Source organism: Schistocerca americana, chromosome 11, assembly GCF_021461395.2.
Source record: "Schistocerca americana isolate TAMUIC-IGC-003095 chromosome 11, iqSchAmer2.1, whole genome shotgun sequence".
In the NCBI taxonomy this organism is placed as follows: Eukaryota; Metazoa; Arthropoda; class Insecta; order Orthoptera; family Acrididae; genus Schistocerca; species Schistocerca americana.
The window spans coordinates 17,730,295-17,874,473 of NC_060129.1; the positions used below are offsets into that span (position 1 = coordinate 17,730,295).

At 43.3% G+C, this 144,179-nt stretch overlaps 1 protein-coding gene across 1 annotated transcript; it reads right to left on the reverse strand.

Annotated features, from left to right (window-relative positions):
- Nucleotides 1-38,934: 38,934 nt before the first annotated feature.
- Nucleotides 38,935-96,855, reverse strand: LOC124553761 (poly [ADP-ribose] polymerase tankyrase-1-like). The gene is made up of 5 exons (XM_047127697.1): nucleotides 96,808-96,855; nucleotides 78,938-79,514; nucleotides 71,270-71,362; nucleotides 61,229-61,354; nucleotides 38,935-39,498 (listed from the first exon to the last, which is right to left on the reverse strand). Exons 2-5 carry the CDS (start codon nucleotides 79,501-79,503, stop codon nucleotides 38,997-38,999), a joined length of 1,287 nt encoding a protein of 428 aa, XP_046983653.1. The 5' UTR covers nucleotides 79,504-79,514; nucleotides 96,808-96,855; the 3' UTR covers nucleotides 38,935-38,996.
- Nucleotides 96,856-144,179: the final 47,324 nt, after the last annotated feature.

The window sequence follows — 144,179 nt, forward strand, 5'->3', positions numbered from 1 at the left end:
TGAACAGACCTCATATATTCATGCACTGGACTTTGACTAATACATCCTGAAACCTGAAGTTATTTTTGGATGTGTGTAGCTATGAAGTCCAACCATGTATTCCACAAAAATTTCTTGTGTACATAATTGGTGGAGCTGGCTGGAGCACAGTGAATGTATTTATCTTGAAACACTGGTGAGCACCTGTAACTCAAATGACAAACTATCATTGCTTTCAGTAACCAATGAAACAACAATATTTTTCACTTTCTTGGCCACTAAATTCAGTGTCAAGCTCATTAAAGTGGATAGATAAACAATGTACTCACCAAGCGGTGGCAGAACACACACATTAGACAGTTGTGGTTGGCAAGCTTTCGGAGACAGTGGTTCCCTCTTCAGGCAGAAGAGTTGAAGGGAAGGAAGAAGGGTGAAGGAAAAGGACTGGAGAGGTCTAGGAAAAGGGGTAGATTTTGGGAAAGTCATCCAGAACTGCAAGTCAGAGGAGACTTAAAGTACGGAATGAGAAGGCAAGATTGATTGTTGAGGACTGCATCGGACAAGGTTGAAAAATTAGTGCTTAAAGGCGGAAGAAAGGGTAATACACAAGACAGAGATTACTACTAAAACATTGTGTACAAGTTAATAAGAGTGAGAAGCTAAGTGCATTGTATGTAAAGGGGGTGGGAGTGGGCGATGAAAAATAGATGGGAAAGATAATGAAAGATGTAGAAAAATAAAACGGACTGAAGCAGAGAGTAGTTACAGCAAAGAAAAGCTGAGAAATTAACGTAAGTTAAAGTCATGTTGGTGGTGAGACCCAAGGACATGTTGTAGAGCTAGTTGACACCTGTGGAGTTCTGAGAAACTGGTGTCTGAGAGAAGAATCCAGACATGTGGAGAAACAGGCATCGATGTCGTGAATGTCATGTTGTAGAGCGTGGTCTGCAACATGATATTGCAAGTTGCCAGTATATACTCTCTGCCTGTGCCCATTCATCCTGATTGATAATTTGGTGGGAGTCATGCCAATGTACAAGGATGAACAGTGTTTACGTATTAGCTGGTATATGTCAGATGTTTTGCAGGTGGCTTTCCCTTTGATAGTACATGTTTTGCCAGTTACAGGGCTGTTACAGGTGGTGGCAGGAAGGTGTGTAGGGGATCATGACAGGGGTAGGAGCCATAGGGTAGGGACATGGGTGCAGAAGGAGCATAGGGTCTGACAAGAATATTGCGGAGATGGAGAGAGCGATGGAAAGTTATTATAGATGCAGTGGGAAAAATGTCTGACAGAATGGATCTCATTTCAGGACACGATTTTAGGAAGTCATGGTCCTGTCAAAGTAGCTGATTAACACATTCCAGACCGGGAGTCACCAATAGTGTGCTCTGAAGCTGTTTTGTGGAGGGATCAGCAGTACCAGGATTGAATGTAATGGGCTGAGAAATTGGCTTTTCAACTAGACTGGTGCTGTAATTATGTGCAGTGAAGGCTGAGGTGAAAATGGTGGTGTATTGCTGTAAAGTGTCTGCATCTGAACAAATACATTTGCCTCGGATGCCAAGGCTGTATGGGAGGGAATGTTCAACATGGAATGGATGGCAGCTGTCAAAATGTAAGTACTGTTGTTTGCTGGTAGGTTTAATGTGGACAGAAGTGTGTAGCTGGCCTTCAGTGAGGACGAGATCAACATCAATGAAAGTGGCACATGATTTGGAATAAGACTATGTGAAATTTAACTGGGAGAAGGTATTATGAGACTCCAGGAATTTAAGCAGTTCAGCATCACCATGAGTCCATATGGTAAATATGTCATCAAGTATTCAAACCAAACCAGAAGTCTCAAGACTTACAGATCCCCAGGAAAGCCCCATCCAGCTATTATGTAAACACTGTTCAGTCTTCTACATTGGTATGACTACCACCAAATAATCAATTAGGATAAATGGGCATAGGCAGAGGGTATATACCGACAACTCACAACACCCTCTTCAGACATCAGTTTCTCAGAATTCCGCAGGTGGGAAGTAGCACTACAACATGTCCCTGGCTCTTGCCACCCACCTGACCTTAATTGACATTAATTTCTTCCATCTCAGCTTTTCTTCACTGAAACTACTCTTTGCTTCACTCTGTTCTACATCATTTACTGTCTTTCCCATCTTTTTTCACTGATCCCTCCCACCTCTGTTACACACAATGCACTTAGCTTCTCACTCTTACTAACTCATGCACAATGATTTAGTAGTGCTTGCATATTACCCTCTCTTCCACCTGTAAGCTCTGAGGTTTTCAGATCCAATGCATTCCCCAACAATCAGTCTTTCCTTCTCATTCCGTATGGAAAGTCTCCCCAACCCACAGTTCTCGGTGACTTTCCTAAAATCTACCCCTTTCCTAGACCCCTCCAGTCCTTTTCCTTCTCCCTTCTTCCTTCCCCTTCAACCCTTCTGCCTGAAGAAGGACCCACTGGCTCTGAAAGCTTGCCATTGACAACAATCTTTTATGAGTGTGTTCTGCCGCTGGTTGATGAGTAGATTTTTTTATGTGTCCAATTAAATAATTTTATCAATAATTTAATGTTTCTGTGTAAAACACAGGTTCACTGTTGCCATCCTTTTTTGAAAGCATTGATTAAGCAATAAAGGAGAGTCTGAAAGTGTGTGTTTTGAGTATCCAAAACTGCACACAGTAAAGGTATCTATTGGCAACCACCTCAACTGAAACACGCTACAAATGTAGAACCTGACTACCAGTCTTGAAACAGACAAATGCAGGGTTTAATGTTTTAAAAGTCTGTTCTTGAGTTGACTGAGTGTACTCAGGATTTTACATTTCTGTCAGACAATAAAACCCAGAACTCAGGGTTTTATGTTCAGGGGTTAAACTTCCAGAGTTTGTTTGAGTTTGTAATGGTTTTTTCATTGAAGCCTCTGGTGTAGAGATGTTATGCTTTCATCCGGCAGCTCAAGTATAAATAATTCGATGACTTCTGCCACTTTAAAGTAAGATATGTAAAATTCTGTGTACAGTCCTGACCTGACTCAAAGTTATGAACTTAGGTTAGTGGTACACTGTTGAAGCCCAACACACTAGCACTGCTCATTCACGAATGTCCTTACTTCAGAAGTGTGTGTGTCCAAGTGGCATGTCAACCGGTATCTACTACTTTGGTTTCTACCATGAATCACTCCACATCATGTGATTTAAGAGGGCTGATTAACAGACAGACTAATTTTGTTCACAGATGTTTATTACTCCATTCAAATGGTAGCAACTTTTCCAAAGTACCTCCCTCCTACTGAAATGCACCTTCTATAGCATCTCTGCTAGTGCTCAAACACACACTGCAGACAATTTTTTATCAGGTTCTTGAGAATCCTCACTTCTTAAGCACTGCTCACTTCTTCAGCAATGCTTACAGTCCTCAAATAAAAGGCCTCAAATTTTTGTCTTTAGTGAAAGGAATTAAAAAGAAAATCATAGAGTGCAAGACTGGGGCTATAATGTGGATGCAGCACACAGGTAATGTTGAACTGAACCAGAAACTGGAAAACTTGATTTGTGATGTGAGGCTGCACATTGTTATGGAGTTGTCATCCAGTCTGAGGAACTTCTGGTCTTTGCTTGCAGTGTGCTTCACCAGTTCAGCCAATACTGACATGCAGTATGCTGCTGTAACAGTAGTGTGAAGGATCTGCATGCCAGTAAATCATTCCAGGACTTCCCTGCAGATGGAAAAACTTTCAGTTATCTTTTGGAGTTGGAAAACTGAGTGGTTTCCTCACTGTGCTGGCTCATTCTCCTTAAAGATCGTAATGATGCATCTGAACTGTGACTCGTCACCAGTGATATTAGATTCCAAACACAGATCCCCTCCATCAGCAAAGAGGTGCAGCACGTCATGGCTTGTTGCTACTGACACAGCATTTTGTTTGAACAGGTACAAGCAGGTACAAGCATGGGTTATAAGGATATGATCCTGCATAATTTTGAGGACACTGACATATGAAATTTTTAATACTGCTTTGAGGTTACATAATGTTACCTGGTGATCCTTATGGACAGTTGCAGCATGCTGGTGATGTTGACTTCAGTCATAGTAGAAGCCAAAACACAAAGCTCACCTTGTTTAACACAGACAAGGTGGCCTTCTTTAAGTGGTTGAATTATTTAAAAATTGTTGCTCAAAGTAGTGCATCTTCACTATAAACTTACCGCAGGTTTGTGTATGTGTTGGTGGCTGTACAGTTTTAAAAAACACAGAATTTTATTGCCCCATACTCCTCCTCTTCCAATACCTCCATGGTTTGAGGAGTGAAATGCATAGTGTCCACAAAATAGAGCATTACTACCAACTTACTGTTGAGTGTGTGCTGCCACCTATACATAAAAATCTGCTCTTTCCAATTCATGGTAGAGACAGCAAAGTGTCACAGAAGCAACAGGAAAGAAGGTCTTTGTTGAACAGACCTTGTAGAAAAGTCATAGCTGTTGTATTCCAATTAGAATAACCGATGTAGCACTCTGCATTAAAGGAAAATATAAAGTGCTGGAAGTCTGTAAGGATGTAGCATAAGGAATTATCTTTGCATTTTGATTGGGTTAGGCAGTAAATGTTGCAAGTAACTACCTATTTTGTGAACATGGGGTTGCAGAAGTGCTCTTGCACAGACTGAACATGATACTGAACCTCATCTTTAACCCATTACCTGATTTGGCTTTTTCATCCACACAAAGACAAATTGGACAGATTCCTGATGATATAATTTGCCTCCTCTATTTTGTGGAATGGAGATGGTGGTGACAAAACTGTATTATGTGCCGAGGTCTCCTTCATATTAATAGATGACAAATTGGTTAGAAATTTATGAAGCAAACTGTTAGGTCATGAGCATAATTAAAATTCTTGTGGTGCCTATTTTATGCATATTGGAATTCTGTGAGAAGTTAATGTCCGTCATTTTGCAGTGGATCAAAGAAGACATAGTATTGGTTCGTTCAGTGTTTCCTTTCCCAGCATTTTTGTTTGCACTAACGTAGCACAATCCAATAAGATGTAAGCCATGTTATTACTCGGTACTTGTTATTGTATTGTTATTCAGCTGTCTGTTTAGGTATATTTTGAAATACTGTAGAAGCCAAATGATTTGGCAGGTAATGATTGAAAAATGGGAATCAGACTGCCTTAAATGATTTGTAGGTTATAATGTTCTGTAAAGCTCACTAGATTTGGTGAAAATGCAGTACTTACTATAAAATAAGAAATTGACTTTAATAACATGGACTGTCTGGTATTCTGCTACAGGTACTTGTTTGTGGCATCTGGCTCATCTTCACATGTGGACATGGTCAAGATCCTGGTGGACAGTTCTGGACAGCAGGTCCACGTGCTGAGGGATGTGTTGGGGCCCTACGTGTCTCTGTGGTAAGACAGCAGCCTGGACCGAGTCTTTGTGGCAGATATGGGGATGAGCACCATAGGAAGTCTTACCTCTGATGGTAATAATAGCTAAACTGTTATTTTAGATGCATATATTACTGACAAAACTATTCTCCACATGCGAAACGTTTTCCGCTTGCTATGGCATTCAGATATAGCAACCAGTGTATAGAATGAGAATAGTCTTAGATGCAATGTTGAAATTACTGCTTATTCATTCATCAGTGATTTGTGTTTTGCCTAATTCAAAGTATCTTCAGATTTTCTGATATGTGTTAAGTTATGGATATCAATAAAACATCCCCATGAAGAAAATTTATTTTTGTTGTTTTCGTATCACAGATATCTTCAACTTGCTTATCAACATCAGCCACTCTGAAAATGCCTGGAATTATGCAAGCCATGAGTCATTGATGAATAAAGAAACACTAATTTCAGCATCACAGCCAAGACTGCTATCTCCTCTTGTTCTACTATGTAAAACTGAGCATATCTTCACTGTAAATTTTGTGCAGTGAGGCCTCATGGTTTTAATAATTTTTAGGAGTTTTTGTGACTGAACATCAGTCACATTTACGTCCATGGTCTGAAAACCGCTGTTAATAAATGCAGGGTAGAAAGAATGTCATATTGTACAACTTTGACTATTTCCTGTAGCATTTTGATGCAGTGTTCAGACGGATGATTACTTAAGCACCGCTGCACATATTGTAATAAATAATCCAGTTACTGTGGCCATCATTGGAGAAATACATAGAGGACTGTGATGCATTCTTCAATTTGTCAGCACTCATTCTTGAAATTTCTTAATCAGGGTTTGTGGGATAGCTGGTTTCTCAAAGATCTGCCAGTTTTTCATCATCTTTGAGATGCTCTTGGGTGATAAAAATAAACCAGTAACTGTTCCTGCTGCCCTTCTTTGTGTTATGTTAATGTCCTGTTAGTGCTCTTTAGTAAGGGCCCCACAAATTTGAACAATATCGTAGAATGTTTCTCAAGTATTCGTAAGCAGTCGTTTAAGGGACAGGGCCAGTTGCAAGATACAGGAAAAGCAGTGTGTGTTAATACTATTCATGCCCCAAAAAAAGTATACTGTGTACTACAATGGTTAGATAAAAAAGCTGTATATCCAGTGGATCTGCATGGGCACAATTATGCTTTAGATACCTGTGTCTCTCATGTCATGCTTGACAAGGCTGGAGAAAATCTGATACCCTGAAAGTTGTACACTTTGATGCCATTCTTAGTCTTGCATTAATGGTGGACTGAGTAGAACTTAATTGTTCCTCATAATGAGATGTTTGATATGGCAAGGTCTGAGCTTATGGTGCCCATTTTATTGCAGCTGGAGAGTCAATCCATTGGCCTCAAAATTGTTGCATGCAGAAACTCTTGTACCTGAACAGTGAGGTGTGCTGCTGTAATTGTGACCCATGGCTCCCTTGTCTTTGACCTGTGGTGTCAACAATTTTTCCACTATATCTGAAAAAATGTTTCCTTAATGTAGACTTAAAAAGGCAAAGTATGGTGGCATCCTGGTCCATATTAATATGAGGTGAGTTCCTTTCTGACCCTTTCACATAATGAAGGTCGTCCTTGGGTACAAAAACATCAATCATTCTGTGTGAACTGCAGTAGGTCACACATTTGTCAGAAAATAACACTATGGAGCAATGCACAGATTTTGTACATTATGCCAGCAAAGCACTGCAGGCTGCAACTTGCTGCTCTCAGGTAATTAAAACACATTTCAGTATCCTTAAATTTTCAAATATTTAATGTCACTTACATTGTAACCTCAGTACTGGTTCACCTGACATACTACAAATACATTTCATCGACATCTGCTATCACTGCTCAAGCAGCTGAGCAGTTGTTTGCTCTCCCATGTCTGCCACGTGAGTTGTTTGACACTGCCTGAAACAAAAGCAGGTTTATCCAAATGGAGTACGGGTTTTTTCATGAGGTCCTGCTAAAGCAGTATCTATAAGCATCTTTCTGTAGGAACTCAAGCACTCACACTCACAGCATTCCTAAAGAATGTTACTGTATCGGCTCAGTATAAATGTGTTGGGTTCATAACTGAAACAGTGAAATAACCCACATTGCAATAGAGTCAAAAATGCTTCTCCTAAACTTCAGTGTAGGTATACCTGTGAAAGAACTATTTATTTGCACATTTGTTAAATGTCAGGAGGGGACAGGGACTTAACATATGCTTAAATTGATGTTACCTAAGTCATGTGTGTTGCAGTAGCTGGGAAGGTTTGAGTGCACTTTCCATGTGACAACAGGTGGACGGCTGCAGTAAAGAACCAGTAGTATCAGGCTCTGGGACTGTGGTTCATCTGTCTTAAGGTTTCTCAAGGGCCTACATTCAGTGAGCACAAGCTTGCTGATACCAGGGAACTTGGACCCTTTGTACATGGAAAGCTGTGCTCACACCCGGACCACTTGTTAATGTTAACTTAGTTCCTTATCTGCAGTGCTGTATTCCTAACAAAATCAGGACATGCGTAAAGATTCTGCAACTTGAAGTATCACTCACTGCTGCGCATGCAGGTTAGCCTTTTAGTATAGGATATCGGCATGCCTGTTTTCATCCTTACTTTGATGTAATTTTTGGGGTTCCATACATGCAGTGGAGGTCCCACAACTGAAATAAACATCAAAGTAGATTGCAAAAAAGTTAATTATGCAGTGCTGTCAAAACTGTATGGAAGACTCTTTCTCTGATGTACTACAGGGAGTACATCAACACAACTTTGGTTACATTTGAAAATTCTCAAAAGGTCCTAATGTTCTTGCCCTTCTAGCAGTGGGCTTGCAATGTCACAGGGCCATTTCTTAATGTACAAAATATTCATATCTTTCATGTAGGATTTGAGTATTTTTGTTTGAAATTAGCCTTTGCTTCATTGTCTCTAATGCCCTGACAAAATTGTTTCCTGTTAATTTGGGAAGTCATTTTGCTTAATTATCTTCTAGGAACCAGTGAAATGTTTTTGAAATGCTCTTCTGAAATAACTTTCTCTGCTTCCCTTGTTCAAGCACATGGCTTTCTTTAAATTGTTCAATGGCTTCTACTGACCTCATAATTGCCCTGTATGATGGAATGTACACCAATGTCCTTTCTGAGGTACTGAGAAAATACTAATCTCCAAAAAAACACGAGAAAGCAGGGCATTGTTGCACAGAAACTTGAGGCTTCATAGTGTTTACTGCACGCTGTTGAACTCTTCTCTCATGCTTCATTTTTACTCATCTCATTTGAACATCTGTTAAAATTTATTCACAGTGACGTTTTCAAACTTCTGATAATGCTACATTTGAATCTAAATTATTTTTAATTTACTATACATGCAAAAGATAAAAAATTTTCCATGTTGCTAGATTTCTTGTTTTCAGATTCTTATAGTGTATTGAAAAGCAATCATTTTCCTATGGTCAATAAACACTTTTCCCAAAAACTATATAGTCATAATTTTTATCTACAGTGTTCAAATACTAAAATCAAGTTATTTTCACAATCCATTAAAATAGGTTTGGAGGCTTCATTTTTCTGTTTATTAAATGCATACTTCTATTTAACTATCCAAGTTTAAAGCATACTTTCTCTAAACTTTCTGGTGTATTTTCAGAATCAGTATCTTTGGACCCCCCATGACCATGGACCTTGCCGCTGGTGGGGAGGCTTGTGTGCCTCAGCGATACAGATGGCCGTACCGTAGGTACAATCACAATGGAGGGGTATCTGCTGAGAGGCCAGACAAACATGTGGTTCCTGAAGAGGGGCTACAGCCTTTTCAGTAGTTGCAGGGGCAACAGTCTGGATGATTGACTGATCTGGCCTTGTAACACTAACCAAAACGGCCTTGCTGTGCTGGTACTGTGAACGGCTGAAAGCAAGGGGAACCTACGGCCGTAATTTTTACCGAGGGCATGCAGCTTTACTGTATGATTAAATGATGTTCCGGAGGTAAAATAGTCCCCCATTCGGATCTCCGGGCGGGGACTACTCAAGAGGATGTCGTTATCAGGAGAAAGAAAACTGGCGTTCTACGGATCGGAACTACTGACGGCCTTGGGAGAGCCAGTCCTGACAAAACTCTACCATCTGGTGAGCAAGATGTATGAAACAGGCGAAATACCCTCAGACTTCAAAAAGAATATAATAATTCCAATCCCAAAGAAAGCAGGTGTTGACAGATGTGAGAATTACCGAACAATCAGTTTAATAAGCCACAGCTGCAAAATACTAACACGAATTCTTTACAGACGAATGGAAAAACTAGTAGAAGCCGACCTCGGGGAAGATCAGTTTGGATTCAGTAGAAATACTGGAACACGTGAGGCAATACTGACCTTACGACTTATCTTAGAAGAAAGATTAAGGAAAGGCAAACCTATGTTTCTAGCAAATGTAGACTTAGAGAAAGCTTTTGATAATGTTGACTGGAATACTCTCTTTCAAATTCTAAAGGTGGCAGCGGTAAAATACAGGGAGCGAAAGGCTATTTACAATTTGTACAGAAACCAGATGGCAGTTATAAGAGTCGAGGGACATGAAAGGGAAGCAGTGGTTGGGAAGGGAGTAAGACAGGGTTGTAGCCTCTCCCCGATGTTATTCAATCTGTATATTGAGCAAGCAGTGAAGGAAACAAAAGAAAAATTCAGAGTAGGTATTAAAATCCATGGAGAAGAAATAAAAACTTTGAGGTTCGCAGATGACTTTGTAATTCTGTCAGAGACAGCAAAGGACTTGGAAGAGCAGTTGAACAGAATGGACAGTGTCTTGAAGGGAGGATATAAGATGAACATCAACAAAAGCAAAACGAGGATAATGGAATGTAGTCGAATTACGTCAGGTGATGTTGAGGGAATTAGATTAGGAAATGAGACACTTAAAGTAGTAGAGGAGTTTTGCTATTTGGGGAGCAAAATAACTGATGATGGTCAAAGTAGAGAGGATATAAAATGTAGACTGGCAATGGCAAGGAAAGCGTTTCTCAAGAAGAGAAATTTGTTAACATCGAGTATAGATTTCAGTATCAGGAAGTCATTTCTGAAAGTATTTGTATGGAGTGTAGCCATGTATGGAAGTGAAACATGGACGGTAAATAGTTTGGACAAGAAGAGAGTAGAAGCTTATGAAATGTGGTGCTACAGAAGAATGCTGAAGATTAGATGGGTAGATCACATAACTAATGAGGAGGTACTGAATAGGATTGAGGAGAAGAGGAGTTTGTGGCACAACTTGACCAGAAGAAGGGATCGGTTGGCAGGACATGTTCTGAGGCATCAAGGGATCACCAATTTAGTACTGGAGGGCAGCGTGGAGGGTAAAAATCGTAGGGGGAGACCAAGAGATGAATACACTAAGCAGATTCAGAAGGATGTAGGTTGCAGTAGGTACTGGGAGATGAAGAAGCTTGCACAGGATAGAGTAGCATGGAGAGCTGCATCAAACCAGTCTCAGGACTGAAGACCACAACAACAACAACACCTTTGGACCCTCTAAGTTTGCTATCTTCTAATTAACAGCTAAAATGTAATAGATGAATATTTTGTGTATGTATAGTTTTTGTAATTCTTTCACCTATAAATAGGGATCATGCACAAAGCATAAGTCATCACACAGTTGTTGACGTACAAATCTATCAGAGTTGGGGCCTAGCAATGAACTTACGCACAATCTGTTTCTTTATGTAACTCGTCAGTACCCCAGAATAAAATTGTAAACATGTAGTTTTCAGAGAGTGTGAAGCTGGTATTCACTACGCCTTATAATGCCTGCGTTAACACTTTAAAAGCTGTGTTAAGCCTCTCATATTATGTGAAGTGTTGACCTGTGGTATTTTATGTGGAAAGTACTCTACACAATCCAATCTTAGGATTAGAGCACTGATGAATGAAAGTGAACTTGTAATACACCACTGGATGGTGAACAAACATCTTTTCAAGACTGACAACAAGAACTACAAAATGTGAAAAGTTAGGAATATTACAACATGAAGCAGAAACATTCTGCAGTACCCATGAATTTTCAGAAATTATCTTACTAGACTCTTTTTGTATATTTTTCCAGAACACAAACTTAAGGATGTAAATTCCCCTTAGCTGTAATGTTTAACACAGAGTAGTTTTGAGTTTTCCAGTAGGTACACAGATGATAGTGTCCTGTGTAGTGTTTCAAATATTTGCTCAAATATTTGCTGAATCTGAATCTGTATGAGTTGTTTTTTGAAGTCCACTGTTAATTTTTAAAGTTATCCTTAGACTAATCAGTTTGTGTTTAGTGTATTTATAAAAAAAACTGCTTGGAATGGTGGCTTTTGCCTGTTAGTGACTACTACACTTTGCACACTTGCTGAAGGGTGTGACTTCTCCTGGAAAGCCCTATAAAAATGAAGCTAAACATATACCACATGTCTAAATGTCCATTGTAAAGAAAGCACAAACCTGTATTTCTGTGATGAAAACCATAGCTAATAAACAAGTAACTATAAAACCTGCAACTCAGTGATATTTGTGTTAAAAATGTAAACAAAATGTATTTTATTATCAAATCTCATTAAAATTAAAAAAAGCAGCTGTTTCAAAGACTGACTACTACTTTTGTCTGTGATGTTTAAGAATTAAATCGCTTTGGTATTCTGACACGCTGGGTATTTGACATACGTATTTTCTTTTGTAATATATGGTTAAAAGTGAATTTCTCCTGTTCCTACTCAAAATCTCTTCCTCTCTGGGGAAACGTTTAAGTGAAAAATAATTTAAAGTGTAGTCTGTAGAAGGTTGGCCATCTGGCTTTTGTTGTAATGGTGCACAATCAGCCACTACAAAATATTTAATTAGATATTAAATATTGGCTTCACCCTCAAATTAACATTATAAATACTTTGCATATTTATAATTTTCAAGCATTAATATTTGCAAAGTTCATTTTATCAGAATTTTTATGGGCTTGCATGGACATATTTAACTGCAGTAAGGAACAAGACTTTGGTTTATTTCACAATGTCTGTGAGATCACAATTGAATTTATTTCTGTCAAGGAAATGCTTAACATCAAATGCCATCTTGCTATGAATAAACTTATTTTTCATGAGTACAAATCTTTACTCTACATAGGTTGCCTCTCTTCACAACAACTAATTTAATTGGTAAGAACAGTAAAAGTTTCGGGCTACTTCTGATATCTTCTAGCGAGTGGCAAGTTTTGCTAATGTAATTAAACCATTACAAGCAAAACTCTGTCCATTTTTACTAATACTTGTGCCTCCATAGCAACCTTGATTACCATTAGCATAAATGTAAACTGTATTTGTGACTGTGCAGAATATATGTGATGCTAACATTGTAATAAATATCCTTTACTTTTTTCGCCAACAATCCCGACCACATTTTAGATTAAAATCAGAACATCTTAATATGAAAGAAGAGAGGGAAAATATAAGGCTCTGTTTTATGATGGGATTTATGGAACAGTGTTCAAGCAAGTGAATGGAATGAATACTGCACAAGAGCCAGTATGTAACATGATCAATGAAAATTCATGACAACTCACTTCTTAGTGCTTTCTGGCACTGGTGTTGCATTCTTTAATGCTGTAATCTAACTTCACTCTTATCTGAAATTTAAGCTATGAGAAGGCGTTGGTAAAATAAAAACATTTCCTGCTTCCATACACTGATAGTACATCCTTAATTATGGAACATTTAATGTCAGATGTTAATCATCTACTATGATTTATTGCAGTAAGTAGTAGAGCTATTTATTTTCAGTCACTGTGTCTTCCATTTGTGTATTTACAGTGTGATTAATAGCTTTAATCATTAGTCACAACATGGAAGGATGGGATGGGTACTGTTTCAATTTTCTTGTCAGCAAAGAGGTAGTCACAGAAGCAGACAGTTCCATTTACTTCTGTGATTCTGTGTGTAAATTCCCTGTTTCCACTCCTGATTTATTACATTTTAAAGTGATAAGTGTATAAAATGTTCTCATAATTGAAAGGTGTCATTTTTTCAGTTTGAAACAGTATAGCAAATTATTTCAGTGAGTTCCAGAGTCTCAGCTGCAGAAAACTGACTGCACAGTTCTAAGGGTGTGTAACTGGTAACAGTACACCTGCACCATATATAAACAGTACCACTGGAACAGGTGGTGTTGAAGATACAAGCAAATCGTATGAAGTAATTCCTTCATATTTGGAGTCTCAAAATATCTACATATATCACTCATTTCAACAACAGTACACACATAATTTGTGACAAAATATGAGTGGTTGTGTAAGGGAGACAAGATGGGTGGCTCATTGTGGAAAGAAGTGCAGAATGTAAGAATGAGTAAATCATAGAGAGTGTCCATGTCTAAAGAGTAGTGTATTTGGGTTGGTCCAATCTGTGGAAGTAATTTAATTTCATACAGACAAAGAAAAAAGAATGTTGCAAAGGACCTTGTAGCAGAACAAGGGAAAGAAATTTTTTAAAAGTACAAGATATGTTTCACACAGTATATTTTGTAGCTACAGCTTAACCATATTTGGTCTTCCAAAACCTTGTAGATTTGCAAAATGAAAACAGCCTCCACATGGGCAAAGCATTGTTGGCTCAACAGATTACTACACAATAACTGCATTGCAGAAACTGAGAGACAAGCTCCGTTCACAATATCAAAGAATTCCAGTATGTGATGATATATGTAGTTCACTGAACTTCAGAAAATATATGCAGAAACAATAGACCTCGAACTTTCAAAATTTCTAAGTATGGTTTTTCTTCAAGGTATTTGAATGACAAGTGGAGCATGTAGTGATGGTGTTAGTGTAATGCTAGATAAAAATTTTAGTGTTTTATAACTATTTAAGCACAAGTACAAAAAGGTATTCAAATGGCATTGTGCCAGTGCATTGAATTGATTAAAACAAGAAATTTCCTGTAAATAATGTGCATGTGTTGTTGACAAAATCTGAAAAGGAAAAATTAAACTGGCATCACAAATGCTATAAAACCGGTAAGATTGTCTCACCTTACTCTTACAATTTCTATTAGCAGCATGTAATGTGTGCCTAAGTATAAAAATTTCCATTATGAACCCCTAAAAAGGGATGCATAATTCACATGGAAATTATTCAGATTTTGGGTAATATGGTTGTGAATTGCAAGATTTATCCTACATTTGCCACAAACACTATTACAGGCATGCATTCCCACACACAATTATTGAAACTTTCACTGGGAATGAGTTCCCCCTCACTTACTATTATCAAGCATGTTTTTGTTAGCTAAGTATCTATAGACAGATTTTATAACATTTGCTATTGACATTGAGCGGGGGGGGGGGGGGAGGGGGGGGGGATGGTTGTGTCTATATTCATTGGCAGGTACACTAGTTCTCCAATACGTGGCAACTTGGGGCCTCTGGACAGAGAGAATGACAGAGATCCTCTATTAACAGCAGCAGGAACTGCCATAAACTTTAATTAGCATGAGATATGGGCCTCACAAGACTTCATTCATGTGTATAAGTTATAAAAACACTCCATCCTTGGTACAATTGATTGTATGACTTACTGGTAGCTAAGCATGGAAGATACTTGTATTAAAACTTGCAGTACCCTGTTTCAAGATAACAGTGCACTGAAAATTTCTGACATGTCATGATTACTGCTAAATGTCATTAACATTGCATCAATTTAATCTTCCAAAAGGTGCTATCATGACACAGGACACTAATTCACATGATGAGGTGCTAACATAATGGATAATGTTGTAGTTTATGCAGTTGACATAGGTTATTTTCCTGCTACATGAAAATATTTTGTTCTTAGTGTTAACACATTCTGGTACTTTATTAGGAACGTAATGAAGTTTGTTCTGCAATATTAAATGTTAGTTATGTTTCCATCTGATTTGAAAACAGATAATGAAATAAATTTTTGGTAAATTCAGAGTATGGGGCTAGGCAGAAACCTGAGGACAGTTTAAGTTACTGTGAGTGAAAGAAACAACAATAAAATTTGTATTGTTCCTAGTTACAGAGTAGATCATAGCTCCTGCAGTTGTCAATGTTGAGTGTGATGTCATACTTGCAGAAATTCTTGTGAAATGGGTGCTACCCTATTTCCAATCACAAAGAGTAAAATGAAAACAGTGCTGTAATGATGCTCAGCCGTTGCACACACTCACTTAGCACCAGGCTGGCCATCTTGCAAAGCAGAGGTCAAAGAATAGACATTCACATATTCTGGAGTGTAACTAAAAATGATGAGTAAATTAAGTTGGTCAGTTTCCCACATCATGGATCCCTTAAATATGGTTACTTTCACATAAATTTTGGTGGATGTTATTCTTGAAGCTGTCATCTTGTTTGCACAACTCATTTACCTGGCATATTCAAAGATCAAATCCCATATAAACAATTTTATTGTATTCTCACTAGCCTGTAAGTATTTATGAAAAACTGTAGAGTTATTGATTTGTATTGCTTCTAACTGCATAGAAACTGTAATCTCATTTACTCAATGGAGTTAATAGTGTACAACCTAATATTTGGCAGAGATGTTGCTTTGATTTTTGTGCACAATACTGTGATGGCATAACTATCTTCAGGTTTCTGGGAGTTTGGCTGTTTTGTGTATTGGCCACCTGAAATCCAACAAGACTGAACTATTGAACAGGCAATACAGTCAAAGGCAAGAATGCTTGAGAAAGAAGAGACAGAGATTGAGGAAGTGCAAGTGTCCTAATTATATTTCCCAGAAACTTTTCTTGGTGTAAGAAGAGCAAAATAAGGGAAAGAATGTTGGCTATGTGTAGATACCTGAAAGTAGCTGAGTAAAAAACAGTTGTAGATGTAATTTATGAGTCGTAAAGCACACTAATCTCAGCCAAAATAGTAACACAGTAGCAAGTATTGCAGCCTGTTTTCCACCCTGTGATCAAAAACAGATTTTTTTTCTTTACTTCTTCTTTTTCCATGAGGTATTCCCAAATCGGATAACCATTTGAGTAGTAAAAGAGTTACATTAATTGTAAAGTTCAACTGGATTTGCGTCACACATTTATTATACAGGGTGTTCATTTTAAGTGATGACATTGAAATATCTCAAACTACACATTAGATCAAAAAAGTTACAATTCCAGTTTGTTTAAGAGTGAACATCCAACAATACCCCACTCGATCTGCCCCCTTTTGTGTGTGGGTGGCAGGGACCTACTTTGCAATGATCTGCAGTTCCCACTGAATATTTCAGATTAAGATTCTATAGCAAAATCTGCATACATTTTATCTCAAGCAATTTCTTCATTTTGTCGCTGATGGTGATATAATTGAAGGGATAAAAATGTGTATAGTCACAATTTATAACATGGTACTCAGTGGCCCTTGGTTGTTCAATGAATCATAAGGCCCCAACTAGTTGCTGTGGGGGTAGCACAGGCCTAGATTAACTTTTAATTGGTAAACCCCTTAGCAGAATTTTATTCCTCAGACATAATGAACGAGGGACTACTTGACGTGCCACCATGACTGTGTAGCAAACTAAGACTTATCATAACTGTCAGTAACAACCAGTTAAATGTTTGCACAGTATTTGAAGGTGTTACAATCCTTTTAGTCTCATAATATAAGAATGAGATGTTTTATTCTTGTGTCTAGTCTTCAGAAAGACTTGGAGCACTCCCTTGAATGATGCTGACCACAGAAAAATTTGAAACACATTTTGAATACCATGAGCATTGCAAGAATGCAGGTTTGCCAGTGACATTTCTCCATATGAATTTCACTTACGAAACAGAATTAAGATTGAAGATTTCACACATGGGCAATAAATTGACTTGCAAACCATGTGTAATGGATCATCACTTTTCTAGAAACATCCACTTGTTAATCATTTTTGGTAAAGATACACAACATGATTTTCACTGAAAAGTTTCAAACAATTTTCTTATTGATTTATTCTTCTTCCTCAAATTTATTCAGCAGCAAACATGGCCAATGCTGTTTCAGTATGCAGTGGAATATATTTGTGTAGTAAACTTATGTGGGTCAGGGTAGACAAATAAAAAACAAAAATACAAGTTAGTGGGGTTTCAAACACAGGGCACAAAATGTGAAGCTGTGATGCTAGCCACTCTGCCACCACTTCATGTATTACTTATGCACTAAAAGGTACACAAAGTTCCTGAAACTTTGACTGTCATTTACTCAAAACAGTAGAGTGTCTACACAGGTAAGTAAAGTGTTCACTTATTTTGACCCCTCTTCAACTGAATGAAGTTTCTGGGAAATCAGGGTGTGGCACTTGCTATGTTCTCCTCGTAAGGTAGAAGCTATCCTTTGTAATATTGATGACCTAGGTCTCCAAAATCTGGGTGCATATTATATTCCATGTGAATGTTGCATCTGTTAGCTGTGGCAGACTGCCTGAACAGGTAAAGAAAGGTGCAAGGAACACCAGTGACTGACTAAAACAGAGCAAAGCAGCTGTCACCAAGCAGAGCCTCGAATATAATTGTGAAACGAAATATGAAACTAGTATGGTGGTGGGAACAGTCACCGGAACAGCATAGTTTATATATTGAAATAAAGACATCAGGGAACCTGTTACACTAGACAGGAGGATCAATTTAAATAATGCTTGGTATATGGCAATCAGTGCCCATAACATTTTCCAGAGTTAGAAATTCTGAATTTGCAGTTGACAGGATCAATGCTAGCTCTTAAAAAAAAAAAAGAAAAAGGACATATCCATCAAATGGTATAGTACAGTTCAGGAATGTAACTCAGCTACAAGTAAGTGAGAGACTAAACAATACTTCAGTCTGGTCCAAGCAGTGAGCACACAACAGCAAAACTCTGAGCACCTGAAAGACAGCTGGGTCTATCAATGAAATATGGTGCACAGAATGGAAGCACAATTAATCATAAAACATTGGTACCTAGAAACATATTTGCTCAATTTTGTTTTCTTTACTTTGTTTTATTCACATTTTGTCAGTTGTGACTTCCTCTTACCAACAAATTTAATGACACTGTCATCACAGGGTAAGTGTTCCAGTTCCAGCTATGCCCAGGTCCATGGTTTGCTTTGTTGAGTAATACATTAGAGCCAATTATACTTAATTTAAGTGCTGCGCTGTCCAAATGATACACAGAAATTATTTTCATGTCTCCCCTTTTTGTTTGGAAGTGCACTTGGCTGTGATAATAAAACTTGTGGCTTTCTTCATTAACACATGTTAAACTGATATCAAAATATAAGGTTAAAAACTCTTTCAGGATTGATACACTTCAACCAACAAAAATAATGTTCAATTCTATAAGTTGGCAAGGTGGAACCAAAGTCCTACAAACTTAAACAGTTCTTTGTTCTTGTTTGAATCTAGGGTTTTCAAAGAAAAATGTTGGTTTAAAAGTCTTATCAGGATGACAAATGCAGAAATACAATTATAGTATAAACAGATAGATAAAAAATTGACTCACCAAGCAGTGGCAGGGGAAGACACACACACAAAGGATTTACTTTTACAAGCCTTTGGGGCCAGTGGCTCCTTCTTCAGGCAGAAGGGTTGAAGGGGAAGGAAGAAGGGTGAAGGAAAAGTACTGGAGAGGTTTATAGAAGGGGTATAGTTCAGAAAAGTCACCCAGTACCCAAGGTGAGGGGAGATACATTGGACAGGATGAAAAGGAAAAACTTATTGTTGGGAACTGCAACGGACAAGATTCGAAAACCGGAGAGCTTAAAGATGGAAGACAGGGTAATATGCAGACAGATTACTGCTTAATCATCATCCAGGAGTTAATAAGACTAAAAAGCCAAGTGCATTGTACATAACAGAGATGGATAGGGCAGTGAAAAATTGACAGGTCAGACAACGAAAGATGTAGAAAACCAAAATGGAGTGAAGCAAAGAGTAGTTACAGTGAACAAATGCTGAGACTGAAGAAATTAACATAAATTAAGGCCAGGCAGGTGATGAGAACCAAGGACATCTGCGGAGGTCTGAGAAACTGGTGTCTGGAGGAAGAATTCAGATGGTGCGTGTGGTGAAGCAGGTCCCCAGATCACGAATGTCATGTAGTAGAGCATGCTCTGCAACAGGATATTGTGAGTTGCCAGTATACACCTACGCCCATTCATCATAATTGATAATTTGGTGGTAGTCTTGCCGATGTAGAAGACATTGTTTACTTAACAGCTGGTATATGACGTGTGTCGTTTCTCGGGTGGCTCTCCCTTTGATACTGTATGCTTTGCCTTGCCTTGCCTTGCCTTGAGAAGACAAGGCTTTCTGATAACGAGATGTGCTGATGTTGTATACTTGGCTAAACCACTGTAACAAGTTCTATAGGGGTGCACTTAATAACAGGTGGGCCTCTCACACTCATGGCCTCTCACTGCTCAGTGACACGTGTGATCCAGTAGCCAGTACTGAGAGAGAATCGCAGACAGTAAAACAATTTCTCACATCTCTCCTTTTGTGCAATTTTGAGTATGTTATTTGCAGGGAACAAGATGTTTTGCAAGAAGTAGCAACTGAAATATTCGAAAGGAAAACATGAATCACTAATACCACTGACAAGAGCATTTTTAATACACAAACATAACTGTACTGTTTGTAACTCGTAGTTATTGCTTAAGCATGTGGCCACAGTGCATACTTTGCACACTACTCTAGGTCAGACATACTGAGATAATATAGTGAGGCCAGTGACAAAAGTTAACTTATGATGCTGATACAGGAAACTTTACTCAAAGTTGCTATGCGGGGGTCACTCCAAAAGAAATGCACACCATTTTTTTAATATCCATCTTTTATTCTACATGTTTGAAAGTTGTACACTGTGTAGATACATCCTTTAGGAAGAACATTTTCTTTTCTCCACATAATTTCCATCCCTCTCAACTGCCTTGCACCAGCTTGGAACCAGCACCTGTATACCCGCACAGTTAAATTCTGGACCCACCTGTTGGAGCCACTGTTTGGCAGTGTGCACGAGGGAGTCATCATCTTCAAACCTTGTTCCACGAAGAGAGCCTTCCAGTTTCCCAAAGAGATGATAGTCACATGGAGCCAGGTCAGGACTGTAAGGCGGGTGTTTCAGTGTTGTCCCTCTCAGTTTTGTGATCACTTCCACGGTTTTTTGTCTGACGTGGCCGTGCATTCTCGTGCAACAGCAAAACATGCCGCTTTTGCCGATGTGGTCAAACACGACCCAATTGAGCTTGAAGTTTCTTCAGTGTCATCACATATACACCAAAATTTATGGTGGTTCCACTTGGCATGATGTCCACAAGCAAGAGTCCTTTGGAATCGAGAAATACCATAGCCATAACTTTTCCAGCAGAAGGAGGCGCTTTGGCGTTCGCTAAACGAACCTGTGAAGAAACGTGCTGCTCTCCTCTGGAACTACTGAATAGTGACTGGGAATCTTGTTATGAATATCAACAATAGACTGGCTGTAGAAATCATCTTACTGATTTTGTGATTGGTGAAATACAACAAAATTAGGTGGGATCCTAGCATCTTACGGTTCTTGTTATGCTGAGCTTTAAAATGTACGTAGTCATCACACTATTGAGCAGTGTTTACGGTACAAGCGTTACAGCTCGCAAACGACGGAGAAGAAACTTATTGGGGCAACAGCTGTGAGGTGGGAGGTAATGAAGAAACACTAAAAATAACTTACGAGAAGTGTGCGGTGGACGCACTGGACTTGCACATCTAAATCACTCATAGCATCAGTGTGCGTCCCCGTGTACGTATTCTGGCAGACGACATTTCCAACGTTCATTCCCCTGTCTGCTGTCGTAGAGTTAGACTTGGCATCCCTGTCCGTGGATGTGTGGCTAGTAGTGGTAGACTACATTCTGAACAAGTGGTTCTGTGGCCCTGCTGTGACAGTCGTAAATCTATGAGTACCTATCCACAGCGAACCTATGTGGAATGAGGATGGAAACCAATTAGCAGCAAAAGGGGATGCCAGACACATTCGTAGGGAGAATCTTAAGGAAACGCAAACCATCCACGACACACGTGGCTCACAAGGCGCTTGTGCGACCGATTCTAGAGTGCTGTTCGTCAGTGTGGGACGCTCACCAGGTGGGACTGGAGAAAGAGAGAGGGGAGGTCCAAAGAAGAGCGGCGCGTTTCGTCACGGGACCTTCTGGTCTGCGCGAGAGAGAGCGTCACAGAGGCGGCCAACAAAGTCGAGCGGCAGACGCTGCAGGAGAGGCGCTGTGCATCAGGGAGAGGTCTGCTGCTGACATTCCGAGAGAGCATTTTCCGCTAAGACTCGCACTACAGACTGCCTCTCCCCCCTCACACACAGTTCTCGCGAAATGGCCACAGCGAGAAAATTCGGGAAGTTAAGAGCTGATACTTGCTGCAACCATTTGTCCAGTGGTTGTTATGTAATTTTGTAATCTTACAGTGACTGGTCTTCCTGTGTACGTACTCTCACTACGTTACGCCTGTCCGTGTTGAGGGTCCGCTGCGACTCCCTGCACCAAAGCCTGCTCCCCCTGCAGGTCCTCCTGTACTCCGCTGCAGTTTCCCACCGCCGCGACTCCTCCGTGTGCAGCAGCGGAAGCATGACGGAACTTCTGACGTCATCTACTACGTCATACATATATAGCGAAAAGTAACGGTCCTGTAGCACTCCCTTGGGGGCACACCCTAGAAGCCTATATTACACTTATGCCGCCGGCCGTGGTGGCCGAGCGGTTGTAGGCGCTTCAGTCTGGCACCGCGCGATCGCTACGGTCGCAGATTCGAATCCTGCCTCGGGCATGGATGTGTCTGATGTCCTTAGGTTAGTTAGCTTTAAGTAGTTCTAAGTTCTAGGCGACTGATGACCTCAGATGTTAAGTCCCATAGTGCTCAGAGCCATTTGAACCATTTTTGAACACTTATGCCCCTAAACCGTAGACCTATGCACCAGTGACCCAAGCGTGCATATCCGTAACTACAGGCTGGTTCACGTAGATCTGTTATGCCATCCACGCGGGACATACCTGCCGCGCATGCGCAGCAGACAGTGGTAACGCGCGAATTGCAAACACGACTGTCTGATCTGTCGTGGAGTCGTTCGTTCTTCCACGTGAAACACGAGGTGGACCGTGTGACGTATTGGAACGTCATCTGTTCGAATTATTCATCTCACTCAAGGTTCCTCTTTCATAAGAAACTGTGTATCATTATTTATCAAGTAGTTGTTAATTTCTTATGTAGGTTACTACTGTTCTGAATTACAGACTCAACACTTAGTTTTACATTACGACACTTGGTTACACAGCTATATGTGTTCATACAGCATTCTGCACATGCAGGACCCACTTGTTTTTGCAGCTGTTGCCCTGGCAGTGACGGTAAATCTTCGGACTGGGGCAGAACGGCGACGGAAACAGAAAGCCAGATGTTGTTGGTGAGTTCGATCCTAGTTGAAAAGAAGCGACAAATGCATGGGATTAAATTCCCTACTTACGAAAGAACTGAGGCTCGAAGTATACGCATGAATTTCGGACCTTCGTGAGGATGGACATGGCCTGTTTCGAGAAGCTGCTGTCTGTGATGTTGTTGTTGTTGTGGTCTTCAGTCCTGAGACTGGTTTGATGCAGCTCTCCATGCTACTCTATCCTGTGCAAGTTTCTTCATCTCCCAGTACCTACTGCAACCTACATCCCTCTCAATCTGCTTAGTGTATTCATCTCTTGGTCTCCCTCTACGATTTTTACCCTCCACACTGCCCTCCAGTTCTAAATTGGTGATCCCTTGATGCCTCAGAACATGTCCTACCAACCGATCCCGTCTTCTGGTCAAGTTGTGCCTCAAACTTCTCTTCTCCCCAATCCTTTTCAATACTTCCTCATTAGTTATGTGATCTACCCATCTAATCTTCAGCATTCTTCTGTAGCACCACATTTCGAAAGCTTCTATTCTCTTCTTGTCCAAACTATTTATCGTCCATGTTTCACTTCCATACATGGCTACACTCCATACAAATACTTTCAGAAATGACTTCCTGACACTTACATCTATACTCGATGTTAACAAAGTTCTCTTCTTCAGAAACGCTTTCCTTGCCATTGCCAGTCTACATTTTATATCCTCTCTACTTCGACCATCATCAGTTATTTTGCTCCCCAAATAGCAAAACTCCTTTACTACTTTAAGTGTCTCATTTCCTAATCTAATTCCCTCAGCATCATCCAACTTAATTCGACTACATTCCATTATCCTCGTCTGTCTGTGATAGAAGATGGAATTAACAAGTGTGATACAATCATAAGGGAGGCTATCTCACATTCTTGAAACTAAGAATAAAATCATATGTTTATACATTTGGTGGTTATACCAGCCTACATCACCAATAAAATACAGGTAAATGCACTGTTACGATGCAGGCTGGATGTAACACTACGTTTCCTGCTGACTGGGGAATCTTTCAAAAGTCTGGCTATTAACCACATAATACCACAGCCCACCATTTCAAAACTTGTTGTCGATGTGTGCTCTGCAATTTGCAGCACAACTTAAAGTTGTACTTGTGTTAATTTTCCAAGTTTGGAATATATGTATACACAGAGGGGTCCAGAACTGTATCCACTGTTTAAAAGTCCATAATCGGCAAACTAATTGACAGAGTTGTCTCATCTTTGGTAGTGTAATAGTTTGTAGTTCCGGCAATCGCCACACAAGCGTTGTATTGCGTCGTTTTGTTTTGTCAGATGACAGTCGACAGATAGTCAGTGTTTTGTTCTTAGCTGCTCCTAGTTACCCGAGTAAACGTGGCTGGCGCAAGGCTTACATTCGATGAAAGGAAGTCAGTTTTGAAGAGGTATTTCAAGTACCAAAACATTAATGAGGTCCAACAGCAATGGCGAAATGAGTATCAAACAGAACCACCGACACGTTTAACGATTCGACGCATTCGAGACAAATGTGAAGCCGAGGGCTGTGTTACAGATGTACACAGACAACGACCTGGACGACCTGTAACAGTAACAAGTCCGGCTAACTCCCGCCGCGTGTTACAACAGTTCACTCGCCCACCACCGAGGTCTGTGAGGCAGTGTGCCCGTGAAACTGGAGTGAGTCGCTCGAGTGTTTGGCGAATTTTGAAGACAGCAGAGTGGAAGCTACACGGAATGAAAGAGGACGACCCAGACCGTAGAATGGACTACTGCGAGTGGTTTACTAAAGATGGTGCGCAACTATGAAGAGTTTGCAGAGATGATTGTGTGGTCTGATGAGGCACAGTTCAAACTCAATGGCACAGTAAATCGACACAATTGCATCTACTGGGCTGCCGAAAATATGAGACGTCCCTGTAGACAAAGCCGTGAATTTGCCAGGAGTAAATGTGTGGTGTGGGTTGTCTCACCAGGGCTCGATAGGGCCATTCTTCTTTGGCGGCGAGGTGTACCTTCAGAAGCTTCAGGCATCCATTTTACCTGCCATCCGAGACTTGTATGGAGACAGAAGAGTTTGCTTTCAACAAGATGGTGCCCCAGCCCACTACCAAAATCGTGGCGTATCTCGTCGAAAATCTACCAGGAAGATGGATAGGCCGTAGAGGTGCTGTGGAGTACCCACCACATTCCCCAGACCTAACTCCTCTGGACTTTTACCTGTGGGGAACACTAAAGGACGTCGTTTATCGACAAAAGCCTCGCAGATTGGATGAGCTTTGAGGATCCATCGTACACTCATGTGCAAATATCCAACTGAACACGTTGCAGTCGGTAGTTGGTGCTGCAGTTCGGCGGCATCGTTTGTGTGTGGATGTTAATGGTGACCATTTCGAACACCTACAGTGACATCTTTAAGATGAACTTTACGCTACACTTTCACCAAAAATGAGACAACACCGTCAATTAGTTTGCAAGTTATGGACTTTTAAACAGTGGATACCTTTTTTGGTCCCCTCTATATATATGATCTACTCAGAGTTTTGCAGTCCTCGTCTGTCGCACTGTGCCAAAATGCAACGACTTTCTCCCTTTCACTGCCAGTTTCTGTTTTCTGGCATGCTGAAATCGAGCAAGAGATGCTATCAAAGCAAACCGGAACTTTCGTAAACTAGGAAATTACGATACAAATCGTAAATCGCCGTATAACATTATATGCATATTACTCGGAAAGAAACGACTTACGATGTAGCTTAATATGATAGAGTGGGTCATAAATCACCTTCCTCGCTGTATGCCTGATTTAAGACGCTTAACGCCTCTTTGCTCCATTTCATTTCTAGAATACGAAGCTATCAATAGAAAAATCCTTTCTCAAACAGCTAGTATAAAAGAGTCTACTGCATTTATGAAACCTGCTTACTGAAAAATAAAATGTGTAAGATCCCCAACGCGAAAACTTCCCAACACGAAAATCTGAATTTAGCCGCTGGACACCTAGCAGCAACCAAACAACAAGCAGTACGCACTGTGGGTAATGTGTCCGCTAAATTTCGTAGTTTCACCTGTTGTACCGCTAGATGGCTGTCGCGCATGATCAGTGCCATTCGCGGCGAATCCTCGTGTAATGCCCGCTTAAGTTACTCTGAAGTCCGAAGACTTCTCTCCGTTCAGGATGATACGCTGTGTTCCGTTTGCTGGGCGCTCTTCTGTCCAGTCACACAGCTGGTCTCATATTCCTTACGCTCCTTATTTTGTTGATCAGGCGGGCGTGCGAAACTGTATGGAATGCCTTTCGCAAGACAACGAATAAATTTGGATGAAAAGTAGATGCTTTTGTCCCACAGTGGGCAATGATTTTGGAAGAAGGCATAGACATTCGAATCGCGCAGATTTATGGAACAACTTTATGATGTCCAGTAGGTAAATAAGGCGGATGGCTAAGTTTAGAAGAGGAGATAAGGATTACAATTTTTTATTCGTTTCACATAGTGATCAAGAAAACTAACAAGGTAATGATCCAATAAGACAAGTCGAAACATAGCCCTCTAATTTTTTTCACAGGAAGAAGGCAGCGAAAGAAATGCACTGTCAAAATATTAGCTGCTAAGAGGCACTGCAAATATTTTACAAAATCGTTGAAAATTGCCAAATGCGTTGCGCGCCAGGCGGCTGTAGAAATGTACAGCCCTACTGATGCTGCAGCAGCTGCGCATGCGCAACACAGCCGACATCGGCGGTGCATTTATAAACAGGAAACACGACACAACCCCAACTGTAGTTTGTAAAGGACGTTTCAGGTTACCGTTCCTTGATAGTTTCTCGGACACTATAGTTCAATGTTACTATTCTCTGGAATTAGCCAGTCAAGAAACATGTATTACAAATTATCAGTTGAATTTTGCAGTATTGGGAGCTACTGAGAATAAAGATAGAGCTGAGTTAATATTTAGTGAGGTTCGGGAAGGCACGCCTACTAACAGAAGATTTTTTTTTGTTCTTGTTTCACAATAATGTGGATTCGAATTAACGTTCTCAATTTAGCAACGATGAAATATGGACAACGTGGCTTCCAGCCGAAATCACCTACTTCTCCTGAGCATGCGCATATTTGTCATTTGTCAGTTGATTTCCTTGACATTCATTCGAATGATGTCGACATTTCGTTTGAAACTGTGGATACGTCATAAGAAGTACGAAATAACGGTGGCGATTCCGTGAACTGTGGTTGGGACGGCGTCAGCCGTGCCAGTAACAGTTGTGAAGGAGAATCCTCCCAAGTCTGGAAACAACACACGTACTGCAACAGCTTTCAGCGACAAAGAGAAGGCAGCGAAGTATCGGTCAGACGAAGGACGGGAAAACGCTCGAAGTTACGCAGTGTGCGAAGGCGTTTCCGTTTCGTACAATCGGAGCGTGAACTGTAGTAGTGGAAGAAGGAATTAAGAGGAAGTGAGGAATGTGTGGCAAACGGAGGCCCCAAACCAGCTGAGTGGAAAAAGTGTCGGGGGGAGATGGGGGTCTGGCTGGATGGAGAGGCTGTGCGCCGTCGGCGGCGGAGGTGTGCGGGGCTGCAGCCGGCGCGGCCACTGCCGGCTCTGGGCCTCTGGCCGGCCGGCTGCGCGGCTTCCAGAAGTCGCACAGAGCAGGAGGCCGCAGAACCACCGGGTTCACGTCACGTGACCCTGTGGAGCAGCTGCCGGTGGCGGGCAGTGCTGCAGGGGAACTCGCGGCTGACTCAGAGGCGAAACCTGCCGCCGTCGCCGCAACTGGCGTTTACAGCGCCGATCAGTCGGGTTTGGTGAGAGAACTGCGTGCGGCCCGCTCTTTATTGTGTCGGGGTGGAAAAGAGGCGGAGTCGGCTGCCCACCCAGTGAATGCAGTGACACATTCTTGTACCACAATGCCGGTAGGAAGTGTGGGCGGTTTACTGTTTCCGCAGCTGTACATCTGTCTGCGAGAACCGCAACACAAAGTGGGGACCAAAACTAGAAAATGGACTGTCTAAGTGCAAAGATTTTGTGATCAGTGTATCAAAATCTGTGACAATGGGAAAGAATAATTTCCACCATTTCGTTCGAGAAGTATTCCTACCAGCTGCAGAAACCAATTCATTGCTTTTGCTGGATTCATGTTCTGGACATATCGACGCCTCTGTTTTTGTGGAGGGCGACGAAAAATCTGTGGACGTAATGTGGATTCCGCCTGGTATCACTAGTGCGATTCGACCTCTCGATAAAGGATGTTTTCGACAGTGGAAAGCATTTTATCAGGAAATTACCGGACAACATCATTTCCGATACCTCTCTCTCGTTTCAGGTTTATCAGCGGAAGAGTATTCTTAAGCTACCGCCATTTGTCCATCGCCAGTTCTCTTGGCCACACTTTACGAATTACGTCAGTCACGCGTGGAATGCAGAACAATGCCCGGGACCACTTCTGACTCCATCCCAGTCCGGTCTAAATAAAACTAGTGGTCGCTGCATCAACATTTCCTTTGTCCGGTTTGTTTCTGACATTCAAGTGACACTTTGCATTTTTGTCACGACTACACAGAATAAACAAACAACTGTTTCACTGATAGTCAAATGTACAACATTCGATCATCATTGCAAGCAATGGCCTACAGGAAATGTTATAGAATGTGGTCTGCTAGCCACTGATACACGTGCAAGAGTGCAACAGCCGGTATGAAGTTATTCAGACAGTTGTGTGCACAGTTCAAGGCAGGTTTCCACAGCGGCAGACGGGCTGACGAGCGCGAGCGGCAGAGAACCCGCCCGGCAGGCGTCTTGCAGGTCTCTCTGGCGGCCGCACTGCAGCTGCTGGCGCCTCCCTGGCCCTCCCCTGTCACCCGATCGCAAAGTGGACACCTGCAGTTTGACGTGGAATCCCAACCACGTGTCTTTCGTGGCCACTCCAACGTCTCAGGAAGTGCATGCTCGGTTAGAAATCACATTGAAAGCAGTTGTGGTCTGAACGGGATTTGATCCCGCTCTCTCTGGATCACGAAGCGGGCGCTTTGCCACTACATCATAGATCTTTTAGAGAAAAAAAAGGAACAAAAAAGAATATGACCATTAGACGTTACAAACCTAGTGGAAACGCTAGCTGTGTCGCCTCCTCTTCAGATGATACTCGAAGTCGGTAACTGGCGGTGTGTTTGTAATTTCCCCTCAGTGGTAGTGAGAGGCCAGGGAAAGGCGGCAGCCGACATACGAGGAAAACTTTGGACCAGTGGTAACGAGAGATGGAGATGCAATTCCAGTGCAAAGTGCACGATCTCCGCGCATGTCACGCTTCCGTAGAAGTTGAGACACTTAAATTCTCGCTTCCCTGCGCCATTTTGGATGCTCCGTCAAGAAGAGTGCGCTTGACACGCAAAATAATCCTCACTGAACACCAAAGTTTCGCTTTGTGGCTGTAGCAGGACGGAGCTGTATCCTGTGTGCCGAGTATTAGCTCCAGAGAGTAGAAACCAGTAAGACAGCGTTCACAGGCAGTTCTCCTCCGTACAGACGGTTCCAGCCGCACACGAGAGAACGGCCTCCCTCCAGGACGACAACGCGCCAGCAGCGGCCCCCGCGTGGAGGCGGCGTCGGCGCCGCCCCCGACTGGAGGCGGACCGCGGCTTCGGCGGCGGCTGCCCCTGCGTAGCACAGACTTGTTTGTCTCTTACGATGCAGACTGACCATTCTGTATCCCGCCCGTTGCCTGCGACACGTATCAAAGTTGAGTAATCGTAATTGTGTTTCCCAATGAAACTGATTCGTACGAGTTGTTTGACTGTTTATGTGTAGCGAACCGAGTATGCAGGATTCCTAGACACAACGTAAGCCAGGCTTCAGGTGCTCAGAATTGCTGTCTGCGTGTCCCGCGCTAGCCGGGCAGGGCTGTACAAACCGCTGTCGTAAGCCGCTCTCGGCGCGGCAAAAAAGGGTGCACCGTAACGTCAACATTTTTTTACAAAATACTTGCAGTGCTCCTTAGCAGCTAAAAGTTTGGCAATCCATTTCTTTCGATGTTTTCTTCCTCTGTAAAAAATTTCAGAGTAGATTTCGACATGTCTTACTGGACTGTTCCGTTGTAAGTCATAGTTTGTGTATACGCCCTGAACACGGAGCACACTGCAGCAGAATTTGGAGACGGAAGACGTTACAGCAGTGGTGACCTGCAGCCAGCACAGGTCACGTGACCGGCTTGTAGAGGCAGGAATAAAGCGGGAAACAGGTACACATTTGGCGCTTCTAACCCGGAGCGTAAGAAACGGTCTGACAGATGCCCGTCAATTGTGTGTCTTCAAGGTGTAGCGCAACTATATTATAACAAAAGGCAGACACAATAGAATCCAAAACTCTTTGTTTCGTCATAAAAGGGTGAATCTTTCAGGGTACTAAATGTATTATATAGGAGAGAAGAACACGAGGACAAGCTCACTAGGGTATACGTCATGGTGCGAAATCGCTCGCGATAAATTCTTCGCGGCTGTCCGTGTTGTGACGTCACCAAAGTCTGTCGTGGAGAGAGCACTTCCGCTATCCGTACTTACTGGTACAACGTCGCAAAAAACCTGCACAAATACTCACTAAGGCTTTGAAAAGATTCTTCCCTACGTGTTGCACGGCAGCAAAACATTTTCTTATTGCGATCACAAAGCCGGTGACCGAAATTTCGGATAACATCTCGTCGCAGGGAAAAGCGCCACTATTTTAATCTCTGCCACCCCATCTGCGGTATCGTATCCGTGACACTCCCCCCACTAATTTCGCGATAGTGAAGAAGAACTCTGAAAATGACCAGTTGCTGCTCGATACAGTCTGGAGATGGTTATTACAACGTTTACAATCTCCCTGCCGCACGGTTACACAAGAATATGTCAGCAGGATCGCACAAGATGGGAGGTAAACTACACAGCGGTCTAAGCCGGCGTGTCGAGATTCCAGAAGCGCTACGGCTGGTCCCGTGTAGCGGAATGACGACGAGAAGAACGCATCAGAAGCGCACAACACAGAAGGCGGGCTCCTCAAACAAAACTTATTTTCTGATCTGAGGGGAAAATGAAAAATTTCCGCAACAGGTATCGCGAGCTACGTAAGTGAACAAGGAGGTTGGAATGCACTCTAGCACGCAACCAAACCGACAGCGGAAACTGGTGTAATGAAACGTTAAAAGTTCACCGCCTCACACCTATCTGTTTTGTGCATAAAAAGCCACACTGATGAGGTATCTGACTACCAAGTAGCAAATTTAAGGCATTTGCAGAAGACGGTAGGAAGGCGAATGAGGTGTGAAAAAGTTGCATTGGTGAGGCATTTGATTTTTTTAAAACAGGTTCCTTCAAACCACGCACTTAGTATAGGACATTTCGTGAACAGAAAGTACTAGGAAGACAAGGGACGCGTGAAACAGTTTACCTTTTCAGAGCCTAAGCTGTTTTGCGCTTAAAAGGATGCGTCGGTGTGATATTTAGCCGGCCGTTGTGGCCGAGCGGTTCTAGGCGCTCCAGTCCGGAACCGCGCTGCTGCTACGGTCGCAGGTTCGAATCCTGCCTCGGCCATGTATGTATGTGATGTCCTTAGGTTAGTTAGGTTTAAGTATTTCTAAGTTCTACGGGACTGATGACCTCAGATGTCAAGTCCCATAGTGCTCACAGCCATTTTTTGAACTTGATGCAAACAGGTGTGACGTCACACTCCTCGGCAGCAGTTTATTGTTATGAGGTACTCCACAGTCTTCGTCCTGAAGCCTTTGACACATTTTGGCGTTTATCAGTTCTTACCAGTCAAACTTACGGAAGTTTGACTGCAGACTAAAACAATGAAAAGTTCGCGGCATTTTAAATATACCACGTTTTTCCTAGTTTTCTTCCGGATGAAAAAATTCCCGGGTTTCTCGCGGATTTCCCAGTTGTCCCGGATCGCATACACCGTGAAGACGCAATCGATACCTTCACTGCGCGATAGCAATGGTGATCTTTTTGACGACAGCGCCACGAAGGCAGAGTTACCAAACTGTTTTCCGAATTTCTTTCACAGGAGAGGACGAAGTAAACATTCCAGAACTCGAATCGAGGACGACTGCCAATGTGAGTAATTCAGAAGCAGAAATTCTTGGTGCAGCAAAACAGCTTAAACCACAAGGAAGGCAAAGCTTGCGGTCCAGATTGCATACCAGTCTGTTACTCTCACAGTATGCTGATACAACAGCTCCACACTTAGCAACCATATACAACTGCTCGCTGGCAGAAAGCTCCGTACTCAGAGAATGAAAAGTTGCGCAAGTCACACCAATAGCCAAGGAACGGGATAAGAGTAATCCACTGAATAACAGACCCACATCACTAACCTCGGTTTGCAGTAGTGTTTTGGAACATATACTGCACTCGAACACTATGAAACACCTCGAAGAATACGATTTATTTAGAAACAGCCAGCAGGCATTTAGAAAATTAAGCTCTTGTGAAACACAACTAGCTCTTTATTACCACGAACTAATGACTGCTATTGACAAGGGACGTCAATTTGATTACGTAGTTTTTAGGTTTCCATATCGCTTTTGACACCGTCCCTTCTGGTTAAATTGCGCACCTGTGGAGTTGTGTGACTGGATTCGTGATTTCACGTTGGAAAAGTCACAGTTCTTAGTAACTGACGGAAAGTCATCGAGTAAAACAGAAGTAACGCCTGGCGTTCTCGAAAGTAAGTGTTAAGAGGCCCTCTGCTGTTGCTGGTCTCCGTACACCACTTACGAGACAATCTGAGCAGTGCTCTTAGACAGTGTCTAGCTGGTGCAGCCACTTACCGTCATGCAATGTCATCAGATGACCAAAACGAATTGCAAAATGACTTGGACAAGGTATCAGAATGGTGCAAGGAGTGGTAATTGACTACAAATCATGGAAAGTGTGAAGTCGTCCACATGAGCACGACAAAGAAACCACTAAGACGATAAATAACAAAAATCTGAGGGATATAAATTCAGCTAAATACTTAGAGTTTAAGTTGTTTATACCTTAAACTGCAACGATGACATGGATAATGTTGTGCAGAAAGCAAGCTAGAGACTACGATTTACTGACAGAAGAAGTAGAAAACGTGACAGGTACATTAAAGAGACCGCCTACACTACACTTGTGCGCCCTCTTCTCGAGTACTGCTGTGCAGTGTGGGACCCGCATCAGACAGGATTCACGGAAGCGATCGAAAAAGTTCAAAGAGGGCAGGTCGTCTTGTATTACCGCGAAATGGGTGAGACAGCGCTACGGATATGATACAGCAATTAACATGGCAGCCGTCAAAGCGAAGCCGTTTCTTGCTACGGCAGGACCTTCCCATGCAATTTCAGTCGCCAAGTTTGTCCTCAGAGTACGATAATATTTTTTTGCCGCCCACCTACACAGGTAGAAATGATCTTCGTAACGAAATAAGGCAAGTCAGAGCTCTCACGGGGAGATGTAAGTGTTTGTTTCTCCCGCGACTGTTCGAGGGTGGAACGGTAGGGGAGTAGCTTGAAGGTGGTTCGATCAACCCTCCGCCAGGCACCTAAGTGTGAATTGCAGAGTAATCATGTAGATGTAGATCAGGATCTGCACGGCCCCTCTCACACTGGACATGAGCCACACTCTCAGAAAGAATGTTACCTCCTGCCTGCTGCTACTTCCGTGGCATCGCGCAACACGCCCTTCTGTTTAGCAGCGCGCAGTCTGTTTTCCGACTAATCGTCCAGTCACCTACGTTTATTGTTTACGTTATTCGCAGTCTGCTCCGAAGTATTTAACGGGTTCGTCTGCATGCATCTGAGCAGAGTTATCGAAATGAAAGATATCACATCCTCCAGCCACGCCACAGCACCCTCTAATGTAACAAATACGAGTCGCAGAGCGGGGACTTCGAGTAGATCAATTACCACGTTACGTGTTTTACGGCGAAGCCTTCCAACCTTTGGAGTCTTCTGCAAGTAGCGGAAACCGGTAAATACACCTGTTGCACATGAATAATAGTGGTAAACGAAATGAATGGTACTTATTCTCGGCAATTCCTGTAGTTCCCATTGCTAGTGGAACCAACACGACAATATCAGTCAGCTTTTAGAGTAATTTACCCGAGATTTTAGGGGCAGAGCGCATCGAAGTCAGGTTCCTGATACAGAGAATAATTCTTACCCGATGTCTTACTTACGTTGTGGGAAAGTGTATTTGCTGCTTCTTAAAGGTCACGCATTTTCTTTGGCCTCCAGGATTCTCACCTCTTTTTTGGTTGATTCTTTTACTGGTAATTCAGGGTGTAAAAATATGCTTTTCCCCGGGTGAAAATACACTTTTTCCGTGCTAAGTGACGGTAGGTTTCCAGTAAACTTTCCCACGGAACTGTAAAACTTATCAATCCTTTGAATGGTTTACGGTTTATACACTGGCGTGGAACTTCCTGGAAAAAATGGAACGGGGAGAGAAGTTTTTGAACGGCCTTTCATTTCCAGCAGCATATAGTCCTACGCTGCATATTTTCGTATTACGAAACTATAAATTTGAATTGCACCAAACACGGCACCCTAGTTTCCGGAGCTTTGAAATCGAGATTGCGACGTCATGGCACGTGACTTGGCCAGCCGATGACAGCAGACATTCAGAGCATAGGACATGCGCTGTATTAAGCCAATAGCAATCACCTACGTAGCGCGAACACACAAATAGGAAAAGTTAGGGGTTTACATTAAAATATGAAGTGTAGCAACAAGAAAAGCCAAGCTTTCACATACAATATCGACGTTTATTGCGTGTGTTGTACTTTGAGGTACGTCGCACAAATTTGCCAGTAAATTTAAAATACTGACGTAAATGTCTGGTCTTCAGGGCTCGAAACGAGAGTCGAACGCTCTGTTTTTTTAAGACATTCATCCCCCTTCCTCACACGTAACATAATTCATCCTGCGTAGAAGCATATTTACTTTGAAAGTAACACTTTTCAAACCACCATTCGCAAAACTATCCCGAGACGGTCTCAAATACCTTCGGCTTACGAGTAGCCAGAGAGCGCCAGAAAACAGGCATTACTCCGCGTGCGCAGCTGCAGTGACGTAGGAAGGCCGCGTGTTTGTGTGTATAAAGCACAAAGAGGTGTTACATTACGCCATAAAAGAAACAGGACGTCAGAGGATACTCTGAGTGCATCGGAATTTCGTAAACTATACTAACGTGAATACTTCGGTCTGATGTGCACACTGTTTCGTGCAGATTCACAATTAAGTAGGTCCCACCTGACATTTAGCTTTTCGGTGTGGTTTTTGGGACGTAAGTTTTCTTTCAGTAGCAGTACTGTAGCATCTCATGTATTTTTTTCTCTTCATTATGACATAATGCCATACATGGCAGAACATGAAAACGTGCACTTTACATTCAACGAACAGCTGTGGAATGAAACACTTCGTTTCAAATAAATTGACTTCCTCAGCGAGAATAGTAACGCCAGATTTGTGTAGCAAACTGACAACAACAACTTCATAGTTCTGCAAAGCAATTAATGCTTGACTGCCAAAAACTTTGAAATAAAATCCAGAAAAGTGAAACTAAAAATATATTTTTGCCTTCAATAAATATGTTAATGTATTTTAATTCGCTTCATAGCTCCCGGCCACAGAAATACGTTTTGTGTTCATTAGACGTGGGAGCTGTATATGAAGAGGAATCAGCGAATTATATCACTCAACGCAAACACGGGTCACGTTGACACTACCCCCCCTCCACCCCTTCGCTGCATCTCAGATAACTCTGCGCATGCGCGAATGCGGCAGCCATGGCGCGCGACGAAACTAACGGCCGGAGCAGTCCCAGCAGCGGGCGAGTCAACTGCGCATGCGCAACAGCCCGCTGGCGACTGCCCAGATGAACCTGACGTAAGCAGCTGTAACGTCACGCTCACAGAAAGGAGTTTATTGTTACAAAGTATCACATCGTCTTCGCCCCAAGGCCTTTGACATATTTTTAGCTGAGTTTTCTTGTCGTAAATGGCGCATTTCTCTGCAACTAAAGATTTATTTTTTTCCCTCCCGTTCATGTTTCATTGCTGCAGTGTTATTCTCCAGTAGCGGGATACAATTTGCCACAGAATCAGTTCCTACCAGCCAAAATTACAAAAAATTATCTGAAAACTAAAACAATGAAAAAATTCACGGGTTCTTCCCAGATTTCCGGTTGTCCTGAGTCGTATACAGTCTGTAATTTTTGAACACCCGTTCTTTGTACAAATATTTACTCGTTACTTTTCTTCCGAACGCTTTTTTACGCGCAAGACCCCCATTTTGTACGAAATCTCCGTACATGTTTCTGAATGTAGCCACGACTCCGAAGAAAGCAATAAACACCCCGTAACTTCCCACCCGAGACTGCTACACTTAACTATTTCCTGTACGATGTTAGTGAGCCGACGCACCGCAATCCCTCCTGCTTGTTCTTCGTACGTCTCTCGCTGATATGGCCACTTGGGCAGTTCTTGCAGCAGAACAGCTATTTAGATGCAAGCAGGCGATCTGTGTGTCCAATTTGTGGTGAGAGTAGCTAAACCATTTGAAGTAAATTCCAAGACGCCATCACAGTACATTTATTAAAGAACGCAGTAAAACAGTTAGCATTTAAATAGGTGAAACGGTTCAGCACATGAAGTTACAAAAATCGGGACGTGTGCGTGTGTGTCGCAGGAGTTTAAAGTCTGACATGTGCCGAGATGAAATCTTGTTCAGAGCCCAAAGGCGACATTGCAGTTGTGAAAATAACTCTTACAGTAAATGGCGAATATATAGATATATCATTGAAAACAGGTTCCCCTTTTATGCAGAAAGAGTAATTTCTCTTGTTACGTAAACACGTTTAGGCACCTCTGTGCCATACCCAGTGGACATCTGATTATTGTAAGCTGTAGAAAGTGAACATATTTTATGTTTTAATTGATCTAACAAAGACAGGCCTAAAGAAAGTTTTTTTCTTCTTACCGTGATTTTTACATTACGCAGTTTTGCAGGACTATCTGTATGGTGTCCTGCACTACTGCACACCTCTTGATTATTCAGCGACGTAATTTTGGCGTCAAAACATTTAGCGTATACATGTTATTGCTCAATTTTTTTGCGACATCATTCTTTTGCGTTCTGAGGGCACTGCACGCACAAACACACGTTGTGTTTGCTAAAGCCGTTAGCGTTCAACTCTTCTCCAGAGTATTTGGCGACGAATTTGAATTTTGTTTACACTATCGGTCTCTCTCTCTCTCTGTCTCTCTCTCTCTCTCTCTTTCTGTGTGTGTGTGTGTGTGTGTGTGTGTGTGTGTGTATGTGTGTGTGTGTGTCTGTGTGTGTGCGCGCGTGTGTTCCTTTTGTCTCTACTAATTTGTTAGTTTAATTTCTCGATCATATGGGACTTGCCATTAATTTCCTCTGGTATTTTTTATTGTGTCTATCTCCTGTGTGTAATGGTGTTTGCTTACGGATGTTCTGTTCAGTCTGTGGAGTCCGAATCTGAAGCTTGTGCGGCACCGGGTGATTCGGCGGTTTGTGAACGGCGATGCTTCGTGGCTGTCGGTTTCCCGACTATTGTGAAGCCATGTGTGGCGTTTCTCTTTCGAACGGCGATATTCAGAAAATTTAGTGTGTTTTATGTTTCCGATCATAGCCTGGTGTGAATGTGTGGGTCTAAGTTGTTTGTTTCGCCGTGTAGCAGTTACACACGTGACCGCCTGCTGCGCCACAGGTGGGCCCTGGCGGCCGATGCTGACTGAGGGGAAGTTGCAGGTCCGCCTCGCAGCCGAGTACTGGAGGCTGGCGGGCGCGAGTCTCTGTCGCGGCCCCACGGCTGGCTCGCGAGCCCTCACCCCAGCCACTCACCGTCACGCCGCGCGGCGAATCCGCTGCCGGCGCATGCGCGGAGAACGCCTTCCCGCTCGCCGCCGCCACTGCTGCTCTATTCTGCACTGTTCCCTTAGCTGCAGCGTCACACTGAAACCTGAAATCTGGAAAAATAAGTTGCTGTCGATAGGGAAAGCAACCTCCCACGCTCAATCCGGCCAGTTCCCTTTCGACGTCAACATTTTATGAGTCTTTCACATCGCTTGACACTTTATAAGAACCCCCTCTGTGCAGACTGGACATGTATCTGTTCGATCTCTGTAACCACCAGGTATTCGCTTCAGTGCAGCACTGCTGTGAGAGGAACCGTGTTTTAAAAGTTAGTTGTCGTAGTGCGTTTCGTTTTTGAAATCCCCGCTGCTCGTTCCGTCATTTTTATTAAACGTCGTAGACTCAGGTGACGAAAGTTAGGAAATAACGACACGCTCATGTACAGATGGCGACAGTATGGGAAAGTGTGTAATTTACATCGAGAGTCAGATCTACATTTGAATTAACGTAACAGCAAGTCGCTCATTAGAATCTCACCAGCAGTTGGAAGCACTTGCTCGAATAGTGGGCCAAAGTACAGAATATTATTTATTTTACTTTTCGTCATAGTGTCACCTCTACGAATGTGCCTGATGTGTGACTCGTTCCGTGTGCAGTGTTGCCTGGTATGTGGTGTAACTCTTGCTGGCAATGTGAGGCTGCAATTAAAGGCGGCAAGTATTTGCGTACTGCAGATACATAAGTGAACTCGGCGTGAGATCGCAACTGAAGACACATTCTGACTGAGCGACTTGTGTGCCAGTAATCTGAGTATGGTGCAGTTTATGCTGGTGTAACATAGCACCACGCACGCCAGCAGCATATAGTTTCCAGTAATGGGGTAATGCAGTGGTCTGGTCCGAACAACGAACGTTAGTGCAGCTGCGTGATGTGGTAGACAACCAACAATATTGCGCCATTCGTGTCTTCAAAGAGATTGAGTGCTGACGTTATCTTGAGAGAGACAGGTGGTGCTTAGTAATAGTGCAGTGTTTATCAGTTGTTACTCAGCTTTTGCAAAAACTGATTGTGAAGTATTTTACAGACTGAAGGGCTCCTCACGTTAGTTTACAGGTATCTCTCGTCGTTGTCCCGGTGTTACCAGAGTTGTCATATGCAGCACAAAATGGTATGTACAAATAAATGAACAAAGGATTGATTTTTTGTATTCTTTATTTGAAAGGCCAACGCATATGGTGTAACTGCTTGTGCTTCCTGAATGCCGTATGTCAGCGTTGTGTCAGCATATCCACCAGCTCCTGCTTTCCCCTCTTCCTGGCGACGTCCAGAGGGGTCCTAGCTTCGTCATCCAGGGCCCCCCTGTCCGCCCCCGCCAGGAGGAGCTCAGCCGCCGCCTCTGCGTGGCCCTCCTCTGCCGCCCTGTGCAGCGGCGTCTGCCCCCACCGATCCCTGGCGTTGAGGTCAGCAGAGGCGCCGACCAGCAGCCGCACCACACCAGCGTGGCCACTCCCTGCAGCCCAGTGCAGGGGCGTCCTCTGCCCCCCGATGGTCCTGGCGTCGACCTCCGCGCCGGCGCCGACGAGGCAGCTGGCCGCCGCCACGTGACCCCTGCCTGCTGCCAGGTGCAGGGCGGTACACCTGCTCCCCAACCACCCCTCCTCCCTCGCCCGCACGTCCGCCCCCGCCGCCAGTAACTCGCGCAGCTGCTCCGCCGCGCCCTGCCTGGCCGCCTCTATCAGCCTCCTCCCTCTCTCCTGTTGAGAGAGGCTCCTGCACAAAACATCGACACTCTCTCACTACTACTACACACACACACACACACACACACACACACACACACACACACACACACACACCGAATGAAAGAAACCATCACAGACGCGAAACTTCCAGCAGCCCTCAATACACTTCTGCCTAGGCATGAGTTACAAATGTAGAAATCTTCCCTCTACGATACAGATCAACCAGCGTATGACAGACACATACCAGTATCCCACTATCGAAATCTGCTGCCGCTTCCCGTTAAAATTTGTGCGCTCCATCTCATTACCAGCTGTTTTAACTTTTTCTCCTAATTCACTCTGAGGAGTCACCTCCTGTGACCTCAGCATCCTGCTGGTAATCGATCTTTGAGCTTCAGAGAAACACACCTCTAACGGTTACTTGTGTGTGGAGCAATCCCTTCCGACACTCGGGAAGAAAACATAGGTAACTAATGGCATCTCTGAGTACAGAAATACAACTTCCTCGTCTGTTAACAAAACGTAGATCGCAACACAGGCCAGACCACATCGAAGGAAAGGCTTAAATTGTCCAGTACAGCTGCACTATGTTTTGTTTAAAAACCGTATCGGACGGAATGTATGCGCCAATTGTGGATGAAGTTGTACACGAACACGCATTCACACGAACAGGCATCCGCTTTTAAACTTCTAAGAGATACGGGAACGCCGACATTTGATTCCTGTTCCCGTGTTAGTGCAATTTACTCCGTAATGTCGTGTTTTTCTGGACAGGGCAGTCGCTGAGCTGGGAGTGAGCGGCGCCAGGCTGTGTGGCCAGACTGGGTCGCCGGGACAGCACTGCGGAGCGGAGAGGGCGCACGACTTGACGGACACACTGTACCGCGTCCAGGGCAGAGGGCGGCCAGGGCAGGCGACCCTCACAAGGGACGCCCCCTACCGCCTGTCAGCGAATGTCCGACACATTTCAGTATGTGCTCAAAGCATTTAAATAAAGTGTATTCCGTCTACGTACAATTGCGAGTAGTTTGTAATTTCGACCTGAGACCAGGTGTTTCACCGTCAGGAAGCAACCGCGTGCCTTCAGGCAGAGACCGGGTCGAATGTTAGGCTGAGCCGACGGAAGCCGTGTCTGCAGACGCAGGCGGCTGCGGCGTGGCGCACGGGAGCTGCAGGGAGGGCCGAGCGTCGGCCGGGCTGCCCCCTGTACTCGGCTGGCTCGCCTGCAAGGGCTGCCGCCGTCTTCTCTGATGGCCGCACGCCCGCAATCGACACACTTCGGCTGCGGGAAGGTAGTCGGCGCTACACCAGAATATTTTTAATAATGTGGCATCCAATAGATCGATATTTACTAAAATGTTGATACCGACTCTCGACATCTTGAAAAAAAAATGTGTGTCGGTGGACAAAATATCGCGACACTCCTGCGTATAAAAATAGCTGCACATTATAAATATACTGCTGGTTGTAGAGTTGTAGAACTATCGACTTATTATTACATCTTCTGTACATCAACAACCTAACAGGGCGTGTACATGGACAAGGAAAAAAAATTCACGCATTTTTCCTCGGCTTCTCGGTTAAAAATAGACTTTCTCCCGGGCCAAAATACACTTTTTCCGTGTTAAGCGACAATATGCTCTTCCTCCCCACTGTAAAACTCATCACTTCTTTGATTGTTGTACCGACGTAGAATTCCCGGCACTTTAGGAAACTAAATTCAGCGGAAAAAAAACGTTTTCCAAGACCTTTGATGTCGTGCATATGTTCCTATTATGGGGGTATACATTCGGATTCCCTCAAACACCGCATCTTACTTTCCGATGCATTGAAATCGAGATTGCGAAGAGCTTTTGTAAGCCAGCCATAGCTCATGTCACGTGATCTCGCCAGCTGATGACAGCACACGACACGCGATGTAGTCAGCCAACAGCAACATCACTCGTAAGTAGCGCCAACACACAAATAATAAAAGCTCATGGTTTAAATTAATATACACAGCGTTCACATACAATATTGGTCTCAAAGATTAATAAGCTGCAAGAGAAGCTAAGGCTGCACATACAATATTGATGATCTGTGCGCGTTTTACACTTTAATACACGTCACACTAACGTGATTGTAAAACTTTTAGTAACAACCCAAATGTCTCATCTTCTGGACTCTAAATTCCTCTAAATAGCTCGTCACCGAAGAGTTGATTTTTAAATGAGAGTCAAACGCTCTTTGATTCAATAAATTCATCGTACATTCTCGCACATAGTTCATCTTGCGTAAAAGGAAATTCACGCTGTACGTTTTTGAAACCACCATTCTCAGTATTTTCCCGCGACCTGTTAGAAATATGAGGTTCGTGTCAGCAGCTGACAGAGAGCGCCAGGTGGAAGGAGTCACCGCGCTTGCCCAGCTACGGGATGACGCAGGAGGCCCTCATGTTCGTACGTGTAAAAAACTCGGACAGATCTTACATTATGTCACGAAAGGAACAAGAGCATCGGGATTTCGTGCACCACACTCAAATGCACAATTCGCCTTAAAGCGCACATTCCCAAGTCGAGATTCCGATGTTAATTTTTTTGCAGCACCAGTACTGCATTACATCATGTTTAGTTCTTTATGATGCCATAAGTGCACTTGATGCGCAGCGAACAGTTGAAACTAGGCAATAGTGTGAAATTAAACACTTTGTTTCAAATAAATTGACTGCCTGAGCGGAAAAGATTATTAAAAGCCCAATCTCTTTAGCGAACCTTGAAAAATAACTTGATTCTTCTGCAAAGCGATTACTTCTTGACTGTCAGAGAGGTGGAAATAAAATCTGAAACTCTTAACATACAGCCTTCCTTGATTATGCGAACGTATTTTAACTCAGTTGATAGCTCCCTGTCACAAAAATCCGTTTTGCTTTAATTTAACGTGAGAGCAATAAACGAGGAGGAGACAGCAAAACCGCTGAAGGTACACACAGGCCACGTGGAGGCGACCCACCCGCCCACCACAGCTCGGGCTGCTCTCTGCACCAGCCCCGGGTCCACCGCATTTCCCAAGGGCGGCTCCCAGCCACACTTCTGTAACCACAACAGGGAGCTGGGACCGCTCACACGCCACTCAACTGCGCATGCGCGAAAGGCAGCCCGCAACTCCTCAAAGCAATCCAATTCAAACAGTCGTCACGTCACGCCCATCGGAGGCAATTTGCTGTTATCGATCACTGCACAGTGTTCCTAAAGCCTTCGACATACTTTGCTGTTGGCAGAAGCTTGTATGAGCACTGTGTTTTGTTGTTGTATGTGGCGCATTTCCTTCGCAACTAAACTTTTATTTTCGTTTCTTTTCTGTCGTTCATGTTTTGTTGCTGCAGTATTATTCTGCAGTAGCAGGATGAGAGAATTGTTTCTCACCAATCAAAATGACAAAAATTTAACTGAAAACTAAAACAACGAAAACTTCCCGCAATTCTAAACAATTCCCGCTTTCCTCACAGATCAAAAAATTCCCGGGTTTTTCGCGGATCTCCCGGGTCGTATACACCCTGAGCTAGCAGCCTGCCTATCCCCCTTACAGCGAGACTTTAAAATAAAACGTTGGACGTTCAGGCATACCGATAAACACTTTGCTAAAAACGGTACCTGCACGCAGGTGGCACAATGAAAGGCATGTGATGGGTCCATCGTGGTGTTTAGTCACACTGCGGGTTTATCCGGAACACTTCATGCCCGCTTCCCTGTTCTTTCATTTCTGCAAACCCCAGCGACCTACCAGCTGCGTTCTCTTCACCGTGAACCACCATCACCTAGTCGATTAGATCTGAGGTCATTCATCCAAACATACTCAACAGAAAGTTGCTGGCAGATTAAAATTGTGTGCCGGACCGAGACTCGAACTCGGGACCTATGCCTTTCGCGGGCAAGTGCTCTACCGACTGAGCTACCCAAGCACGACTCACGACCCACCCCCACAGCTTTAATTCCGCCAGTACCTCGTCTCCTGCCTTCCAAACTTCACAGAAGCTCTCCTTCGAACCTTGCAGAAGGATATTGCGGAGACATGGCTTAGCCACAGCCTGGGGGATGTTTCTAGAATGAATTCTATATACTCAACAGGTTCTTTTGCTATTGACTGGTGACTGGCCACTGATTTAGAATTACTACACAAGACAAACGACTGCTACATCGGAATAATGATGATGTACTTTTCACTGCGGTTTGACTTGAGTTTATTCGTATTTGGATCATAGTGGTGAAATATTGCATTAGTTTCCTTCAGCATAGTTTTATATGCTTCACGGTCATCAGGTGTGTAGTCTTCGAATGCTACTTTTTTTCGGGTTAGCAGTTTCATGAATTCATTGCTGGCACTGAAAACTGCTACCTTTGACAGAAATAGTGTCATTGTTAAACGTTAGTTCGGAACCGCCCATGTAGTGCTTTCGACTGTCAAATCTTAAGCCAAATACTGTACGACGACACCACCCAAGCATTTTGGTACTTTCAGCCCAACATAATGTGTTGTTTAGTTTCTAACAGCCTTCATGTCCTCCCGGTCTTCTTCCTCAATTTGCTACAACGAGGGCTCAAGCCTCTTACGTGTCTTTCGCGTGATCGGATCATCATCCACAAATAAACTTTCAAAAGGTTATTCCTCAGTTGTAGGCGGAATAGGACACACATTGTCATAATTCCCTTCCTAGGGAACTAGCTCTTTCAACCTCTCGATTTTTCGCTATAGCACCAGTAACTTCTTTCTCTAAAGCATTCAGTTTATCCGTCACAGGCTGGACGCCTTTCTTATACTCCTCGTATTCTAATATCGGATTCGTCTTCCACTCGTTGAACTAACTTTTCAGCTGTTCAAACGTCCTGTTTTCTTCGCTTGTTTAACAAGCTTTTAATCGTACTTTGCAAATATATTTAAGGATAAATTTTAAAGTCTCACGTTTACTGTGATTTTTATCGTCGATAAACCTTAAGAATTTAACAGAATTCGATATTGTCAACGTCACAGCCATTGACATTCTTGTAACCTTTAAAGTGTGCCTTTCAGCGTTTCATAGTCCTCGTAATTCGGCACATTGTTGTATCAATGTGGTAAAAGAATCTTACACTCGCAATGCATTTCCGTAATGAGTAAAGCAGAACACGTACTGCAGTAATTTACACGGCGCAAACCTCGGCGACATCTGTTGACGGAAGAGAGCAGCTGCTGACAACGCCGCCACATCCTGCTTCTCTTAGTGTGCCACAGATTACAACAGGGAATGCTTCGCAGCGGTTCGTGCGCACAAACAGTGTCACGAAAACTGAATTAGCAGAAACACGGATTAAAAAAATATATAACGTGTAGCAAAATTTTCAACAATACTATTAAACATGGAAGGAGCAACACTTGGTAACCATTTGGTAGAGTATGACTAGTTTTAGAAACTGCAGATTTTGCTGAGAACAGATTTTCAACCTACAGTCCATAATTCGTCATAGATTTACAAAGTCCAAAGATATAGTTGTAATATTTATGTATTTTAAAAATGCATTTCACTCGGTTTATAGCGAAACACTTGATAAATGAACAGAGAATCTGGCATCAAACCTAAATTAGCAAACCTTATTCGTTGAAACGTTTGCAAACACCACATCAAAAGTAAATTTTCGGGGTGCTATATCGAAGGCATTCGGCATAAAAACAGGTGGAAGGAAAGGTAATGGCTTGTCTCCACTCCTCTTAACTGTGCACTAGAGAAAAGAGTAAAACTAGTAAGAGAGTGGAAACAAAAACTGAAAGAGCAGAAGCTATCACCAGTCAGACTGGGAACTAAAAACAAAGGTATTGAAATTCACTGTTTAGCATTTGCGAATGATTTTGCCATTCTTTCTGAAAATCTAACAAATGCTGGAATACAAATCAGTCTCTTAGAAGAAATAGCCAACAAAGCAGGTTGAATATCTTAGACAAATAAAATTTATGACAAATATAAAAAATGCTCTGGAATCCATAGCAACAGATATTGGCCAGATAAAGATGGTAAATAAATTTAAATATTTGCACTTGTGAAATAACAAGGAATATCTGCAACAAAAGATGCCTGTCTAAAAATTTGAAGACACAGCACTACAACACAGTAGAAAAACCAGAGTTTCTTTATGGAAATTAATGTTTAGTACTGAACTACGAGTTATACAAAACTGAAGTCCTAGAAAGAAATTCGAAAAATATTTGGGCCACCAAAAAATACAGAGGTATGGAAATCAAGAAGCAATGAAGAAGTTTATCGTAGCATTGAAAAAATGGAACACTACAAAAGAGGCAATTGCTATTTTTTGGACACTCACACAAAATTAACAGCAAGAGGTTAACCAAACAGATTTTTAGATATCTTTGGGACAAGAAGTCAACAATAGCCTGGACTCAGGAAGTTAGGAAAGATATGGAAAGAAACAACATGAGTGAGAAAGATGAAACATAAAGAGATTTTCAATAGGGAAGCGTAAAAAATTGAAGGATTCCAAGGCAAGAGGGAGAAAAAGACATGTCAAAATGGTCCCAGGATAGAAAAAGCATATGTAGTGAAAAGATGAAAGAATACTAAAGGAAAAAGAAAGAACAACAAAGAAGGAGGCACTGAAACTGGTGCGTGGTCCTTAGATGAGCCAAATGAAGAAAAAATTTGAAGGTTAAAGAAAATAAAACTTAAGGAATTAAGAGCCCTTGCATAAGACTTCACAATCAAAGGTTTGTACAAAATGAAGAAAGCAGCACTTGTTGAAGCTATAGAATGAGTTTCCTCAGCAGCAAATGATAGTGGTTTGTTTAACTACGGAGACTTTTCTCTGAAAACTTCTCGTGAACTGAAAAAAATAGCAAGGAAAAGTAGGGTCAAAGGTTACTCTGTAGTACATACAAAGAAAGGCCTACTGGACTTGGTGAACTCAGAAAAGGAACGTTTGGAAGCAATTCGGCACATTCAATTCTCTACAGAGGTTTTCGAAGAAAAATAACGGTGCGGCTCCACGAAAACAGGAAAACTAGGCCAAATATTTCTGTTCAAAAAAGAACTGTTCACTTCAGTGAAAGAAAAGAAGCTACCGCTCGAGACCCAATCCTGTGATCGTACAGTATTGTTAAGGAAATAACGTTTGGCAGACAGCTAATATCGTTACAATCAAAGACTCTAAGAAAGGTAATCCCGAGTAACTAATGAAAGCTGTTAGAAAGGCTATACAAATGCAGTAAGAAAACTGCCCGATTTCAAGCAATGAGATGAAACGAAAATAGTTGCTGAAAACTATTTTAATCAATCAATTTCATCGAAAAGGAATTTAAATTCAACGATTCACACCTACTTGATCAGATTGAAAGAATAGTAACATCCAATGATCCAATGAAAATATAAACACAAACACCACCAAATTTTACTTTGAGGTCTACGAAATAGGTGGAGGTAGAGGTTCAAAGTGAAACAAAAATAGTAAATATTACGAAAGATATAATTGGCAAGAGAAGTATAAACAAAATAAACAACAACGATAGCCTGTGCGGTCCTCGAGCAATGATCACTAGAAACATACTTGTGCGATGAACTGACAGATAATGACGCTCTCTACACTAGGAAAGGGAGAGCTCCGCAGGAAGGATTAGCAAAAGAGTTGTGAGCGAGACTCATAGAACTGTGAAGAAGGTTTCAGTCTGGATGATATCGACAATGCAGCAGCTTTTTTTGAATGTTCAGATTAAAGTTGTTTCCGCTGTTAATTTTAACACAGTTATGCATTCCTCTGGCGGCGAAAAGGGAACAACACTATTTGTACTTAAATAATGACCACCACAATGGCTTCAACAATATGAAGAGTTTCTTTTAGGCAGAATGTCTATTGCAAGATGTGTGACGAATCCTGCAATCACAAGGACAAATACTTCTGCAAAAAAGATACAGGAAAAATGTGCACCTTGTGTTTAAGACCAAAGCATAAAGGTAAACAGCTAAGGATTTAATGCAGAAAGTGCAAGACACACAGTAGAGTCTCGATAGTTCGAGGTAAATGGGACCGGAACCACCTCGAACTGTCAAAAACTCGGACGATCGAAATTTACATGGGAAAAAGAAATATTGTAATATGATATTGTAAGTAATACAACTCAAATTTGAACTTTATTAAAATGAAAGTATTTACACACGCATTTGCATTAGCAGAACAACAATAATTATTTATTTAGCCAAGTAATAGTGAAGTGTGTGCGACGTTTGCTCGCGGCAGTGTCGCCTCAGGCTGCTGTCCCACGGAGCATACCGCGGCCTCGAGGCCAGCGCAGCCATCCGTGTGACTCATCACCGGTGCAGCCGCTGCCTCGTCACCCTCACACTGCCGTGGAATGTCAGCCGTGTCAATTACAGAAGAGTCTGTCACTTCCAACTGTTGGTCCGGACTTAACCACCTCCACTCGCCTCCTGCCACCTCTTCACACCCTGGCAATCCACTGATTAAATTACACAGTGGCTGATCGTCCTCATCTGCTGAATTTTCAGTTTCTGTGTCCGGCATACTTTCCTGTAGAATTTTCCTCCACGACTTAGAAATTGTGTCTGACTATTTCGCTCCAAGATTCACTAATCCAGTACATGACGTCCTTCAAAGTCACTTTCTTCAAAGCTCCTACAATGCTTTTGTTGTCTTCGGAATGCAGCATTGACTGTAGCAATCGCAATCGCCGTCGATACTTGTTTTGGACATTCCAGAACGCCCTGATCCGTGGGCTGAATGAGACAGGTGACGTTTGGTGGGAAAAACAAGGCGCGGATACCGTCACACTGCAGTTCTCCTGTACTCGGATATGAGGACACATTATCCGTGAGCAAAATTGCTTTGTATGGCAGTCCCCTTCCTTTTAAAAAATTCGTGCAGTCACGTACAAATGAGTTAAAAACCAGTTCTTGAAGATTTCCTGATTCATCCAGGCATTATTATTCTGATGTGTATAGACAACCGGAAGAGCTGAGATGGATACATTCTTGACTCCTCTTGGCTTGGCAAACTTCCAATCACAACTAGTTCTAGTTTGTGGTTTCCAGTTGCACTTGAAGCTGCCATAACTGTGAGCCCCTCTTTCCTTTTCTTTTTGTGCCCAGGAGCACTTTTTTCTTCTCAAGAAGCAAGTGTTCTCGCTGGTAACATTTTAAAATTTAGCCCAGTTTCGTCACAGTTATATATTTGTTCATTAGACAAATTTTCGTCACTTATGATTTTTTTAAATTCTACAATAATAGAACACACAGTCAACAAACAAAACGACACAGCACTGTACAGTACAGGTGCTGGGAACTACAGCATCGTATGAACTCCCCAGTTTTGATCGGTAGCAGCTGGCAGCAGTCGGGGTATTTCGTGCCATACTGACGACAGATGTTCGTGCAACAGGGCAGCGAGCTAACCGTCGGTGTTGACTGCATTGTTGTCTGCTTTGTGCTGAGCTGTACTCTCCCTTTCATTATTTATCATGTCTGTGAAAAAAAGAAAGTAGATCATTGCAACCTCTATTTTTTTCTTTTTTATTAAAGGGGCTCGGATTATTGGGAACTGACTATCGAGACTACAGTACTGTTTTGGTAAAAAATGCATGGGTAATCACAAGTGAGCGTGTGAAAAGATTTGTGTGAAAAGATTTTCAAGTGCGAAAAGTGTAAAAAATAACGCAGAAGCAGCCTCGGCAGACAACCCTGGCTTCTCTGATTGCCAAAATTGCGCTGATGAGTGTGTGAAGGTTGTTGTTGTTGTTGTGGTCTTCAGTCCTGAGACTTGTTTGATGCAGCTCTCCATGCTACTTTATCCTGTGCAAGCTTTTTCATCTCCCAGTACCTACTGCAACCTACATCCTTCTGAATCTGCTTAGTGTATTCATCTCTTGGTCTCCCTCTACGATTTTTACCCTCCACGCTGCCCTCCAATACTAAATTGGTGATCCCTTGATGCCTCAGAACATGTCCTACCAACCGATCCCTTCTTCTGGTCAAGTTGTGCCACAAAATCCTCTTCTCCTCAATCCTATTCAGTACCTCCTCATTAGTTATGTGATCTACCCATCTAATCTTCAGCATTCTTCTGTAGCACCACATTTCGAAAGCTTCTATTCTCTTCTTGTCCAAACTATTTACCGTCCATGTTTCACTTCCATACATGGCTACACTCCATACAAATACTTTCAGAAATGACTTCCTGACACTGAAATCTATACTCGATGTTAACAAATTTCTCTTCTTGAGAAACGCTTTCCTTGCCATTGCCAGTCTACATTTTATATCCTCTCTACTTCGATCATCATCAGTTATTTTGCTCCCCAAATAGCAAAACTCCTCTACTACTTTAAGTGTCTCATTTCCTAATCTAATTCCCTCAACATCACCTGACGTAATTCGACTACATTCCATTATACTCGTTTTGCTTTTGTTGATGTTCATCTTATATCCTCCCTTCAAGACACCGTCCATTCCGTTCAACTGCTCTTCCAAGTCCTTTGCTGTCTCTGACAGAATTACAATGTCATCTGCGAACCTCAAAGTTTTTATTTCTTCTCCATGGATTTTAATACCTACTCTGAATTTTTCTTTTGTTTCCTTTACTGCTTGCTGAATATACAGATTGAATAACATCGGGGAGAGGCTACAACCCTGTCTTACTCCCTTCCCAACCACTGCTTCCCTTTCATGTCCCTTGACTCTTATAACTGCCATCTGGTTTCTATACAAATTGTAAATAGCCTTTCGCTCCCTGTATTTTACCCCTGCCACCTTTAGAATTTGAAAGAGAGTATTCCAGTCAACATTGTCAAAAGCTTTCTCTAAGTCTACAAATGCTAGAAATGTAGGTTTGCCTTTCCTTAATCTTTCTTCTAAGATAAGTCGTAAGGTCAGTATTGCCTCACGTGTTCCAGTATTTCTACTGAATCCAAACTGATCTTCCCCGAGGTCGGCTTCTACTAGTTTTTCCATTCGTCTCTAAAGAATTCGTGTTAGTATTTTGCAGCTGTGGCTTATTAAACTGATTGTTCGGTAATTCTCACATCTGTCAACACCTGCTTTCTTTGGGATTGGAATTATTATATTCTTTTTGAAGTCTGAGGGTATTTTGCCTGTTTCATACATCTTGCTCACCAGATGGTAGAGTTTTGTCTGGACTGGCTCTCCCACGGCCGTCAGTAGTTCCAATGGAATATTGTCTACTCCGGGGGCCTTGTTTCGACTCAGGTCTTTCAGTGCTCTGTCAAACTCTTCACGCAGTATCATATCTCCCATTTCATCTTCATCTACATCCTCTTCCATTTCCATAATATTGTCTTCAAAAACATCGCCCTTGTATAGACCCTCTATATACTCCTTCCACCTTTCTGCTTTCCCTTCTTTGCTTAGAACTGGGTTTCCATCTGAGCTCTTGATATTCATACAAGTCATTCTCTTATCTCCAAAGGTCTCTTTAATTTTCCTGTAGGCGGTATCTATCTTACCCCTAGTGAGATAGGCCTCTACATCCTTACATTTGTCCTCTAGCCATCCCTGCTTAGCCATTTTGCACTTCCTGTCGATCTCATTTTTGAGACGTTTGTATTCCTTTTTGCCTGTTTCACTTACTGCATTTTTATATTTTCTCCTTTCATCAATTAAATTCAATATTTCTTCTGTTACCCAAGGATTTCTACTAGCCCTCGTCTTTTTACCTACTTGATCCTCTGCTGCTGTCACTACTTCACCCCTCAAAGCTACCCATTCTTCTTCTACTGTATTTAATTCCCCCATTCCTGTCAATTGCTCCCTTATGCTCTCCCTGAATCTCTGTACAACCTCTGGTTCTTTTAGTTTATCCAGGTCCCATCTCCTTAAATTCCCACCTTTTTGCAGTTTCTTCAGTTTTAATCTACAGGTCATAACCAATAGATTGTGGTCAGAGTCCACATCTGCCCCTGGAAATGTCTTACAATTTAAAACCTGGTTCCTAAATCTCTGTCTTACCATTATATAATCTATCTGATACCTTTTAGTATCTCCAGGGTTCTTCCATGTATACAACCTTCTTTCATGATTCTTAAACCAAGTGTTAGTTATGATTATGTTGTGCTCTGTGCAAAATTCTACCAGGCGGCTTCCTCTTTCATTTCTGTCCCCCAATCCATATTCACCTACTATGTTTCCTTCTCTCCCTTTTCCTATACTCGAATTCCAGTCACCCATGACTATTAAATTTTCGTCTCCCTTCACAATCTGAATAATTTCTTTTATTTCAACATACATTTCTTCAATTTCTTCGTCATCTGCAGAGCTAGTTGGCATATAAACTTGTACTACTGTAGTAGGCGTGGGCTTCGTATCTATTTTGGCCACAATAATGCGTTCACTATGCTGTTTGTAGTAGCTTACCCGCATTCCTATTTTCCTATTCATTATTGAACCTACTCCTGCATTACCCCTATTTGATTTTGTGTTTATAACCCTGTAGTCACCTGATCAGAAGTCTTGTTCCTCCTGCCACCGAACTTCACTAATTCCCACTATATCTAACTTCAACCTATCCATTTCCCTTTTTAAATTTTCTAACCTACCTGCCCGATTAAGGGATCTGACATTCCACGCTCCGATCCGTAGAACGCCAGTTTTCTTTCTCCTGATAACGACATCCTCTTGAGTAGTCCCCGCCCGGAGATCCGAATGGGGGACTATTTTACCTCCGGAATATTTTACCCAAGAGGACGCCATCATCATGTAATCATACAGTAAAGCTGCATGTCCTCGGGAAAAATTACGGCTGTAGTTTCCCCTTGCTTTCAGCCGTTCGCAGTACCAGCACAGCAAGGCCGTTTTGGTTATTGTTACAAGGCCAGATCAGTCAATCATCCAGACTGTTGCCCTTGCAACTACTGAAAAGGCTGCTGCCCCTCTTCAGGAACCACACGTTTGTCTGGCCTCTCAACAGATACCCCTCCGTTGTGGTTGCACCTACGGTACGGCTATCTGTATCGCTGAGGCATGCAAGCCTCCCCACCAACGGCAAGGGGGGGTGTGTGAAGGTAAGTGAAAACAAATGCTACATGCAAAGGAGAAAAAGACGTGGTGGTTACTGCAATAATAAATATACTCGCAATGGGAGTGGCACTAAAAATTTTAAAAATGCTCTTACAAAGAGAGGTACTACTTTTCCGATTTCGAAGCAGAACAAGATACAGGCATACACACGCCAAACTTTGTGGCCGTGCACGACTTCAAAGGAAACACATACGAATTTAGAAAACAATGAATTTTGCGAATGGTTGCTGTCACACAGTAACAGGGGCTATACGTGTATAGCACACAATACAAAGACTTATGATGTGTACTTTATTTTACAGTATTGTGTAAATAACTGAATGAAGATCAAAATCATTTACCAAGGACTGAAGATTATAGTGCTAAAAATACCTTCCCTAAGGCTCAGAGTAACCTTACCGTATTCACTCAAATCTAATCTAAGCCGCACTCGAAGAATGAGACTAAATCAATGAAAAAAAAAAATTCCGAATCTAAGCTGCACCTGAAATTTGGGGTTCTAAATTCAAGGGGAGAGAAAAGTTTTTGACCACCCTAACGTGAGACACAATTGAACCCGAATAGATGACGATACAGCTACAGTAGTGTGGTCCGAGTCGTAGGCTTAACAGTTAAGCTTTATCAAGTAGCCATTGCTACGTCAATTAATCAAAGCGACACTCACAGCCACATTATTTTGTCGCCAACCGGTTTCAACCTGACATGGGGTCATCTTCAGGGCAATCTCCACTGTAAAGTTATAGTATCAGTAAGTAATCATGTACAAGCAATCGCTGCTATCTCCACGCAATAATGTTGTCTGAACATTCATTGCTGTGTGTCAGGCATTATACAGGTACCCTTCCTTTTTCACGTGCTTCGTCTGATTTGAACAGATTGCTTATTTTGCTTTGCTCTGTTTAGTGCTGTTCTCTTTGTTATAGGTGTTTAAGTCACTCTAAGCTGAAAATGCATTATTGTACTGTGTCATGCACTGTTTGTCGCATACTGACAATGAGTGTTTACAACCTGTCCCCGCTTGCGGCATGGCTTGCTTTTGTGCGTGCTTCCGTGGCTTACAATAAAAAAGAAAAAGAGAAATTGTCTCATATGGGAAACAATGGCAAGGGACTGCCATTTGTTGTTACTTACACTGCTGCTTTGTTTGGAAATGACCAACAAGAACCAAATAATAGACAGCGTATGAGAGAAGATGTTGTGAACTGGAGTTTAGCGAAAAATTTTCTCCGTTTGAAAATCTTTGCAGACGCCTCTTTAGTGCATTGCATTCTGCACAGAAATCAACGTCATCTTAGATTTAAAAATCTAGTCAGTTGCTGAGGTTCATTTCTGTCTATCACAATTCAGCATAAGAATAATACGAATATAAACATGACATGATATGTATATTCTTCCGCATTTGCTGTTGTCTCACTCTAGCTTCGTAGTTTATTAGGCAGACAGAAGTTCAGTGAGACAGCAGCAAACACAAATGAATACATGGCATAATGTTTACATTCTTCTACCTTTTCTTTTAATTTATTTACGGATGCAGAGGTTTTGGCGCCAGTATTTATCTTTTCTGCCTGCAAAGCATGCCTGTGTAGCGCTACATATATTTGACGGCAGAAGTTAGTTGTGGCGGCACCTACCAACATTTCTCAGAAGTTCCGCTTACTTTGCACTCGATTCTAGGCCGCAGGCGGTTTTCTGAATTACAAAAACCGGAAGTACGGCTTAGATCCCAGTAAATATGGTATCCTAGGAAATCTCGCGAGGTTTTCCAAGACAATCAGTCTGAAAGAGCTGAAAAAAGGTTACTTTCCACACTTCTTCAATAAGCAAATCAAAATTACGTAGGGCGACTTCCAGCAAACAAGTACTATGGTGTTGACATTGTGATATGTAAGGCTAGAAAAGCATTCTTAGAATGGCACGCTCAGGAAGTGGGTGAAAATTACGGGTTTGACTTCCAGAAGGAATTTTCAGAGTATTTCGTTCTGACGACATATTGCGCCGCAGCTGCCTTGAATTTAGGAGATATTTCCTGGATATTAGAAACATTGATCCTTTCCAGTACATAATTTTTAGTGTTTGTATGGCTATTTACAGGTCAGAATACATTGAACCCAATTGCTGTAGTCATACATCAAAAGAAGGAAATGTTCAGCGAAGAGTAAATTGTGTGGTTAAATTCGTTTCCTAATGTACAAAATGCATTGAACGTTGGAGAAGTTACAAAATGTGGCGCAAATGTTGACAGCTAGAACGCAAACACAAAAACAGTTTACCAGTATCACAATTGCTTCTGGCACGGCTGTCCAGTGTGTTATTCGCCCGATACTATCGACAACGGTCAACAATGAAACCATGGATCTCTTAGAACTTACACAAGAGTTGGGGTACGCCGGTTGTAACTGTACTGAAATATGGAGCTGTAAGTGGAATAATTCAAAAGAGAACGTAAATGTCATATAACCCCTGAATCCTAGAGATGTCTTTTTCGGCACAAGAACAAACGCTGCTAAATTCAAGGTTTCAGGCAAGAAGCTGCGATATAGACACGGGCAGGCTATAACCAACAGGGATGTTTTACGACGATTATATGTTGGTCATCCCGTACAGATACTGAGGCCAAGAAAATATGACGACGAATGATTTCGTTTCGTTAAGTGCAAAGTGCTTGTGCTTCACGGCTTGTACCACTCTGTGCTTCCAGTTGAGCAGGAAAAGCTTTCGTTTGCTCTACATTCGAAAAGTGTAGAAGAAAAGACTGATAGTAGTTGCAACCATAGTGACGATGAGTGAGCATTTGTACGAACTCTGGAAACTATAGAGCTCAACAAAGCCATCGAGAAGGCTGCACAGTACAGGAAATTTACGAGGTGTGGCACTTTGAATGGGAAAGTAAGTGACCTTCATGAAGGTCAAACTAGTCCTTGGGAAGGTAATCAGAAGTCTAACGAAGAATACGGTCGAATTATCGAGGGAAAGCAAGACATCACGCACGACATTAACAATACTGAACCGAACGCTGGCAAGCGGGCTGTGTCCAAAATATGCAATCCCCTCTGGAGAAAATTCGGCCAGGAACAGAACTAGTCACAAACAGAATTTATAGACAACATTGAGCAATGGTACGAGCTCTTACTCGAAATAAATGAGAGGCAATTAACGTCATACTGATCAACGAAGAAATAACAGGTCCGAAAAAAATATTTTTTGAAATTTGATAACTGATGTACTTTTCAACGCCAATTTCAAAAATGCAATCCAATTTTTTTCTGTAACATCAGGTTTTCTCAAAAAAAAGGAGTATTTCTGGGTATAGTAACAATAAAATTTTATTTTATTTAAAAGTAAGTTCTAAACTAGATTTCCCACAGACTTCCACTTCTCTTTAAGCTCATAAGTCATTATAATAACGCTTTCGCTTTCTGTCGAAGCTCCTCTTATTGCTTCTCCAGCTGTGGGCTCGTTGAGGATCACCACATTTTATCATCCAGTAGTAGTCCGCTATCGTGTTGATGTTCAATCTTCCTTGATCTATTCTTTCCATTTTTTGGGTGTCTTGGTGGAACCTTCGCCCTGCTCTTCACTTACATCACCAAGGTTTTCAGTGAAGCAGTCAAGATGCGAGTGGAGAAAATGAACTTTAATGCTCACATTACAGCCCAGTTTCTTAAAGTTGTCGAGCATGTCTGCGACTATTGTCTTTTAGTTTGGATCTCTCGAGTTTCATAGGAAACCTGTAACACCTAATTTAAAAGATGTCCATGCTGTTTTTTCTTATGTTTCCATTTTGTCCACAAACTTGGGATCTGTCATTAGTTTCCTAATGTCTGGTCCGACAGAGATTCCTTCCTTTAGCTTTGCCTCGGATGAACCAGGAAACTCCACAAAGCTATCTGAAGCATTCCCCTTCTTTTGGCAATGTCTTAAATTATTTCATCAGTCCCAACTTAATGTGAAGTGGTGGAAGTAACACCTTTTTGTTATCCACAAGGCTTTTCCTATCAGCGTTCTGAACCCTTACTTGTAATGTTTTTCTGAAGGGCATACCTTTTTTAATGTAGTGTTGCTTTCTATCTCTACTTTCCTATTCACAGAGAAAGCAAGGGAACTTTGTATAGCCCTTTGCTGACCAAACGGCATTGAAATCACTTTTAAATCACCACGTAATGTCCATTTGTGGTCTGAATAGCAGTGTTTGCTTGAAGCCAGTTCAATGCCTGCGTAACATTGTTTTAAATAAACCGAGTGTCCAACTGGTATAGCAGCGTACTTATTGCCGTTGTGTGGAAGTACTGCTTTAAGGCCTTTTTTGTTTTGAAGAATCAATAAAAAGTCTCCACTCATCAGGAGCATATTCTATTTTGAAACGTGCCATAAGTCCAGGGGGGAACATCACTGCAAAACACCATGTCACCTCCTTGAGGGAAGAAAGATACAAACTCCTTTTCCCTCGATCGATACCAAGAAAAGGATCTACCTGGAGCCAATATATGTTTCTCTTTCAATCTAGATCCTAAAAAGTCTGCCGATTCTTTAGAAAGGCCTAGGTCTAAATCGTTCAGTTCAGTTTGTGAGAACAGAATGGGATCGGTTGTGCCAGAATCGTAGCAATCTCTGTCTTCTTGCACTGCAAGAACAAAAATAGCAGTCATCACTGAGTTTTGGGCTCCTCCAAACCATTGGTATTCCAAAATGTACGGACTGCTTTTTAACGCTGAAACCACTGCCTCAGTTCTTCAACACACACTGAACAAACTTTGTGTGGGGTCCAAGGCTTATCTTGATCACCTAACTTTATACAAAAATAGGCGAACTATACCTTTTCAACAAAATCGGAAATGTTTCTTTGTTGCTTTTTAACGGTATAGTTACCACAAATGTAGCACAAGCGATGTGGCGAATTTATATATCGTCTGGTAGCCATTGTCCATAGAACAACTTCACAGCACAAGGAAACAGTCACTAGTTTAAAGCAACAACAACAACAACAACAACAACACGTGAACATCACAGAGTTAAGAGGTACTGTGAACTGAAGGACAACAGCAGAAGCTCACTGCTCGGTGATGGCGGGGGAAGGGGCAGCACGGCAGACAGGCACTGACATGAAAATACTGCTGGTTTCTCCTAATTACTCTTATTTTGCGTACATCTAGCATAAAAATGGCTAAGTAACAGCTAACGGAGACCCTAAAAACCAAAATTCAAACTCACTAGAGTGCTGAAATATCGAAAAAAGCTAAAACTAGAGAAGACGTTTGTGAAATAACTGTACGTGATGGAATTTTTTCACCAATTTCCCTGAAATCAGTGTTGAAAACACTATGAAAACCACTTGATAAATTTGGAACGATTTTTATGTCGCAGACCTGTGTAATCCAAGTTACATATCAGTACTATGTCTAAGATCGTACCAACCTGTTTGTGTCCACTTTCACCACTTCCAATACTAGAATGAGGCCGTACGATATGCTCGATAGATTAGGTGATGAAATTGTGTCCTACGACTCCGACACTCTTGTTTATATTGACGATGGTACGAATACTGTAGAAACAGGTTGCACGCTTTGTGAATCGACTGACGAATTTGGTAAAGATGATTACAGTATTCAATGGACAGGAACAGGACCAAAAGGTTGTGCATACAAAACGTACAGAGGTAAACAGACTACCAAAATTACAAAGCTTCACTCTTAACTACCGTAGTGATAAAGGTTTTGAATATGGGAACAATGGCCGAGCTGGTACATGGTTCACAAGACAAAGTCATAGTAATCAACGATATAACAACACACAAGAAACAAAGAACTTTGTAAGTACAGTTACAGGTAAGGAATTTAACTGTAACTACAATAAGCTTATGGCTTTAGAAGAGAATACAGAATAATCGATACACTTCCCTGGGGGGTTAGCAATTAATAATGAAATAAAATCCACTTGTATAAATAGAATACAGCTATGCTTTCCGCGAGATTACAGAATGCATTGATGATAATGGTTGTTGGTACAGATTGTTGCTACGGATTGTTGCTGGATGGTAAAATAGATATAACTGAAGAGACACCTATCAACCAGTAAATAATTGAGGTGACTTGTAAGCACAACACAACTGTCTGATTTTAAAGGGTGGACACCATTTAAAATTTTCGAGTGTTGTTTCAGATAGTCGTTGCAAAAATGCGCTCGCAAGAAACTGGTAGCTAAACAGCGACCACGAAAAAGTGCCTGCCGAGTGACGACTGGAACGCTCCTTGGAAATTTCAAGAAAGTGGCCACAAAAGAGTGGATGCGAAAAGTCGTTGCAGAAAGGTGGCTGTCGTCTTTTCGTCTAAAAAATGCGGGTTCGTGCCATACCGCTGCCCTTACTTAAAATCGCCACAATTTCGCAAAAAAGTGACTGCTAAAAAGTGGCTGCCATCTTTTGCGCAAAAAGATGTGAGTTTAAAGAGAGGACCACACTTTTATACAAAATGTTTTAAAATTTGCAGTGGGAAGATGTGGAAATTTTTTATGCGGAAACTATGTAAATATTTTTACATGGAAAACATGTGGAAATCATGAAAACAGTCTTGTCGATACAGTTTTCTCAAGACGAACGGCGAATTTTTAAAAAGGAAATTGGAAATATGTAACAGAATATTCAAGTGGAAATTTTATAAGACAAAAATATTTTTTACAAAATATATGTGGAAACGTTTTTCCAGAAAAAAACCTTTGTGGAATTATTTTTTCAGAAAAAACCTTTGTGGAATTATTTTTTCAGAAAAAACCTTTGTGGAAATATTTTTCAGAAAAAACCTTTGTGGAAATATTTTTCAGAAAAAAACACGTCGAAATATTTTTCAGAAAAAAACACGTCGAAATATTTTTCAGAAAAAAACACGTCGAAATATTTTTCAGAAAAAAACACGTCGAAATATTTTTCAGAAAAAAACACGTCGAAATATTTTTCAGAAAAAAACACGTCGAAATATTTTTCAGAAAAAAACACGTCGAAATATTTTTCAGAAAAAAACACGTCGAAATATTTTTCAGAAAAAAACACGTCGAAATATTTTTCAGAAAAAAACACGTCGAAATATTTTTTCAGAAAAAAACACGTCGAAATATTTTTTCAGAAAAAAACACGTCGAAATATTTTTTCAGAAAAAAACACGTCGAAATATTTTTCAGAAAAAAACACGTCGAAATATTTTTCAGAAAAAAACACGTCGAAATATTTTTCAGAAAAAAACACGTCGAAATATTTTTCAGAAAAAAACGCGTCGAAATATTTTTCAGAAAAAAACGCGTCGAAATATTTTTCAGAAAAAAACGCGTCGAAATATTTTTCAGAAAAAAACGCGTCGAAATATTTTTCAGAAAAAAACGCGTCGAAATATTTTTCAGAAAAAAACGCGTCGAAATATTTTCAAGTCAAAAACATGTGGTGTCCCATATCAAAGCCTATACTACTGGCATAGTTTGAAACAGTGCTATAAAACTGAAAAAAAAAAAAAAAAAAAAAAAAATCAGGTAACGAAATTTCAAATACTCGCACCCTGTCCTCACAGCTTTACTTTCGCCATTACCTCGTCTCCTACCTTCCAAATTCTGCACACTCCTCTGCAGAGTGAAAATCTCACTCTCGTAAGATCAATGCCTTAACGCAGCAGTACACAACCATGTCGAATGTTAATCTAGTTGGTAAATTTATTGGAAATCTATTTGTTGTGCTGCGACAAGCTGGAGGTGCTCTGCCCCCTACGATTGTTTCTCGTGTGCGCCATCTTGGAAGGGCAGTAGGTAACAGTTACCTCAAAGCAAACGAGAGCAGGAAAATAGGCATAAGAGAACTACAGCTGTACTATAAGCACTGCTTCTCACCAATGGCTGGTTAAAGCAAGTTTCTTTTGGTCGTTCCTGGTCTGCGTATAAAAATCATATTCCCTCAGAGCAAACTATCCCTCCTGAAAGGAGTGCGATATTGTAATTTGTATCATTGGAAGATTTTGCCTCTAGATGTTTTGTTTTTTCTGTGCCTATAAAACGTATTATCGCATTATCTGAACGTGCACCTCGAAGGAAGACCAGTTCCATGGCTTAAGGTCCACGACAGTGTTCACCTCCGATCTCGATGGTGCAAACCTTTGTGACCACTGGGACGCGCTGTTTTTCATTTGGTGCTTGTAGTTCAAGTTAATTATCTGTCCTGAACATTTCTCTAACGTCGATGATGTCTATTTTGTTATGTGTAATACGTGTGTCTCATAGGAGGTTTATCTCTGTACATCACAGACACTCACTTTCTGTAGCCCTCCTCATGAAGATGGTGAAACATTAGCAGCTAATATTTTTCCCCATCACAACTGTTAATACTACCCAATGAGCCTCACTGAAGACTGAATTTGTGATCTCGCACTCAAGAGGTTCCCTGTGAGAACTTCAAAACAGTTGTATACTCACTCACGTGACATGTAGGTTTCATTGAATAACAGTGCACTGACACAGTGGCTCCTAGCCCACTTCCTTCGGAACTAATTTCTAAGATATGTAAACACCATCAACAGCAGCAGTTACATTAAACACACCTATTAAATGAAGAAATAATTTTTCGTGACAACTGTAAGCTCAGCTTTATCGGAAATTTCAAAAATGCTTAAATTAGATCTTTTTAGTGTAACATTTGGTTGATGCGGCACCGAGTGTACAAGTCGGCAGCACTCACTGCAGGCGAGAGACGGCCGCGTCGTCTGGTGGCGGCGGAGTGTGGCGGGCAGCCGCGGCAGGAGAGCGTCCGGGGTCGCCGAGTGGCCGAGTGGCAGGGCTGGGCCTGCTGGAGCCACGGCCCGCACTGCAAACAGGGGGCGGCTGTTCAGAGTGGGGCGCAAACCACAGCCCGAACATAGGGGACAGCGACTGTGCTGCACTGACAGCACGACTGCCGGGCAGAGTTTTGGAAGCAGTTCAAGCTGTGACTTGCTTGTGAGGTTATTTGGAACATAATGTATGGAAGCTGAATATCACTAACGGGGGTGGGGATGGGGAAATAAGGGAAACAATCGGACAAGTTCTGTGAACTTACGAGGATCGTTCATTAAGTAATGCCCCACTTTTTTCCCCATAATGTATTTATTGTTAAGAGTCAGAATTTGGTGATATACATCGACACGTCTTGCTCGTGTCCACTGAAAGACTGACACACTCGTCCTCGTCAAAGTCTGTTCCCATAGAAAATCTTTAAGCGACCCAAAGAGATGGAAGTGCGAGGGTGCCAGGTCCGGACTGTAGCGTGCATTATCATATTAGAGCAAGATTTCTGCTGGATTCTTGTCCGATTGAACACGTCGGTAACGGTTCTCGTGTTCGAGTCTTCTCATATGGCCCTGAATTGATGGTTGACCCTCTTGCCATCACACCCACAGAAATGACGCCATCACAATCCCAGAAGACTGTCACTGTGACTTTTCTGGCAGAGGGGTTTGTCTGTAATGTCTTGTTTTGTGACGAATAAGGTTGACACCACTGCATGGACTGCCTTTTTGTTTCTACCACAAAGTGGTGCTCCCAGCTTTCGTCCCCCGTAACAATCCGTTAGAGAAAGGCGTCTCCATCTGTATCAAAACGCTCTAATAGTTCAGATGAAATGGCCCTTCTTTTAATCGTGTAGCCCGCAGTGAGCGTTAATCGAATCCATCGGGAGCACCGCTATCTGAATAGCCTAGAGTCCTGATCATTGCAGACGCACTTCCAATGCTGACCGACAACTATAGAGCCAATTGTCAGGTTCTGATGCACCGGTCGGCACGAATAATGGCATCTGCACGATTCAGCATGTCTGGAGCAGCGGCTGTGGCAGGACGTCCGAAGTGTGGCTGGTCGTGGAGCTTGTTTCTGCATTTCCTGAACGTGCAACTTTCACCACCCGTTGCCCAACTGTGCTATCAATTGCAGCATTGCCACGCACTGCACACAAACGTTTATGGATGTTCACCACGTTTTCTCTTCTTGTGCACAAAAACTCAATAACAGCATGCTGCTTGTAGTGGAACTCATATGCAGACGCCATTTTGACGCTGTACTACTGATCTGCCATCTGCCAAAACAGTTCGAAACTGCAATGGCACACAAAAACCATGAAATAGGAGGCACCAACAAGGACATCTGTCTATGTATATTAATGGCATTTTTAAAAATTTAAGGCATTACTTATTGAACGACCCTCGTACAATGAAAAACACATGAAGCTTGTCACAGATACACAGGCGTTGTTTGATAAACTGCCATTTAGATTAACAGTGGATAACTAACATACAGTATTTTTTGATGCCTGAGAGAATGAAGGAGATGGCCAGGAATTACAACAGCTATACTGTAAAACTTACAAAAGAGTTGTTTCAAAATTTGCTTCTGAGTAAAGCAAACAGAACCATATATGCATGTAATGTCTCTTGATAGCAGAGGTGATGTACTTCTTCCTCAAACATCAATTTTCATGTTAAATTAAGCTGGACAAAACAGACAGAAGATTCCAGTACAGGCTACCGCTAGAAGAAAAAATGGATTACACAGGCTAGGCAATATTGTTTCACGAACAATGTTTATAAATTGTTGAGTTACCAGTAATGTAACACATTCAAGAAACTCCAAAAAGAAAAGGAAGTCTTAATATGAAGCACATGAATCTGAGAGACAGAGGGTAACAAATAATACTTGGAGCTAATCGTCACACCAATACTGACGGTGTGGAACATGCTGGAGACTCAAATAGACAGATAGGAAATATAATCTGCCGCACCCTAGTGCAAGGAAACTGATGTGATTCACTGGAGTGGTCTCCGGTAATGCCGGAGAGAATTGCAGCCCTGGCAAAGGGGTAGACATTTGACACCTGCCCCTCCAGCCTCAAGTACAGTGAGGTAACTAGAGCACACCATACCTGTGTGTTTCGTAGAAAGGAAACCATGGCACATTATCTGGGTGATCGCCGAACAGAGACGAGAATGTGATTGTAAGGCACAGCATTGTGTGTGACCACGGTACTGAGCTGACTTAATTACTGTCTCCGCTCACATCTTCTGTACTGGATATCTGACTGGATGGTTATTGGTTGATTGGGGTTGAAGGGACCAAACAGCAAGGTCATCAGTCCCTTGTTTCAAATGTGGTCCATTCAGACAGTTTGACATCTCATGACAGTCAGAACGATAAAAGGGAAAAGGCTAAAAACGTAAAACAGCAGTCGTGTCGTCAATAGTAAAATTAAAATGAGTGCTGTCAGCAAGAGAGCGACCCCATGGCTATGCTAGAGGCAGGAAGTATCCCACGTCTGAAGCAGCAGGGGCAAGACTACCTGCTATTTGAAAGCGTTCAACCGCTAGAATGTAGAAGTGTATATGGCAAAAGGAGACTAACAAATTCTAAAAAGTGATAACAACAGAGTAAAAGGGGGAAGAAAAGAGGATCTTGGCCAAGGAGGGGAGTCGGGAATCTCCAAACACAGCTTACAGTGGGAGATTGCCCAACCCTCACTGCCATGCCCCAACACCAAAGTGAGATTAAAAACCTTAAAATTGAGAATAAAAACCACTTTACCGGCGGAAACTGATAACCAGTTCGACTATCCAGAAATCCTCATCCAACGTTAAAGGTAAAGCATGGGGAAATCTGTACTTAGTATGCAGAGCCAAAAGAAGGGGGTATTCCACCAAAATGTGGATTACTCAGTGGAAGGCTCCACGACCACAAAGTGAAGGTGGCTCATTACGCAAAAGAAAACTGTGGGTCAGTCTGGTATGGCCAATGCGGAGACAACACAGTTTGGTTGAGTCCTTTCGAGAGAGGTGGAAGGATGAACACCACGGGCCAGGTGTCACCTTAATCACACGAGGTTTATTAGAAAGGGAGGTAGCCACCCAAGAGTTGGCCCATGATTGTGCGAAGTTTGATTTGATGTGAAACCGTAAATCCACTGCAGGAGGAGTTACAGAGAATTGGGGGGGGGGGGGGGGGGGACTGCTTCCCCAGCCAAACAATCAGCAAGCTCATTACCTGGGATACCCACATCACCAGGGACCCAAAGGAAGTCAACGGAACAAGCAGCACAGTGAAGATCAGCGAGATGGTCATGGATGGCCGAGACCAAGGGATGGCGGGAAAAACTCTGGTCAACAGCCACAAGGCCACTCGTTGAGACCGTACATAACAAAATGCGGTTGTGTTGGAACTGTTTAATAAAGGTAAGGGCCTGGGAAATTGCCATCAATTTCACAGTAAACACCCCACATGTAGGTGGCAGCATATGATTTTCCGTGCGAACAGAGGACATGAAAGCATATCCCACACGGTCAACAAATTTAGAGCCATCGGTGTAAAAAACAACATCCCGAAACTCCCATAAAATTTGGCGGAAAAACCAACGGAACACCATGGGGGGATGGACTCTTTTGGACCTCAGCAGAGATCCATCCAAATTCGGGCCAGAAGAAATAACCAAGAGGGGGTGGTGGGAAGGGAGCATGGAAAACAGGACAAAGAAGGAAGCTGAAAATCACGGTGAAGAGACGCAAGGGGGATCCCAACCGGTAAACCTGCCCCAGGGCGGGAATCAGATGGGCGACATCCATGGTCTGGGAACAGGATAGAAAAGGAAGGATGAGTGGGAGAGGAACAGACGGCGATTGCATAAGAAACCAGAAGCTGGGACCACCAAACAGAGAGGGGGGGGGGGGGGGGGGGGGATCCCAGCTTCAACCAGGAGACTATCAACAGGGCTAGTAGGGAAGGCAACAGTGGCCACACGGATACTGCAATGGTGGACCGGATACTGCAGGTGCAGTGTGGAAGGAGCAGCCAAACCATAAACTTGACGACACAGTCCAAGCGAGACAGCCCAACTTGACGACATAATCCAAGCGAGACAGCACTAAAGCACGATAAAGGCGGATAAGGATGGAGCTGTCTGCACCCCAAGAGTTGTGGGCAAGGAAGTGAAGGTGAAGGACTGAGTTAACGGAAACATCCTTCAGAAGTCTGATATGAGGCAGCCAAGTGAGCTAGTTGTTGAAAAGATGACCTGGGAAACGAAACTGTTGGACCTCAGGTAATTGTTGTGCATCGAGATAGAGCTCTGGATCAGGGTGGATCGTACTACGGCGACAGAAGTGTACCACTCACAATTTTAAAGGAGAGAATTGAAACCCATGTGAGAGGGTCCATGCAGAGGCATGCCGTACAGCTCCCTGGAACTGCTGCTCTGCAGAGGCCACCGAAGAGGAACTAACCCAAATGCAGAAATCATCCACATACAGAGCAAGGGCGACCTAAGGACTGACAGAGGCCACAAGTCCATTGATAGCAATGAGGAAAAGAAGTACACTCAATACAGAACCCTGTGGGATGCCAGTCTCCTGGGTCCATGGAGAATTAAGAACAGTACCAACCCGAACCCTGAACGACCAGTAGAACGGGAACTGGCGGATAAAAATCGGAGGGTGGACCCCACTGATTAAGTGTAAGGAAGACGTAATGGTATCAAGCCGTGTCATATGCCTTGCGAAGGTCAAAAAATACTGCAACCAAATGGCAGTGCTGGGAAAAAGACTGTCGAACTGGGGATTCCAAGCTTAATAAGTAAATGATCGATCGGAGACCGTCCCTCTCAGAAGCCACACTGGTAACGTGACAATAGATTCCGAGATTCGAGGACCCAATTGAGCCGACGGGCTACAATCAGTTCAAATAACGTGCAAACAACATTTGTCAGAATAATTGGCCGATAGCTTATGACAAACAAAACCATGATGCTATCCCTCCACTGCGAAGGAAAGTCACCCTGGAGCCAAATACGGTTAAAAACCGGACAAGATGTTGCCGTTGTGGAGCACTGAGATGTTGAAGCAGTTGGTTATGAATGGGGTCTGAGCCAGGAGCTGTATCATGAGAAGAAGAAAATTAAGGTGGAAGCTTAGGACCACTGTTTCTGGTGAAGGAAAGATGCCGGTTAGGAGGTTGATGATGATGATGCTGTTGCAAAATGGGTCGCAAGATGTTCCGCGAGAATCAGCGGGTCCGTACGAAGACCATCCGGGACCACCTGTGAGGGTGGTCTGCCAGTGGCAACCTTGGAGAGAGCGAAGTGTAGCCCATACCCGTGACGTAGGGACAGTAGGAGCGAGGGAAGAAACAAAGCATTCCCAACACATCCGTTTGCTCTGTTTGATTAAGTAACGAGCTTTAGCACGAAGGCGTTTGAAGGTAATAAGGTTGGCAACTGAAGGGTGCCTCTTAAGGTGTTGCAAAGCTCGACACCAATCACGAATGGCAATGGCAATGGCCGTACTTCACCACGGGACTTGCTGGCGGTGAAATGGTCCAGATGAGCGAGGTACAGCAAAACTAGCAGCGCAAACAATCGCGTCACTCTTCATGTAGGACGTCATCAGTACAACCTGACAAAGAGGGAGAAAACACAACCTGTGCAGTGTATAGATGCCAAAAGGCGCGTTGGAAAGACCAATGAGGTAGCCTGCCCATCGGTGTGCGGGAAGGGAGTGAAAGAATCAATGGGAAATGCTCACAATCACAAAGGTCGTCGTGTGGCGACCAGTGTAATGAAGGGAAGAGGGAGGGAGAAGAAAGAGAAAGATCGATGGCAGAAAAGGTACCATGACTGGCACTGAAATGAATAGGGGAGCCATCATTAAGAAGGCACAAGTCGTGGTCTGCAAGAAACTAGTCTATGAGAAGACCTCGTCTAGATGGAAATGCACTGCCCCAAAGGGATGGTGAGCATTAAAATCCCCGAGAAGGAGGAAGGGAGGAACAAGTTGCAGAAGAAGGGCTGTTATGCCAGCAGGTGTAGGTGTTCTGTCAGGGGGGGGGATAAAGATTGCAAACCGTCCAGGTGGACTTTAACAGCAACCGCTTCCAATGTAGTTTGAAGAGGAATCCACGTGCTAGCAACGTCTGTACGGCCCAACGTACAAATGCCACCAGTGGCCCGCACGGGGCCAACCCAATTTCGACAGAAAACACGGAACCCAGAGAGGGTTTGTGAGTGATCATCAGTAAAATTATATTCCTGTAGAACGAAACAAGCTGCAGAGTAAGACGAAATAACGGATTTCCACTCCAGTAAGTAATTGTAATACCCATTACAATTCCATTGGATAACCATAGAACAACGATTCAAATGGGGGTTGAACAGGCTAAAGCCAGTCACAAACTGTCACCGACAAGGAGGGGGTGACATCCATGAACAACAAGTCAGAATCGGGTTGCGAAGCCAAGGATGGGACCTCTGGAGACACTAGAGGCTCCTTGTCCCGGGACTTATGTTTCTTCTTCTTTTCTGTTTGCGACCGAGGAGAGCTGAGTGGCATAAAGGAGCCAGCTGCAGCAAGATCGGGAACAGAAAGAGATCGGGCAACCTGGGGGCCCCACAGACTGTGGTTCTCGCAGTCATCGCGTGGCAGCATTGGTTGCGTGGCAGCATAATTTTGGCCTGGAAGGGATATCCCAGGAGGGGCGCCCTTGAGCAGCAGACACCGAAGAAGTGGGACACTTCTCTAGCTGGAGAGAGGGGAACAGTGCACAGAGGTGTGGGAGCCACAAGGGAAGGGGGGGGGGGGGGGGGAGAGGGATTCAGGACTGGGGTAAGGAAGGATGAGGAAGGGTGAGGACGGGTGAGGACGGGTGAGGACGGGTGAGGACGGGGTGAAAATGGAACTAAAGCAGAACTAGCGTCATGGGCACTGGGTGAAGACATGCTTACTTCTTACGAGCCTCAGTGTCAGTTAAACGATCAACGAACTTATACTCTTATATCTTCTTTTCCTTCTTATATACTGGGCAATCTGGTGAACGTGGCAAATGATTGCCATGGCTGTACACACAGGAGGGGGAACACATGAACTCCCCTCATGGAGCGGACATTCAGTCACCACAGAGAGGGGCCTGCAAACAGCAGGAAGACTTGTCCAAAACACAAGTACTTAAAACACAAGTACTTAAAACACCTCGTAGGAGGTGGTATGTACGGCTTCACGCCAAATCAATAAAGAATAATCTTTATGCCACATCAATAACCAATAATCTTTACTTTCTCAGGGAGGGTATCCCCTTCAAAGGCCAGGACAAAGGCACCAGTATCAATGTGATTGTCCTTCGGACCCTTCTGAACATGCCGAACAAAGTGAACACCCCGTCGTTCAAGATTGTTCCGAAGTTCCTCATCAGTTTGAAGGATGAAGTCCCTGCGAAAAATCACACCTTGTACCATATTTAGAGACTGGTGGTGGGGGGGGTAATGGACACAGGAATTGTGCCAAGATGGTTACAGGCACGAAGGGCTGCAAACTGGGCAGCTGATGTGGTTTTGATCAGCAACAAACCCGACCGCACCTTGTTCAGGGAGTCCACTTCCCCAAACTTATCTTCAATGTGTTCCACAAAAATAAAGGTTTGGCATTGCTGAAAGTATCCTCGTCAGTCCTGGTGCAAACCAGATAGCGGGGAAAAAGTTTCACCCCTAGCCGATGGGCCTGACGCTCCTCCAAGGGTGTAGCCACGGGAGGGAAGGCCGAAGGTGCAGGAGAAGCAGCACTAAAAGAATCAGTTCCATGGGGAGAGACGGCCGCAAAAGAACGGCCTGAGTTCTGGATCCGTATGCAGTGTCCGCCCTGATATCACCCACTCCAATCAGGGGCTCTCCTCACGTGCGCCACCCAGCCATAGCAAGGGCCGTCTGGCACAGCAGCCATTGCCGGGAGATCGAATGCACCAGGATGACAAGCTACCACTGCTAGCCTTACCTGAGGTGGTCACAGCACAGATATCAGAAGTGTGATCCCTGTGTGTTCAGGGGGCTCAACCAAAAGGGTACTAGCGACCCCACCACACAGGCTGGCTACTGAGCAGGTTATGCACCCTAGCATCAGACGACAACGTGAAAGAACAGGTTGAATGAACTAGGAGGGCAAACGTCGGAGACACTAGGTAAGGTGCTCTTACCCAAATGGCTCACACGACGCAATAGAAATTTAGTAATGGAGGCCAATCCCCAGGGAATGCCAAAAGGATGAGGTGATTACGCAACAAAGCCAAATTACAAAACCAACATAACCAGGAGGATAGCGGGGCCAACATAAGCAAGGACACCAAGAGAGGCAGAGGAGGGGGCAAAGGAGCAAGGAGAGGAAAGGAGGGGAAGGGCAAGGAAATGCAGCCCTGGAAAGAAGAAAGACTGCACTAGCTTGGCACCCCGTGTTCACCAAGCAAGTACTCATGAAAGAATCTTGAGACCCCCAGTCAACAGCTTTGTCAAAAGTGGGTGGAGCAGCAGACAGGTTCAGGACACTCTTGCCATTGGGTTTGGAAGCTTCCACTTAAGGCAGATGAATCAGCAATGACAAAAGGAATGAGGGAAGACAATGGAAACCACTGCATTAGACACATGAAGTGCATCAACAGGAGATGTGGCCGGTAACTGACAAAAGTATCATGATGATCTTGGCAAGAGATTCCTGACTAGTGCCTATTTGGATACCTGGGGAGACTGCCGTGACCACGAGAAAAAGATTGAATGACCAACAAAAGGATGACATTATACGAGTCAAGACGTGGAACGTAAGGAGTTTGAATGCAATAGGAAAGCCAGACAATAACAAAAGGGAAATGCTAAAGCTCGATCTGGATGTGGTGGTGGTCACTGAAGTGAAATGGAAAGAAGGCAACGACTTCTGGCCAGAAGAGAATGGGGTAATATCAACAGCAGCAGAAAATGGCGGAACAGGAGTAGGATTCATTATGAGTAGGAAGCTAGGGCAGAGAGCGAGCTATTGTGAACAGTTCGGTGACAGGGTTCTTCTCAACAGAATCGACAGGAAACCAACACCAGCACAAGCAACGAGAGTTCAGGTATACATGCCGACATCACAATAAAGGGAGATAAATATCTAATAGTCGAGGGGGGACAAAAAAGCAGTTGTAGGGGAAAGAGTAAAAGAACACCATGACACACAGTTTCGCATTCGTTTGGCGTGCGCCATCGCATTCCAGCAGTTGCCCTCACACCATTGCACGTGTATGCGTCATCTAAAAGAGTGGATAGTTAGCCGAACGTTCTGAACGGTTTGTAGCTCCCAAGGTCTTTGCTTCGATCTCGAGGGTGCGCACCTTTACGACCACTGTGACTCAGGATTTTGCATTTTGTGCTCGCGGTTCAAGTTGGTGATCTGTCCTGAACATTTCTGAAATGTGGATAATGTCTATTTTGTTAAGTGTGTTACGTGTGTCCCATAAGAGGTGTGTCTCGATACCTTGCGGACACTCATTTTCTGTCGCCCTCCTGTTCGAGATGGTGAGTCATTAGCAGCTGATATTTTCCCTGTTAGAAACGTTAACACTTTCAAATGAGCAAAAGACAATTTGTGATCTCACACTCAAGAGGTTCCTCGTGAGTACTTCCAAACAGCTCTACTGTCATTGCCGTGACACGTAGGTTTCGTCGAATGACAGTGCACCGACAGGCTGGCTTTATACCCACTTCCTTCAGAACTAATTTCTAATATTTGCAAGGAACATCTAGAGCAACAGTTACATTGAACACACCAATTAAGTGTAGAAATAATTTTTCCTGATACCTGTAAGCTCAGCTTTATCGAAAATTTCAGAAAAATTCAAATTAGATCTTTTTAGCGTTGACGCGGCGAGGCACTGAGCATTACTGTGGGTGAGCAAGTCGCGCGCGTGCAGCGGCAGCACTCACCGCAGGCGAGAGACGGCCGCGTCGTCAGGAGGCGGCGGAGTGTGGCGGGCAGCCGCGCCGCTGGCAGGCTGAGTGGCGGCGCTGGGGCCGGGGCTGCAAACAAGAGGCGCTGCAAACAAGAGGCGCTGCAAACAAGAGGCGCTGCAAACAAGAGGCGCTGCAAACAAGAGGCGCTGCGTGGGCGGGCGTGTGCACAGTGCTGGGGGTGGGGGGCCGCTTACGCAACACACACTGCCTGTCACACTGGTGGGTCTCCCGAGTTCGACGACTCACCGTTCCATCAGTTTACAGGTCGGTTCTCCCAAGTTTCTCCGTAACAGCAGCTGAGTGTACCAAACCGAAGATGAATGTAAGGGCTCAGCACAGCTGGACGGATAGGAGGGTTGTTGAACAAGACACTGCAAATAAACCACTAGCTCATTTATCAGGGACTTGACTGTAACAGGCACAGGCAATAAACATTAAGAAACTAGATTATTAACTTTGCAGGGAAGGTACCTCAGAGGAGGCAGCAGTGCAGAAAGACTGCAATACATGAGACAATGGAGCTAGGCCAGTGGAAACGTTTACAGTCATTGAAAATATCATAACATCTAAATGTTGTCCACTAAATATGGTCAATACACACGAGTTAATGACACACTTAGGTAGGCCCATCCTAAACACAATCCAACTACAAAGCCTAATTGGTGTACATAATGACAAGGTAGATATGTTACTGCCTGACATATGGTAAGAGGCTGCCACTGTATCAGAATTAAAAGTTTGAATTTATGATTGTATTCACTTTAAATAGAATCTAAGAAAATGGATTTCTGTGACGGCTCGAGGAATAACGATTGCACAGTGGAAGTAAAATTAGTAAACAACGGCCTCAAGTGCATGTTTATTTATTGAAGATACGAATGGTTTCTGCCTGTGGTGTTTGATAATTTTCACATAACGCTGTGTAGAGGTAAACACTAAAAATTCTCATTTGCACAGGGAAGTCAGCTAACATTAAGTAGAGTGTGCGTTGAAACCACGTATCGTTAACCACGGGGCTGGCAGGGAGGACGCTCGCGTCAGCTGCGCGTCAGACACCGTGGAACAGGGCGCGTCACGCCAGTGTCAGCCACCGAGAAGCGATCTGAATGTCCATTTTTACAAATGTACAACAATTACACTGTAAACACAAAAAAACAGGTATTTCTATACCCTACGGATATCGTGTATGTTAAAAAGTTTATAAAACAATAACAAGCCAACGTGATGGTTTAAACAGCAATTTTTGTGCATTCAGTGTGAGCACCGTGTGTTACACGAAAAGTGCCAAACCACTGGCTCATTTCCTGCCACACACAAAGCATCTGGTGTCTCGTTACAGAATTCGCAGCTCCAACAGCGCAGTGTCGCAGACTTTGAAGAGTGTCAGGCACAGGCGGGGTACGAGCGCCACGTTTCACGTAACCGCACAGACACGAGAGTCAAAGTTTCGGGCCTGAGGTGCTGGGTTGGGAGAGCGGATGAACTTCGTCGCCGGTGGCCCCCTGAGTCTCCAGGCCACTGAGCTATTACGAATATGAGAGATAAGTTAGTTGCTACGGGAAAGGCGTCGCCTAAAAATGGGGTTCTGGGTTACAGTTCAACCTATTATGTTCGCTTACTATTTGTTTTACAAAACTGTTTTTCAGATACACGATATGCGTAGGGTGTAGGAAGCCCTGTTTTGGGTTAAACTTTCAAAAACAGAGTTTCAGGTCTGTAAACGTGAGTCGCTTGCCACTGACTTAACACTGGCGTGACGCGCCCTCTCGCACGCTGTCTGACGCGCGGCTGTAGCTCCTCAGCTGAGGCGAGCACAGCTGTTGCCAGCGACCTCCCTGACAGCCACGCGGTTTAACGGTATGTGGTTTGAACACACACTCTGCTCCATGTTCGCCGACTTCCCTGTAGATTGGAAGGTAGGAGACGAGATACTGGCAGAAGTGAAGTTGTGAGGACCGGGCGTGAGTCGTGCTTCGGTAGCTCAGACGGTAGAGCACTTGCCCACAAAAGGCAAAGGTCCCGAGTTCTTGTCTCGGTCGGACACACAGTTTTAATCTGCCAGGAAGTTTCATATCAGCGCACACTCCGCTGCAGAGTGAAAATCTCATTCTAGAATTTTTAGTACTTACCTCTACACAGCATTATGTGGAAATGGCCTACTTCTAGAGTTGGAAAATGGTCATATCTTTAATATACACATGAGTGATCGACACTGTTTTTTGCAAATTTTCTTAACTGAAATATCGCTGATTTCCAAAAATCTTACCTAAAATAAAGAAGGAACTAGTTGTAACATCAGCTGGCTGTGACTTCTGGCGTTGAGGAGTTTAGGAAGCTAATTGCTGAACGGCAATCAGAACTATATTTACATGTACGGAATATCAGAGTAACGAGATTTATTGTGCTGCTGTTTCAAACTTTATTATATTTAATTATACATAGTACAAGAAACTATTTTTTATTTGATGTGCCATATCATATAAAATTACACCACATTCTCCTCCCTCCCCCCCCCCCCCCCCCCCCCCCATGGCTTGGGGGTAATAAAATACGTTGGCTACAGAAACTGCTGGCATAATGGATACAAGTGCCAAGGAAATTAAAGCAAGTTACACAAAGTACCAGGTGATCAAAAAGTCAGTATAAATTTGAGAACTAAATAAATCACGGAATAATGCAGACAGAGGTACAAATTGACACACATGTTTGGAATGACATGGGGTTTTATCAGAACCAAAAAAATACAAGCGTTCAAAAAATGTCCGACAGATGGCGCTTCATCTGATAGGAATAGCAATAATTAGCATAACAAAGTAAGACAAAGCAAAGATGATGTTCTTTACAGGAAATGCTCAATATGTCCACCATCATTCATATCATAGCTGTAGTCGAGGAGTAACGCTGTGAACAGCACTGTAAAGCATGTCCGGAGTTATGGTGAGGCATTGGTGTCGGATGTTGTCTTTCAGCATCCCTACAGATGTTGGTCGATCACAATACATTTGCGACTTCAGGTAACCCCAAAGCCAATAATCGCACGGACTGAGGTCTGGGGACCCGGGAGGCCAAGCACGACGAAAGTGGCGTCTGAGCACACGATCATCATCAAACGACGCGCGCAAGAGATCTTTCAAGCCTCTAGGAATATGGGGTGGTTCTAATAAAACCCCATGTCATTCCAAGCACGTGTGTCAATTTTTACCTCTCTATCTACATTATTCCGTTGTTTATTAAGTTTTCAAATTTATACTGACTTTTTGATCACCCGGTACTGTCTGCACTGCGGCAGAAGCATTCGGTGGCAAGAGCGTACGGAACGCCAGATGGTCTCACTGACGTATCACACTTCTGAGCTAGCGACTTACGCTTATAGGACACTGTGATTCAGTTGGCCCGTGCACCACACTGCAAGGTACCGTTACACTGCGCCCACAAATGCAGTTTTTCAGGGGGGTCACAAACTGCGTTCTGCTGGTGGCAGAGACAAGGCGTCTAGTGCCTCGGATTGCCCTTAGCCTCAAGACCCTCTGTACACCTGTCGCGAGAGATGTCTTACTGTAGCTATCCTTCAGTACACGGTCAAAGCTTGAACACCTCACACTTCCTACAGCCCAGGCAAACTGAGCAAATCAGCTGGTTCTTTCGCGTAAGGTGTGGCCAACGCAGCACCTTAGGCGGCTTATAAAAGTACTATTTGTTCATGGGCAGTTCCTGTGAAAGCCAAGGAAAAAACTATTTTTAGGTAGGCCAAGTGCGGACGGTCATTTCTACTCATGACATCGTCTTTGCCATGTCTTCTTAAGACTACATTCGTCCGTAACTCTGAATTTCTTTTTTTTTTTTTTTTTTTTCGATATCATCAGTTATGATGGCCGAAAGTTCACGTTTGGCATATACAGGGTGTAACTTTTTAGTTGGCAAACCACAATAACTCGAAAAATAAGTTTCAGATTCTACATAATAACTATGTACATTTTTCTTGAACATTTGTTTTGATTCTTATTAGTTGTCGCAGTAAATCAAGAAATTCCATATTCTCATTTTTGCATGGATAATGGTTACGGATAAATAAAAAACACTTATTTACTTCATAAATTTTTATTCACTGAACCTAAAACTCTCCCTCTCTCCCCATAGGGTGGGGTTTGAGAGAGGAAATGTTGACCCAAATACTGTATTAATTTCTTCTGCAGATTCTGGTAAGTTTTGTTTGTTTCGTGGTCATGATGCCACACAACTTTTAATTATCAAACAAATCAACTAACTAACTAACTAACTAACCAAACATCCTACTTTTTATTTATCCATAACCATTTTCCATGCAAACATGAGAACATGGATTTTCTTGAATTGCAGTGCCCACTACCAAGAATCAAAACACATGTTTAAAACAAAATGTACGTAGTTTTTTTATGTAGAATCTGGTTCTGCAGTAAAAAATGGTTCCCATTTGAAATTTTAAAGTTGCCTTACGCCCCACCCACGGGGGGCGGGGGTGGCGGGCTAATTTTAGCACCATCAAATATCCCCCTCAAAAATAATCAACTTTGCATTTTACACATTATTTCATGTGAAGCTTATGTTTAGAGTTATGCTGCTTTGTCAACTTGAAATTTACACCCTGTACATGCAGGCAAAGTATTAATATAGTTGTAACTGACGTAATAAAAACATGCCAAGGGTTTTCGGGCCATTGCATAGGTTCTCAAATCACCAAACGTCGCTTTTAGCCAGCATTTTTCCATGAATAAAACTCTATGAGGCGCTACCTTTGTATAACAGGCACTTCCCGTGTATACAAATACAAGCGAAGTGGTACTACAGAGGCAAAAATGGCCTCGGGAGGGTTTTCACATGTTGAAAAGAACGTAAAATGACTTAAAAACTTTTACCTGGAAAACTGCAGATTCTGTAAATTATTTCTAACAACATTTTTGTGTGTCGAAGTATACAAGTGAACTGTCAAAATGTTGATGACTTGCAGAATTCTACTGATAACGGGTGTCCCACCTACAACTTTTCACCGTCAAAATCTCTGGAACCACCAACAGATACTGACTCACAGCTTTCACGGGTACGAATGTACGGCAGGGGCTCACGGAAGCCAGTACTGCGAGACATTCTGAACCGTGTGCAAATACTGGTTTCAGCACGATCTTAAGCTTTTTCAAGATGGACACACCATATTATTCCATACACAGTAACATGAGAAATCATAATACTCGTAGTAATGGGACTGATTGCATCGCAATATGTCAGTTACATCCCGAGAAATTCATACACGAATTTGGCACGTGAAATGGGTGGAACACGACATTATTGTACTTTTTGCGATACAGGACTGACCTGCACGCTGCTCGAAATTGCAATGTGATTGACTTACTACGATACAACAAACGCTGAATTTACGTACTGCTGTGTACAGTGTTAGTACGCGGCCTGGGAAACATCCAGATGTCCAGTCACCCGCAATGTAAACAGGGATACGGTTTATTCGTATGTGCTTCACTGAGATTTTGACAGTACTACAGTGCACATAACGGCGAAGAAATGCCGATGACCACCGGCCAGAGTAAACAAAATTAATGGCTGTCAAAGGGCCGCACAGAGAGATACACGCTGTTTGTACGTAGTTGTACATCAATTACACAACAGTACATGCCATGTGCAGGATGTGTCACTGAACATCTTTAATGACTGCAACCCAAGTGAACCATTGCAGATGGCACAACCCTTACATAAATGTAAAGTAGTACCAATAAAACAAACTTTTGGCTTCTTAGTAATACCATAAATGTACGACAAGTGTGGAGTCAGTCACATGTCTCACAGCTAATACATAAATTATTTTCCGAGTCCCAAAATGTACTAGAATAAATAAAATGTCTGCAAAACGCCGCATTGTAGAATGTACTTGCAGTGAGGCAGTCACAATTCCTGAAATCAGGGTGTAAACAGACAAGGAAAAATTCCCGGATTTTTCCCAGATATCCAGCTCAAAAAATGCACTCTTACCCGGGCGAAAATACACTTTTTCCGTGCTAAGTGACATCCATAGATTTTCCCTCCCAAGTGTAAAACTTATCAATGCTTCGAACGGTTAACGTTTTGTACACTGGCACAGAAGTTCACGGAAAAAAAAGGAACAAGGGAGAGAAGTTTTGGAAAGACCTTTGATGTCAGCAACATATACGCTGCATATTTTCGTATTACGAAAGTGTAAATTCGAATTGCACCGAACACACACAGCACCCCAGTTTCTGGAGCTTCGAAATCGAGATTTCGATCCCCTTTTGTCAGCCAATCTTATCTCTTGTCACGTGATCTCGCCAGCCGATGGCAGCAGATATTCAGAGCATAGGACACGTGATGTGGTAAGCCAATAGCAACATTACTTACATAGCGCATGGACACAAAGAGCAAAAGTTAATGGTTTACATTAATATGCATAGCGTCGCAACAAAAAAGCTAACCTTTCACATATAATATTGGTCCCTGAGATTAATAACATACAAGGGAAGCTAAGCTTTCACATCTAACATTGATCTTTTTTGCGTGTGTTACACTTAAGGTACTTCACACAAATGTGCCAGTAAATTTAAAATATTGACGTGAATGTCTCATTTTCTGGGCTAGAAATTATTCTATGTGGCTGGTCCTGAAAGTGTTCACTTTTAAACGAGAGTCAAACACTGTTATTTAAAAAATTCAACCCACTTTCTCACACGTAACAATTCATCTTGCGTAGAAGCAAATTTACTTTGAAAGTAACACTTTTCAAACCACCATTCGCAGTACTACCCCGAGACTGTCAGAAATATCTTCAGCTTAGCAGTAGCCAGAGTTCCACAAAACAGGCATTACTGTGCGTGCGCAGCTGCAGTGATGTAGAAAGGCCGCATGTTTGTGTGTATAAAGCATAAAGAGAGCTTAGATTACGGCATAAAAGAAACAGGACACGAGAGGATACTCCGTGAGCATAGGAATTATGTAAACTATACTAAAATGCATAATTCGGCCTGAAGTGCACATTGGTTTGTGCAGACTTACAATGAAGTATGTCCCACCTGACATTAAGATTTTCAGTACGGTTTTTGGGACGTAAATTATCCTGGAGTATCAGTACTGTACTGTACTGTACTATCTCATGTCTGGTTCTTCATTATCACATAATCTCACACATGGCATAAGATGGAAACATGCACTTTATTCTTCAACGAACAACTGTGGAATGAAACACTTTGTTTCAAATAAATTGACTGCCTCAGTGGGAAAGATTAATGAAGCCAAATATCTTTAGCAAACTGACAACAATAAATTCATTGTTCTGCAAAGTAAACTATTTCATGTTCTTCAAATTATAATAAAGTAATACCTGTACACACACACACACACACACACACACACACACACACACACACACACACACACACACACGAGTTTCCAGAACGAGACTTTCACTCTGCAGCAGAGTGTGTGCTGATACGAAACTTCCTGGCAGATTAAAATTGCGTGCCGGACCGACACTCGAACTCGGGACCTATGCAAAAGTCCTGATTTCGAGTCTCAGTCCGGCACCCAGTTTTAATCTGCCAGGAAGTTTCACACACAGTGGATCAACGGTGATCACCCCGTGCTCACCTGGATTCCGGTGGCGTCTCCGCCAGCAACCTGCTGAGTTCGACGACGTCTTCTGGCTGGGTGCGCACTGCGTCAGCCCAGCCCTGCGTCGCCATCACTCGGTGTGTGTGGCCCTTTATGTAGGAGACGGCCGTCTGCCGGAGGCCGGGGCAGCAGTGTCGCACCGCGAGAACAGCTGTGGCCGCCGCGTTGTCCACCGTCAGCCCAGCGGCCAGCTGCTGCTCACACTGGGCCTTCAGGCTCGCCACGCCGTACTTGTCGGCGGCGACGAGCAGGCGGGGGGCCAGGCTCGCCAGCTGCGGGGCGCGGAGGGTGTACAGGTACGTCAGCAGCTCCCTCAGCACCGGCCCGTCCACGTCTGCGACGTCGACGAGGCCGCCGCGCGACTCCGCCGTGTCGTGGCCGAACATTGCTGCGAAGACGGGGCTCCCGGCCACGAGGACCGCCCTGTGCACCACCAGCCGCGTCTCCCCCGCCGCCAGAGTCACGGTGGCGCCCTCCCCGTCATCCAGCAGGGCGCCCAGGTACACCGGTGTGCTGTGCTGAGCTTCGTTGCCGGCCGCCATCGTAGTCGATTCTGAAACACGGCGTTACGGGGCAGCTCTTTATCGTTACGCAGCACCGTCGACAAGTGTACCTGCGTCGGTCGACAGTTCGCGAAACCTGTCCGTGCGTGTCAATTACGACACCGAGATACCTGCCACTGGTGGACAGCTCATTTTTACGGATGAATCCAGGTTCTGTTTACAGCATCGTGATGGTCGCATCCGTGTTTGGCAACATCGCGGTGAACGCACATTGAAAGCGTGTATTCGTCATCGCCATACTGGCGTATCACCCGGCGTGACGGTTTGGGGTGCCATTGGTTACACGTCTTGGTCACCTCTTGTTCGCATTGATGTCACTTTGAACAGTGGACGTTACATTTCAGATGTGTTACGACCCGTGGCTCTACCCTCCATTCGATCCTTGCAGAACCCTACATTTCAGTAGGATAATGCACGACCGCATGTTGCAGGTCCTGTACGGGCCTTTCTGGATACAGAAAATGATAGACTGCTGCCCTGGCCAGTACATTCTCCAGATCACTCTCCAGTTGAAAACGTCTGGTCAATGGTGGCCGAACAACTGGCTCGTCACAATACGCCAGTCACTACTCTTGATGAACTGTGGTATCGTGTTGAAGCTGCATGGGCAGCTGTACCTGTACACGCCATCCGAGCTCTGTTTGACTCAATGCCCAGGCGTATCAAGGCCGTTATTACGGCCAGAGGTGGTTGTTGTGGGTACTGATCTCTCGGGATCTATGCACCCAAACTGCGTGAAAATATACTCACATGTCAGTTCTAGCATAATATATTTGTCCAATGAATATCCATTTATCATCTGCATTTCTTCTTGGCGTAGCACTTTTAATGGCCAGTAGTGTATTTGGTACTTTGTCCCAAGGTGTTTGACACAAAGATTCGATCAGGGATGTAAAATCTTTCGGTAAAAGAAATCGACTTATTACAGGGTATACAGCCTGCCTGTTAAGACAATTTTAGCGATGCTGGAAAGAGTAATTGGCAATCTGGTGTTATTATAGGTAATTACAAATTCTAAACGTTGCAAATAAAATGTCTTAAGGCAAAACGAAATAATTAACAAGTAGTTTGTTAACGTGGTCATCACTTGCAGCAAGCACAGAAATATTCATTTTGTAAATAACAAACGCCATTTTCGTTCTGTGATTTATTTTATTTGTCCATGACGCTTTTCGCCTACTCACAATTGTAGGTTATCAAACAGATCATCATCTTTTTTTGCCTGAACAAGTGGCCACTTAATTATTCGAATGTTTGGCTGGCATTTGCGTTTCCTCTCACTTGGTCGCGGGCTGCAGATCGCACTATAAAATCGCAAGACATAAGCACATTTTCACGTTAGAAACTTTTTACTTCACAATTTTAATGTTCTTTGCGCTAATTGGTGTACAGCACAATTATTCTTGTGCCAACAGCTACGCATATTTTGGTAAAAACTGATCTAGAGTCGTCACTGTTGTGTGTTCAATTTGTCTCTTTTAAATTGGTTTGTATATCCACACGTTGCCAAAGAAACGGAGTCTAGCGGCGGCATTCAATTCATAAAACAGCGGCGCGGCGTATGTCGTCGCAGCCAATTGGCGCGCAGCGGCGCACGCCGCCGAGCCATTTCTCGTGATTTTCTCGAGAACTGCTCGAGAACTAGAGGCTCGAGATATTCTCGGTGCGCTCGAGCCATCACTGGCTGGCAGGGGGCGACGTGTGTCGGGCTTCGTGACGTCAGCCGCAGCATACAAAGCACACGGCTGCTGCACCTCAGCTCACAACACCACCCAACTCGAGCGGTTCGTTTGTGCGTGGACCGCTGAAACTCAGTTGTCCTACTCGACATGTAAGTACTGTGGACTCAACACCTGGACCTTGAGACTCATTTGGGTTATACACACGCGTTCGTCCTCTGTATGACCAACAGAAAATGCTTATAGTTTATCAGTTGACTCGTGTTTTGACACGCAATGTATGTTTCGGTTTTGGTGTAAATCATCCTTGCATACAGCTATGGGACACCAAAGGAAATAAAGTAAGTTTCTTGCAAACTTTAACATTTAAAATTTGCATCTGACTTGAAAATGCAACGAATACAAATCGGTGCCTCTAAACTATCAATCATTGCTTTTGCAGTTCTGGTTTTATCAGTTATCGACACGAACACAAAGTGAAGACAAATGGATTACGAAAGCACGGTTTTCAGAGCACATACTTGTCTTCTCGGTAATTCGAAGTGTATAAACAAAAAGGAATTACACTACTGGGGCCAGAAGCGTAATATTTTCTTGTCGTATTACTGTATCGAATACGCATTTAAGACCAGAAAAACGTTCAAAGTTGCGTTTCTTATGCTGTGTTGTTCACTAAAACAGTGTAACATTTACTGCACAAAATAAATATCGCGTGTACAAGACAGAAATGACGATCAAGAAGCAATTGTGAACACTCGTCTGCTAATGTTTCGTGGGATCCAAGATGGCGGCAGCCCCGCCCACTGACTTCGAACAATTTACAGCGTCAGTCTGTAGCGCCGTCCGTCTCCCCTCATTCCGCCTCCATGATCCAGCCACTGTTCCAGAACCGGACGCGGCTCTGACGTCACGCGATCCTCCTCCTCCCAGCACTTTGACCCCCCCCCCCCCCGGCAAGTAAACCACGTCGCGAATCGCTGACCGCAATTCTTGACAGCCGCCTTGCACTTCGAGGGGAAGGATGTAATATTTACCTCTCCTTTTTCTTCCATATAAAAATTTCTGTCTAACATCACACACGAAGACGGAATAGGGCTGTCGTGTTCGATAACATCTTGGTATTAGAAGGTATCGTTAAAGGATTTGGATTTCCTTCCACAAGTACTTTTAACTCGAATTAAAACCTTGCAAACATCTATGCAGCTGAGTACCGTAACGGATCCCTATGTAGCGGTGGCTCGGAGCGCCTGCTGCCCGCTGCTGACAGCGCTCTGAATTCTGGGTCGGTTCCCTCGTGGCGCGGCCAGCGCTGCGGGTTTCCAGCCGTGCCGAGGGGGTCGAAACAGCTGCTCTGTCGCGGCTTTACCACAGGTCTCGTTCCTCAATGGCACGAACCTGTAATGGTTTCTGCCAAGTGGCAGTCAGCTCGGCTGGCTTAACAGAGAGGAAACAGGAGTGGACGGCGTTTAATCTCACCTTCCTGAACAAGCTGTGTCGGATTTGAAACATTCGTGAAAAAGTCGCTCTTTTCTGTTCGATTTGCTGTAATGTAATGGCGCAAAATGTCATGGCGGCATACGAGAGCGTTACCTCTGGAAGTATCAGTTACTGCTGGCAAACTTCCGACTTTAGTTTTTGCAGCTGCCACCAACCACACGGTGTTCGAGATGCGGTTGCCGCACAAAACGATTAACTGGGAGGACATGAGGGGAGGTTCTTTTACGCCTGGACCAGAGATTTCGCCAGACAAAAGCTGTACTTGGCACTGTAATGAAGTGTTTCAGCAAGTTATAAGCACTGCGCGATTTCATCACGTAAAGGCTGTGTATTACATGTTCTCCTGTGAAAGTATACTGATGTACACGTGTCGAGGTGTTACCGGACAGAAACGCCAGTTACCAAATCGCCATTCCAGACCGCTGACCGGACACGTCGTCCGTTCTTGGCAGCGGTTACGTCAGGGATGTTTCCCAGGAGTCCGTCGCACGCCACGTAGTGTAACGCTGAGCTGCCGACGGGCGGCGAGACCTGACTGCGGCGTGTACAGGGCGCACAGCCGCGGGGTCGAAACTGCTGTCCGACAGCGGGGCATTCGTTTCACATCCTTCTCAAGTTCTTGGCCGAACATTGCGTTGAGGAGATAGATAGGCAGCTGAACTGCGGGAAGTTTGTTATAGCTTTAGTTACTACGTGTCTAGTAGTATTTCCGTAGAAATTTTGGAACACGTGAGACAATACTGACCTTACATTACGTCGTTCCTTTCTTGTTGCTCCCATGGCGACGGACTGTTTCCATCGCAATCGCTAAGCGTGAAAGGAAGCTACCGTACAGACACAGGAATCTGTATTTATACTTGGCAGAACTAATTACATACTAACATAAGCGTCGGTATTGCTTTCGTTTCCCAAAAGTTATAAATATTTCGATTTCGGAAAAAAAGCTCTGTATTTGGCCAAGATGTCGAGGAAGAAGATCCCTTACGTACTGGGTGAATCGAGTAAGATGTGGAGACGGCGGTTTGAAAGCGCACAGAAGAAGTACGGGGAAGGGCGTCCCTTACCTGAGGGATAGCTACCTGGCGAAGGGGCAGGCGTGGCAAATGTGCGGCGTGGCAAATGTCCGGCGTTCGTCCAGACATCGCTGCATGAGCAACGAACTGAAGAATCCCGGGTGGGTGAGTACGTGGAGCAGGGGGGGGGGGGGGGGGGGGGACGGAGCGCAGGGACCAGCAGTGAGCAGCGCGCACCAGCCCGTGCTCTCGCGGTCAGCGTAGCCGGGTTCGATTCCCGGCCGAGTCTCTCGGCTGGCGCCCGTCACCTCAGCTAATCTTCACCTCTGCCCGACTGCTGAGGCAGCTCTTCCTGGTGGCTGGGGGACTCTACTGGGAGCGTCGTGAACTGAGAGAGGAGAGGGAGAGGGAGAGGGAGAGGGAGAGGGAGAGGGAGAGGGGGAGGGAGAGGGAGAGGGGGAGGGAGAGGGAGAGGGGGAGGGAGAGGAGAGGAGAGGGAGAGGAGAGGAGAGGAGAGGAGAGGAGAGGCTGACTCACAGTCGACCAACCACTTTTATAACCGGAACGATAAACGATACAATTTGTGTTGTCAAACTATGCCAACATACGAACAATCACATCTTTCATATAAGCTGAAGGAAACATTCTTCCACCTGAAAACTTCATGTGGCCTACACATTTTTTATGGCCCGGTGTTTTACGCACAAGTGTGAAACATCGCTCTCGAAGATATGAAGCGTACTTAATCTACCATTGTGAATCCAACAGTGTGCTCTCATCCGCGCAATCCTAATTCGTTAATTGCTCTATTGCAACACATCTCTCGTGCAACAGCCAAATCTAAACGGGAAGTGGTACCGAATTAATACTGTGATGCGGAGTGCAGTAAAACTGAGTAACCGCCTGCACCACGTTGCGGTATGTGGAGGAGGGTACTGTGCGCACTCTCGGCCTCGCCGCTGCGCACTTCCCTGCCGGCGCGGCCGCTGACGTCACCGGCCGACCCTGAGCTGCCGACACGCAGTTATCTGACCTGCGGTGCGCGGACGCTCGCTTCCTGCGGCCAGACTGCTGTTTGGCAGCGCCAGCGCGCCTCCTCCAGACTCACGGCCTTGCAGCGAAATGAGCACGAGGGCGAAATCCGGAAACTGCAGCCAATACAGACGCTTACAGACCACCACCTTACCCATTCGCCATTCGCGAGCGGAACAGGCATAAGCGGGTAGTATTATGAAGAAAAATCGGCACTTCTGCAGTTTAGGGGGTACATGCGCTGATCACGAGGAAAGTACCTATTTTTTCGAGGAAACGCGTATTTCTGAACATATAAGCACATATATGCACGGAATACCAAAACGTTTTTTATTTCAAAAATTGTGTGTTACAATCATATCTGATGCGTTTCGTACGGATGAAAAAAAAAATAGATCAATTAACTCCCTCAAAAAAATTTTTTTTATCAGAAATGACGTATTGCATATGTATGCACGGAATTTCAAAACCTTTTTTTTTTGCAAAAAAGATGGAATTAATAACAAAATTTTCTCAAAAAATCGTATTTGTTTATTTTGCACAGATATACATTAAAGCTCGAATCACAGATTAGATAAAAACAGCTACCTCAAGTTAATTTGCGGCATTGCGATTGATTTTTCGAACACGCTCAATGAGACTGTGGAATGGCTTTTCCCAAAAACGCTGACGCCAGAGAAATTCCGCAGAGCACGGTGAGTTCCGAAACGCCTTTTATTTTTTTCTTCAGCTTTTTGCCAGACTGACTCCACGTGATTTGTGGTATCGTTTCTAAAGGGATCGACAAAATAAAGCGAATGACTGACAGATGATTGCAGCCCATGTTACCTATGGTGGTGTAAGCTTGCCAAAACTCGGAAACTACTGTGGTTCCAGGCAAAACATACTGCTGCAGCAAATGCGTAGCATCACGACGTGGCACAGCAACCATGAAGCTTTGCTTTGTCTCAACGTCAGGACCCATTGCTGCCGCACACTATGACCTTTACTTTCTCCTGAAGAAGCAGCTCTCGTCTATTTCAACAGTATGGCCAGGGCCGCACAAAACTATTGGCTCAATTACGAAATATTCATGGCAGATATCCCTACAAAATTGGCACCAATCGACCACAGTCTGCTCACTGCCAATTTTGAGCTCCCTCATTAAAAACTTTTGCTTATTGAGTTCGAAAGCCCACATGTAAGACAGTCGCAAAATTTTAGAAATGTCCGAATGACTGCCAGCAAAAAATGACATTTTCCTGACCGAACATTTCATTCTGCAGGCCCTGCCAACGGAGCAGCGCCAAATTTCGCCATCTTTCCCTGTAGTTTTCTCCTGTGTATCCAACACAATTCCCATTTTCACACACCTTATCGTTCTTCAAAGGACCTTGTTGCCTAGCCCATTGTATAGAACTTTGGGTGTTCTCCGTGACATGGTATAAATCTTCCATTAGAAAGTCACTTACATCTCGAAAATTTCTCGCCATTTTGGCACAGACAGTAATACACGATACTTCAAAACAGACAGCCTCAACAGAAAAATATAGGTTGTTGGGCGCACTGATCAAGATATATAACTGTGAGCAACAGGGACATATACCATATGCAACAATATGCAAAGCCAACTATAGCTATCATGGTTAGGATGTATGAAACTGTAAGCTTTACCTACGAGTAAAGACTGAAGAAATATATTAAAGAGTCTGCAGCATATTGGCAAGTTGGTCGAAGCAGACAGTTAATTGATCTTTTTTTGCATCCGTATGAAAATAAGTACTTTTTTGGTATTCCGTGCATATATATGCTTATATCTTCAGAAATACGCGTTCCCTTCAAAAAAAGGCACTTTTCTCGTAATCAGCGCATGGACAATATAAACTGCATAAGAGCCGAAACATCGTGTTGAGCATAATAGTATTTTAGTCGATACTAATGCCCTCCGTGGTACTATCCGTCGGCAATTACGACAGTATCACATCGGTTGCATTCCAGGGCTCCGTACATTGAACACGAGGCAATTTTATTGAGAAGAAGACCAAGTCCGAAGTATGCTACCTACTTCTTCGGGTGTACTTTCCACGGTTTCACTTCTAAACAGGAGTAACATTTGTTTCGTAACTGAGCATTTCTGAGCGAACTGTTAATTTTCTTTCATTTCTATTCGGCCATTTAGTAGCAAGCTGGATCTATTCTGCCTGCATAGCCCGAGTAACAGTGTGAGATACACGTTGCCGCCTCTTCGGGTCACTAGAGCAACTTTTTTTCAGAGTAAACTGAGCACATTATTGGTAATTAGAACAGCATGCACCTCGCCGCTCTTTACACTGAATTTGACGTATTGCTACCGACAAAAGTTCCAGTACTTTTTTGTGAACAAAGCTACGACAGTTCGGAGAACAGGGCGTCGTTCTTGGAGCGTGTTGTGACCACAAGTACAGTCACTCCACAAACTGTTCGACCGGCCGTGGCGCATAGACTATAACACAGTCATACAAATATCGCTGCGAAACGAATAGCAACTATTTCCTTAGATCGGTTGATTTCGACACTTGGCAATAAACCGGTCTTCACCTATATTTGTGACCAAACACACGCTACGTAAGACCGCCAAACGGGTCCCGCCCCACTGGGCAACAGCCGCGCCGACACACGGCCTCTCGCGTTCGTTCGCGTTCCACCCAGCCCACCGAACAGCTGCCTCTCCGTTCACTCATACTCACGCCATCTAGGTCGAGAGCGTTGCGAAACTATAAACGAAGAGATACGTGCCTCAGGTTGTTTCGACGAGGAAAATGTTTTGGAGAAACCGACGGTACACACAGCAGTACAGCTACGAGTATTACACACAGGTTCAATCGGAGCAGAAACTACGAAAACAAATCGCGAAGCGGTCGTGCTGCAGTTCTGTCCGAGATGGAGAAACGACAGCTACTTCGAGAAGAAGTCATCAAAAATTCGAAACTCAGCGCCCCACACCTCGCTACTGGTTTTCGTGTGCGTACAGGAAGGCCTGTTTCTGCACGAACAGCCCGCAGAAAACCGTACGTCAGTAAAGTGAATAGAAGAAAGCTAGTTGCATTTCAAAGGGAACACAAATCAGGTGCGTTTGGTTTCTGCAGGAAGGTTGTATTTACTGACGAGAATGGATTTGAGCTGTTTACGTGTAAAGGGCGCGTAACAGGGTGGAGAAAAAAGTATTCTGAATTTGAAGAGAGAAATTTAACAGCCCCAGTTACACATGGTTTCAGTACATGTGTGAGGGTGCTCATTGATGGCATTATTGACCACAAGATGTAACAAATACCCTAAAAACAGTACTGTGAATCATATGGGTATTATATTTTCACACAAGACATTAATTCAAAACGTGCTGCTCTAACTGTGGCTCTTGTATAACAGGCCCCACTGGATGCAGACACCCCAGGCACTAATCCTATCGACAATTTGTGGCATTTGCTCGACCAAAACATCACGTCAGATATCAATAGAAAGGAGTAATGCCGTAAAATTACAGTGCAAACAACACAATCTCTGGTGAAATCCACTCCAAGCAAGAATGCCAGCGATTATAGGAGGAAAGCAGGCCCTACTAACAACATTCTATGTTCAAAGTGTGATTTACAGTACTGCAGACGAATACTGATTTTGCGTCTTACATTGCCTATCTGTACTTCTGAATGCTCAAACGTGTTTATTCACGGAACAAACCTGTGTTTCTTTATTGCATTCTCATTTTCACTGATCAATAACGACGTGCTTGTACCTGCTTCGTTTCCATCCGCCAGTTTTCGGCCCTTCATACACCCTTAAACATACGATCACGTATTAGACGAACACTTTGCGGAGTCACTGTGTCACCGGATAGCCGACATTCCGTGTCTGCAGCTCCGAGCACGTTTAGACTAGACTGTAAATACAACACGACGGTATCTCCAGCTTTAAGAAAGATTTCGACACCTCGGCGGCACATTACGCAGCGTTTTACGGCCTAAGGTGCGCATGGCGTACGTCAGACGGCGCCTACATTCCTAGACCCAAATTCCACGAATTACGTTGCATTTATTCCTAAAATATGAAGCACAATTAAGGAAAATAATTAAAAGGTAACTGTCATTGTGACACACACACACACACACACACACACACACACACACACACAGAGAGTGGTCTATTGATCGAGACCCGGCCAAATATCTCACGAAATAAGCGTCAAACCAAAAAACGACAAAGAACGAAACTTGTCTAGCTTGAAGGAGGAAAACAGATGGCGCTGCCACAGGTCAAACGGATATCAACTTTTTTTTTCTTTTAATAGGAACCCCCATTTTTTATTACATATTCTTGTAGTACGTAAAGAGATGCATGTTTCAGTTGGACCACTTTTTTCGCTGTGTGATAGATGGCGCTGTAATAGTCGTAAGCATATGGCTCACAATTTGAGGCGAACAGTTCGCAACAGGTACGATTTTAAAATTAAAATACAGAACGTAGGTAAGTTTGAACATTTTATTTCGGTTGTTCTAATGTAATACATGTACCTTTGTGATCTTATCATTTCTGAGAATGCATGCTGTTACAGCGTGATTACCTGTAAATATCACATTAATGCAAAAAATGCTCAGAATGATGTCCATCAACCTGAATGCATTTGGCAATACGTGTAACGACATTCCTCGTAACAGCGAGTAGTTCGCCTTCCGTAATGTTCGCACGTGCATTGACAATGCGTTGATGCAAGTTGTCAGGCGTTGTCGGTGGATCACCATAGAAAATATCCTTCATCTCTCCCCATAGAAAGAAATCCGGGGACGTCACATCCGGTGAATGTGCTTCGACGACCAATCCACCTGTCATGAAATATGCTACTCAATAGCGCTTCAACCGCTCGCGAGCTATGTGCCGGATATCCATCGAGTTGGAAGTACATCGCCATTCTGTCATGCAGTGAAATATCTTCTAGAAACATCGGTAAAACATTACATGGGAAATCAGCATACATTACACCATTAAGATTCCGATCGATAAAATGGGTGCCAATTATCCTTCCTCCCATAATGCCGCACCGTACATTAACCCGCCAAGGTCGCTCATGTTCCACTTGTCGCAGCCATCGTGGATTTTCCGTTGCCCAGTAGTGCATACTATGCCGGTTTACGTTACCGCTGTCGGTGAATGACGCTAAGTAGAACGCGTGCAAAAAATGTGTCATCGTCCCGTAATTTCTCTTGTGCCCAGTGGCAGAACTGTACATGACGCTCAAAGTCGTCGCCATGCAATTCCCGGTGCGCAGAAATGTGGTACGGGTGCAATCGATGTTGATGTAGCATTTTCAACACCGACGTTTTTGAGATTCCCGATTCCCGCGCAATTTGTCTGCTACTGATGTGCGGATTAGCCGCGACAGCAGCTAAAACGCCTACTTGGGCATCATCATTTGTTGGAAGTTGTGGTTGACGTTTCACATGTGGCTGGACACTTCCTGTTTCCTTAAATAACGTAACTATCCGGCGAACGGTCCCGACACTTGGATGATGTCCAGGATACCGAGCAGCATACTTAAGACACGCCCGTTGGGCATTTTGATCACAGTATCCATACAACACAACATCGACCTTTTCCGCAATTAGTAAACGGTCCATTTTAACACGGGTAATGTATCACGAAGCGAATACCGTCCGCACTGGCGGAATGTTACGTGATACCACTTATACGTTTGTGACCATTATAGCGCCATGAATCACAAAGCGGAAAAAGTGGCCCACCTAAAACATTCAAATTTCTCTACGTACTACACGAATATGTAATAAAAAAGGGGGGGTTCCTATTTTTAAAAAAACGCAGTCTATATCCCTTTGACCTATGGCAGCGCCATCTAGTGGGCCAACCGTAGCGCCATCTGGCTAAATGAGTGTTCCTATTTAAAAAAACGCAGTTGATATCCGTTGGACCTATGGCACCGCCATCTAGCGAGCCGAAAAGGTACTTTACACTAGGCAACAGAAACTAAGGAACAAATGGCTTTGAGCACTATGGGACTTAACAGCTAAACTAAGGAACAGACACTCACGGTTTCTCGACGTCGAAGCCCCCGAGTAATGCGTTCGTCTCGGAGCGATGTTCCGGCAACACTTGTACGCCGTCTTCTGGCAACCTTTCTCGGAAGAATTCGTCAGAGCAACTGGCCGAGAAGTGTACTTCCGCACTGCTAAACTGGCAGGTCTCCAGTAGCGGAAAAGTCGTTCTCGCCTCTGTGGCGGCACAGAATGGCCACCTCACGTCAGCCGCGACCGGGTGACGTAATTCACGCACGCGGTCACGTCTGCACTGGTTCACACTAGGGCAGAAGGCCAGCGTGGGAGGCGCGCCGCCGTGCCGCTGTGTGGGCGGCAGGGGCGTAGGTAGGGGAGGCGGGCCGGCCACAGCGCTGCCCCCGCGTGCCGCCCCACGGCCTCACGCCCCCGCAACAGAGGAAGGCCACTACTTAGTGTTACTTAAGCATCGATAGCCGACACACTATTGACGGTGTTCTTCAAAACTATTGATACGCGCCAAAGAAACTGGTATAGGTATACGTATTCAAACACAGATATAAACATGCAGAATATGGCGCTGCGGTCGGCAACGCCTGTGTAACACAAAAGTGGCGCAGTTGTTAAGCTAGACGCAAATTAAGACGCGTATAGCGCGACCCAGTGCAGCGAGCGTTTTTGCAACATCACAGGTTCAAATGGGACCGCTCGAACTGCGACGCGACGCGACTGGGACGCGACGCGCGTCTGCGCCAGGTCGCGCGGCGCTCCGGTTGCGGCACAGTTTCTCGCGCCGCGCGAGCACTGAGGCAGGGATGGGGCGGGGAGGCAGTCCTGCCGTATGTCCACTTGGCATGGCGCATATGGGCAGTGAAAGTACTGCCCATCCGAAAAATACGGCCTTGCTGTATACTGTATTTTACTGTCACTGAGTAATGTTTCGTTTTGCGCCGTTTAAGCGCTCCATCTATTTTCGTTAGTACATAATAGTTTTCAGTTACATACATCTGTACAGTTCTTTCGTTTTGTTTATTCTTTTGTCAAGAACAATGCACGGTTCAATAACTGGTGAGCCATTAGCAACGCGGATTATATTTTCTGCCTCCAGAATGTTTTCAGATCGGAAGAACGGACAGACGTGAAGGAAGTGATTAAGGAAGTAAGGAATATTATAAAATCACGTGATTTAGAGGCAAGGCAGGAAAGTAAAACACGGTTATCTACTTGTTGCCTGTTACGCTGACGTATCTCTACGATCTGTTGCAAAAAGTCGAAAACGTGTAATTTCCACAGATATGACCCCTTTGTGCATCTGGAAAAAATCGTCCAAAGGAATGTAGTACGCATGTTCCACTATCGTTATTTGGATATTGATGTAATGAGAGACATTATACTATGTACATGTGGACATCACATTTCCACGGCAAGCTAGAAACAGTCGAAAACAGTCACAAATAATCATCTTTTAATTGGCTCGCCATGTTGAGAGAAACGATTTCAATTGTTGCATACACAGTGTGAGCATTAATAAACGAATTATGCAACAGGCTACACAAATAAAAAAATGTCGGTATTATTACGAAAGTAGGAGTTTCCTGAAAGAGTGTGGTAATTAAATATATTTAATTTGTTGAAATGTATTGCTGACAAAGGCACCTCTACTTTCATGACAATGTTTTTCGAACTATCGCTCACGAGGCACAAATGGCTACCTTCCGCATTACTTTCGTGCGCATTATGCTCAGCTGCTGACAATGCACTGACCACTGTGTTGTGCGACAGATCATTTTTTTTATTTTTCTCAGTAAGAACTATTTTATTCGCGAACTGCACATTGTGAGTTTTGCAAGCCGTATGTGAGTAACCAGCATCTGGCGTGTTCCTATCATTCCGCCTGAAAGAGCGCTCGTCATTAATTTAAATCATGCTCAGATCAAGAGAAGGAATAAAATCCTTGGGCAAGTTTCCATTCCTGTCGCTCAGTGTCAAAAATACCGATGGGTTATGGGGATTCAACCAAAATTCCAACAGAATTGGCAGTCTTTGTGTGAGTTGTTGAAGTTTTCTGATTCGAAGAAACATCACCATTTATGAGTAACGTCCACATTTCTCTTGTTGACAGGTTTAATAGTACTTCCATTGTCAAAACACAGCGTAATTAGCACAAACTCATCTCAGCAGCTACTGCGACAGAATTCTGAAACAGAGTCCCTCATTCAACAAGTAATTGGCAACAAAGACCTCAATAGCTTACGAAACTTTGGAGTAACATAAGAGAAGAAATTTGACGTTTATTTTTATACTAGGGAACCCTTGTTTCACTATATCAATTCTTTTATCTCGGCGGCTCGCGCATGCCCGCCCAGACGCGGGAGATTGCTGCGTTGCCAGTTGCAAACGACACACGCGCTAGGAAATCCGAAGAACTTCTGGTCGTATGGAAAGTACACAAGCGGCAAGACGCAGTCAATACCTTCGCTGCGCAGTGCCGATGGTACTGTTACCGACCACTGTGCCGCTAAAGCGGAGTTATTGAACGCAGTTTTCCGAAATTCCTTCACCAGGGAAGACGAATGGAATATTCCACAATTCGAAACACGAACAGCTGCTAGCATGAGTTTCTTAGAAGTAGATACCTTAGGGGTTGCCAAGCAACTCAAATCGCTTGATACGGGCAAGTCTTCAGGTCCAGATTGTATACCGATTAGGTTCCTTTCAGATTACGCTGATACAATAGCTCCCTACTTAGCAAGCATATACAACCGCTCGCTCACCGACAGATCTGTACCTACAGGTGGAAAATTGCGCAGGTCGCACCAGTGTTCAAGAAGGGTGGTAGGAGTAATCCATCGAACTAAAGACCTATATCATTGACGTCGGTTTGCAGTAGGTTTTTGGAGCATATACTGTACTCAAACATTATGAATAACCTCGAACGGAACGATCTATTGATACGTAATCAGTTGTGCTACTGGATTCGTGACTTCCCGTCAGGAAGGTCGCAGTTCGTAGTAATAGACGGCAAATCGTCGAGCAAAACTGAAGTGATATGAGGTGTTCCCCAGGGAAGCGTCCTGGGACCTCTGCTGTTCCTGATCTATATAAATGACCTAGGTGACAATCTGAGCAGTTCTCTTAGGTTGTTCGCAGATGATGCTGCAATTTACCGTCTAGTAAGGTCATCCGAAGACCAGTATCAGTTGCAAAGCGATTCAGAAAAGATTGCTGTATGGTGTGGCAGGTGGCAGTTGACGCTAAATAACGAAAAGTGTGAGGTGATCCACACGAGTTCCAAAAGAAATCCGTTGGAATTCGATTACTCGATAAATAGTACAATTCTCAAGGTTGTCAATTCAACTAAGTACCTTGGTGTTAAAATTACGAACAACTTCAGTTCGAAAGAACACACAGATAATATTGCGAGGAAGGCGAGCCAAAGGTTGCGTTTCATTGGCAGGACACTTAGAAGATGCAACAAGCTGTCTAAAGAGACAGCTTACACTACACTCGTTCGTCCTCTGTTAGAATATTGCTGCGCGGTGTGGGATCCTTACCAGGTGGGATTGGTTCAAATGGCTGTGAGCACTATGGGACTTAACATCTGAGGTCATCAGTCCCCTAGAACTTACAACTACTTAAACTTAACTAACCTAAGGACACCCCACACATCCATGCCCGAGGCAGGATTCGAACCTGCGACCATAGCAGTCGCGCGGTTCCAGACTGTAGCGCCTAGAACCGCACGGCCACCGCGGCGGCCCAGGTGGGATTGACGGAGGTCATCGAAAGGGTGCAAAAAGGGGCAGCTCGTTTTGCATTATCACGTAATAGGGGAGAGAGTGTGGCAGATATGATACGCGAGTTAGAATGGAAGTCATTAAAGCAAAGGCGTTTTTCGTCGATGCGAGATCTATTTACGAAATTTCAGTTACCAACTTTCTCTTCCAAATGCGAAAATATTTTGTATAGCCCAACCTACATAGGTAGGAATGATCATCAAAATAAAATAAGAGAAATCAGAGCTCGAACAGAATGGTTTAGGTGTTCGTTTTTCCTGCGCGCTGTTCGGGAGTGGAATGGTGGAGAGTATAATTGTGGTTCGATGAACCCTCTGCCAAGCACTTAAATGTGAATTGCAGAGTGATCATGTAGATGTAGATGTAAGAGAAGCAACGCCATAGTATAGTATAGTTCGCAAACATAGCGTATACTTTCCGTATGGTCGATTTTAGTTGCCACAAAGTTGAGAATGAAATGTGGACAAGATATCTAAATTTCATATAAAATTTACTGTATAACAATATCTCATTTAAGTACCCGATAGGTGACGTATGTAATATTGAGAAATATTGAGTCTTTCGCGACTGTAATAAAACTTTTATTTCTACCACAGTCATTTCGCTTTTTTCCAAAACGTTCTGATTAAAACAAAGTTGGCGAACTACACAAAACTGAATTCTGGACGTAATAAAACATAGAAACTAAAATATATTGTGAGTGAGGCACAGTGCGCAAACAATTTGTATTTGTCACAACGGATAGCAAATACTTGCCAAAACATAGATCAGTCGACGAAAACATTGAATATGACGTTGCCAAAGCAGCCAAGCAAACAATTGCGTGAGACAATCAAGTAGCTCGGCAACGTACGAGCCGAAATTCTGCCCTCAATAATACTTTTAATACTGTCGCGAAAGAATATATCTCAATATGAATAGTAGAACAGCGACTGCAGAAGAGAAGATATACAAACAAAACAGATAACATGAATGATGTTTGTGTGACTTTTCGCTGTTTTTAATTGCTGTGAAAAGAAATACTGGAGGACGAAATTAGAAAAACCGAGAACTTATTGTTATTATAATGAAGAGACAAAGCACTAGAAATTTCAAAAAATTACATTCAAATTCATGCAGTTGGACACTTTGATATTGTTTATAATTAAAGAAAATATCAAGCTCCGAACAAGGTTTTTTTAATCTCATTTTGTTCGTGTTTGTTCGTTTCATCTGCTCGTGGCGGACGTCGCAAGACACCCGTTTCGGTTCGTCGTTGATCAATTAACTCAGTTTTTTTCTTTTTTATTACAGAGGGCAGATAACCCTCTGACCGAACACGCCGAGTTAACCGTGCCGGCATGAAGGTTTGAACTCGGCACCTTTTGCGTAGCCCCTATGCACCTTAACCATTATGGCAACGCAGCTCGTCGGTGAACAGAACTCCGGGAGGATTCTAAAAAGGACGCAAAATACCGACAAACGCTGTTGGTATGACTATGAATTACTCACGTTTCGTCGAAGTACAATAGGAAATAGACAATTACCGCTGTTCTTTATTGCGAAAAAAGCGGTTCGCGATAATGATACAAACGCCTTTCCTTGATATCGCCTGAATTAGTAGGATTATTGCTTGTTTGGTTTAATTAATAGAATATGAAGCAATTGGTATAAAGAATGCTTTTTGCAAACATTCTATAAAAGTCTGCTATCATGACATTGCTTTTGTTCAGTTACTTTATTTATAACTGAACGTTTGTAAAACTGAAGACACTCGTCCGTGCTCTGCACTGCAGTCGAGCTCCGGCACCGTCGTTCTCTGTTCATTGGCTGACTGTGTTTTGTGACGTCAGATGCGCGGAACGAACCTAAACCCGGCCGTCGTCATAAATGACGCGCACTATGGCTGTCGATAACTCTTAAAAAATTAGTGACTGGAGTGAAAAAAAAGGAAGTCAATTTGCGCTTAGCCTCACATCGGTTACTGCTGCTACAACGGCAGGTTAACAACAGTGAAGTAAGTTGGAACGTGGTGTGACAGTCGGCGGACTAGCCATGGGACAAAACATCTCCGAGGTAGCGATCAAGTGGGGTTTTCCCCGAACGACAATTTCACGAGTGTACCGTGAATATAGGAATCCAGTAAAACAACATCCCAAAACATTCACGAGTCTATGGAAGACGATTTCATTATAAACGACCCGATAATGACGATAGTGCAGAGGCTAATAATTGATCGTTACTTTATCGATGTTTACGTAACTAGTCCTACCTGTTGCGTCCACGAACACGCCTGCCCTGCTGTACGAAAGCGACTGAGCGCAGCTTCGCAAGAGACTGTTCTAGAAGAGGAGGGGCGGCGGCTGCGACGTCACGTGACCCCCCCCCCCCCCCAACACCAGCAGCTGACGCAGCGAGCCGTCACGTCCGCGCCTCGTGCACTATTATTCTCTCTCTCTCTCTCTCTCCGAGAACGGAGCAGTCTCCACGCTTCCCGCGACAGAACACTGCATTCCGAATAAACCAACTCCCTGTACGTCCGCTCAGCCCCTCTCAGCGCCATTTTGACAGCTACGCCGTAACGACCCAGCGTTTGCTGCCACTCTGCTGCTGATGCGTACGGGCGGGGCTGTTCTCTGCAGTCTGGCCTGAAGCTACACCACCAATGCTGCTTTCGTGCCAGCGCTCTCCGAGGCCCCCCTCTGTGGACTCTGCGCTACGGATTCAGTAGCCGAGTCTCCCTCTGCTGTCCGTGTTACGCTCCTTCACTTTGAGAATACTGTTTTATCGTGTTTGATTAAATAGTCACAACGAAGTTGAAAGGGAAGATATATTTCGCTACAGGAACAGCGCAGGCGAATTTGTTTCGCCACCTGGGACATCCTTAAATGATGACAGTTATCGAAGTGGTAAAGACAATTGTAGAGCCCCATCTTTAGCTTAAGGTCCTGCTAGATATACGTTTCATTGAAACAAATGTCGGAGGTGACCGAAGCCTCTTCCAGCGATGGCAGACGATAATACTTTTCCGCGTGTTGGGCGTAAGTGGTGTGAACGCGTTTGTCCTTCACAATTCCTACAGAAACTATACTCAGATGAGGCGCTTTGATTTTTTGATGAATCCTGCAAACTCGTTGCTCACGGCACAATAAAGAGCGAGTCAACCATTACCGCATAGACCGCGAACTTCGTGTGTCGATTCATCTTGTATTGCGCCTACCAGAACCGGACGTACAAGTAGTGGTACAACGATTGGAGAAAAGCAAAACACGCTCCATCTGTCACCCAAAAAAGAAGAGAAAGACTTCTTATCTTTGCGATTGCTGCAAGAAGTCAATCTAGATAGATTTCTCCGAAAAAATTCCAGCTAGTGCACAGGAAACCTCTGAGAAGAAAATTAAAACCTGAAAATTAGTAGTGTAGTTTTTTAATGTTTAATAAAGTTTTTAATGTCTTATTACATCATAAAAAACAGTACCGGCCATTAAAACTGCTACACCAAGAAGAAATGCAGATGATAAACGGGTATTCATTGGGCAAATACTTTATACTAGAACTGACATCTGATTACGTTCTCAGGCAATTTGGGTGCACAGATGCTGAGAAGTCACTACCCAGAACAACCACCTCTGGCCGTAATAACGCCCTTGATACGCCAGGGCATTCAGTCAAAGAGAGCTAGGTTGGCGTGAACAGGTACAGCTGCCCATGCAGCTTCAACACGATACCACAGTTCGTCAAGAGTAGTGACTGGCGTATTGTGACGAGCCAGTTGCTCGGCCACCATTGACCAGGCGTTTTCAATTGGTGATACGCCAATATGGCGATGACGAATACACGCTTCCGATGTGCGTTCACCGCGATGTCACCAAACACGGATGCGACCATCACGATCCTGTAAACAGAACCTAGATTCATCTGGAAAAAAAAAAATGACGTTTTGCCATTCGTGCACCCAGGTTCGTCGTTGAGTACACCACAGCAGGCGCTTCTGTCTTTGATGCAGCGCCAAGGGTAACCACAGCCACGGTCTCCGAGCTGATAGTCCATGCTGCTGCAAACGTCGTCTAACTGTTCGTGCAGATGGTTGTCGTCTTGCAAACGTCCCCATCTGTTGACTCAGGGATCGGGACGTGGCTGCACGATCCGTTACATCCATGCGGATAAGATGCCTGTCATCTCGACCCCTAGTGATACGAGGCCGTTGGGATCCAGCACGGCGTTCCGTATTACCCTCCTGAACCCACCGATTCCATATTCCGCCAACAGTCATTGGATCTCGACCAACACGAGCAGCAATGTCGCGATACGATAAACCGCAATCGCGATAGGCTACAATCCGCCCTTTATCAAAGTCAGAAACGTGATAGTACGTATTTCCCCTCCTTACACGAGGCATCACAACAACGTTTCACCAGGCAACGCCGGTCAACTGCTATTTGTGTATGAGAAATCCGTTGGAAACTTTCCTCATGTCAGCACGTTGTAGGTGCCGCTACCGGCGCCAACCTTGCGTGTATGCTCTGAAAAGCTAATCATTTGCATATCACAGCATCTGCTTCCTGTCAAATTTCGCGTCTGAAGCACGTCATCTTCGTGGTGTAGCAATTTTAATGGCTAGTAGTGTATAGCCAACAGAAAAAAATTAGACTGCAGGGTATTTGAGTTTTCAGAGCATTAACATTATTAGTAATATGCTGAGAAATCCTTGGGTAACAGAACAGATATTGAATTTAATTGATGAGAGAAAATATAAAAATGCAATAAATGAAGCAGGCAAAAAGGAATACCAACGTCTCAAAAATGAGATTGACAGGAAGTCCAAATGGCTAACCAGGGATCACTAGAGGAGAAAAAAGTAAGGATGTAGAGGCATATTTCACTAGGGGTAAGATACCGCCTACAGGAAAATTAAGAGAGATCTTTGGCGGAAACAGAACCACTTGTAGGAATATTAAGAGCTCAGGTCGAAAACAAGTTCTAAACAAAGAAGGGAAAGCAGAAAGGTGGCAGGAGTATGTAGAGGGTCTATACAACGACGACGTACTCGAGAGCAATATTATAGAAATGGAAGAGGACGCAGGTGAAGACGAAATGGGAGATGCGATACTGCATGAAGAGTTTGACAGAGCACTGAAACGCCTACTTCGAAACAAGGCCGGGGCAGCAGATAACATTCCATTAGAACTACTGATAACCTTGGGAGAACCAGCCCTGAGAAAACCATCTAGTGAGCAAGATTTAAGAGACGGGCTAAATACCGCCAAGACTTCAAGAAGAATATAATAATTCCAATCCCAAAGAAAGCAGGTGTTGACAGGTGCGAAAATTACGGAATTATTAGCTAAGTCACAGCTGCAATATCCTGACACGAATTCTTTACAGACGAAAGAAAAAACTGGTACATGCCGACATTGGGAAAGACCCGTTTAGTTTCCGTAGAAATGCTGGAACACGTGAGGCAATACTGACCCTACGAATTATCTTAGATTAAGGAAAGGCAAACCTGTGTTTCTAGCATTTGTAGACTTAGAGAAAGCTTTTCACAATGTTGACTGGCATACTCCTTCTCAAATTCTCAATGTGGCAGGAGTCAAATTCAGGGAGCGAAAGGCAATTCACAATTTGTACAGAAACCAGATGGCAGTTGTAAGAGTTGAGCGTCATGAAAGGGAAGCAGTCGTTGTGAAAGGAGTGAGACAGGGTTATGTTAATCTGTATACTGAGCTTACAGAAAAGGAAACAAAAGAAAAATTTGGTGTAGGGATTAAAATCCATGGAGCAAAAATGAAAACTTTGAGGTTTGCTGATGACATTGTAATTCTGTCAGAGACAGCAAAGGACCTGGAAGAGCAGTTGAATGGAATGGACAGTGTCTTAAAAGGAGAATATAAGATGAACATCAACAAAAGCAAAAAGAAGATAATGGAATGTAGTCGAATTAAATCAGGTGGTGCTGAGGGAATTACAGATCAGGAAATGAGACACTTAAAGTAGTGAAGGAGTTTTGCTATCTGGGGAGCAAAATAACTGATGGTCGAAGTAGAGATGATATAAAATGTAGACTGGCAATGGCAAGGAAAGCGTTTCTGGAGAAGAGAAATTCGTTAACATCGAGAATATATGGGTCAGGAAGTCTGTTCTGGAAGTATTTGCACGGAGTTTAGCCATGTATGGAAGTGAAACTGACGATAAATAGTTTAGACAAGAATAGAACAAAAGCTTTCGATATGTAGTGCTACAGAATAATGGTTAAGAATAGATGGGTAGATCACATAACTAATGAGGAGGTATTGAACAGAATTGGGAAGATGAGGAATTTGTGGCACAACGTGACTAGAAGAAGGGATCGGTTGGTAGGATACGTTCAGAGACATCAATGTATCAGTAATTTACTATTGGAGGGCGGCGTGGAGGGTAAAAATCGTAGAGGGAGACCAAGAGATGAATACATTAAGTAGATTCAGAAGGATGTAGGTTGCAGTAGGCACTGCAGTTGAAGCTTGCACAGGACAGAGTAGCATGGAGAGCTGCATAAAACAAGTCTCTGGACTGAAGACAACAACAACAACAACAACAACAACAACGACGACGACGACGACACTGGACAATAACATCGATCAGTTTTTCAGCATTATTTTGCAGGAAGAATAAAGTCATTATTGGCTTTTAGTAGTACTGGAGTCTCCACAGAATGAACTTCTAGATTTAGCCTAATTTCACAATTCGAACACTTGCCTGCAACCTATTAAGGGCGCGTGTGTCTTAGTCTACGTATACGACAATCAGATGCGAAATTGCGTTCGGTTGCATGTACGTACACAGTCTTGGACATAAAATCTAAGACGAAGTCAGTCTCTCTCACTTAAGGTGACCAATAAAACCGACCGTCCCTAAGAACGCGAAGTTTAGCGATCTGCACAATCTGTTAACACTGTCTCAGCAGGAAGTGTTGTCTGCTTCCGTGTGTTGTGTGAGCCCGTGGGCTAGGTGTAATCCTCATGTATTCTGAACTTAATAGGCCCGTGTTCGCGTCCATTGTACAATTGGGTCGGAAGTGGAAAAAGATGTTTACTTTTGGTATAATAGATGGGTGAATGCAGAGGAGGCAACTCGAAAGATTTGAACTGTATGTGGAGAGAGTGTTTATGAGGGAAAATACGCCAGAAAAAAATGGTTCATATGGCCCTGATCACAATGGGACTTAACGTCTGAGGTCATCAGTCGCCTAGAACTTAGAACTACTTAAACCTAACTAACCTAAGGACATCACACACATCCATGCCCGAGACAGGATTCGAACCTGCGACCGTAGCGTTCGCTGGGCTCCAGACTGTAGCGCCTAGAACCGCACGGCCACCCCGGCCGGCAAAATACGGCAGAATAATATTTTCTTGTTACAACAAAGATCGTTCTGACATGAATGATTTTCCAAATCAAGCAAGTCTCGAATACTGATGTGACTGATTACTATATAACCGTCATTCGACGTTTCCATTCAACAGGCAAAGTTCACAACTCTCGTGTAGGGGTACTGCATGCTCTAATTCGAAAAACAACAAAAATCAACACAGTAACTATTATTGCAGTTTTGCTTCAACATCATCAGGTCGTTCAATGAGCATTCCTAAGCAATACTCCTGGTAACGAGTTACGATTCCTTTAACGTTAACTTCCTATGAAGAAATGAAGGGCTGAGCCCTACTAAACGGCGTAAACTCGAGCAAAGGGTAGTGTGAACATAATATTTTCCATCTGATAACTCCAACAGTGTGTTTTGCACTACGAATTCTTCCCCCAAGGGTGTGTCCATCACAGCTGGAATTTGTTGCCAAGAATTGAGACACCTTTCGGTCGCCGTGTAAGAAAGTCGACCGACAAAACTACATCACGCGTGCTGCTACATGATAACGCATTCTGTTGATGTGAGGAACAAAACTATCCAGGAGATTGATAGGGAAGTCATCTCTCAGGCGCCTGTCCCTCATAGTATACGCGTAAACTTTTACCGTTTCCCGCTCTTGATCGATCAACCGTCAAGGTAATTCATTTCTGGACGAAAATGCTCTTCAACCTACACTGGTTTAATGACATCGTTAGGACCAGTAGATTTCTGCAGGCGTACAATTTGTAAACTACTTTAGCATCGTCAGATTGTTTTAGATATTGTGAAAGAATATACTGTTGCTGATTAATTTCTCTTACCGATTAGTCTTGTGTTCAATAAACGAATGGAAAACGCAATTAAAATACTGACTGTACTAATACAAATTAAGTTGAACTTGCTACCAGAAACATCACGGCTGTAGTCTATCTTAAGGCCGGTTCCCATTAGAGCGCGGCAGCGCGGCGTGCGGCAGCGGCAAGCATTTTCCGCGTTGACGCGGCGGCTCGCGGAATTGGCGTTCCCATCTGGAAGCGGCAGACGTTAGCGGTAGCCAATGACGGACAGCCACTGAGGTACGGGGCAGGACCCACTGAAACGCGCGGTGCGTTTGATTAACTATATCTTACACCTACACGAGGGAAAGACGAAGTTGGGTGAAGACATACCAATTTTTCATTTTCTGTACAATGTGCTCTTTCACATATTTCGTTATTCATGTTTTCTCATTTCACCATAAACAGATTTCATGACTACCGTTCACGATTGTTCACTATCTCCTAACACAGTGAAACAATGTACAACAAGAGAGATTATTCAGATAGTTAAGCGAGACAAAAATTTAAAATGTGGTACGGTAGCAGGTACACGAAAACAGTAAGAACACAAAGGCTAGGTGGAAGGGATGAAAGTGGAAGCCACCTGATAGAATTTCCCACAGAGCATAATGTAATCATCGCCAGCACCTTGCTTAAGAATCACGAAAGATTAATACATATTTGGAACAGTTTTCGAAACCAGATTTTAAATTGTAAGGCATTTCCTGGTGCAGACGCAAACCTGTCAATAGCAAGAAAAGCGTTCTGAAAAAGAAAATTTGTTCACACCGAATATAAATGCTAATGGTTGGATACTATTTTACAAAGGTATTTGTGTGGAGTGCAGACTTGTATGTAAGTGAAACGTGGACGATGAACAGTTCTCTCAAGAAGACAATGGACGCTTTCAAAACGTGGTGATTCGTAAGAATGCTGAACATTAGATACGAGGATCGTGTGACTAAAGAAGAGGTACGGAATTAAATAGAGGAGGAAGAGGAAATTACGGCACAACTTTGACAACAATAGGGGTTAGTTGAAAGGACGTATTGTGGGGCGTCAAAGAGTGAGGACAAAGGGGTTGGGTGATAGTATTCTGATAATAATCATCTGTTGAAATACTATTCTACTATTTTATCTATTAATGTAAGCAGTGAATTTACTCTTCCATGCACTCCTTAAAACATTTAAACCAAAACTGAAATCAGCTGAACACCAAATCTTTCAACCACTGTCTGGCAACTACTGGATTCACTTTCAACTTTCTATAACTATCACTGGCTAGCCACACACACATACAGATATAAGGAGAACAAAAATAAACAAACATTAGTTTTCAGCATATAATTCTGCAGGTTGGCAACATGTACATAAACAAACCAGACAGGAAGGGACATGAGGTGTACACACTGTAGTTACGACTTTAAATCAGAGTTTTCGGTAAAACGTCTACTGCTAGTGACAGAAGAAAAAAGAGCGAACATGAAAATGTGCTTATGTTCCATTATCTAAGTTTTAGTTCAACCTCCAGCTTGTGACCAGGTGACGGGAAACGTATATGTCCGCCAAAAACTCAATTCACTGTAAGTAATCAGTCATTCACGTAAAAAAAGATGTGAACTGTTTTATAATCTGCAAGTATCACAGATCAAAACAAAACTGACTCATTCTAGATTCCACTGAAGATGCCTTAAAGTAAAAGGCGAAACGCGTCTTGAATCAGTAAAGTACACTGGATAAAGAAAAAAGAAAGGAAATAATCAATAGCTCTACATATTTAGTAAATTACATCATATGACATACCTGCAAATTAGTTTCGGTTTAACTTCTCATTCGACATGCTATTAATGCCATTTAAAAAAATTCATCTATCCCTTCTGAAAAACTGTAGTTACTTTCATATCTCGGTAGATAAACAGATTTAGGATATTTATCATGCGACGAAATACATGACTTTTCACAAGTTATCGTTTGCAAAAAAACACATTTCGATTTCTTGAACCGTTTACGAAATTTGCGGTTGATACAACCACATGGTTTACGACGAGCAGGACGAAGTACTGGTCGCGTCGCCGAGCAACCCGCGCGCGGTCACGGCATAGCCCGTCCGCCGACATATCAGTCAATATCTCGAGAACGGTGATAGCTATCGATCTGCTCTCAGCTTTAAAAACAATTTCGATATGTTGACTAAATTTCATACGCAATAATGTATAACCTAAAATGAACTGTACGCAAAGTCCACGCAATGCGTTTTTACCTCTGCACACTCATTCAAATTTCGTGTAAAGGTTTACGTAAATGCGATACAGCAAGTAACCACGACGAATAACGAAAAGAAATTCGGTCCTTTATCGAGAGAATATATCAGGCTGTAACATGACCAAGAATCAAATTTTTCTACCGAATAGTTTCCTTGGAATCGGATGATAAGTATTTCATAGCTGCCGCCGCGTCCGCGCCAGCGGTTCGGCGAAAGTTCGTGTGGCCCGGGAGTCCGTACCTGACGTCACGCTCAGCGCGTTCTGTGATTGGCGGCGCGCACCTGGAGCGCAGCACGCGGCAGCGGAAGCGGTTCGACATGGTCAAACCGCGACGCAGAGCCCGCCGCGCCTTGCCGCTGACGCCATTTCCATGGCAACCACGCCGCTGACGCGCCGTTTTGACGCGCGGCAGCCCTAGTGGGAACCGGCCTTTAATGAAGCATCAAGTGTCTGTAAGACGATTACGCCTATTTTAACGCGAATTAGTCTGTATTTACTTCATGTCCTGTATCATACTCAAGTATTACGAGGATGTGGCAGTTCATAGACGAAATTATGTATGCACAACAAAGAATACGTCGGCAGAAAAGTGGCGTTATGAATTGCTCAGTACCGTTAAGGTTTTCGCTCTGACACTGTGGGGTACGGAAAGTAGCGAAACGAATTTTGGTCGAGCGTTGTCTTAAGATTGCCTTATTGAGTTTCCGACTGCCTGCTTGCAGCTCCGCCACAAAAGAATTACAAATGTGGCTTTCAGCGATTCTCGAGTGGCTAACGAATGCGGCTTTGCACCTGGCAGGCGCGCACGCTACCTCAGAGCTGCAGCGTGTGTGCCTTACTTAACGGCCCAGTGGCCGCTGTGAAAATCACTCGCATTATTCAACTGAAACATGACACGAAAACGTGAAGTTCTGTGCCGTCAAGGAAGTAACTCGTCGGTCGCAGAGTTGCTAACCATTTTGCGTTGTTGCCAAGTTCCAGGAAGGATACCAGCTGACGTGTTCTGGGAGTGAAGTGACTACAGCTTCGTCTCGAAGTTGTGGGTGGCAAGGGCCGGAATATCCTCATTAGATGCCTTATTCGCACTTCTCAAGCTAGGTTTAGGAGCTGGAGTGTAATTACTTGCAATACATCGACGCACCGAGTGCGAAGGAAACGTCTTAGATTAATAACTGCGACAATTATTTGTGTTTTACTGCCTTAATCGGACCGAAACCTTGAACGCGTGTTCACCAGACGCGATTCACAACCTTGGAGCTTCTGCAGCGGTTCAGTTGGCAACGTGTCTTCGCTGTACAACACTGTTACCGAGGTGACTGCCTTTGGCGAAGCCGCCATAAGGCAGGCGCGACGTGGCTTCTATGTCGCCGCCTCTCCTTACACGGATATTCTGCCGTTGCTCCAAACGTGAAGACTCGAGGTGAATTCGAATATTCCGAACGGCGAAAATCTGATTTTTCTATTCCTCCAGCGCTTACATTCAAAAAATTGTTACAAAATGGCTCTGAGCACTATGGGACTCAACTGCTGTGGTCATAAGTCCCCTAGAACTTAGAACTACTTAAACTTAACTAACCTAAGCACAGCACACAACACCCAGCCATCACGAGGCAGAGAAAATCCCTGACCCCGCCGGGAAAAATTGTTACAGTAAGCATCAGAAAAGCGCCTGTGAACCAGTCATAATTACTGGAATCCGACAAACTCCATCTGGCATCTGATAATTGTGGAAAACTAATTTTTTCATTTGCACAGCACCGCAGCATGAACTCGAGGGTTTCGCTGGATTCCTGTACTTAATTTCGTTGTCATCGTTTTCAATGACAGTAGAGGAGGAAAAAGACCATCTGAGTTGATGTATACTTTTCCAGCGGGATTTGAATCTTTGGCTAAAGTTGGAATAGCACATTCAGTGGGTTATCAAGATTGTGAGCATTCACACATTGCTGCAGTATAGTTCATTACCTCAATTTTTACCACAGTTTTTGGTAGATCTGGAAAATTCTATAGTTTCATACACCATTGAGTATGGTTTGTATGCTGTGCAAAATTCATCAAAGAGTGTGTCTTATGAAGCAGAGTTTGCCTATAGCAACAAACGCAACCAATAGTAAGTGAAAAAACGATAAAATTTCACATATAAAAATTGTTTTGTTATGTTTTTGAACTTCCACTGCTATAAGTGTGAATCCTGAATCCTTCCTGGTGATGCTGAGAAAATGGTTCAGATCGCTCTGAGCACTATGGGACTTAACAGCTGAGGTCATCAGTCCCCTAGAACTTAGAACTACTTAAACCTAACTAACCTAAGTACATCACACACATCCATGCCCGAGGCAGGATTCGAACCTGCGACCGTAGCAGTCGCGCGGTTCCGGACTGCGCGCCTAGAACGATGCTGAGAAAGTTTCATAAATTTGTAAAAGTAAAGGCAGTGGAAATTAAAATGTCCTGCGGTGCCTCTCGTATTCCAAATCGGCCCGTTTGACGTCCTGTCCCCCCCCCCTCCCCCCTTAAACAGTCACAGTTTTATTCAGTCAAACAATGGAAAAAGCAGGATTGAATGTAACAATATAACGAGAGGCAAAGTAGTTGATGAGAAAGTTTTTTGCTGAGAGTTAACCTTTCTCGTCAACATCGTTTGGTTGCAGATGTAATGTAGTAATTAACACAAATGTGATACAGACAATTCGTGCACACCAAATGTAAAGGTATCTACAAAAATAAATGATCTGTTGTTTGGACTAAAAATGCACATAATTTTATAATCATTAAACAAAAATGTTCACGTTTCAGAATAAATAAAAACCAAAACCCACTGATGATGGCACAGTGGTGCCGAAACATGTTTGGGTACCGAGAAAAACGATGTTTTGCTTAACTGGCGGACCTCACATCCAAAAAGTTTTAACTGCCAACACGGCCAATACAAGGAGATGCAGATGAAAATGATGGAAAGTGTCGAAGTTCGCGTCGGGTGTTGTTTGTAGGGCCGAGGGGGGGGGGGGGGGGGGAATGTTAGCGAGAAGAGTAACTGCGGCTTTGAAAGTTTGCAGAGTTTATCACAAACGGCTAAGCTGTCATTCTCAAATACTGGGTGACGCGTGTCCGGGTATTTCAGCGCCTTGAGTTAGGTTTCCTCGAGACAGACGCTTATGCTTCTAAATGACCAGATTACGACAGCATTTTACATGTTTAAATTCGGTCAATTTACACGAAACATTGAAAACTAAATTTCTGCTGGAGGTTCCGTAACAGGGAGGGCTACGGCTGGAGGAATCTGACGCAGAAGACGCCGTGCCGGACTAACTCTTAGTCCTAAGTGCTGCACTTGATAGTTTTCGCAAACTTCTGTCCTACTACCGTGTCTTATTTCGATGCACTGTGACATACTAACGCGTCGTTTTCACTTGAAGTGTGCGTGGTACGAGAATTCTGAGGGAATCTAGACTGACAGCGATTAAATGACTAGAAAGACAGGAAGTGACGGGCAAAAAATTATTAAACACTGGGCACTGTAATTTAACAGACTATTCGCCATTCGTAGCGACGCTATTTTCTGTTTTCAAAGTAAGACAATGTATTAGAGAGGAGCAGTTTTCTGACGTTGCTCTCTCGTGAGTTAACGCGACGGACGACACAAATCGTGCAGAACGGCGTAACAGCCGCGGCTTCCGGAAACTGCAGTCGGGGCCAGCTGCCCGCCTCCCCCTGTACTCCCGCGCAGAAGAGATGCCCTGAGGACCTGCTGACACTGGCCGCCTGGCCCCTCCCCCACTCCACGACTGACCCGCGCAAACCGCGCGGCTGACGTCACGACTGCGGCGTTGCCAGGTCGGCCCTCGGCTGGCGAGGGAGCGGCTGCGGCAGAGCCGGCGAGGCGTCTACGTCGGTGTCCGCACTGCCGGACCGGACCGGACCGCCTGCCTCCACCCACACCGGTTTGTCTCGCACTGCCGTATACAGCTGGCAACACGAACCCCGTCAGGCCGGCCGAAGTGGCCGTGCGGTTACAGGCGCTGCAGTCTGGAACCGCAAGACCGCTACGGTCGCAGGTTCGAATCCTGCCTCGGGCATGGATGTTAGTTGGGTTTAACTAGTTCTAACTTCTAGGGGACTAATGACCTCAGCAGTTGAGTCCCATAGTGCTCAGAGCCATTTGAACCATTTGAACAAACCCCGTCATCGTTTACACGGGACTCCCAACACCAGATATCGTAATCACATTTCCGAATACCGCTTCTGGGTAGTCACGTAAATCTGTTCTGGAAATCCGCGTCCAGTTGCCCATTTTCCGAACTGCGCAATCAATTTTCACTCCCACGTAAACGCAATCTGTTTTAAAAATGCTTGGGCTGCCAGGTTTGAACTCGTTTTTAAAAGTTTTAGACTAATATGGACGGAGAGGCATTCTGTACAGTGAAAGACAAGCAGAAATATTAGACAAAAGTAGTTTACTCTTCCTCTAACTGCAGAGAAATAGCGACTGTGCTGAGTAAATCGGAAACTACCGGCTGTTTTCCTATCATCGTATCTGCGTAACTGCGATAGCAAATCCCCTTCAGACCTTAACATGTACACATGTAACCCAACTAAACATTGTTCTATTCCTTTCGTAGGACCCATTTCCTATCAGATTCGGCGCATGCTTCGCAACAAATAGAACTGCAATGTTGCCTTCTCTACTAATAACAATCTGACGACAGACTTCATTCATAATTTGAAAGCCATTCGCTCCCCTACAGAAAGTTCTGGCGTTTATAAGATCATCTGTGATACGTGCTCCTCCTATTATATAGGGCAAACTGGACGTGCTTTCACCATCAGATATAAAGAACATCTTTTGAGAAAAACGGCACCAGTCCCCTAAATTCATCCTTTGCCGATCATCTCTTAATTACTGGACACGGGCCTAAAGCCATTGGCGATAACAATATTTTGCATACCGAAAAGAAGGGGCGTAGGTTAGATGTTTCAGAGGAATTGGAGATTTTCAAACTTCTATCTCGTCATGATGGCGTCATTTGCAGCGAACAGCTGCAGCTACAAAATAAAAACTTTTTCCACTGTATAAAGCCGTTGCTTGATCTTCGATTCAGATTTCCTCATGCAGTTTGCCGAAATGTTATTTTCCTGTTACGTCTTTGCTGTTTTCTTGTATGTCATAACTGACGGTTTTTTTTACGTTACAAAATGTATGTTTAAAGCAGATAAATATGTAACTTCATCTTATTATTATTAGAGCTTACGTTATGCCTGAATCAGCTTCGTTACAATTTCATTTGTCTAATTTTGAATGTACAGTAGCGTAGTTTCTGCGGCTACTAGGTGGCGCTCGTAGCAACCCCGTGTTTACTTGCCCACACTTTCTAACGTGGGCTCCTCAGTTTGGTTGCAACCCGTGTTCACTCACTCAGGTACGAGCAGCCCTTAGCGGCTCGCCATCTTGTCTTATTTACAACTTTTCATGACGTCGCCTTTCCGGCTTAGATTATTTTAGAATGTGACTTGTAAGTACTGCATCTCCTTCCAGTCAGTACAAACTTTAGTTTATTAATGTCTTATATACCTGTTATGTTTTAGAACAGTTTAATTCTGAAGACGACGCTCATAGTAGCGCCGAAACCTGGTCAATTTTGACTTAATATTTGTGACCGAGGGCTTATTTCTTCTAAAATAACTTCATTGTTCCGCAAGGCGAATAATGCTTGACTGTCAGAAAGATGGAAATAAAATAAAATCTCAAACTGATGACATTTTTGCCTTCCGTAATTATGTGAATGTATTTTAATTCACTTGAGAGCTCCCGGCCATAGACATCTGATTTGTTTTCATTTTCCGTGAGGGTAAACACAGGGGAAACAGCAAAATCAGTAAATGTAAACACGGGTCACGTGGAGACTGCCCACCTTGAGACTGCTCTGCGCATCAGCACCGGATCTACGATAATTCTAAAAAAATCCAATTTTCCAAAAATATGTTCGTCTTGTAGCGCACGTCTTTCTGAAAAGTCTGAAACATACAACATATGTGTTCGAGGAAATGTAAGACATATTATTTGGTGTGAAGTGTGCCAGAGTGCAGTGCCACGCCTCTTCCTAAAGCATTCTTCAACCGCACGTCACTGTATTTCGCTCTGTGGAATTGAAACGTGTACATTTTGTAATGGATGCCACCAAACTATATTCAGGACAGTGGAAACTGAAACCTCTGGTGCCTCTTCTGCTCCCAGTCGGTCGGTTTGACAGCCTGCCCCTATTTAAAAAAATCTCGTAATTGAACTCTCCAGAAAATTTGCACTCTTTATTGCCTATTAGCTAATAACTTGCTGTTTTGTGTGACATAAAATTAAATGTAGGATACATAAAACGAATAAACAAGAGATAGCAAGAAATTACACATTTCTTCAATCCTTAGCTCGTAGCATTTTTTCTCTCTAATCTTGCTATAGCTTTACGTGGCGTGCTTTCCTTTCTGCGGAAGAATCTCTTACCTCAAAGTTCGTCAAACGTTTTGCTACATGAAAAATTGGAATGTCGTTAGCTAATACTGAAAAAGCTTTTACCACAAATAATACCCAATACTGGTGTGGTTTCTCGATCTGATTACATCTAGTTTGTCACTGTCTGCTGGATAAAACAAAACAAGCCTTTCTAATATGGTAGCAATTTTGTAACGCACCAAATATAGGAGGCACTTTAGGCACAAATGGCCATTTTTATAACACGACAGAATATAATCCAATAAGTAACAATATCATATGCCTATTATGCCTAGTACAAGCAAAAAGCTTTGTTAGGAAACAGTTTCACATTTTATTTATACGCACCGGATTCTCAAGCACGAGATCGAAAAGTAGTATTACGAAGTTCTTATATAAATTTGGATTTGTCTTATTCTTCTAAAATTGTGTGGTGTCCCCGTTTCTTCTCCTTCCACGTTCTAACAAACAATCCTGTCACCAATTCTGTAGCTATTTCTGCCACTGTCAAAATTTGTTCGCCGATTAACTCCACTAACCCTGCCAGAATCACAGATTTAGTTATCCCGCGATTATTTTCCAGTCAGGCGTTTTACGTTTTCTGCGTTACTTCCAGAATAGAACTTAAGTGGGCTGCTAGCCGGGGACTGTACAACGGTCCTTACTGGTATAGCGATCTGGCCAAAAAATTTGTCCAAATTTCATTTTCTTGGATACACCGAGAAGATAATACGTAATATTTCTCATCTGTTATTCCTGTCAGTCGTTTATTTCCATTCTGGTACTCTGAATCTATGGATTTCGCTAGTAATTGTAACAACGCTGATCTTTCGCAAACCCAATTAACCACATAATCAGACAGCGATTGGCATTCATCCGTTCCGCTTTACTCCGTTCAGCTCGTATAGCCCCATCCCCTGTTGTCTGCGGAAAGTTTATTTCTAGATGCGACGAGGATTCTCCTGGCAGAGACATCACGTACACTATGCACACATTCAAAAATCAACTTGTGACTCATTCATAAATCAATTTAAAATGCGTTCAAAAATGTTTCAAGACAGCAGGGACGCGTTTCAAAATCATATGAGTAATCTAGAGACCAACGAGAGCTGGAAGATAGGCGTTTTGTGAAAAGTTTTTCTGGCTCAAGAGTATGAATATGGCGCCCCCTTTTTCCGGTAGCATCCAGCTGCTTGCTGCGAGTGCTTGCACAGCCAACAGCCACATTCCTGTAGCCAGAATCGGGAGAATCTCTACTCAAACCCGACTGAACTGCGCATGCGCATGAGCCCGCTCGTAATTGCTGCAACTAATGTAATGTAAATAGTTGAGATTCACGCTCATCGGAGGCAATTTGTTGTTCTGAAGCATTGCACGGTCTTCCTGAAGCCTTAGACACGTTTTACTGTTGACAGACGCTTGTATGAGCACTGGTTTGTCCTTTGCAACTTAACCTGAATTTTCGTCTTTCTTCTCTCGTTTATGTTTCATTGTTGAAGTATTAATCTGCAGTAGCGGGATACAGTAATATCCCCAGTAATATCCTTTGTCAGAGTATCGGTTCTTACCAGTCAAAATTACAAAAATTTAACTGAAAACTGGAACAATGAAAAATTCCCGGAATTCTAAAAAATTCCCGGATCTCCCGGTTGTCCCGGGCTGTATACATCCTGAAAGAGCATTTTCCTACCACGTGTGTTTATGTGCCACGCCCACTTTTGTCACCCACTGTCAACTAGGCCATTTGGAGATGCAAAATGTGTAGGCCATGTTCAAAAACGTTTGGGAACAAGGTTGAGAAAACTGTTGATACGAGTGGAAAAAATTAGAAGATGGAAAACTGTTGACCGGACAGGGTCGATTAACTAAAACTGAAATAGAAAACTTGCAGGTATACTAAGGCAGGCAATTAGGACAAATAAAGGAAATCTGGAGGCAATGAAGAGAGATGTCCTCTACTGACAATAAGCCATGTCATGGATTGTGTCCATCAGGAGAAAATTCGTGGCGCAAATACAATAGGGTTTAGGCAACTGGAGAATCTTATTCTCGCCAGCATTCTCTTCCTGCTGCTCTTATTACAGCAATTAAACCTATTTTCAGAGAATTGGCTGATGCTGAACTTCTGAGGAAATGTCTGCGTGGGCAGACACAGAACCCAAATGAATGTTTCAACAGCATAATTTGGAACCGCCTTCCTAAAACTGTATTTGTAGGCATGCACACAATGAAACTAGGAGACCATGATGCTGTTATTACATTCAATTGTGGTAATACTGGAAAGTTTTGCGTACTGAAAAAGCTGGGAATTAACCCTGGTGAAAGTATGATCACTGGGCTGCAACATTGCAATAAAGCGAGGATAGCCGATGCAGACAGGTCTGCATCCAAAATGGCCAAGAAAGCAAGACAAACATGCAGGAAGGTGAAAGAGAAGCTGGAAGACCTGCTAGAGGCCAAAGAAGGGCCATCATATGCAGCAGCACAGTTTTAATTGACTGTAAGTAACAAATTTCAAAGGGCTTTTCTTTAAAGTCAATTTCCCTCAAAACAAAATTTTCAGTACACATGCCCCATTATATCAAACTATCGTTGATAAATGAATGACGTTCCCAGAGACTCTGCGTAACATAAAAGGCCACCTCTGGTACTACATTCATTAATACTCCATTAGGAAGTTCACAAAAATATTTTCTGCAGAAAAAGGTAATATTTTTGTTAATAAATTTAAAAAAGTATTTCTTAGAAAATGTAAAATGGATCAAGTAGATTTTAGTACAGTTGGCTCTATTAGCATCACGTAACATACAGTAAAAATATTACGGTGATGCATCAAATAATTTTTTTTTCAGAAATGAGTCAAATACTTGCCTAAATTAACATGGGTTAGATAGGCAGGGCGTGGTCCCCTTAAGGCATTATAGGTAACGTTCAGCAAATTGCACGCAAAGAGATGAGTAGTGCTCTGTACAAAAAATACTGAGATGTTTTTATCTACCATAATGTGGAAGTACACAGGCTCGAAGTTTACAGGGTGTACCGAAAACAATCATCGTATGTGCCATGTCTATATTTCTGAAACTGTTGGACACATACAACGAATTTAGTTTCCTGGTGAACGGGAAACTCGAAAAGTTTTTTCATACCTTTCCATAGGTGTTCAATGTGCCTTCCTGAGATGCACGTCATACATCAATGCGCTATTCAAATTGTTCCCACACTGCAGCGACAATGTCTCGAGTTGCCGCTTCCACAGCTGCTGTTATGCAATGTCTCACTTCTTTCATTGTTATTGGTAACGGAGGCACATAAAGAAGTCTTTTGTAAGTTCCCCCCCCCCCAAAAAAAAAGAAATTATCACATACGGTCAGGTCCGGTGACGTTGGAGGCCAGTGAAGCAAGGCTGAATCATGTGGTCCAGTGGGAGCGAATCCATCGGTCAGTGAACCTCAGATTTAGAAATCACCTCCACGAAGAGCTTGCAGCAGCCGACTTTTGTGCGGTTTCATGCGTAGACGTCGGCGCAACAAACGCCAGACGTACATCGGGGCCAAGTTTAGCTGTCGAGCTGCACGGCGAACGGATTTCTGCGGACTCTTTGTGAAGCTATGGCGGATGCGTTCGACGTCCTTGTCAAAGACATTCGGGGACGATCCGGCGATTTGCTGCGACACAAACAACCTGTTCCTCGGAATTGTTCACGCCATCGTCTAACGCTCTGTGCTGTAGGAGGATCCACGACATTGCTAGTACGGAAGACACGCTGAACCCGTATTACTGACCCGCACTGTGCAAAACGCAGAACACGAAACGCTTTCTGCTATCAGGACACCATTTTTATTTGAACTGAACTCGGCGCGCACTACTACCACCTGGTGGGAACCATGTAAAACTGTTTTCTCTCTGCAACAGTACGTTGTTCACACACACATCTCAAATAACATAATGGCTATGATTTTTTAAATTGGACGATTCTTTTTGATACGCGCCGTATATTAATGCCAATCGTTAGCTTATGAAAGGAAAGTACAGTGAATGTTTAGAATAAAACTTGCCGCAAAAACAGAAGCAATTAATATACAGTCGCTTCCGGCAAGAAGTCCTAACATACTGCGAAGCGGCTTCATTCTTGCACGTTAAACAGCCATTGGGAAGCATTCGTACATATTAGACGAGATTTGAGTTCTCTGTAATTTCATGCACGTTTCATGACAAATGTTACATTTAACGGTACGAACACTGTCCAGTTTATCTTGAATTGATTTAACAACTGAAAGCTGAATGTCAAACACACAAAGACAGTGCTTTACTCGGCAGTTCCTCATTGAACACACAGAAAACATTTTATTTACCACGTGAGTTTCCTCCTGCGTGTCTTCACAGAAGGGAACGTCTAGAGTGGAGCCGTCAACACGCCACCTAGACGTAGAACAGTGGGCCAATGTTCTTTCCACACACGAGTCCCGACTTGGTGGAGAGAGATTCTCGGCGGATTCGCATGTGGGGGGCACGTGGAACACGGTGCTGGGCTCCAAACCTTGTGGAAAGAGATCCCTGGTGGTGTGGGCAGGGACTGTGTCGACCATTCGAACACCTCTTCAGGAACTCGTACGGCTGAACCAGCACGGCGTAGCTGCTGTGAGGAGAGCTCGGAATGTCAGGCGAGGCTGCTGCGAGCTGCGGTGTGCCCGGACTGTCTCGACGAGCGATGATGGCCGGCCTCTCGGAGCACACGTGGCTGGTGTTTCTTACGGAAACTGAAGATACTGCACGCGTGCCGCGGCCAGTTCGCTCTCCCGACTCGAGTCTGGGACGCAGTAAGGAAACAGGCTGCATCCACTGGCCACTCTGGGAGACTTGGGAGCAGCTCTGCGGGCGGAAAGGGCGTTGTCGCCTCAACACGAGATTGGTGACGTCATTCACAGCGGTCCGTCGTCTTCAGGCCCGTATTTGTGCCACAGGAGGTCACACGCCCTACTGAGCACGTTAACCAGTTGTCAGAATGTGAGCAAATCCGTCAAGTTGGAAAAAACGAAAATCATTTCTGTCTATTATGCGTGTTGCAGTTGATTACGTCCTGCGTTCTTTGAACTATTACTATCTTTTTTTCACAACTTTGTGGCAAAATAAACGCAACCTTGAAAAATTTCCGTTCCTTGCTTTGATTTTGGACACCAGTGAAGATGTTCAATAACGTTTACAATGATTCCTCTTACTTGTGACACATACCAGGTAGAGGCGATGGACATAAGTTGTGGCGCAGGACTGCCAAACATGCATTCTCACATGGAAACAGTGGGTTCTATTTCAAGTATACCTGTTCTTGAAACAAAATTTCATCCAGCAAACAAGCGTAAGTTTCCACGAAGGAATAAACGATATCGTAAATCGGAATGGTCTGTGGCTTATCCGTGGCTACATTACAAAGAAAAGAGTGGCCTGCTATGACTGCATTCGGTCCATCCACTTAGTGAACAATACAAGACCCAAGAGACAGCTTTTGTTAAAGAACTTCTTAGTCTTCTGTAACTGGAAAAAAACCGGAGAAAAATTAAAGATACACGAAAAGAGTCTTTTCCACCGAGGGTCTCGAGCAATTACTCGGCAACATGAAAACAGGACACCTGTTGCTGGTCGTGTCAGATGTCTGCTGACCGATCAGGATGAAGCTAGAACCGCTCTGCTAGTAATTATCAGCATACTCAGGTTCCTGGGTCGAATGGGAAACACACAGAGGTCTTGAAACAGTCTCTGGGGAACTTCACGGCACTTCCAGCTGATAGGAAGCAAGATGGGCCAGAACTGAAGATATGGCTGAAAACGCCATAACCCTTGGTTGCCGCCAGCGATACAAAACGAAGTAGTGGAAATTATGGCTCACACGATCCAGCGAGGAATTGTGCAGCAAATAAAAAATTCACCTTTTTGCAGAATTAGAAGAGATTCAACGACGAACTTGGCTGGCACTCTTCGTGTACATAGTGTTGACCCTGAGACGCTTCAAATAAAAACTTTTTCTGAGGTTACGCAGTCCGTCGGTCTCCAAGGCTAAACGCTGGTAACTACGATTAAAGACATCCTTCTAGGGCTGTCACTAAAATAGAGATTTTACGCGCCCACTGCTACGATTGTGCAGCTAATGTCTGGCCGGAACAAGGGGTGAAGAAAAACCTTCAAGACCGGCCAAAGAGTTGTTATATCCACTGCAGCATTCATTGTTTCAAGAAGTCATTGTGTCATGTACTGGTAACTGTGAAAGACGCTTCACATATAATTCTAGAATCAGCAAAACCGAAAGACGTGTATGCAGATGTTGTGAACGTCTGATTCCGATGTGTCCCACCCGATGGGCTGTAAGAGTGAAATTATTGACATATTTGAGGGAAAACTATAACCGAAACACTGAACGTACCGAGCTCACTTTAGAGACAAAAGATCAGTCCTGCGGGGCTATGTGAAGCGGCCCGAAGAGTTTGAAACTATTTTCATATACACAATGGTCAAAAGTACCCGGCCACCTTCTTGCTTCCCACTATTGAAGGGCAATTCGGGGATGGCGATTGCATCTTTCAACAGGATCGAACACGGCCGGTGGCGGAGTGGTTACACGACAACAACATCCCTGTAATGGACTGGCCTGCACAGAGTCCTGACCTGAATCCTACAGAACACCTCCGGGACGTTTTGTAACGCAGACTTCGTGCCAGGCCTCACCGACCGACATCGATACCTCTCCTCACTGCAGCACTCGGGGAAGAATGGGCAACCATTCCCCAAGAAACCTTCTAGCAGCTGACCGAACTTATGCCTACGGGAGTGGAAGCTGTCATCAAGGTTAAGGGTGGACCAACACTACACTGAATTCCAACATTACCGATGGAGGACCCCACAAACTTAAGTCCTTTTCAGGCAGGTGTCAAAGGACTTTTGATCACACTGTGTAACAGTAGCAACTGAAGCGCCTGGATTGTGTGAGAACTGGTCAGATCCCCACGGAATACAAATTTTAATGCAGCCAGAGTGAAACATTTTGTAGAGGTTCTGAAACTGGCTCCTGCAAGTCCAACTGCAGAACCCTATGACATGCTGTTAGAGAAATCCAAAAATTATTCTAAATACCTAAATATGAAACACACAAATATCTCACAGCCAAGAAAAATTCCAGCGAAATTGCAACACACAGAAACACCATCTGTCCCCAAAAAATTGTATTCAGAGCGAAATTTTAGAAAGTATTCGTTCGAAATTCTTGATCTCATTCTGAAAAAATTATCGAGGGGCAACCAAGAGGATTTAGAGAGACTATCCCATCTTGAAGCGATAGTTATTAAGTTCTCCCAAAGATGTCCCCAATCTACACGACGTTTGGGAGAATTTCTTTGAGTAAATACAACAGACTTCAAACTGGACGGGCTTTCTGCACAGCTCGAAATGAAGCGAACCATTGCGACTGGTATACAACAATGTAACGTACCCTCTATTGGAAGAAAACTTACTGCTGAACCAGTTAGGGTTAAAGAACTCCTCCAGGAAGTTATTTGCCTCATCATTCTGGTTCTGACTGTCACCATCCTCAGAGGTCATTCAGCGCTTTGATACGATTTAAAACTTGCCTCAGATGAACGATGACTCAATCCAGTCACCCCTTTACTCCTTTTCCATATTCATCAAGACACGGCTGGAAAAATTAATCTTATCGATTTCATAAAAAATTTGTTTCCCGAACCGTGGAAAGGAAAACTACATTTGCAAATTTTACCTAAAATTTTTTAGTCTAAATAAAAACAAAATAAATGTCTATTTCAAAATACGTTTTTCTTTTTCCATTATGATGTGATGCACAATGTTTATAAAATAATAACAATAATAAAAGGTTTCTCTACCCGATTGTTATCCACAATCTATAGTAAATAGGATTCCTTTTCGTAAATGGTCTAAAAAGAAAGTAGGACCAATGTCTTTGTAAAAATTGAAGCAACGAGACAATTTTGCAGAGGACGAACCTTAAAATTGGGTCCATATTATTAACGAGTTGTTTCTGTAGAACAGCGCTGCGTAACTAACACACCTTCACAGACGGTCGGTATTTATGTGTTCTTAACAGTTTTGCTGAAAGACGAAATCAGCAAATGAGTTTCCATAAAACCCCCCGCCCCCTCCCAAAGAAATGGTTGGTACGCCAGTGAGCGAGTGGTTATATTAAACAGCCTTGACGCCACATCAAGTCTGCTCCTCCGCGGTTTCATTTTTTAAATTTTTTTCTTCTTCACAACACAGCGGACCACGTGAGCAGAACCGTTGTTCCAGCTCCACGTACTGGAAACCCTTTCTTATGCTCCTACTGCGTGCCTGGAGTACATGGAAGAGAAGGTGGTTACCTTTTTCCAGTATCTATGTCCATTAAAACGTACCACGAACTTAATTTCGTAGAGTACAATTTAATAAGCAATGGCTCCGAAACATGCCACCTAAACTCCGCTAAAATTGAATATAATCTGGCTTCTGTTCCGACTGGCCGGCCGGATTAGCCATGCGGTTCTAGGCGCTACAGTCTGGAGCCGAGCGACCGCTACGGTCGCAGGTTCGAATCCTGCCTCGGGCATGGATGTGTGTGTGATGTCCTTAGGTTAGTTAGGTTTAATTAGTTCTAAGTTATAGGCGACTGATGACCTCAGAAGTTAAGTCGCATAGTGCTCAGAGCCATTTGAACCATTTTTGTTCCGACTGCTGTTTTCAGCCAATCACAGCACAGGACAACTGATGCCATGTGAACAGGCACTAACGTCACTATTTGTTAATGACGGGAAAATTCCCCGTACAGCTTCGAATGCATTATGTAGCTAATAATGAAATTTCCATCCCGACGACAAATTTATTACTCATCTATTCATCTACAAACTGATCAGTGAACGTTCTCCTCTAAATTCTGGGCTCCATATAACACTACACATTTGCAGACGCAAGATCATACGGTCAGAAACATCCAAAAAACGAGTAGTAAATATCCTGTTCTCTGGCTTGGACAGAAAGCACATTAAACTGCACATGATTATAAGTGCACAAATTTCGTGAAATAAAATGTACCAGCAGTACTCTACAAGGTGTGTCGATACTAGCAATTCAAAAATATGGTACCTGTTAGTACCACTAGCCATCTAGTTTGACCGATCACCAAAATGCCGGATAAGCCACTCCCGAAATGCAGTATGCGTGAAATACTTATAGCAACAAAACCTAATTTAGTCCCCTTACAAGACATTCACATGCTTTGCCAAGTAAAACTCCCCTTTCAGTCTAAGGTACTTAAAAAGTTTCAGCACACTGTGCCTTTCAAGCAACAATGTAGGAGGAAAATAAATGTGTTCTGTCTGTGCACGCAGGCCAAAGTAAATATCTGGCATCGGCAGGGCACTCATGGGAGAATTCTTTTGTCGTTCTAACGTTTGCTGAAGTTACCTTGCATTTTAGGTTTTAATTTGGAAGGTACGATACACAGGGTGAGTCAGGAGGAAAGGTACGTGTTTTGACGGGTGATGGCGTTAGTGATTCTGAACAAAAAACTTGATGTGGATGTATGGCCTATTCCTAATGGTTTCCGAGATAGAACACTTAATGTACATTTCCATTTACGTTCTGTATTATTGTCTTTTTACAATGTACCACACCAACATATATGAAGTGGAGACGAGCATTTCGGTACAGGACGCTTTCGGTCTATCAAGTAGGAAAACTGCCTCAAACTGGCCTACAAAAAGCTACAGCGCACGCGCGAGATTTTCAATATTCTCGCGATGTGTCTGCGCAAACTGTTAGTCCTAGACAAAAAATAAATAGGACCTTTTAGCAGCAAATTTGGTTTGTGTACTGACACACGTTTTCCTTGGAATGTGCGCTTTTTGAGTTATTAAAGAAAACCATACAGAAGTAATATTAAACATTCTATCTCGGAAACCATTCGCAATATGGCAAATGTCCACATGAAGTTGTTTGTTCAGTATCACTTATACTATCGCATCTGAAAGTATGTACCTTTCCTCCTCACTCGCCCTGTATGTGGCAAAGTGCCTTAATTACAGCGCAAATGTGGACGTCAGGCGATGCTGCATAGCAATCCGTTGCCCATTCACATCCAATGGATTACCCGTCTCCAACCATACCGTCTTATTCCAACCTAACCTAGACCTACTCCTTATGCTAAAGATCTGTATATCAGCGTAACCAGGGACGTAGAGAGGAGGTTATATCAGTCCTTGATCCTGAACGTTTGTCTGTTCGCATTCCTATTTTTTCGTTTACTTCAACAAAAAACGTTTAAATTACTCTTTGCGTATTAGTATCAAGAGATTAGCTTGCTGTGATATAAACTGTACTGCTTGCTCTACGTAATAGCAATACACTTTACATTGTAAGCAACTACAGCTATAAGAATGTATTCTCGTTAAAACCGCAGCAGCAGTTGATTAATCCTTTATTTAAGCTAATAAAGTGTTACTCAACAACTCCTGTGGCTTTAACAAGAATATATATGTGAATCCTCGGTTTCTATCAATAGACAATTGTGTCGTAAGGACATTTAAAAAACTTGGAACGAGAAATGTATCTCGCGTCGAAGTAAATGTACACGAACCTCGTTTATCACCGACCGCAAAGACGGCGTAAAATTTTATAGTAAATATTAAATTTAATCTTCGTATCAAGGAGTAAACTCCTTCTATGCAATTAATATGGGAGAATAAAGCTCCTTGATTATTGTTGTAATAGGTAGAAGACCTACTGTACCACGTAAGTTAGATGTTGCTAATATTGTACGTTAAAGTTTAAATGTGCGTTATTTCTATGTACACTGAGCCCTCATGTTCCTTGTATTGAATTAATTTTTCTTAAAGGCGCCTTTACATTGAGCTCAGAACATGTTTTTGTTCGGAACATTGTATGCAACTTGTTCCCTCAACATGTTGGCAACATTGTTCGTTGTTCGCATTCCCGTTTACACTAGCGACCAACATTCCTACGTATTCGCAGTCTGCTGCGGCGAACTGATGAGTTACTTTGTGTATTCACATCAAGAGATACGCTATGTCAAGTGAAGAGGAAGAATTGATGACATTTGGTGCTGCATTAATAATACTTAATGAAATAAATAGACGAAGAAAATGACGTAGTCGTAGTCGGTGGACCAAAACATACTGTAGAAGACGTGGCGGGAATGACATGCTTTGTGAGATAAATTTGGAAGACGGTTCTGGCTTTCGCAACTTCACTAGGATGTCGCCGTCAGATTTTGAAATGATGTTGAATGTTATAGGACCAGTTGTTTCAAAGAAAGTCACAAATTTCAGAAAAGCAATCCCTGTGAACCAAAGACTTGCTGTTACTCTTCGTCTTCTGACATCAGGAGACTCCTATCAAAGCCAGCCATATCTCAAATACTTCCGTATCATCCATGAAACGCAGATATTTCAATACAAACCACTTCATTTCGTAAAATGTGTCAGTACTACATCAGATTTTTTAAAATAGTTCAAATGGCTCTGAGCACTATGGGACTTAAAATCTGAGGTCATCAGTCCCCTAGAACTTAGAACTACTTAAACCTAACTAACCTAAGAGCATCACACACATCCATGTCTGAGGCGAGATTCGAACCTGCGACCGTAGCGGTCGCGCGGTTCCAGACTGAAGCGCCTAGAACCGCTTGGCCGCACCGGCCGGCCCAGATTTTTTACTTTCCTCAATTTTCTTTTCTCTCGTCGGTACTGAGACAAGGGAGATGTACTTTTTTCGTCCACGTCACTGCTGCAGGTGCCAAGCGCAGCGGCAACTTTTTGTAATGAATCATGTTCGATTTCAGTATTTTTGTAACCTGCGGAACGTACATTCCACAGGCACTCCGCTGCCTCACAGAGCTGATGTCTCAGCTGGGAAATTTTGTCTCGTGACCACTCCATTTTAAATAAAAATGAAGGGACATAAAACAAACGCACCACTACATTCCAGCAAAACAAACACCAAAACACTCACTCAGAACACGAACACTAGCTAGCACTGCGTAGCGGAATTTGGTAGTAGCAGGCCACGAACAATAATGTTTCTTTGATCTCTACCGACATAGCCGTGGAACACTGGTTTTGTGTTGCCAACATGTTGCGAACATCGGTAGTGCATTACTAGCCACGAACAATGCTGCGAACTCACTGTAAACGCGCCTTAAGACGTTTACGGCTCCACAATTTTAGCGGCCTCTGCTTCAATACACCCCATTACGCGTCGCCCTTTAATGCAAAATGACAGCGGAAGCTCAGATCGCCCGCTTTAACATGTAACAGACATTTTTTCACAGCAATGAGCTGCAGACGAGAGCAAGACTAGTTTTGAGATTTTACTTTCCAGCTTACGCCGAGAGCCAGGATTAGACTACCACAGCCTGAACATGTTGCGTGGGTCCAGAATGATTTCAATACTTGAGTCCATGCTCTTAAAAGTACAAATACGCCGAGGCTAATAATGCATTCAACAATTTTTGCATCTTGGACCACACAATTACACTCGCGTGTCTATTTGAAGACTCCGAACAAATGAGAAGAATATAAATAAATAAATATACTCCTCCCGAAGAGACTTCACAACCTTTTGTTGTCGATCAGTCCACGAGCGAACTGCCAGTTCGTGGGTCCAACGGACATACTGTGAACCAATAGTTCATCTCTGCACTGCCCGATCACGAATATGGATAATAGTGTACTGTAGTAATATCTGTTAATTGTCACACCACGTTTTTCTATATCCCTATGAACAATGATAAAGACATTGAGGACGACTGGTTTTAGCAAAAAAAAGTTTTAATATTGGTGCTTAATGTGCGGTATTTTTTCCCTCATTTAAATACTTACTTTATTAGAAAAAGGAGTGCTGTTTGATAAGTATAAGCCACAGTCAGTCTGAAGATACACGATAATTAATCTACGTGACTACAGTACTAAACCCATAACGGCGAACATTTTGAGGTCAGCGTAAGAATTCATTGATTGCTGCATTTACACAAATACACTAAACACGAAATGGAGCACAACCTTATCTGATTACCCAACAGGCGGAATTGTCGCCGAAAACATTACTCCACAAAAGTAAAAATATCAACTTGCTGTTTGCAAATGCAGGACAGGGAGAAACAAGCTCCATTCCGTTATGTTATTCCCACCTAAAAGCAGGGTAGTTCTTTTATACATCAGACGTAACGAGTACAACGCAATATTTCGAGAAAACAATTCAACAAAATGGCGTGAAAACGAGATAAAAACCTCGGCCGTGACTGTGCTTTTCATTCATGCCTATAGTCTGTAAAACAGCAGATTTAACCCGAATTTCTATAGCGCTTTAAAATACGAAGATTTTTAATACGAAATTCGCTAGCACTTTGAGAGCATAGTAACCTTCATAGTTTGCTTTATACGCAATAGCCTCGATGGAGAACACAGTGAGACCGCACAACTACCACGGCCTTTCAAAAACAAATAAGTGAATAGTTCAACATAGCGGCAACGAATGGAAATGGTCACCTTTACCTTATTAACGGAGAAGTAGATATCAACTCGGAAGCTGCTGCACAAAATGCCGACACACTTCTTCGCACTAGAAACAGCTCGCTACAAATGCGTCAGACAACAGAAGGCGCAGGGACTGCCACGCTGCAGTGCTGCCAACCGCTGAGAGGGCGGCACGTACCAACTGCAGCCAGCCCCCCACAGGTCTCTGGTCTGCTCACGCAGTACTGGCTCTGGAATTTCTGTAACAATGAGACGTTAAAAAGAATAAACAGAGTAATACGTCTCCATTGTCACACAACAATGAAGTACATTATAACGGCGACAGGACTTCTGATAGGTTTTCGTATAAAATCATAAATATAGAATAGAGAAGAAATGTGAAGTGTAAAAATAGCTTTTGTCTGTCATCCCATTCTTGGAAACGAACGATACGTTAATATCCACTTTAACTGCTCCAAAGGAAATTTGAAACCTACTTTTAATAGTCCTACATACGGCTAATAAACACACTCTTCATAAACCCATCTGCCAGGACCCCTTCTGGTTCGTCCTGTACGCAGTATCAAATCAGTTCTGGAAATGCGATTTACCGATGCCGAATTTCCTACTGTGTTTTTAAGGTAAAAAAACAATACAACGGCATTCCATCATTTTACCGTCTTAAGCACATTCATTTTATCAGAGATTAAGTACGTAACTCCTGAGAATACAGTCAGCACCTTTGTCCCGTCACGTCTGGCATGTGTAACGGTGCTGGATGACAAAACCTCGCTCAACCAGCACTGCTCAAGTTATATAAGTTGCAGATACGCCACTGAATGACTTACAAACGTAATGACATTGTTTTGATTTCCAGCACATTTAACTGAACTAGCACATCGTAGTAACGAAGATTACGAATTTATTTTTGCGCGAATTCTCCTTGCCCTGCAGCCCACAGAGCTTTGTCGCTGCCTCAAGCGACTGACTGTTGCTGCTAGCGCTCCGGAATGTCGGCAGTTTAACTTCCTCGCGATCAATGGCCGTTTTATGAAGTAAATGAAGACGTGAAAAAATGTTAATATATGTACAAACAGCATTGAGACTTTACATATAGCACGGTAATAAGCATGTAAACTTGTAAACGATAAATTACGTCGGTGGGGCACACAAAATTGTGATTAGGCTGCATAAGGACACATTTAGAGGTATGGCTCCACAGACAAATTCGCAAAAGTTATCTTTCTTCGCAAATGAGGTTACGTATTGTATACTTTACTGACAAACGACACTGAGTTCCACTAACCACTTGTGTCGTCATGTTTGCATAACACTCCCACCTTCCTACAGCAAAGAGTTGTGTGCTCTATTGCGCAATCTGTCGGCCTATAAAAACAGTTCATTATTTTCGCAGTAGCCATGGACGGGATATAAAAACTTGTCATCTCCTGGCTTCTTAATTATCACGTCAGCATTCAAACGTGTTACTTGAGCGTCGACCAGCGGTTTGTTCACATGCCGTGATAATGATTTACTATTGTGAAACAGCGGCTAGAGCTCGTATGCAGACGTGGAAAGCGTATCGCAAAAGTCGTCGGTCATTCCAGTAGAAACTACCTGCCTTATTCGTCACTAGAAAATGATACTTACTGATGTAAGCGGCAATAATTTTTCTCTCTGCAAAGTTAAATGTTTCCTCAGCTCTTCATTGTAATTACATTTTTGTTCAGTTCAAGGGCTTTCAGTTCTCTAGCAATGCATAAACGGACAATTAATAAGACGTGCAGTTTATAAAACGCCGTGAAAACAGCACTGTGCCGCAAAATTCCGTTACACTGCAAAAGGAATATTTCGCAGCGACATTCTTGTGACGCACGCTTTCGGCGTTCTTGCCGCGTTAAACGTGAATAACGAATCAAGATTCGGGCGAAACTCTCAGCCGTCTCTTTCTCGACCAGCTGTCTACAGCCGTGCTGCCAAAGAGGGTAACATCACCTCAATGGTGTATATATAACCGTTAGCAACTGTGCGGCTTACATATAATTTTTTTCGCCTTGTTTGTGTTTTACAAGCTGACTGCTTGGCATGTTTTCCTTATTACGGCATCTTCCATTGCCAAGTGGTTCTGTCGCCCTTTACATGTTCCGTCCACATATTAATAGGCTGTTATAATTGTCTTGCTGACAATGGAAATGACAGACTTGTTATTTTATCTCGTATTATCAAGACCTTAGTATTTCTGCAGTCTCTTTGCGACAGTGCCTGATTAACTAAAGATCACGGCAGGCGTCTCTTGCTGCTACACTATGATTACGTCGTAACGTCGACACTCTCATCTCATTCATTGCGAACGGCTCTGCACTGCCACAAATGCTACCCCTGTAATCGAGAAAACCTGGCCTTACATTCTTCTTACTAGAATATAAGTACCCTAAAAAGATCCGTGCTTCTCTTAGAGAAGAGTTTTTTCCCATTTAATACGTCTCATTTTTTCCAGTATAGTTATTCATCCACTTTGAAAGCGTGTAAATGGCCGATACCTGTCCGATCGTGTGTAGCTCTCCGGGCATCAGACAAGAAACCTGGAATTTTTATATTTTTTTTTTCTCCTCGATAAACGGATCACGTGTCATCTTTTCACAACATGCTAATAATATTTTTGTGGCGTCTTCCATCTCGAAGTTCTACAGTAGTGTGCTTCACATTCTTGCTATATAATAAGCCGGCCGAAGTGGCCGTGCGGTTAAAGGCGCTGCTGTCTGGAACCGCAAGACCGCTACGGTCGCAGGTTCGAATCCTGCCTCGGGCATGGATGTTTGTGATGTCCTTAGGTTAGTTAGGTTTAAGTAGTTCTAAGTTCTAGGGGACTAATGAGCTCAGCAGTTGAGTCCCATAGTGCTCAGAGCCATTTGAACCATTTTGCTATATAATAAAACAATCCCGAAATTTGTTTGATGACCACGAAAAACGATAGTAACCATTTTTATTTCGTCTTATAAAGTGTGCTATACTTCGCAAAGTTGTTGCACAATTCGGCGCGATAAGTATGTTTACATACTCTCTGAATATCATTCCTCAGTGTGAGTGAAAGACATCTGCGAGACATTTGCTATTATACAATTGTTCTCTAGTATTCGAATTTCCGATTACAGTGATATACGTACGTAGGGAAGCGTATCTGGTCCTCAGTCAGTTTCTGTGAAGGTCAATTAGTGGGACTACAGGGGGCAGTCTCTGCAAACCGATCTGCCAGTGGCAATTCTGCACTCAGGTGGGAATGTGTCTTTACTCGATGAGAAGTTTGGTCGCCACCCCTAAACGCCTAAAGTTTTTCTGTGAAATATGCTTCCAGCACGTCTTTCCACAACCAGCGTAATCTCGGTCGCTTAATAAAGCGGCTATGAACGCCCAAAGGTCGTGCGCGAGACCTTTGAACGTCCCTCTGCGACCAGCCTCCTCCCCACACTCCCCCAACTCACGATTTCTCTGGCGTCCGTAAGGAATTCGTGCTCTGCATTGTTTCTGTGTCTCCTCTCCGTGTTACATAAAGACTGGCGAGTTCAGTTCGTCAAGCACAGCTCCACTGCAGAGACCATGCGAGCCAACATCATGAAGATCGGGACGTCTGTTGACCCTAGTGGAATCGACTAATGTAACAAGATCACTTAGAGAAAAACGGTTTCCGGAATTTGCGTCACTATTTCATTACAGACAAAAGGTAAATAAGTGGTTTGCTTCCGGTCAAGAGAAGAAATGAGGGCTACTTGGTTCCATAGGTTACTGTGTCGTAGGTATATGACGAGATACAAAGAGCAGCTAATATCAGCCTAGCCGTCAGTCTCTCAGACATCACTTCCACATCGCAGACGCTATAAAATTATAGAGCGATGTGATCAACCCAGCTAAAGTTTCGCTTCATTTTCACTGCTTAGACAGTTGACCAAAGGAGCGCAGTCTTTCCTCTCATTAACACCGATGCTGTAGGCTCTCAGATGTCGCCGCATCGTAGCGGGACCGACACCCTTGTCACGGCACTCACTTCTTTACTAGAGGACTTTTTGTAATCAAGAAACGTATTTTACATCTTACTTCGTGGCGGCTTGGTTAAATGTATCGCATTTCCTTTTAATCGTTACCGTCTACTGAACTTTAACGTTATATATCTCTACCAACACACTCTGTCATTTTGCTGTTTTTGACACTTTCTACCACAGACGAAGTGTATTACACCTCTGAGAATTCGACAATTAGCCTGTCGTGTCACGTCTGGTAGATAAAGGGCGAGGAAAAAGAACTCGACCAAAAGTGGAGGGCAGAAAGAGAGCATCAAGTGAAGGGGTTTCGGCATTGCGAGTCGACGTGGAAGCTGAATATTTACGGCGCTATGCCAACATGAAAACGGTGGTCATACCGAACATTTGCTACGCATACTTATGTTAATTAAGTGTTGGCTCGTTCTTCACTCATTTTGACCTTTCAAAGACATGTTCAAACATGAAACGTGGACATTTGATTCTCTTCGTCTCTAAAGAAGTGCTGGATGTTACGTCAGCTTAGTACGATACACGTGTAAATAATGCCGTAAGTTAATATTGTTGTCATCGTGACGGTTGGTCAGTCCAAACAGCCTGTTTACGCACACATTTTCTGTAAATTACCGATCATTTAGAGCAAAGACGTCCGTGTATGAGATTTGAATTACGTCCCCGTAGAGCCGAAAATACGCAGTTGCGACCCCACAGTTGCCGTACTCAAATTCCGATGTTTCACGCTGCCTTTTCACGCTACACTTTTGGTCAAATTGCTTTTCCGCAACCTGTATAACGAAGCTGGATTGCAAACCTCGCTCAACCAGCGGTGCTTAAATTACTCATTTTTTACGTACGCTACACAGACAGGGTGAGTCAGGAGGAAAGGTTCATGCTTTGAGGTGTGACGGTATTAGTGATTCTGAATTCTCTCTATTCCGAATGGTTTCCGAGATAGAGCACGTTCAATATCACTTTTGTACGTTTTTCCTGAATAACTCGAAACCCGCACCCTCCAGCGAAAACGTGTAGCAGTACAAAAGTAAGCTATATTGAATTTCCTAAAAAACACGTCCTACTGATTTTTTTGTCTAGAACTAATGGTTTGTGCGAAGAGAGCGCCAGAACGTTGGAAAACTCGCTCGACGCGCATGCGCTGTAGTTTATGTAGTTTTTGTAGACGAATTTGAGGCCGTTTCCCGACTTGATAGGCCACAAGTGTCCCGTACCAAACGGTTCGTCTCAGCTTGCTCCACACTACTGTGGCACATTGTGAACAGTGACAATGTATGGTACTACAGAAAGTAAATAACACTGTGTTCTACCTCGGAAACCATTCGGAGTAGTATTCAGTATCACTAATACTATGAGCCCTCAAAGCAGGTACCTTTGCTCCTGACTCATCCTGCATGTCAGTGAATGGCTCCCAACCCGGTCGGCCGACTATATTCTGCCACGTCACAGGAACGCCAGCACGCGACACTCAGAATCACGAAACCAGCGTCATACCCGCATAATTGCACTGTACTAATTTTGAGGACATTTAGACGTTGACCACATTTGCACATAGTTGTAGAAGCTGAATTCCTTTCAGTTAATTCTCCTTCTCCTGCAGCCCACAGAGCTTTGTTGCTGCTGTACCCCATCATAAGAATAAACCTGATGTAAACAAACACAAACGGGATGACTGTTCAGAAGCCGTAGCACGCATACACTGGTGGTGTTACGCTCTTGGAAGTAGCTCCTACTTATGTATCGGGTATCTTATTACCAAGTTACGTTAAATCAAACTTTAACATATTCAAATGCATTAACCGGCCATCAACGTGTTTGTTACTCACGCTTTAGCTGCGTAGTTTTTACTCCACAAGCCGTGTACAGTCACTGCCTCTGTACTGGGGAGCCCTGGTTGCCGCGCTGTTAGAGGCCGAGGCTGCTTCCTGTTCCGTGGTGAAACACGCGTGTGGAACACAGTTAAAAAGTGCCGAGAAATAGGCTGTTCTCAATGATCTTCGTAAATTTACAGAAACAATCGGCTTCCAAGTTTTCCAAGGGACTCTGTTAGACACATACAGTTCAGTTTCAAAGCCACACTCCTTGTCGACGTCTATGTCGGCTTGGTAGCTCAGTGTGTTGCCGGCACGGTAACTCTGCGTGTTCGGTCAAAGGGTTAGCTGCCCCCTGTAATAAAAACACTGAGTCAATGGATCAACGACGAACTTAAACGGGTGTCTTGCGACGTACGCCCCGAGCAGATACAACGAACAAAAACGAACAAAATGAGATTAAAAAAAAAGTGTGTTCGGTCAGCGTCATATCTGCCGTCTATAATAAAATTAACTGAGTCAGTGGACAAACGATGAACTTGAACAAGAGCCGTGGAACGTCCGCCACGAACGAATACAAAAATCAAAATGAGATAAAAAATATCGGTAACCCAGCAGATTAGTAATTATTATTCTCTGTATATCATGGTCCACGGGTTCAAGCCTCTTCCAAGTCACTTTTTTTTCTCGTTCAATTTGAAATAGCTATATCTCGTAATTGTAAAATTCATCATTTTTTATGAATGATGCACACCTTATTCTTTCTAATTACATTATTACACACGAAATTCCTGTTTTCATTTCAAATACAAATTATTAATTATCGATATTCTATGAAGCATTGTTAATAAATGTTAATAAATGATAACAATGTAATATTTAAGGCAAAAATGAAACGCCAAATACTCTTTATTTGGACTATCCGGATTGTTTTATACCACAGATGTAGATAAGTATCGTAGGAACATGGAAAACAATCACTTTCTCAGCATCGAGCACACCATACAAATGGTGCCTTTTAACATTTTCCACTGTGCCATTACAGTATGAACCCAACAGAGCTGGTCTGGAGCCAAGTTAAGGGATCTGTCCCGAGAAATAACAAAACACTGTTAAGCTGCCACACGTACCGGAACTAACAAACGCAGCTTTTTCACACGTCAGTGGCGAACGCTGGAGGGATCCAGGACGGCAGAAAAGAAGAGGAGAAAATGTGGCGCCTGGTTGGGTTCGTGGATTCTGTTGTTGATCGACTCGTCGTCAGAGTAGTGAATTTCTCGGATACGGATGGGGAAGGAGCTAAGAGTCTACCTGACGACTGACTGCAATCAATACCTTCATTAGCTTCAGTAGTCAACATTACGGTGAAATCCCTGCAGTACGCTTTTGCGTCACACACAGCTCGCTCAGAAAAATTACCCTGCGCATAAGTCGGGAATTTTCATCACACTAGTTTGTAATCGGAAACCTATGTAAGGTAAGAACGAGAGCATTTTATGCTTTGCGTCTCGCCGCCTAAGAAGCGAGCGGCAGTGCCGGACTTTTGCCAAATATTATTTCATTCGTTTTAAAAATTAAGTGACATTTGAAGCTATATGGTTTCTTTGCCCGTCTCTTTTTGCGTCTCAACTGCAGCTGGTCTCAGCTGTGCAGGTTAGTTGGACCGCTAGCTGGCCACTGCTGTCCAAGTTTAATGCGCCGGTGAAGCTGTTGTACCGCGTCATAGCTCAGTCTGCATGTCTGTGCAACACAGCATAAAACGTGTCCTTGTGATCGCACTTGACTGTACTGGACACAGCTCGGCTTCCGCTCCACGTGAAACGAAATCCAATGAGATTCGAGCAAACGCGGGAGAATACATGGCGTAATGTTTACATGAGGTTTATTCTTATGACGAACAGAGTATAGCGCCGCGGAACGTTGGCAGTTTGAAGCTCCCGCGAGTCGTGGCGGTTTTCTGAGGTGAATGAAATTTACACCCCAGTGTTGATCGTCGCAATGAGAGTGAATTCCCACTTGACGCGACGGCTTAATTTTTAAAATCCACCCACAGCAGAAGGCCGCGTGTCCCGCGAGATGCCAGCCGCGTGTCCCCCCCACGTGTGGATCACACTCCGAGCCGCTGTCCAGTTCCGCCATTTTAATGCATCCGGACAGAGCTGTTCTGCACTCGGCACGTCCCTGCACGGCCTTCTGCCCCACAAGCCTCCAGCAGGCGTCACCCTGCACTCCTGAGAAGGGGGAGGCCGTGGGAGAAAATCTTCCGGAAAACACGTCAAAACATACGGTCAAAACGTTCAGTCCGAGCCAGTTAACGCACGAGATTCTGTGTAATTATGTTCATCTGGATGACACGCGTTATGGGTAATATGCATAGTGGTAAGGGGTGGAATGCATTTACACTTCGTGGCTTTGAAGATGTATAATGGCTAGAAAAATACCTCTCGGCTCAAGGCGATATCTTAATCACGTACATTGAATGAGCAGATGTGCTGACACCACCCACCGATTGTTAAAATGTAACAAAAAAGGTGACTGCATCGTGTGTTTTGTATCGACACGGAATATCATCGCAGGGTGAGAAACTGTTTTACTTCGTGGCAGTGTGTGCAGGTGTTGTCCTTCGGCTCCTACGGATGGCATTCCTACCTGGCAGCGGATAAGGAAAAACATCTGTCGGTGGCCTTCAGACACTGCACACTTGAGGAGGAGGACCGCATTCAGCTAACAACTAATTTACTGAAAAGGTGATATGAGCAAAAAAAAAAAAAAAAAAAGTCAGCCATATTTTTTGTCGTGTAGCTGGCTACGGCCGATCGCGAGAACAAAGCCCAGCAAAGCTTTATTTTACGGTGCTCGACCGCTGCATCCACTGCTCTTTGGCGTATGTGAAACTTACCTTACACCATGACGATACACACATAGACGGCACAGGCCTCTACCCTTGCCGTGTTAAGGTTCGAAACCGAGTGGATTAGACAGTTACAGTATCTGTAGCTGGAACCAAGCTCTGGTTTCAACAACTGATCTCCCTGTTGTATTAGTGTCACACACGTAGTAATAATTCAGATAACCTAATCTCCCCAAAGCTCGCACTGCTCTTGCGATAAGTATCCTTGTTACGTCTGGCCACGTGGAACGACAGCAAACGTTGAAACACTGTCCCGACACTTCCGTACTTCCACCAACGACAGACTTACACTCATTCTATGAATTCCTCTTCTTGTTGGACTGGAGATCATTTAACTGGCAGCTTCCACAACTCATCCAAGGATTTTGAAACAGGTCCGCTGCGTAGCTTGTGCAGTCATTTTCTGAAAATTCTCATTTTTGAAAGAAAGTGTACAGACATTCCTCACTGCTCTGTTACTGGCTGACTGTAAAGACTCTTGTTTCTCGTGTGCTTGTGGTGGTCGGCAAGCACTTGCATCTTAAGCAGTGCCGACAATCCACCTCCGTCAACACAGCCCTGGAAACAGGTATCAAGATGTAGACGCGTACTTTTGTAAATTTACGCATATTCCGTACCCATAGCGGCTGGACTCGTTCCGACACACACGACCGTGTCATCGCAACATGGAGACCCTCGCCCTGTTTATTACGACCGACTCTGCAGCGCCACACATGCAAAGCAGCCCCTACCATCGACACAGCTTCGACTCACTGTCTTCTTACTAAGACGATACGTTTAGTATTCCAAAAGATTTCTTCTGTCATTAAGCTTTAGCATTCAAGTGGTGTACTATTTGTTCTGCTACAGCTTTAATATACACTCAAAACGTACAAAGAGCGTACATTCAATCGACCGTTAGGAACACTGCGCGTTTAATTTGAGAAACGCACAAATTTCCATCGCTTTGTTTTCTGCATCGACAATCGAATCGTGGTACCTTTGTTCAAAAAATGTTTCAAATGGCTCTGAGCACTATGGGACTCAACTGCTGTGGTCATAAGTCCCCTAGAACTTAGAACTACTTAAACCTAACTAACCTAAGTACAGCACACAACACCCAGCCATCACGAGGCAGAGAAAATCCCTGACCCCGCCGGGAATCGAACCCGGGAAGGTACGTTTGTTGTCAAAGAGTTTTCGTTGTAGTTTGCGTCCTCCTCTGCGAAGTATTGCTGTGATTTCTTACACTTTCAAGCCACACATCAAATCAGTATGAAAGTTGCCTTGGTGACAACAGAGAAGAAGTTTATCATTTGTAGGTGCTCGTACGAAGTTTGATGCCCACTCTCAGACTTGTCTGAAAAGTCCATACTAGAAACCTGCTTCTTTTGGGACGTGAGTACGTAGTTAGTGACGGTAGCAAACTTTTGCCCACAGCTGAATCTTCGTTTCCAAACCAGAGACGCCATGAAATGAGGTCACCATTACTAGCGAGGCGATGAAGTGATTTGACCAACGCTTTTTTTCTTTGATTGCTTAGAAGAATAGACTGAAACTGCATTGTGTTGTGTCCCTTAATCCACAGAAAACACGATAAGAAATGTGACGTTCTTTCATTAATCTACAGCTTTAAAAAGGCCTGCATCACACCATCGTAAACGCAATTAATCAGTATCATATAAACGCACAATTACGATGACGCGTTGCTGCGAAAACAGCCGTGGGCAGAAAACTCCGTTACATCTGGGAACGGAGTTGCTCGCGACGCCATTCTTGCAGCAGACGCTGTCCGTGTTCTCGCCGAGTTAAGCTTTACTAACAGTTCGAGATTATTTTGAAAATGGCCATCGCCTCTTTTTTCCGAGGACCGTGTATCACTGTCGTCGTGCTGCCAGGGAACACGTCGATGTCTGCGACGCCGCGTCCACACTTCGGGGCGTAAATGATTCCACGCTCTGCTGTGTAGAGCAGCCGCTGTCCAGTTTGAAATTACTGTTGCCAAATCTGATCTGTGCGGCCTCTCTGATGACAGAAAACGTAGAGCCGTTTTATGATACAAAGAAATCTTTATCGTTTTGCGTTGATAACAGTGCTGTAAATAATTATGTCTGAAATACAAGTGTAAATACTATAACTAGATAAGCCGGATTTATTTCTCCGTGAATTCTCCGACTCAGCGACTGACTGTTGCCGCAGGCGCAACGAAATGTCGGCAGCTTATAAAGGCCGGTCGCCACCACAGCTCGGCTCGAGGCAGCGGCGAGCTTCTCCGCGGCTGCCGGGACGGGCGTTCCCACCTGTAAGCGGCCGGCGCGTCTCGTTAACTGAGCCGCCAACCTACACGAAGGAAAGTCGAACTTCGATCAAGACATGGCAATTTTTTATTCTCACTACGGTGCTCCCTTCCACACATTTCATTATTCGTGTTTTCTTATTCCACCAGAAACAGACACCATGACCACCGTCCGTGATTGTCCGCTGTCTCATTTAGAAAAGCGGTCACCCCACAACACAAACTTATTGTTACTTTAATAACAGCTGTCAGTACTCGAAATTGCAATACCTAAACGCAGTTTACTATAGTGATAGTACATTACGTGTTTATCTGATAGTCATTATTTATGAGTAAAAATGCCTGACAGTTGATCCTCAATATTTGCTATGTTGAGATCATGTATTTTAACCACTCTGCGAGTGTTAGCTATTGAAACTACCAGTGAAGTAGTGTCACATCACTCAGCTCCATCACTAAACTGCCATTCACATTATCACTACCAGGAGAGAGACGACGTTAAAGCCAACACTACAGTGATACAAGTTTCCGTGCGTACCTACACCACAGGTGATGGACAGACTGAAAGAATGGACGATAAAAGACATCACTCAAATAGTTAAGCGAGACAAAAACTTAAAATGTGACGAGAGACTGTAATATGGTAGCTGGTATAGGAAGAGAGAATAGTAACAAAATGTAGGCTTGGGGGAAGGGATGAAAGGCGAAGCCACCTCATAGAATGTTGCACAGAACATAACCTAACCGTCGCCAACGCTTCGCTCAAGAATCAGAATAATACATATTGGCAACAGAGTTTTCGAAACCAGATTTTAAACTGTAAGCCATTTCCCGGTGCAGACGCAGACAGGATATTTTGTTTAGGAACTGCATTTTGCAACTAAAGTGGCAGTAAACGGTAAGTTACGACCCAGAGTTTGTCGACAATCTTAAAGGCACCATAAGGCAACGACTGACTGAAACAGAGGAAGGAACACATTACAATAAGAACGGATATTTTTGAGAGGAGTAGTGACGAATGCAGCAGAGGATGTAAATCGTAAAAAGGTGCAGTAGAAATCCTTGCAAACAACATGATATGTTCAATTTAATTGACAGGGGAAAATATAAAAACGCAGCAAATTAATTAGGCCACGCGGAAGAGAGATGTCTAAGAATGCCGTTGACAGAGTCCACAATGGCAACAGCGATTTCACACTTGGGAAACATAAGAGCCGACATTAAATAAGAAAGATAAAAAAAAATCTTGCTCAAAGGAGAAGCAACTACCAAGTGCTCATTTGGCAAGCCAGAACCAAGCAAATAAGAGAAGACTAGAAGGTGGATGGGATATATACAGAGGAGAGTGGGAGGGGCTATACAAACTAACATGACCACAAGGTTAGATTCCTGTGAAATGTCTGAACACGAGAGACAATACAGTTCCTACCACTCAGCTAAGAAGGGACAGACTGGAGAAAGGAAAATCTGTGTTCATAGCATTTCCATATTCAGAGAAAGGTTTCGACAATATTAACTGAAAGACGCTCTTTGAAGCTCTGGAGGAATCAGTCATAAAACACAGGGACACAACATTATCTGCCAGCCTGTTTGATCGAGCGGTTCTAGGCGCTTCAGTCTGGAACCGCGCGGCCGCTACGGCGCAGGTTCGAATCCTGCCTCGGGCATGGATGTGTGTGATGTACTTAGGTTGTTTAAGTAGTTCTAAGTTCTAGGGGACTGATGACCTCAGATGTTGAGTCCCATAGTGCTAAGAGCGATTTGAACCATTTTTTATCAACACGTTGCCAGCCTAACGAAGTATATACCGAAGAGTAAAGTCTGTTCCCTTTAGATCTGTTTATGTGTGTGTCTAGTTAGTCAGGGTGAGTTTTTATTACTAGTATCTGTTTCGATAGCTTAAATAAACTCACATTCGATAATCTAACAATACAGGCTCATGAAAACCATACAATTTGTGTAAAAATTTCTTAGATCGTCGCTGAGCAGCGACCACCCGATATTTCAAAGAATATCTTACGCGCCACGGCGCAGAATACGAATTGTTCATAAATTGTATCGATAGAGATCTTTTGTGTTTCTTATTTTTTAACAGCTGAAGAATTGTAATCCTCTCCTGTTACCACAGTCCTGATATATTTTTTAAAGACGGAGGACGCGTATATGGCGTGGTCCACAATCACTAATTAGTTGTTATAAAATATTACTATTGTGCAGTGCTATGTAAGAATTTGTGTGTGCAGCTAAGATGAAGTGTCGAAAATGCTAAAGGACTTTATGTAAAGAAACAGCCAGCAAGATATAAAATTTAAATGTACGGAGCCTGTTGTTAGAAATACTGACTAAGTTAATTAGATTGGTTATTGTGCTCTCAAATGCTGTAGTGCCTGCTTGGTACTTAAAGTATTTCTATGGTATCCATCTCCTATTAATGACAACAAAAATAACTGTTTCTATAGTTTTCATACAGCTACCAGGGACTGACCGCATGTCGGCAAAACGGCGTAGTTAAGGCAGAAGGCTCATTGTCATTTACCTTGTTTGTGATTTAAATCCAATTTCTTTTAACGTGTGGTGTAGTATAGGAAAGAATTTCCAGCTCTGTCTGGTCCCTTAAGTTTCTCCGTTCGTAGTTGCTATGTCTCGTATCTGGTCGTGATCGGACATGATCACGACACAAATTAAGTGGCAATGCAAACTCTGTTGTTAATCTTGAGAACGCTACGCCTTCTGCAAACGATTTCAGGTGACACATAAACTATCACATAAGTTTTTGAAAAGTCTTTGCTCTTCCCGCCAAGAACTGGTGCAAAACTCACAACAGATTTCTGAATCTTCACGAGACAATAATAATTTAATCAAAATATAAATACACTAAAAAAAAGCCACTACACTTGGCACCCGAACAAGGACTCTACTGAAATCACGAAAATCAGTCCTTTTGTGTTTGCTGCTAATACAGATAGATGTATTTAACAATAGATTTATTTTTCATGTGCACGCTACGCACCTAAAAAAATTGTGGAGGAAAATTTCAGAGAGGAAAGACGAGCCGATGGCGGAAAACGGAGAAATTTCACATCCAGTTGCCAACTTTCAAGACATCAGACGTAAGTTACGAAAAAATTTTCATATGCAATTGAGACGCTTCAGTAGTGCAGTTGTCTTTCCAGCTACATTACCATTCTTCCTTTTATTTCCATCTGCACATTTAAAAAATCAGCTTAAAATTCTTTTTTAGTCAGAATTTAGTAGGATTTGCAACGTAGAGTCTAAATCTCATTGTTGAGTCTTGATTTCAATGCGTAAATATGGCGTCGTGTTACATGTAAAATGGTAGCGCTGTGTGCTAATTCAGTTGTGTAGTGTGCCCGTCTTCCGTCTTGTGTTCTCCGCTTCAGTTCACAGGCGTTTGTTAGGCGAGTGCAACTCCCATACTTGACAGACAGCACGTGACCTGACGTCACAAGCAAAGGACAGACGGACCGCGTTGCAGACCACGTGTAGCTGACGTAGTACTGTTGACAAACAGACACCGCGAGATGGAGGAGGGAAAACAGAAATTAATCCCGACAGCAGGTGGCAGTGACGATATGAACAGCACTCAATATTCGCTGCGCTCACGTGCGATTAGCATGCGAGTGGAGGCGGAGGCTAACGCCGGTGACATGATTGACACAGACCAAACAATTCAAACGATTCCCGCGGGTAGCAACCCAACTGTGGATACGAATGCAATGCTCCTTCAGATCCACGATTGGATGACAAATAATGATAGGGAAAAGGAACAATTGCGGTTAGAAAAGGAACGAATAGCAAGATAGAGAGAGAGCTGAAAGAGAGGAGCGAAACAAAAAAGAACTAATGCGAGATTTCACCGATTTAAATAAACAATTTGATGTGGTAAATGAAAAATTTGAAGTGGTATAAACTAAAATAACTACCGACTTGAAAACTGATCTGAATACCCAATTGGGCGACGTCAAGTCGGAAATAAGTGGGCAAATCGAAGCAGTAAAAACTGAGATCCGTAAACAGGTTGAGACTGAGATTTAGTAAATTTGATGCAGCATTAGGGTGCGGCCAAGGCTGAAATTAATGCCACGATAGAAGCATACCATAGCGAAACTGTAGCATTAAACGGTAATTGTGATACCACGTCGAAGGAGGTCAGCGCCGTGAAACTGGTTGTCACTAATATGGGAGAGGAGATAGATGGTTTGACGAAACAAGTAGAATCACTTGACATAGAGGAGCAGGTAAAAGTTACGGTAAAGGCTCACGCCGAAGCGTTATCCGACCACGTATTTTTGCGAAACTTCTCTGGAGTATTTCCGAACAGTTGGACAGACAAGCAAAGAATACAGTTTGTGACGGGTATATAACAGGAAATACCGCCTTATGGGGAACGGAAATGACAAACAAGTGCAGGACCTATAATGATTTCGAACGGATGTTTCTGAACAAATTTTGGAGTGGTGGTGTTCAGCATCGCTTAAGAAAAGAAGTGTTCAATGCCGAAACGTTCAGTTCGAAACACAGCAGTCCCGGAACATATTTCGAAAAATATTTAACAAAAATTAAATTCTGGGACTCGCCAATTACAAATAAAGACGCGATCAAGATTTTGAAAACTAAATTGCCCATCTCTGTAAGGGAGAAATTAGTTAACGTTTCCGAGGACGATACCGAAGCATTTGTTTCCATATTGGACTCATTGGATTCGATTCGCGAAGACGCGGTAGCAAATGCTGGTGGCGCTCCGAGTGGAGTGGGCAGGCGGAACAGTGGAGGTTGCGCGGCCAGCAATGGCAGTGAGGGAAGAGCGCGCGGAAGCGACGCTCACTGCCGACCGTCCGGCGGCTGCAGAAACCAACAGGTGTCGACCGGAGGATAATAATAAACAGCGGTGCAGCCCAGTGGATAGCACACAACGGCCACAGTACGGAAACCCGACACACAATTATCCACAAAATCAGTACGGAAACAAACCACCACAGCAAGGAAACTATCAGGGCGGAGCAGTCTTTAACAGGACGCGCGAGTGGAAGTCAAATAAATGGCACGGGACAAGTGCAGGACAACAACATTTTGCTAGTAATGACAACACAATACACCATATAGGCCAGAATACATTTCGACCTCCGACAAATATAATTTTTTTCCGATCTCTCAAGTGATTATGCAAGAAATCCGGAGCCGAAACGGCAAAACACTGCACGAATCTATTATGCGTAAAGTGGATCGAAAACGGGACGAGAACCTTGCCCCCCACCCTTCGTGCCACAGTCACAACGCCAACACGAAACGGAGGAGACGTTAAGGGCGATATCCGATAGGGAGAACCACCACAATCAGGAAAACTAGAAACAGCATTTTTTAACATCAACAAGAAGCTGATACAGAATCAGGTAGGCGTTGATTTCACTGACAACGTATACAAATTCCTTGTAAGAAAGGATTTGACAAAAAGTTAAATAAGGTTATTGAATACAGAGAAGGTGAGAGAATCCTACTAAAGACTCACTTTAAACCATCGTAAGTGGCAGCGCGTTTACGAAGGCCCATACGTTGTTGTCAGGAAGCCGCACACAGGAAGTTACTTGCTAGCCGACACCATTAAAGGTCTGTTCCACCATAGTGACCTAAGAAAATTCCACAGTGGTAACACAAGAAAGAAATTTGCAGGTGTTTGTAGTACGAGGCAATTTCAAAGCACCATCAGAGAACAAGGTAAGTCGTTGACGTCGAATGATAACTCAAGAAAAATGACAAGCCGGCAGTTAGTACGTCTGGAGGCCATCGTGCAGTGCTCAGTGTGTGTACCGATCTGTTAACTGAATACAGGTAAAGGAACATGGCAAAGAGAGAACTTAGTACTAGTTTTAAGTTAGTATGTAGGTATACGATGCATGCTCGTGTGGTAATCAGACCCCGATATGTATAAATCAAGAGGAAGAACTGGACAGTGCCGTTCTCTCAGGTTTTATAATAAAGGATTTATTTCTTGTTAAGAAACGAAAGCCTCTCGGAGGACAAGTTGTACTCCTGTGTAAAATAAAGGGTCATAGCTTTTCGTGACTAGAATCAAAGAATAACAGAGGATATCGTAATGAGAGCGACACATTACCTAAAAACAGAAGAGTAAATTATAATATACTAAAGAACATGTGTAAGATCCGATGCTTAGAAGAAGTAATGTATGTGGAAAACTTCATTAGGAACTGAGTTTTAAAGTCTATGGCAGATAAGTTATGCTGACGCAAATTCGAAGGTGTAGCAAGTAAAAGAAGGGGTAGAGATAACGCTATATTATGAGTTCCATGGAAATATTATACTTAGGAAATGCCAGCCGCAAGACTAAATGTAGCGATTAATAACAGGAGTCCGCAGGCTAGAGGGTCAAGTAACCAAGTGGTCAAACAAGCACATGCATAGAGGCATCTAAATGAATTAATTATATTTTCTAAGTGAATGACACGCAAAAAGCAATTGCAGCAGCATAAGTGCTCGCATGTAAATGTTTCTTGTTTAGCATGATAATTTTTATAATGTTCAGATTATTTAAACGCTGATTTGTGTGTTCCTTTATAAAATCTTATCCATAATACCGACCCCTGATAATCCTTCAGACATCATATTCCAAGGATCAGCTCGTAGACATTTACTTGTACTGTCCGGGCAAAGCAACTCACATGAAAAGCGTGTAGCTTCGCGACGAGATGAGTTAAATTTTGCTTGTTGAAGTGACCTAGAGTCGAGCCATTGTTTGGCATGCAATTGAGTTTGTGGTCTTTGTAACGCGCGGTTAGTTAGTCATCGCCCGTATATTTTGAAGCGAATAGCATTCAGCATGGAAAAGGAGGCAGTCTCTATGTCTGGAGGCTGTCCTCAATTTAAATAACACAGTAAACGCAATTAAATGGACATGTAAATGAAAAGAGTGAAAAAAGAAGAGTGTTCTCAAAGAGGAAGACAATTAGTTTGTCTTTGAGACAATTAAAAATGTAATAAGAATTTGACAGTAAAGAATAAATGAAACTGGCAACTGAGTTTACAAGAGGAGACTGAAGAATAGTCTTAAGTGGAAGACGTAAATTTTAACTGGTAAGCAAGAGAGAGCCGTAAGAAAATGATCGACTGCAGTTCTGTAACGGACGTGGTCATTAGGTTAAGAATATATATATGTATATATAAGCAAACTATTTAAATATTATTAGTCAAGGTATCTTGTTATCCTTCTGTGATAGTGTTATTTTTGCAAAGAGAAAGTGAGATGAAGGACGACGTTTAGTTCACGAACGCCTTTCAAGGTGAAAGTGAAACTTTGTGCGTCGAAAAGCGAGTCTGTGTCACGACTCTTTATACCACACCTTGTGTGTATCAGTTTTATTTTTAACGTGTGCAACGGCCAGTGAATAAGTATCGTTCGCCATGCAGCCCTCGCAAGCCAGCAAAATAACTTCTCCTCGCTCACCTGTGAGTCCTTCACGGACAGCTGACGAGTGGTACGACTAGATGACTTCGTCCAGGCTTCGTCGGCGAAGCAACAGCAGCGATCCTCAAACAACGTGCTTTAAACGCACCACGTTATTGGCGGACAACACAACACACAACCAATCTACGATTGCGCTCGTTATTCTGGCCGGTGTTGATCTGTCAACATTGCCGCGCGGCGGCGTATGACGAAGTAATGGATATTTGAAACTTTACAGAGTTCGTACGGAAAGATATAGGTGTTCATTCTTACCGCGCGCTATACGAGATTGAAATAATAGAGAATTGTGAAGGTGGTTCGATGAACCCTCTGCCAGGCACTTGAATGTGATTTGCAGAGTATCCATGTAGATGTAGATGTAGATGTAATGGCCGGGTCCGCGTGGCTCGCTTCGGCAATAATTGAGACTTCATACTACTTTGAAGGACATTGTTCTCTATGTACATAGAAAACATCATATTTTAGAGACTGAAAGAGAACGATTTGTATTAAGCAACGGATAAAATGGTCACGACTAGAATAAACTTCAGTCACGGTCAGAACGAGGTTGATATTTGCCTTAACTGCTGTCATAAACAAGAGCAGAGGTCAGTGCGAAATGAAAGAAAGAAAGAAATGGTCCTTAACCCATCCTGA

Coding starts and splice junctions, on each gene's coding strand:
- LOC124553761 (XM_047127697.1), bottom strand. CDS start 79,503: ATGGCGGCCGGCAACGAAGCTCAGCACAGCACACCGGTGTACCTGGGC. Junction 71,363..78,937: donor GAGACGCCACCGGAATCCAG/GTGAGCACGGGG, acceptor TCTTGTTTGCAG/CCCCGGCCCCAGCGCCGCCA. Junction 39,499..61,228: donor GCGGCCGTCTCTCGCCTGCA/GTGAGTGCTGCC, acceptor TGTTTTGTGCAG/GAGCCTCTCTCAACAGGAGA.